The 143,331-nt window shown below is 46.6% G+C and overlaps 3 protein-coding genes and 1 pseudogene across 5 annotated transcripts; all 4 read right to left on the reverse strand.

Moving 5' to 3' along the window:
* Window positions 1-12,932: 12,932 nt before the first annotated feature.
* ARAP3 (ArfGAP with RhoGAP domain, ankyrin repeat and PH domain 3) lies at window positions 12,933-54,750 on the reverse strand. 3 transcript variants are annotated; one of them, XM_033154254.1, is made up of 33 exons: window positions 54,708-54,750; window positions 52,099-52,154; window positions 49,607-49,677; window positions 47,185-47,261; window positions 45,931-46,182; window positions 44,992-45,061; window positions 44,184-44,304; window positions 42,226-42,413; window positions 41,658-41,764; window positions 39,389-39,588; window positions 38,836-38,921; window positions 37,366-37,548; window positions 36,968-37,121; window positions 35,982-36,113; window positions 35,727-35,880; window positions 33,545-33,647; window positions 32,366-32,564; window positions 31,579-31,642; window positions 29,166-29,329; window positions 28,547-28,759; window positions 26,885-26,990; window positions 25,199-25,346; window positions 25,027-25,095; window positions 24,385-24,459; window positions 23,911-24,025; window positions 22,399-22,527; window positions 21,672-21,805; window positions 20,728-20,810; window positions 20,421-20,456; window positions 18,724-18,787; window positions 16,288-16,425; window positions 15,474-15,512; window positions 12,933-14,166 (listed from the first exon to the last, which is right to left on the reverse strand). In XM_033154254.1, exons 3-33 carry the CDS (start codon window positions 49,637-49,639, stop codon window positions 13,537-13,539), a joined length of 4,266 nt encoding a protein of 1,421 aa, XP_033010145.1. In that variant the 5' UTR covers window positions 49,640-49,677; window positions 52,099-52,154; window positions 54,708-54,750; the 3' UTR covers window positions 12,933-13,536. The 3 variants fall into 3 exon arrangements, with proteins under 3 accessions (XP_033010145.1, XP_033010144.1, XP_033010143.1); XM_033154253.1 differs by having other exon boundaries at window positions 47,185-47,329; XM_033154252.1 differs by having other exon boundaries at window positions 47,185-47,332.
* Window positions 54,751-54,813: 63 nt separating this feature from the next.
* LOC117049657 lies at window positions 54,814-66,515 on the reverse strand (annotated as a pseudogene).
* Window positions 66,516-68,847: 2,332 nt separating this feature from the next.
* LOC117049518 (START domain-containing protein 10-like) lies at window positions 68,848-80,322 on the reverse strand. The gene is made up of 6 exons (XM_033154255.1): window positions 80,057-80,322; window positions 74,291-74,438; window positions 72,804-72,907; window positions 71,293-71,410; window positions 70,633-70,685; window positions 68,848-69,143 (listed from the first exon to the last, which is right to left on the reverse strand). The coding sequence occupies exons 1-6, from the start codon at window positions 80,219-80,221 to the stop codon at window positions 68,955-68,957; spliced, it is 777 nt and encodes a 258-aa protein (XP_033010146.1). The 5' UTR covers window positions 80,222-80,322; the 3' UTR covers window positions 68,848-68,954.
* A 48,272-nt stretch (window positions 80,323-128,594) lies between these two features.
* Window positions 128,595-129,202, reverse strand: LOC117049358 (60S ribosomal protein L18a-like). Its single transcript, XM_033154034.1, is given in 2 exon segments — window positions 128,595-128,732; window positions 128,735-129,202. Coding segments are annotated over 2 exon segments (522 nt in total). The 5' UTR covers window positions 129,168-129,202; the 3' UTR covers window positions 128,595-128,643.
* Between the last annotated feature and the right edge of the window lie 14,129 nt (window positions 129,203-143,331).

The following is a 143,331-nucleotide window of genomic DNA, read 5'->3' on the forward strand; positions in this document are numbered from 1 at the left end:
GTGGCTTCAAATCAAGTGTTAAAAACAACACAGCATTAAATATTAAAAACTTCCCTAAACAGGGCTGCCTTCTGATGTCTTTTAAAAATAGGATAGCTGCTTATTTCCTTGACATCTGATGGGAGGGCATTCCACAGGGTGGGCGCCACTACCAAGAAGGCCCTCTGCCTGGTTCCCTGTAACCTCACTTCTCTCAGTGAGGGAACCACCAGAAGGCCCTCGGCGCTGGATCTCATTGCTCCAAAAACTTTGGCGACCCCTGCATTAATGTATCTCTGTGTCACATCTTTTTTGGGCCTTGGTAGTTAGACTCTTTCAAAATATTTGGGTTAAGCAGATTTACGTAGTGGAGGTGGCGACCAACCTTTGCCCAACTGATGCACATAATCCTTAAAGACAGATTATCCTGACACCCTGGCACCAGCAGGAGCACCTTATCTGGAATTGAACATCTGCATACACTCCAAGAGTAGTCTTCGTTCCTTGTCCTTGCTCTGTCTCGGAAGAAAGACATTCCGATGTGCCTGCAAAGCGGAAGGAAGTGCCTGGCTCTATGTTCTGAGACAGGTAAACCCCCCCCCCCCCAAGGAAAGGCATTCAAAGGGGCCACGTGCCTGATGCCGCCTTGAGAGAGAGAGAGCTCTTTGTCTGCGTCTTTCTCCATAGCGGAGAACGACAGGCAGGCAAGGAAAGAGAGAAAGATAGCGCCGAAAGGATCTTGGAAGTTGTTTCTCCGAGCGCGAATGCCCCCCTTCTACCACATTTTCCTATCTCTGTGCTCTCCTGGTTTCCAGCCAACCGCCTTTTTCTCCCGCTGGTGTGGGCGAGGGGGCGTGGCCGCGTCTCACGTGGCGACGTCGCCGCGGCGGTGGGCGTGGCGCCTGTTTCCTGGGAGGCGGGCCGGCGCTGGGAGCGAGCCACTGTGACGGAGGGCGGAACCCGGCTGAGGCGGAGTTGGGAAGGCGCGGCGGTTGCCCGTCAGTTGAGAGGTCCCGTCGGGTGGGCGTCGAGTGCCGCCGCTCCTGTCAGGGCAGAGTCGCTTGCCTTCCCTGCTCTGCCGCTCGCTGCCCCGCTCGCTCTCTCTCTCATTGACTCCCTGACTGAACTGCCATCCGAGCTGCCCCCCGTCCTGTTCGCGGCGGCGGCGGCGGTGAGGGGCGGACTTCGCGCCCCGCCATGGAGGGCGGCAGCGGGGGATCCGCTCGCGGGACCGGCCGCGAGAGGAAGAAGAGCAAGATCCCCGCAGACGAGGCCCCCTCGGCGGCCGTGGCTGGAGGAGACCCCGGAGGAGGAGGCGGGAAGTCCCGGAAATTCGTGAGTGTCCTCCTGAGGTGACCGGTCCGGGCGCGGAGGGGGAAAGAAGGACCTGCCGTGGCCGCACCTGCCCGCCCGCCCGGCGGCGTTTCGGAGCCCGCGGCCACCGCCTCCTCCCCTGCCTCGTCCCGCGCTGGCCGGGGAAAGGCAGGCAGAAGCGGCCCCGGCCTCCGTCTCCTTCCCCGCGCCGCCCGCGCAGGTGTCCCGCCGGCGGCATCTCCCTCGGGCGGTGGCAGCGGGGGAGAGGGGGTCGCCCCCAATGCCGGATCCGTCCCTCTCGGAACTGGCGGTGCCAGGGCTCCCTGCCTGACCCCGCCGATCCCTTTCCCCGCTCAGTTTCATTTGGGTGCGTTGAGTGCACGAGTGCGAATTAATTGGAAAGCAAAATGTATAAAATACTGTTGGAATTGCATTTGAAAGATGAAGAGGTTAAGTCGGTAATGATACACTGGGCTAAAGATTTTGGTTATAATATACAGTTGGAGGATTGGCAGAAGTTAAGGAAAGAAAGCTTTAAATTTACTGCATGTACAGCTTTGAAAGAGAATATGATGTATAGATGGTATATTACACCAGTAAAATTAGCTAAAATGTATAAAACAATTAAGAAATGTTGGAAATGTAAAGAGAAAGAAAGAACATTCTGTCATATGTGGTGGGATTGTAAGAAGGCCCAAGGCTTCTGGGAAATGATATATAATGAGATGAAAAAAATGTTGAAATATACGTTTATAAAGAAACCAGAAGCATTTCTGCTTGGAATTGTAGGGAAAAGAGATTAATAGACAAGATAAAAAGTTGTTCCTATACGCAACAACGGCAGCAAGAATGTTATTGGCACAGAAATGGAAGCAAGAGATGGGGCGTACCAGATTTGAGATTATACTATGTATCTGCATGCCTATGTTGGATTAAGAACTGGATATTGTTAGATGATAAAGAACTGCTGGATCTGGAAGGTTTTAGAAATGTAGCTGGCTGGCATACGTACCTGTTACAAGAAAAGAGGGGTAAATGTAAAGAATTCACGGACCATATAATAAAAAAAATCCTTATATAAAATTTGGTTAGACTATAGAATGATATTGGAACCAAAAACACCTTGGTGGACCTCTCCGTGTGAAATGACAGCAGTGAATCAGAGAGGAGGAGAAGGTAAATGGATAACATACAGAGAATTATTAGTGAAAGAGGGTAACCAATGGAAATTGAAACCATATGATCAGATAAAAAAACATTGCGCAAGTTGGCTAAATTATATACAAATACAGAGTATATTTAAGAAACATAAGGAGATAGGTTTTCTGGAGAATAAGTCCAAACTACAAGAGCTGCTAGTAGACAATACAAACAAGCTATTGGCAAAAATATGTAAATATCTGCTGGAATATGAACTAAAGGAAGAGGAGGTAAAGAGCGTAATGGTCAAGTGGGCCCAAGATATAGGGAGAACAATCTATCGAACACAATGGGATAATTTATGGAATATCAGTATGAAGTTCACAGCCTGCATGCGAATAAAGGAAAACATGCTAAAATTAGTATACAGATGGCACCTAACACCCGAAAAATTGGCCAACATATACAAATTAAACTCTGATAAATGCTGGAAGTGCCAGGAAAAAGTAGGTAAATATTTCCACTGTTGGTGGACTTGCGTAAAAATTAGAGAATACTGGAATATAATATATGAGAAAATGAAAAAAGATGTTTAAAATTACTTTTAAGAAAACACCGGAAGCGCTCTCTTTTTTAAAAAAATATAAAATCTTTATTTTATTTCCAAATAGTTTACAAAGTTTTACAAATTTTACAAAAAAAAAAATCCGTTTAGCGGAGCGTGGCTGTCATTGCCGCTTCGCTAGACGAAAATTTTCGCAGGACAAATTATTTTCGTCTAGCGGGGCACCACTGTACTTTCTTGATCTAACTGGGTATTGATTAGTATTTTGTATATTTTTGCTAATGTTTTTTGCTTACTCTGTAGAAATTCCTCTAGTTTCCCTGATTTATTTTCAAACCCTCTGTTTTTTAAATCCTTCTCAAAAGTTGCCTTTAGTTGGAAATATTGTTGAGCATGCTTCCGGGAGAAGTACCAGAGGATAGAAGAAATGTTTTCCTTTACTCATGTGCGGCCGCTAGAATGTTAATAGGACAACACTGGAACGGAGAGGATGTTCCAAAACTACAGGAATGGCATGTAAAGCTGGTAGAGTTTATGAATTTAGCAAGAATGACAGCTGCAATTAGAAATATCTCAAATCAAAAAGTGACAGGAGAATGGAAATATGTAGAGGAATATTTGAAAAAAGAAGGAGTTGAAACAAAATTGGTGATCTGTCTGGAGTGACTCTCGCACAGGAATAAGGTAAATATAGTTATAAATAAGAATTTTTTTTGAGGAAATATATGTATAAAACAGCATTGACATAAGTATATGTAAGGAACACTTTAGGAAGTCTTTTAATTTGTAATTTTTACTCCTATTTATATCCTATTTCTATTTTGGGTAAATGGATGTGAGCAGTGTGAGGAAGTAGGGTAGCCTACTTTTGCCTTTGTATTTTTTGTGATTGGAAGAATGGCAGATAAAATTAATGGACTGTGCAGAATTAGACAAGATGACAGGAAGAATTCGAAACCGGTGGGACCAGGAATTCCTGAAGGATTGGAGTAAGTTTGAGAAATATTTGAAAGACAATTGTGAACAACAAATCACGCTAATAGGCTTACAAGAAGTTTTGTAAGGTTAATTTTAGGAAATATAATGGAAATAATTTTGGATGGCAATAATTTTTGAGATAAAAAGTAATAGTGAAATTGGAAATACAATAAGAAATTTGAAAATTTGAAAATCCTGAGAAGTGGTTGATGGAAGTTAAAAATATGCATAAGAGATTATTATTAATGGATGTTTAAAAGAATGTATGTTCAATTTTAATAAAAATTATTTTTTTTAAAAAGAGAATTAATTGGAAAGCAAGAGTGGTCTACTAAAAACAGGCAGACTAATAAAGCCGTTACTCCTTTACGATTACACATCCATGACTGTAAAACACACGGCAAGTTTTGAAACCAGAATAGAATAGACTGAGACAGATTTTTTTTTCTGTAGAACCCCCCCCCCCCCAATGCAGGATTTCTTAAACATCTGGGTAGGCTTGCTTCTAAATAGGAAGGTCTTCAGCAGGCACCAAAAAGAACACAGTGAAAGGCACCTGACCGACACCAATAAGGAATATTTATGTGCCATTAGTTTCTCTCTCTGTGTGTGTAGAGGGCTTGTATCAGGAAGAGGGCTGGCTTGATTTTGGATGGTGCAGTTGAGCCAAGTTTTTCCATATAGAAGAGACTCCGGTTTCTCATCTTTTCCTCTCCAGTTAAAAGGACCTCGGAGGAGGGCAGGAGGTTGTGAAAGACCCTCTGCTTTTTAGGCCCTCAGAGCAGCTGCTAAGTGTAGGAAAATGCTGGGTTAAATAAGGTGGTTCCTTATGTGCTTTTATGTTTCAAGTACCTGTAGAATTTGTGTGCGTCTCTGGTGTGGAAGATGCTAATTCTCAGATGTCTTTTCTTATCACCCAGATGTTTTGCCACTACAGGTGAAATTGAAAATAAATGCCCCTCCCCTCCCCACCCTGTCTCCTTCTCCTCTGCTGGGTGCCAGGTGAGCAGCAGCAGCAGCAGATGCGTGGCTACCTTGCCTCATGGGTGGGCTGGCCCTGTTTCCAGGGCCATAACATCTGAACAGATAAGCCAGTGAGATGATAAGGGACAGAAGGAAGAACAAGGAACAATAGTCTTGTAAAACAACAACAACAGTAGCATGCTTGAAATTTACTTGGGGAACCAAAAGACTTTCAGTTAAAAGTGTTCAAGCTCTTACCGTAGCTGCTCAGTCATTGGTATCAAGTGAGCAGACTGGCGTTTGCCCATTCCTTGTGATTATGTTTGTACAGGGGGGGTGGAAATGGTAAATATAGATAGACTAATGAGAAAGCAGACTAATGAGAAAGCTCTGAGGCGGAGCCTACCTGGTTTTGAGGCTCAGCCCAGGGGTTTACCATGGGGTGATAGAGGAGAAAAAGTTGAACATGGTGGTTTTGACAGTTAGAGTGAGAGACAGGGACAGAACTGAGAGAGAAGAGTGTGATAGAGTGAGATAGTGCCACATCTAGTTAAGGGCGCGTATTTGAGAAACCGTTCTGAACATATTTAAAACTTGTTTGTTCTTCAATAAACTTTAATCTTCGTTGTTGACTTTACAACCTGACTGAGACTCAGTATTTCACCAGGAGAAACCTGGTTGGTGGCAGCGGAAGAATAAAGCAGTGGTGTACAGGTCAATCGTCCACGAAATGACCGGGGGCTCTGTATGAACACCACAAAATTGGCGGCAGCGGTAGGATAAATACAGCCATGAGGGATGACCACCTTATCCTGGGTGAGAAGATATACTGGTGAAGTTGTGGAAAATACAGTTTGTGAAGTGTGGCCACAGTAATAAATTGAAAAGAGAACTTGAAGCTATTCTGGCAGAGGTTTAGACTTGTGGTTGGGTGATGTGAGCTTGCAGGGTCTGTGTGAAGACCCAGTGCAGGACTTTCTGGGCCAGAGTCTAAAAGGAAACCTAGCCGGAGGGAATAGCAGTGGGTAAAAAAAAAAAAAAAGTTTTTTAAATTAAATTCTCCTATCTGACCTTGTTTTGCCGTCAAATCACACTCACTCAAAATGCCACCCAAAAAGTCTAGAAATCCTGTTAGGGAAACACCATATGAAAGCTCTGAAGGGAGAAAAATGGGAATCCTCAGGAAGAGGGGCAGATTTTAGAAGAAATATTAGAAATTCCCTCTGAGGCACTAGAGCCTAAACTCTTTAGAATTTGAAAAATGGAAATTGGAACAGGAATACAAATTTAAATTAGAAAGAGAGACAATTAAAGCTGAACAAGAAAGGGAGCAGTACTGTCTGAGGGAAAAAGAGATGCAATTCCACTTAGAAATGTGGAGACCGGAACCGGCAGTTGGAGTAAACCAAAATAATAATAATAGTGCAAATGACCAAAGCCAGTTTAGGGTAGATCTCAAGTGTTTCCCTGAATTCAAAGAGAAAGATAATCCAGAGGCTTTCCTCATCTCGTTTGAAAGAGCATGCAATGATTTCCAAGTAAAGGATGAGGAAAAAATGGTAATATTAAGGGAAAAGTTCAGAAGGGAGACAAAGCTGAGAGAAGAAATGTATGCTCAATTTGGAGCCAAAATTTCAAATTTCCTCACAAAGTGGTTAGAGCAAGAGGGTGCAGATTCAGTCCAGAAAATTAAAGAAGTTGTTGCGCTAGAGCAATTTTATGCTGCCATAAATAGGGAACTGAAGTATCTGGTGAAAGAGCGACATCCCAAAACTATGCAGGAGGCAGCAATGTTAGCTGACCAAATTAATGGGTTGGGTGTTCATCAATATGCAGATGACACCCAGCTCTACCTCTCTTTTAAATCAGAACCAGTGAAGGCGGTGAAGGTCCTGTGTGAGTGCCTGGAGGCTGTTGGAGGATGGATGGCGGCTAACAGATTGAGGTTGAATCCTGACAAGACAGAAGTACTGTTTTTGGGGGACAGGAGGCGGGCGGGTGTGGGGGACTCCCTGGTCCTGAATGGGGTAACTGTGCCCCTGAAGGACCAGGTGCGCAGCCTGGGAGTCATTTTGGACTCACAGCTGTCCATGGAAGCGCAGGTTAATTCTGTGTCCAGGGCGGCTGTCTACCAGCTCCATCTGGTACGCAGGCTGAGACCCTACCTGCCCGCAGACTGTCTTGTCAGAGTGGTGCATGCTCTGGTTATCTCCCGCTTGGACTACTGCAATGCGCTCTACGTGGGGCTACCTTTGAAGGTGACCCGGAAACTGCAATTAATCCAGAATGCGGCAGCTAGACTGGTGACTGGGAGTGGCCGCCGGGACCACATAACACCGGTCCTGAGAGATCTGCATTGGCTCCCAGTACGTTTCCGAGCACAATTCAAAGTGTTGGTGTTGACCTTTAAAGCCCTAAACGGCCTCGGTCCTGTATACCTGAAGGAGCGTCTCCACCCCCATCATTCAGCCCAGACACTGAGATCCAGCGCCGAGGGCCTTCTGGCGGTTCCCTCACTGCGAGAAGCAAAACTACAGGGAACCAGGCAGAGGGCCTTCTCGGTAGTGGCGCCCGCCCTGTGGAACGCCCTCCCGTCAGAAGTCAAGGGAATAAACAACTACCTGACATTCAGAAAACACCTAAAGGCAGCCCTGTTTAGGGAAGTTTTTAATTTGTGACTCTGTATTGTATTTTGATATTTGTTGGAGGCCGCCCAGAGTGGCTGGGGAGACCCGGCCAGATGGGCGGGGTATAAATAATAAATTATTATTATTATTATTATAATGAAATTAGAGACCATAGATTTGATCGTCCGAAATTTGGTGGGAAAGTGTGGGAGAACCCCAAAAACAAATCTCAATATGACAAGGAGGGCCATAGCCACAAACTAAAAGCCCAACTGACAAGGTCCCGACCAACACCAGTCCCACTGAGGGAAAAGAACACACACACACACTGCAGACAGTCTTAACTGGCAAACTTCTTTGTCAGGTTTGCTTCAAGGGCTTAGCGTGCTATTTCTGAGAATGCTTGGCTAGAGCTGACATGGAACCTCTCCATTATTTTCTTAGGTTGCCTGCCTACAGTTGATCAATGCCCTAATCATTCCAGGAGATGCGTTCTGGACTCCAGCAGATCCTCTAGGTGAGGCTCATCTTTCTTTTCTGCTGCCAGGTGTTGCTGTTTTTAGGGACATCTGATTTCTCAGTGCTTTGTTTGAAGTGTGAAAGAAGTGAGAGCAGCTGTGGGTTGTCTTGAATATGCTGAAGATTTGCACTGAACTAGCAGTTTCCCCAAATGGCCAGGATTTGCGAGAATTTTTAACACCACCTTGTTTACAGTCCGCCAACTGAGTTTGCTTCAGCAGTTGCAGAGCCTTTTATTTATTAAGGATAATGGATCCCTTAATGGGTATAGACCTCTATTAGACCTTTCGTGCATGCTAAACATGAGACAGTGGAATGGCTTTGCCCTCAACCCTGCTGCATTGCCCCTGTCACATGATGTATGTGCATAGAGCAGTACCTGTGAAAGGGATTGTTGCATGCACTCTTGTAGACACCCCTACATGATCAGTTCCACTGTATGCATAAAGTCATTTTTCTTCATGTGTCCTGCTGAACACATGGATGTTTGGGTGGGTGGGCTCAGTGAGATGTGGTCTTACCTTCCTCTACACGTTCATTGTATGTGTGGAGGCAGATGCGAAGAGGACCACTGTGGAGCATAGTACTGTATTAATTCGTTTGTGTCTGTTCTCGGATGGTTCCAGTTAATCACTGTCCATGTGTGTGAAAGACAGAAAGAACCAGTAGTTGGCCAGCAATAGGATATCCGCATAGAGTACAGAGCTGGAACTCCAGAAATGAGGATGGTGATGACTTGAATGTTGTATCCTCTGTAGGAGCTGCATGCTCAAGACAATGAGGAACTGCTGGCGCACCTGTTGCTATTTGAAGAATATGCTGAAGAAGATTCTGCAGAACTCAAAAACCGCTTTGAGGAGATTCGCATTGAAATGGAATATCCTTCTGAGTAGCTAGAAGAGAGATGTGCTAATTTTAGAATATAAGCTTCTTGGGGCAGGGATCTAATCACGTATACTTTGTGAAGTGCCATACATATTAAAAGCATATAACTTTTAACATTTTGTTCTGGCCTAGTTCCATATTTCGTCAGAACAGCTAATCAATATGGCACTGTGCCCCAAACCTGCATCCACTCTCTGTTCAGATGAAGCCTTTGATAGCTGGGGGTAAACTTAGGGAGGCTGTTTCTCTTATGCATGAATACATTAAAACCAACAGCAACCACAGGCTTCCCTTACGCATAGGCATTGGCACTGAGGGGCTAGTTGCCTCTGGGGAAGGAGAGAGAGATGTGAAGCTGGTGGAAGGGTAGAGGAAAAGAACAAAGGACTAGTGGGAAAAGTTTGGTGCCTGGATTTGAAGAACTGCATCGCGAGAAACAATGTTTTAAGAGTGGTAATTTGTGTGCTTGGCCACCAGAGTGCACCTGAAATATGCAAATATATTCATGGAAACAGAACACCCCAAAAAGAATCTTTGTTTTAAATGCCCACTTGTAGCCAAACCCACAATGGGAATCTCTCTTAGATTGTGTTCAGGAGTAGGGGCAGGGAAGCCACCTTGAGGAAGAATGACTGGAAATGTGTTGAATCCTAAATGGTTAGTTCCTGGGACCCAAAGTTGTGGTACCTCCAATGATCTGTCTATTTGAGCTGTTTTAAGGCTTGTACAAAAGTCTTGTAGCAAACTATGGTGGTAAAGGCAAGGTTTGACTGCTGGTGAAAGTGTATTGCATACAGTTCTGTATAAGTCAGGCATAGGCAAACTCAGCCCTCCAGATGTTTTGGGACTGCAACTCCCATCACCCTAGCTAACAGGACCAGTTGTCAGGGATAATGGGAATTGTAGTCTCAAAACATCTGGAGGGCTGAGTTTGCCTATGCCTGGTATGTCATTTATGGTTGGTGTGCAAGTTGAGAGGGTGGTGGATAAGTCTTAAGGGGATAGACTAGCTCTCCCAGGTGAGTTCATCTGTGCGTCTTCAAAGTAGCTTTTGCATCCTTAACCATTGATTTCCACTGATTTCAATGAAGTTTTCCAGATTCTGCACAATACAGTAAAGGACTCTAAGGCAGAGCAGCATCTCCTTTCTATTCTGCAGCATCTCCTGCTAGTCCGCAATGACTATGAGGTCAGGTAAAGAGGGGGAACTGCTCTTGATTCACAAAAGGTGGTGCTGGCAGTATGTGGATGACAGTGATCAGGGATGTACCCAGGCGGGCACAAATTTATTTTGGAAGAACGTACTGTTCATATTTGTCATAGTAATACCCAAGTACTTAACTTTAACAGAATTTAATAGATACTGATTCAAGCAAGGAGTGTCAGCTTACATCACAATCTTATATTAAGTTTATATTGAGCTTATCTGGTGCATAGAGGACATTTCAATTGGTGAAGAGGATTATAAGACCATGTCCACCCTGGGCACCTTTGGGAATTTCTACGAATTCTTCATGAAGTTCACCATGTCCACCCTGTGGATTTTTGATTCCAGGTGGAGGTTGGATTTGGCTTAGGCAAAACCTGCAAGTTAACGAGTCTACGCAGAGCAGCATCTCCTTTCTATTCTGCAGCATCTCCTGCTAGTCCGCAATGACTATGAGGCCAGGTAAAGAGGGGAAACTGATCTTGATTCACAAAAGGTGGTGCTGGCAGTATGTGGATGACAGTGATCAGGGATGTACCTAGGGGTTTGATTGGCCTCTGCCAAGGGAGCAGACCCAGGTGGGCACAAAAACTCTGCCTCTCCACCTGGACTCAGAGTGGCCAGGAGGTAAAGCAATGAGCAGAGCAAGGGAGACAGACCGACCAGTGGAGGAGGAGGAGGAGCAGAGCAGAGCAGACCCCTATGGCTGCAGAAGAAGTCACTGACAGAGTACCAAAGGTTTTGAAAAGCAAACTTTTTGAGTTTCTGCTCCATGGTTTCTCTGGCTTTGGAGGCACCAATACAGCTCCTTGCCAAGGGCACAAGGGAGCCTAGGTATGCCTGCTCGAAGCCCTCGCCATTTTTCCTCGCCGGAAGTCCCCATGTGATGTGCGCAACACATCATATGGGGACTTCCGGCGAGGAAAAATGGTGCGCGCCAATGCCGTGAGCAGCTCCTGAAGCCAGCCAGACTCCAGAGCCAACTGCGCTACCAGGCTGCTGCCACGTTTCCAGGGGACATTTCGGGGATGGAACTTGTCCGGGGATAGATTTGCGAATCTGGGGACTGTCCCCGGGAAACGGGGACTCTGGTAACCCTAGTGTACTAGTGCCCTACGCAAGGGCCTGTGTGTTTTGTTTAAGATTTGAGGCAGATCAAGGTTTAATTTAATTGGCTAACAGGGAGCAGTTGTTGCTTCATATCCCAGAATCCTGGGTGTGTAACCTGTTGATCTGTAGCCCTTATGGAGCCTACAATCTCTTCAGAACTAGAAGCTGACCCCATGCCTGCAACATCCAGCCAACTCTTTGCACAGTCGTCCCCCCCCCCCGTTTTTTTTATAATTGCCTGATAGTGTGTTCTGAAAAACTTGAAAATATACCACACTCTTGTAACATTTTGGTTGGTCCTAATAAAAATATTGGCCAGCTGTGGATTTTGGAATTTCCCCTGCTTATGGATGAAAAAGGTGATCTTAGCTTTTGTTCTTCTCTGCTTTACCTTCTCCTTTCTGATAAAAATCAAATTAAAATTGTGTGAAACACTCTGAAAACAACTAAGTGTTATTGGCAGCCCTTTAAAATATGAAAACAGGGTAAACGTATGCTCCCTGTGCATTTATTTATCCCCCTCTGATAATATTTTCTCTTTGGGGAATATGTATATATATTAATTGTTAAGTGGCCAGGACCTAAGAGCAGAGTTGAATGCCTCATAGCTCTTATCTCTTTCCCACCCATAATATGGCACCTGCTGGTCAGGATGTCCAGATTGCCTTTTTGGAAACAAGCTCTCACCTGGCTGGATTTTGAATTTTGTGCCATGTTGACTCCAGCTGGCAGATGAGAGTCCTCCTTTTGTTGAATGTTGGAAAGGACTTGTGTTGAATATAAACTAAATGTTATGTTATTTCTTAACACTTGCTATATGTAACCCACGTGTGTTTCTTTCAAACTTTGTCCTCACTCAAATTACCCTGTTACTTCCCTTAATACACTTATTTCCTGCTTTATAATATATTGGGAATTAAATTGTTTATTGAACAGAGATGAGTAGCTGGCTCTGTTTTTGGCTTCACTTTCATAAATATTTAGATTTGATTCCAATGATTTCAAGTTCGCAGCCTGGCTCATAAATGAATCTGGGAGTCAGATTTGATGTTACCATTGGGAAAGCCACAACTAAAAAAAAGCAGTAGGGATGGGTGGTTATTTAAAGCTTCCAGCATTTTCCTGATTTAAAAAACTTCCATGATGCTTTTTGTCCCACAGGGCAAAACCTAGAGATGTGTAGCTGCATGTTTTGCTGCCTAGGGCAAAAAGGGAAGGGGAATTTTCATCAGGAAAACGGCATATTTGAGGTTTCTAATCAGAGGTTGGATGGTCATCTGTTATAGATGCTTTAATTGAGATTCCTGCATAGCAGGGGGTTGGACTAGATGACCATTGGTGCCCCTTCCAATTCTGTGATTCTATGAAGTTCAGATGTCCAGCTGAGAAGAGTGAATTATGTTCTTAACTGCCTCAGGATCCCAAGGGTCAACTGGAATGTGCAGTCTTGAGACATTTCCTCAGAGTTTTACCCAGTCACCATCATCACTTCAGATTTACCACATTCCCTTCACCAATCTTCAAGCAGTTGTGGTTAATTTACTTGTCTCCAATATGGTATGAACAAACCTTTGGCTCCCATATCTACCCTGCACATTAATCAGCTCTGTTCCAGATAACTCAACATAAACAAACTCTCTTGCTCTGTGTTGCACAAAATTCATTTATTCCAACTGGCAGTATGACTATTGCTGGAACTGCTCAGGATTTCCTTACCTTTTCAAGAACATTTATTTCCTGTGCAGGCCTGTCTAAACAGAAATATATGGCCACGCCATCCAAATTTTGCACCATGAACAGCTGAAGTCTGAGACATGTTCAGATTATCACAGGACATACTCAGCCACCTATTTGACTTCTATGATTTCATTCAGGCATTGCACATAGGCAGGCAAGAGTATAATCTTAGCATGAGGACTAGAAAGTTTTAAAAATGAAAGCTGGGGTTCCCAGGAACCTGAATCCTGCACGCAGTACCACATTCTGCATGTGGATATGAGCTGGAGCTGAGGGGGGTACCACCCTTGCCTTAGTAAATCTCAACCCATCTTGCTTTCCAACACGCTTCCTCTCTAGAAATGACTGGGAACTCTAAGGATAAAATAGTTCGAGAGGAGGAGAGGATTTCTTAATGCAACACTTCCAGGCAGGGTATTTGGTTCTACCCATCACAGGCAGAGACGTGATGCAGAGCAGCAGCCTCCCGCGACTCATGTCGTGCTCAGGACTGCACTGAGCCTAGTTCCAGTTTAAGGGATCTCAGTTCTCAGATCCCGTGACGGTTCCAGCTGAGCCTGGGCCCCATCCCGGGAGTTCTGCTTCCCCACTGTGGCAGGTGCCTGGCACTCGTTCTTCCGGAGGATGGCAGAACTCAGCTCCTGCATGAGTTTGTCACTGGTGGACAAGTCTGCCTGGAAGCTTTTCTTCCTGGGGGAACCAGATTGAGGCTCCTCTCCCAATGGAGGTTCTGGAGGGGAGGCAGGTGTCTCTATTGACTGCCCCTGTTCCCAGTCTGGGGCAGGCGGCCCTTGAGGCAACTCGGTCATTCTCTCTACAGCAGCACTTGGGGCCACACTGTGTCCTGGGAGCCTGTCTGGGAGGAGGTCCTTCTCTTCCTCCAGCCTGAGGGTCCTCTCAAAGCAGCATCCTTTTGCCAAGTTGATTCCAGATGCCCTGGGGGCTGGGCAGGGGGGCAGTGAGCTGGATACTGCCTGCTCTGAGCATGGAACTGGCTTCTTGGTTCGGTCCACGGGAGGCAGCAGGGATTGTTGGAGCTCCAGAAAGCCCAGGTCGGCAAAGTTTCCCACTTCCTCATAGACAGGCTCAGACTCAGCGGTCTCCTGCTGCTCCTCTAGTGAATCCTGATGCATTTTCATTGGCTGCGAAGAGTCAAGGCAAAAGGAGGTCATTAATGGATTTGCCATTGCTTGGGCTCGAGGCAGAAAGAAACATTCCACAATTGTTCTGAGCAGGGGTTGCCTGTCCTGTTTTGCCGCCTGAGGCAAAACAGGAAGGTGCCATCTCCACCACAGCTGAGTCTCATTTACTGAGGGTTGTGCAGCGGTTTCCAGCAAAACCTCGCCGGAAGCCACTGTTGCTTCTGCAGTAGTAGTGGCAGCAGGAGCAGGTGGGACACCTATGGGGGCACCGCCCCATGGGGTTCTGCCACTGAGGTGGCTGCCTCAGTCTGCCTCAAGGTTGGGCTGGCCCTGGTTCTGTGATTTTAGGTCTCTGCAGCTTGGACCGAAAACCTAATTGCCTGAGGCTCAGGCCTAGTCTAGTAAGCTACCCAGGACTATGTGTGTACTCACACAAATCCTATAAGTCTGGCCTCCTGCCCTGGTTTGGCTCTGACACAGCAGGTGTGAGTGTCTAATAGGCCTCAACCACAAGTCAAGGCACAGGCCGCCACCCTTCCTTCTCCTCCTTGCCATAGCAGACAACAGTCCTGGGTGAGGCTACAGGCAACTAAGCTCGTCAGTGGCCCACTCTTTGTTTGGCATGCATGGGCAACGTTCAAGTTTTCTGAAAAGGCTCAGGGGAGACAGCTTGGCTATTCTCCATTCTGGGATGGCCCAGATCCAACCGGGTTTCAAAGAGGGAGCGCTTGCCCGCTCCGCAGACATTCTGCAGCACCACGGCCCGGATTCCTCCTTGGCTTGGAGCCGAGATGCATAAAACAGTGAATGAAAATGGATCAGAGGAAGATCAAACCAAAGAATGCACAGAACCTTTGAAGGAAAATACCGATCAAGGTCTGCCAGAACGTGAGAGTGGAATGGTGAAGTGGGAGGCAACAGATGATGAAATGGAGGGGACCTCTTTTCCATTATCGTTTTCTTCCTGCTTTTGCTCTTTCTCTTTTTTCTTTTATCTACTATGTTTTTGCTTTGTTTTTTGTTTGATGTCCTCTTCTCTGGGTTAATGAGGGTACACACAGGAAGGTGATGGCTGGCTGATGAAAAACCCTGTGCGAGAGGCAGAGAAGGGAAGATCTCCCAGGGTGGGAGGCTGGGAGAAGAAGAAAGGGAAGCTCCCAGGTTAGAGCTGGGAGGGTTCACCTTGTTCTATGTGAGACAAGGCTTAAAGATCTACCTCTGAGAAAAAGCTTTGTATTTCCCCCTTCTATTAACAGTGTAAGGGATACAGGATAAGTATGTAATACTGTAAATGCATAGGTACTTACAAAAAACATGGACAATGTCCTTCGTGTGTGCAGGCGGTGCTGCAAACAAGAGGAATAAAAGTGGTCAGATGATGCATTTCACACCACAAGCAGACAAGAAGGAAGAGCAGATTAATCAGTCTTGGTTATGACTTGGAAAGTTTAGCAGGGACCCAGAAATTGGGGTTGTTGGGTTTTATTTTTGTACCATCCTGTTTTTCCTTTGGAGAAAAAGCAAGAGCGGCAATGTATGCCTCATCCTCTTCTCAGTAGGTTCTGCTGTTGCTCTTTCTGGGCATGTAGTTTCCACCTACAATCCAGGGCACCAGAAGAATAAGTCATGAGGAGGCCCTCCAGCCCACAAGGTGAAGGGGTGGTGGTGGTTCTTTGACCAGTTAAGAGATCTGCTCAAGGTGAATACCAATTCAGATTGATTGGCTGAGAAGAGCTTTCTTAGAAGCAATACGTTGGTTGCTTCATTGCCAATTGTTCTGAGACAGAGGCCCTGGCTGGGGAGGTTTACTCATGAGCAAAGACAGTGTTCTTAATAAAGCACATTCAGACATCATGTGGGAATGAATTCCACTTGTAATGAGGAAGTGACTCTCTCATAACTGCGGCTAAACACAGAAATAGATCACCCACCAATTACTCTTCTTGGGCTCTGGCACGGACTGTACCACTTTCTTAGGACATACAACCAGCAGGGGGGGAATGGTGTGTGAAAATGCTTTACATTTGAGCACAGGGATTTTAAAGCTGCGCATGCTTTGCAGCTTGCTCTTGTTTCATGGAACAGCAGGGCTTCAGCAGGAGCTAGGTCATGCAGCCTTACCAAGGTCTGGTTAGCAGAGAGCATGGTGGGATTGGTGCTGTCTCCGCGTAGAGGGATCAGGGGCATGGTGCCAAACTTCTGCTTGGATAGGTCAGAAGACGAGCGGCGACGCAGAATGACCGGGCGGATGCTGTCATGCTAAAGGAAGGGAAGTCAACAACTATTTATTTATATTACCAGTCACAACACGTTCACTGACATCATGCCACCCATGGCAGGCTTCAGTAGGGGCCTGCGTCTGGGCGTTGGGTCAGACATTCCCTACTCCTAGGTAAGGAGCTCTAATGTATACAACAAAAGATGTGCACGAGGGCAGCTGATACCCTGCCTTAATCTGTGCCATTGCTTCAGATGCTTTATCCCAGCCCAGGTCTGACACTGGAAGTGAAGCTGAGTTGTGGAGAAATACATCCAAACATGGCTGCCCCTTCCACATTTCATCTGGCCAGTTGCTACATTTGGAGACTGATTTTAGGAGAGAGCCATCCTTTGATATCTCTTGTTTCAGGCCTGCAAGGTTATTTCACCCTTTTGAGTAGAAGACGCAATGGATATATATTTTTTGTTATTCTAGAAGTGGGTGCTTAGTAACAGATACTAACAGCTTGCAGTGACTACCTGTTGAACCAATGTGGTTCCTTCACAAGAGGCGGGCAACTTATTAAATTAAGTTCGGAAGTTTATTGTTCAAGCCCAAAGGTCATGACCAACTTGCAGCAATAGTATGAATAAAATATTACAGAACATAAATCCATAATATAAACTGGCATCCATGATGAGAGAAGATACCAGAGACACCAACACACTTAAATCTACCTTGATTTCATATTAAACCACTGAATCACCAAAACAACTTAGATAAAATTGCCACATCTCCTTTTTCCTCTCTTTTTTGTAGCCAGTGCATAGAGGACCACTCTCTGGGTTACAAAGCTATTATTGCCACTTAAAAGAAACCAAATCCTTTCTGCTGGGGTGTACTTGGTTGCTTCTGTGAACAAAGGTTTCAGAAAGCGATCTCTTGGGTCTCTATATAAGGGGTAGGCTAACAGAATGAGTGACGTCTTCCACCTGAAGTTGGTCACAAATGCAATCTGTCTGCGTACAGGACCTTGTTATAGTGGCTGTCACTTGGAAATGCAGCACTAACTTATGTGGAATATTTAAAATGCTCAATAAGCCCAGCACCCACCACAATCACACATGCACCTGCTGTCAGAGGCAAAGATGATATTTGGTAGAAAGCTTAGCATGCAAAGTTTGCAGCTCCGTTAATGGTTTGTTATTTGGAACGGAGCTCAAAGATTTTCCCTTTTATCGTTGCAGGCAGAAAATGGCTGCAAAGCAAAAACCTGTTATAAAGCAATAGGCTATTTATGGCACTTCTGATTATTTCTATCTGGGTTTCATCATTAACCCTTTAGCGAACTTCACATTAGTAATGAAAGAGCTGCATCTGTAGGAGGAGGTGGCTGCAAAAGCTCTTTTTTCAGTAAAAGGAAGCATAGCCAATGTACCTCCCCAACACTAAAAAGGCAATTGTTGAAAAAAAGAATAGAAAAGGGGCAACATCACCCTCTCCTTTTCCCTTTTAATTTTCTGGCTTTTCAATGACATCATTGCTATGTGCGCAAGAGTGTGGGTAACAGACACACACAATTTGCCCCATTTCACACTATGCCTTGTAGGAAAGGAAAGCATCCCGCCTGTGCTGGGTGAAAAAGCCACAATTTTTCTTGCCCACCCTCACATTTGCAAAACAGAAGTAGCCATATAGCTAAGAAGGAAGGCATTCATTTTCTGGCCCTCTCATCTCATACATTAAACTCGCTATAGGGTTACTCTTCCTCCTACCACTCTGTTGGTGGAAAGATTCACACTTGTCCAAAGGGACTTTCCCTCCTCTCTTCTCCCTGTAGCCCCCTCATATCTGTTTCAGGACTTCCCCCAAACCTCTGGAGCAAATTTGGGGAGGGTGCTGGGTATGCATGGGGGCAGGAGGAGAGAGGGAAGCCCTGTCATGCAAGCATAAATGATTGCACATTGGATTCTAACCATTTTCTCCAACAATTGCACTGAAAATCTGAAACGACTTGTTCTTGGAGTGAAAACAGGTGAGTTTCACCCGAAGAAAGAATAGTTGAGCTTTTTCCTGAGGGTGACCCATGGCAGATCTCCCATCTGAATATATTTTCAGGTAGGACTGTTGGGTGTTGTCACCACAAGGGCAGATCGCTGCCAGACAAAAGGATGAACGATCCAGGAAACCTCTTTTGTGGAGATGACACCACAAATCAGAACAAAGCGATCACATCAGTGTTACGGTCAGTCACAGATATTTCATTAGCAAACTACTTGAATGCATTTCCCAATGCATAACTTGGACTGAAGGGAACACTGCATGTTCCTGGCTGAGTGCTTTTTTTCATTACACACCTGGGCTTTCAGGATGCTGGTGGTCCAGTCCCACAGGTCGGATTGCCCCATGCATGCTAAATACCTGCGGAACAAACACTCCCTGTTAACTGCCAACATTGGTGACTTTTGTCCCACCCTACTCCCTTGCTCAACAGGCAGTGGTGCATTCCCTGGAGCAGCTAAAGGTGGCTGGTGAAGTTTATCCAGGGAAAGGACTCAAAAGAACATCAAAACGGCCCTGTTGGCTTGGACCAAAGACCTGCATTCTATTTCCACCAATGGCCAGACAGATGCCTTCCTAAGTTCAATGATAGGGCATGGACCATCCACTGTTCTCCCCCCCCCCCCGAATCTCAGGGAGTATGCTGTCCATGGTCAATGGAAGTTTCATTCAGCCATTGCAACTCACATCCACTGAGATGAGGACTGGAGGATTTGAAATTCCCACTTGGAACCTGTGAGGGAAAGGCTTGCTTGCACCTGAATCTCTCCAGGTTTGCCCAGTTCTGCTACAACAGATTCCAAAAGGAGGCAGTGAACAGGAGACCGTCACCTTCCTCGATTCATGTTTCTCTTCTTCCCTAAAGCTGCCTGATGGGCAAGGGAGCTGTGAGCAGTAGCCAGACACAGCTGGTCTTAGCCAGTGAACTGTCCTCACGATGGAAGCAGTCCTTTGGTGCGTCCCCGAGCAATTGCACTCTCAGGCTGAACAGCAGCCTGTAAGAATGTGGGTGGTACAACACCTGCCATATTAATATGGACGTGGGAGGGCATTTGTGGACTATATTCACATTCACACATCAGAGGCAGTCCCTTTGTGATAGGCTGTTTCCACCCTGTCCCACACAGTGCTTGAGATGAGAAAAGCCCTGGGGCAGAGGGAGGCAGGAGAAGTGGGAGGAATAGCTCATCATCTCACGCTGAAAGGACAAAGCAACATAGAATAATAGAATCATAGAGTTGGAAGAGACCACAAGGGCCCTCCCCTGGAATGTGGGGCGGACCGCCCACGCCCCCCCCCCCGTCTCTATGCCCCTGGTTGGAAGAGACCACAAGGGCCATCCAGTCCAACCCCCTGCCAAGCAGGATACACCATGAAAGCATTCCTGACAGATGGCTGTCAAGCCTCCGCTTAAAGACCTCCAAAGAAGGAGACTCCACCACACTCCTTGGCAGCAAATTCCACTGTCGGACAGCTCTTACTGTCAGGAAGTTCTTCCTAATGTTTAGGTGGAATCTTCTTTCTTGTAGTTTGAATCCATTGCTCCGTGTCCGCTTCTCTGGAGCAGCAGAAAACAACCTTTCACCCTCCTCTATATGACATCCTTTGATATATTTGAACATGGCTATCATATCACCCCTTAACCTTCTCTTCTCCAGGCTAAACATACCTAGCTCCCTAAGCTGTTCCTCATAAGGCATTGTTTCCAGGCCTTTGACCATTTTGGTTGCCCTCCTCTGGACACGTTCCAGCTTGTCAGTATCCTTCTTGAACTGTGGTGCCCAGAACTGGACACAGTATTCCAGGTGAGGTCTGACCAGAGCGGAATACAGTGGTACTATTACTTCCCTTGATCTAGATGCTATACTTCTATTGATGCAGCCCAGAATTGCATTGGCTTTTTTAGCTGCTGCATCACACTGTTGACTCATGTCAAGTTTATGGTCTACCATAAGTTTATGGTCATAGAAAGGATCATAGAAAGGATACTCACAGTTGCTGCTTTTCTAGAACCAGAGTGAAACCCCACCTGTAGCAGAGATGGATACAGAGCGAGACAATCACTTGCTGTCGTTCATCTGACGTTATAGTTACATCAGGCGATTGACACCTGTCAAAATTCATAGGGGGCAGCGCTTCCCAAGCTCCCATGTCATATAGGACACCAAGTGCAACTGCTGGCCAAAGTGGCCTTGTAGGCCAGACAAGGAGGTCTGGTGGTTCAAGTCTGGCCTGCAGGCCAGGGGGTCTCCCCCGCAACCCCACTACTGTAAATTAAATGGGATCCTGTATTCACTTACTGTGAAGGGGGCTTCAGCTTTTTTCGAATCCCCATGTAAACCTTGGCCACGTCTAGCATCCATTCCCGCTCTGGCTTAGCACTCTGAGGATAGAGAACCGGAAGGTGCAATCCTCATTCCAAAGGCATAAGACATTATTAGCTTTCCCAAAATATAAAGAAAGGGCAGAACTCTTATCTGCTATTTGGGCTCAATGAACTGGGCAATGGAAGGGGGAGATGCTGCCTTTTTCAGAGAGGTTGGATGGAAAGAGACAAAAAGGGAGTTGGAGAACACAGGGACTCTCTTCTAAAACAGATATTCAGGGCCCTATGGGTATCCTACAGTTTTATGGTTTGGGGCAAAAGGATGGAAGGACCACTCCTTGAAATCGATAATAACAAGAGTCTACCTTTGGAATGAAGGAAGGATTAGTACATTTAGTCCTTGTGAAATACATGGTGCTCTTCAGCTATTGAGATGGTACCAAGCTCTGAAACTTGGTATACCAAGATAATGGCAGCCAAAAATCCAGTAGCCCTCAATTATTGTTAAATTGGTTGGTCACAAAGCAACTTACAACCAAACCTTAAGAGCGATTATTGCTGGTTTGCTTTAATGGTTGCTTTTTGGAAGTTGTCTTGGGCTGCTTTTTACAAGCTAAGGCAGGATGTAACATTTTAAAAGAAGAAGAAGAGTTTGGATTTGATATCCCGCTGTTCACTACCCGAAGGAGTCTCAAAGCGGCTCACATTCTCCTTACCCTTCCTCCCCCACAACAAACACTCTGTGAGGTGAGTGGGGCTGAGAGACTTCAGAGAAGTGTGACTAGCCCAAGGTCACCCAGCAGCTGCATGTGGAGGAGCGGAGACGCGAACCCGGTTCACCAGATTACGAGTATACCGCTCTTAACCACTACACCACACGGGCTCTCATAAACAAATGTATTAGTTGGGTTGTTATACCCGTTTCTCTTTCAGTAAAAGCAACTTGCGGTCCCTGATGACAAAGTAGCGCTCCTGAAACTTGTTCCCCAGGAGTTTGGGCAACTCCTCACGGCACTTCAGCAGACCACATTTGGGGCCCTCGCGTTTAGCACCTGCAAGGAAACAGGAACATTGGCGGAGAGGTTCGGCACTGCTGCCTAACAATGTTCAGGGCAGTGGAATTGTGGAGCCAGCACTCAGAGGCCAAGTAACAGACAAGTCGTGGCTCCTCTCTGCTTTGAGATTCTGTGATGAATCTGAACGAAGCAGCCTTACACTGAGTCAAACCACTGACCCACCAAGCACAGTGCTCCACTTTGACTGGCAGAAGCTCTCCAGGGTCTTGCACAGAGATCGTTCTCATCATTTGCTACCTGAGATCCTTTAACTGGAGAAAGTGAGGGTTGAACCTGGGGACTCTCCTTCTGAGCTACAGCCCCTCCATAAAATAACTTTGTACAAATACCTGGCCAGTACATTATGAACACAGGATGTACTGAATCAAGAGTTCTGGCCCATTGAGACCAGCATTTTTTTCTCTGATTGGCCACAACTCTGCAGAAGTTCAAGCGGAATTTCTCAGTCCTGCTACCCTGGCTAAGAGCCCCAGACTCTACCGCTATATCGCAAAAGTGAGCAGGGGCTGACTTGCTTGTTTCCAGGGCACCAACAAGCTGGGCTACGTGAGAAGGGCATCCTCACTCACCTGTGAAGAGGCAGCTGCCTTCCCTGATGGGAACCTTCTTCACCAGCAAATAAGCAGAGCTGGGTTTGGGCAGCTTACACCACTGCAGGGCCTGCTCCAGGACCTTCTCCTTGGGATGCAGGGGGCGCTCTGAAAAACAAGGGACAGAAAGAGTCCAATGCATGAAGATGATATACAGGTGGTATTTAACCCCTGTTAAACTGGCTAAAATTTACCATGGTCTAAGCAATAAATGTTGGAAATGTAAGCAATCAGAAGGAACTTTTTTTTCATATGTGGTGGTTGTGCCCCAAGGTAAGAGATTTTTGGGAGAACATATACAATGAACTGAAAAAAATCTTTAAATATACTTTTAAGAAAAAACCGGAGGCCTTTTTATTAGGCATTTTAGGAAAAGATATTCTGAAATGTGATAGAAATCTAGTTTTGTATGCTACAACAGCAGCTAGAGTATTAATAGCTAAAAACTGGAAGACCGAAGAATTATCTACTATCGAACAATCGAACTATCGCAGATGAAAATGATGGACTATATGGAGCTTGCAGAAATGACCGGGAGAATCCGCGACCAGAGAGATGACGCGGTGGAAAAAGAATGGGGAAAATTTAAATTGTATTTAAAAAAATATTGTAAAATTTAAAGTTGGAATCTTTGTTTTGAAAATAAGGATAGGCTGTTAAACTAAGGTCGAGTTTAAATGATGTAAATTTAGGAGTGAGGTAAGATGTAGAGATAGAGTTAGAAATTGTTATATTGTTATATTTTTAAGTAAGTGATAAGAGAAGGTTAGAAAATTGTTGTTATTAGAAGTAGATTAGATATTGATTAATTGGGAAGTTACTTAAGATATTTGCAAGGGACGCAGTAGGAGGAGACAGGAGGAAGTCCGATTAAGATGTGAGGAAAATACAGGTTTTTTAAGTGAATAGTTTCTTTTTTCTTGTAATGTTTTTTGTATTTTTTATCTTTTGTTTAATGTAGTTTGTTTGAATAGTTTTTTGTTTTTTGATGTTTTGTTTTAAAATTCTTCAATAAATATTATTAAAAATAAAAAGAAAGAGTCCAATGCATGTCCAGAGACCAGATTCAGGGAGCGGGGAGAGCATTCACCAGAGGGTCAAGGATTTTGTGCAAATTTCATGCATGTGGCATGAAAACCCTAGGAACATATTCTAAAGCTGTAAAGGTAAAGGACCCCTGGCAGTTAAGTCCAGTCACGAACGACTCTGGGGTTGCGGTGCTCATCTTGCTATACTGGCTGAGGGAGCTGACATTTGTCCACAGACAGTTTTTTCCGGGGTCATGTGGCCAGCATGACTAAACCGCTTCTGGCGAAACCAGAAACTGTATTTTAATGTAATTATTGTAAGGCAAGTGGTGGGCTTTTTTAACGTAACTATTTTAATAAACAAATGAAAGAATGCCTTGGACACATCTGTGAAACTCTGAAAAACCTCTACAGCTCTCCTGGCACACAGACCCAACAGAAAGGTATGGCATCATCTGCTTACCTAGTTCCCCATTCTCTAAGACTTCAAAGGTAAGCCAGATGTCCAGGCTGGGCGCCACATTTCGCATCTCCAGCACCTGATTGGACAGCTCTTCTGCTCTCATTACGGGAGACACCTGCGAGGTGATGAGCAAGCAGAGTTCAGTCAGCCAACCCAGAGTCAGGAATGTCGGCATGCGGTCAAGTAAAGGTCTGACGTTGGAACATTACACACAAATCTTCCAATCAGTTAATGCATTTCGGCATAGAGTTGGCCATGAAGTGCAAGGGCATTTCTATGTCTCTGTTAGAGCTGAGAGCCCCTCCATCCTGCCCAGGGGCAGCTCTGTGGTTCTGGCCGCTCCAGTGGATTTCCTCACACAATCAGCCTCTCATGGGCTGATCTCTCCACCTCTGTGAAAAAAGCCAGCGACCTCAGTGCTGTATTACCGAATGACACCAGGGGACGGTGGCTGTTGAGAGGACTGTTGCTCACCTTAAGTGTGACACAGCAGTCAGGGTTCTTCTGCTCTAGGTAAACCTCAAGGATGATATCACCAGCCTGTGAGAGCTGTAGGGAATAAGGTGAGGGGATAATTAATGGTATAAGTTTCTGTTTAGGCTCCTTTGTAAAGGGATACCCTTGAAAATGGTGCAGAATGCAGATGTGAGGGTTCTGAGAGGTACATGGAGAGCAAACCACGCAACACCAGTCCAGCAGAAACTGCACTGGCTGTTGGTTTGTTACCTTGCCCAATTCAAGGTGTAAACTTTGGACTAGAATTGGGGCCCAAACACCTGAAGGAGTGCCTTTCCCAAGATCTGCAGAGTCTGCGGAGGAGACCCTTCTGGTGGTTCAGCCAGTGTGTGTGGGTTGTTGTGTGAGCATGTGGAACAGGGACTTTTCTGCGACAAGATCTTAATGTTCAGCATTTCAGACCATCCCCAAACATTCAGTATTATTTTTACTAGGCTACAGTGAAGATCTGTCTGGAGGGGATGCTAACCACACACAGTCAGGAGCCGTCATGAATCCGCATGGATCCAAGCCCTCGTCTAATGTCTCTTGGGCTGCTGTGGTTGCCTACATATCTGCTGGGCAACATGCCAAAAGGATGAGCAAGCGAAACTGCAATACCTGGACATCCCTCCAGGTAGTAATCAAACTGTTCTCCAGGTCCATCTGCAACACCTGGTCTTCCTCTATCTACAGGGCAGGAGAAGCAATGCAGTTAGTATGGATGCAAAAAGGCAGAGGCCTACTGTGAAGTAACAGGGAGAGCAGCTGGGCGAAGAGGCAAGCGACTCACATTGAAGATAGAAACATAGTTGTCAATCAGTTCCTCCATCACCTTGACTTCATGTTCCCCCGTTCCATCCGTTTGGAAGAGGCTGGGTGCAAAGAGCAGAGCTAGGTTTTTGGTGGTCATCTGGTTGAGGTCGGCACATTTCTGAACCCTGCGATATCAAATGAGAGAATGCCGTGAGTAGCTGCAGGAGTGAGAGGAGGTTCTTCCATGGCCGGCACTCTTCCAAGCAAGGGGCATTCTAGTAGCCATGTTTGCATATATCCACCAATCTCCCCCATGTGCAGATGCGGCCCCCTCTGCTGCTTCCCTTCTGTCTCCTATATGTCTGATGTCCTTCCTCCACAGGTGGATCAGAAGGCTGCATGCAGGATCTTCTTTACTTTGACACTTCCCCATCTCTCCCAACATCTTCCTTGAAGTCTGGAGAACAGTAGGGAATGGAGCATAACTTCCTCAATTTCTCCACTTCCAACATTTGAGTCAAACGGGGGCAGGGGAGACAGGGGATGTTACTCAAAAGGTTAACTGCTTGATAGGACACAAACATATTTTTTTTTTGGGGGGGGGTATTTTTCAGTCCATGCACATTCCCTCCAGCCCTTCAGCTCTCTATATTGGACAAACAGGCCAAACCCTACGCCAAAGGATAAATGGACATAAATCTGATATCAGGAATCACAAGACAGAGAAACCAGTAGGAGAACACTTCAATCTCCCAGGACATTCTATAAAAGATCTCAAAGTAGCTGTCTTAATACAAAGGAATTTCAGAAATAGACTGGAAAGAGAAGTGGCTGAATTGCAACTAATCACCAAACTTAAAACCATGGAGAAACCTGGTCTGAACAAAGACATTGGATTCTTATCTCATTATACATGACAAAGCTATCTTTAGCCATCTCACCCCTTGCCTTTCCCTCTAAGACCAAATTGCAGTCGTTAACAGTCATCAACAGGTTTTCCACACCTATGAGCTGATCACCCATTCCCACCACCCTTCTGAGTAATACTCCTCCCCACTCCCTCACTATATTTAAGGGTCTGGTGACTTCTGTTTCAGTGTATCTGAAGAAGTGTGCATGCACACGAAAGCTCATACCAAGAACAAACTTAGTTGGTCTCTAAGGTGCTACTGGAATGAATTTTTTTATTTTATTTTGTTTTGCATGGATTCTGTTAAGCAACCTTTAAGTGGTTCTCCGTGTCCTGATATCAACAGACCAATGCCACAGCACAGCATTCACTGAAGTTGGTAAGCAGACGCTGGACTGCCAAAGAAGAGCAGTCTGCAGAAGAACTGCGCACTGGATTGGTTTGTTAACGCTTGGAAGAGGGAACTCAACTAGAGAGTTTCCGTGTCCACCACTCTTCCAACCAGGGAAATCCTAGCAGCCTCTGATCTCTCCTCATGCACAACACCATTGTGCGTTGTGGCATCCAGGTGTGTCATCTTTTCTTAGGACTTAAAAGCAACCAGAGCGGTGAAGGGGGAGGGAATTTAGACTGACACTGTGAAACTACAGGAGGGGGGACTTAATCCTTCCTGGCACCATTTCACTGATTTTAAATCCAGGGTCTGAAAGGTGATTTTTTTTTTTTGTTCTAAACAGAACACCTTCCACAGGATCTCTGGGAAGCAAAGAGTGATATTTTTGCGGAGGCCAATGAGGGCGAGTGTCGACTGACCGGTACAGGTGGCCAATGAGAGCAGCCAGGGTCCTGCCATTGAGGCGGGGCAATCGGCTTATCAGCTCCTTGTATCGCTCCAATCTTTGGGACTTCTGGGAGATTGCTGAAAGGAAGCAGCATAGAATTAAACTCTGGTAAACGTACATTCTAAATATTATTTTATGTTCTGTTTTATTACTTTATTTATTATTACATTGATATCCCACCTTCCCTCCAAAAAGCATGTGTGGTTCTATCCCTCCCTGTTTTGTCCTCCAAACAACCCTAAGAGGCAGATTAGCTGCAGGGGCAGAAAACTCCATGGCTGAGTGGAGATTTGAACCCTGGCCTCCCAGGTCAACATGTGCTGCTTCAGATGGTTTTTGATACATTCTTCTGCTTTAATTACATCAATACATACTGGGCTGTATACAAGCAAGAAGAACACCAAAAAAGAAAGGTGCTTTTTCTGGCAATTGGGGAGATCTTTAGTATGCAACAGAGCTTGTCTTCCTGAGCAAATTGGTAGAAGGAATGCTTGGCTATGATATTATTTTTTATGTTTACTCTATTTTCCAAATCAGGTTGTCTGTTTGGCCAATCTAGTTCAGTGTCAACTATTCTGATTGGCACTGGCTTTCTTGGGTGACAAACCCAACTGCAGGTGATATTAACAATGGGATTAGCAATTCTGTTGTTATCCAGATCACAGCATGCAGGGAGGAAAGTTTTCCAGCTGTAGCCACAATCTCTGTGAAAGCCACATATATACCTGCCCAGCATGGCAAGTAGAATTAGGGGGAAAGTTTCCTTTAGAACCAAATGAAGCTTTCCCTCCTAAGGCTTCTTGCTCTCTCTGTGTGTGTAAGAGGTGAATTTCATGGAGACTGCAGCCAGGGGCAAAGACTTAAAGCTCCCCTTCTCTCCTCCCTGCATGTTACAATCTTGACACCCCCCATGCCCTGAAAAAGTTGGCATTTAATTTTTAAAAGCACATCAGTTTGTTAGGGTCACATGTAGGCAGACTCTCTGTTTTGTTTTTCTTAACTGTGAGGAGACCCAGAGCTTATAGGGTTAACAGCTCTGGAAGTGGGCCCATATACGGGCTTTTTCCTTTGTGCTGTACATGACTGTTCAGTTTCGGTTTTGCCGGGCAGAGAGAAGCATGTGCGCCATATCTCCTGGTCCGCTGTTTTCTTTTGCTGCTGTAAATAAAGCTTCTGTAGTTTAGTACAAGCTGCGTATTGGTCATTTATTACTGCTGGAATTCCTACACACAGACAGGCTGCTTCGAACGCTGCTATCTGAAGGGGCCAACGAAAAGCAGAGCAGCGTGCTGGACGGCTTTGGAATGTCGGTTCCCACCTCATAACTCAACATTAACATCATAGGAATCTGGATTCACAGGATATGGCACTGGAAGAAAACTTCTTTTGTGGCTCGAATGTATCCCTGCAGTGAGCAAAGCTTTTTGTATGTAACTCCAAAAGTCGTCCCACTCATAGCTGTCAACTTTCCCCCTTTTTTAAAAGGGAAATTCCCTTATTCCGAATAGGATTCCTCGCAAGAAAAGGGAAAAGTTGACAGCTATGGTCCCACTGCAGTTGGGATCTAAGGAGTGAAAGGAGGCTTCAGCTGCTGCTGGCGTAGAAAGGAGCAGCAGCACAGGAAGGCTTGTACCTGCCGCCTCCTTCCACTGAGGGTGCAGGTATGTGGTGAAAACAGGGTCCTCCAGCTCCCGGAAAAACCTCTTCAGCACGTCTGTCACATCCTCAATGAAATTGTCACTGATGCGCAGTTTGACGTTTCGAGCATCCCGCCGGAACTCCTCCATCAAAGTCTTGATTCGAGACTTGGCTCCATTCTTCCGATAAATGCCTTCATGTTGTAGCCCTGATGGAGGAGAAGGGGAAATGAGAGAAAGGTAGCCCAGTGAAAAAAATGGCACCTAAGGGCTGTGTCTTTGCAGTTGTCATATGAAAAATCTGCAAGGAGATCTCAGGCAGGAAATGGGTAGGAAAAGTTGCAACTGATTTATATGCATTGCGCACGAGTGGGACTCACATTACACACAATGCTCAGTTTTCTTTTACACAAAGCAGCTACAGATGCTGCAATATTGAGTAGAAGACCAGCAAAGAGAAGATAATGGAGACTGTACGACCCTTTCACTCCTTGAAACCAACCCTTTTCAGGTAAAATTCCCCCTGTTGTTTTTGGTGGTGGGAGGCTGCTGATGTGTTGGCTCACAGTAGAATATCGACTTTTGGCCGATGGGAAGAACCCCTGGGGGACTCACCATACTGGGTGATGAAGGCAATGCAGCTGTTCACGATGATGGGGATGCCACTCCTGCTGAGCTGCTGGTCACGCAGAGCGTTCCCTTGCCCCCCTGCTGAAGCCTGAATAGCTGCGCACCATGCAGAGAAGTCCACCCGCGACGCTCCTTGAAGACAGAAGGTCCTAAAACACAACACAGAATGAGTGTGACTGGTAGGCGAGGAGGGTGGCACCTGTCTCTAGAGTTTGGGCCAGACCTAGGAGCACGAGAAGAGCCCTCCTGGACCAGATCAAAGGCCCATTTCAGTCCGGCATCCTGTTCTCACAGCAGCCAACCTCTAAGGAAGTCCACATGCAGGGCATGAGTGCAATAGTTCTCTCCATGTCCAGTGTGGCGCCACTCTTACTTATTTGGGATTTTCTTCCTTCAAGTCCACTGTTCTCAGAACTACATACACGTCCCTCTGCTACACTCAAGCCCAATTCATTGGCTCCATCACAACCCTCTTTTTTCTGGATATTACTCCCACCCCCACCCCCTTATTACTAACACTCCTTTAATACTGTCCTCTACAGCACAATAATTTAACACTGTTTCCTCCCCATTCCCCTGTTTGCCACTAACTCTTATTTTTGGCACAGAGTATAGTTGTTTTAGGACGCGGGTGGTGCTGTGGGTTAAACCACTGAGCCTAGGGCTTGCCAATCAGAAGGTCGGCGGTTTGAATCCCCATGACGAGGTGAGCTCCTGTTGCTCGGTCCCTGCTCCTGCCAACCTAGCAGTTTGAAAGCACGTCAACGTGCAAGTAGATAACTAGGTACCGCTCTGGCGGGAAGGTAAACAGTGTTTCCGTGTGCTGCTCTGGTTGCTTAAGTCATGCTGGCCACATAACCCGGAAAAACTGCGGACAAACGGCGGCTCCCTTGGCCAGTAAAGCAAGATGAGTGCAGCAACCTCAGAGTCGTCCGTGACTGGACCTAATGGTCAGGGCTCCCTTTACCTTTATTTTATAGTTGTTTCAAAACCAGACATATCCTATATCTTGCTCTGGGGGGACACTTACCTTTCACCCTGCTCTTTCCAGGCACAGGTCATGCAGTTTAATGCTCCATGTCCAAGCATGGGTTTTTTTTTGGGGGGGGGCCTGAGCTTTCCTTGCAAAAACCCGCTCTTTAAAGCTGAATCAGAGTGGACGTCAATTTGCGTTTTCTGCAGATTGCTGTTTGCTCCAATTCAGCTTTAAAGAGCGGGTTATCACAGGGAAACTTTGGTGCAAAATGGGGGGGGGGGGTGCCTGGACATGGAACTTTAAAGTGCAGGCCGTGCCTGGACAGTGCGGAGGAAAAGTAAGTGTGGGAAAGCCCTCAGGCAATACAAGGGGCCTTCTACCTGACCGTATGGTGTTTGAACCACTCACTGCTCAGGTGTAGCTTGAGCTGGAGTGGAACTGCTGCTGGATCAGCAGCGACTGGCAGCTATCTTCACTTTGTAGGAGTGGTGGATTTGTAGGAAGAGCAGGAGGAAGATGAAAGTGAGGAGTCATAGCTCAGGGCCTGCTTCTTCCCCAAGAAGTGTCATGCCAGTTACTGGTGACCTTTGCTCCCAAATAGGTAGTTTTTAGGCACTTCCTTGCCTGTGAAGGTTTTGCAAGCTATCTTCCTCCTCATTGGCTCTGAAATAGGAGCCAAGCAAGGTGGGCAAAACCAAGGCAGGATGGTAACTCTGGATTGTCTTGCTGCTGCCAGCTCTTCTAATCACTCTGTAGCACTGGAAGGTCTACCTGCAGACAGGATAACAACCCCTGAAGGTGGGTTGAAGGGAGAAGGGCACACTATCCATCTACAGGTGAAACTCGAAAAATTAGAATATTGTGGAAAAATCAATTTATGTAAGCAATTGTTTTCATTAGCTACTGGAGTTTAATATATGAGATAGACTCATGACATGCAAAGCAAAATATGTCAAGCCTTTGTTTTTTATAATTGTGATGATTATGGCGCACAGCTGATGAAAACGCCAAAGTTGAAATTGTTAATTTGGGGTTCTCATCAGCTGTACACCATAATCATCACAATTATAACAAATAAAAGCTTGACATACCTCGCTTTGCATGTCATGAGTCTATCTCATACATTAGTTTCACCTTTTAAGTTGAATTACTGAAAGAAATGAACCTTTCCACGATATTCTAATTTTTCGAGTTTCACCTGTAGAATGCAGCCAGTTGGCTTTCTCCACCGGGAAGGTGCTGAAGGGGAAGAGAAGGCTGCAGGTTGACTCTGCTTTTCAAGGCAGGCTCAACTCCTAACTCCTTGTTTCTGTCAGCCAGTCCCTGCTGCTGCTGCTGCTGCTGCTAACCACATCTTCCCAAGGAAAGCTGGGTTTTGCTCTGTTGAATTATCCGAGGGCCCTTCCTCCTCACATATCTCACCGCCCCATCTCCACCAGGATCAGCATCTCTTTCTTCTCTGGATCATCAGCAAGGGGAACAACACCTACAAGGGGGTGAAAAAAGCAGTGGACAGAGAAATCAGAGAAGAGCTCCGTGCAGAAGGGTGCAGCCCTGTGCCTTCAGCTAAGCCTGAACGAGGCTTCTATTCCATGCCAGGAAAACTAATAATAATAAAAAGCAACATGTTTATAACATAGAATCATAGAGTTGGAAGAGACCCCAAGGGCCATCCAGTCCAACCCCCTGCCAAGCAGGAAACACCATCAAAGCATTCCTGACAGATGGCTGTCAAGCCTCTGCTTAAAGACCTCCAAAGAAGGAGACTCCACCACACTCCTTGGCAGCAAATTCCACTGCTGAACAGCTCTCACTGTCAGGAAGTTCTTCCTAATGTTTAGGTGGAATCTTCTTTCTTGTAGTTTGAATCCATTGCCCCGTGTCCGCTTCTCTGGAGCAGCAGAAAACAACCTTTCACCCTCCTCTAGATGACATCCTTTTATATATTTGAACATGGCTATCATATCACCCCTTAACCTTCTCTTCTCCAGGCTAAACATACCCAGCTCCCTAAGCCATTCCTCATAAGGCATTGTTTCCAGGCCTTTGACCATTTTGGTTGCCCTCTTCTGGACACGTTCCAGCTTGTCAGTATCCTTCTTGAACGGTGGTGCCCAGAACTGGACACATTCAAAGGCTAGTGTTGGCATCTGGGCTGCTCTGAAAGTTGGGGACTGTTCTCTTGTTTCTTAGGGCAGGGACTACTCACTGAGCTCCTGAAGCTGCCGCAGGTTGATGCTGTCCTCAGCTGCCCCCTCTTCTCCTGGGCAGATGAAGAGATGAGATTTCTGGAGGATGAAGAAACCTTGCAGCCACTGATTGGGATTCAACATTGACTTGTAGCAGAGTCTGCCCACCTTCTGGAACTCGTAGCCCAGCAGGCAGTGGCAGCTGAGAGGGGTGAACCACTGCAAAGGAATAAGAAAGCAGACCTGGAGAGGCAAGCCAAAAGGATAATGCGCAGGCCCTGGAAAGGTTGGCCAGAGCATGCAAGCTGGATATTGGCCCATCAACCTCCTGTGTGAAGACAGGAATAGTGTATGGTCGGGTCAGAAGGATACAGCCTCACTGGACAGGGCACAGGGCGGTGTGCAGATTGTTAGAGATTTCAGAGTTGCCTACGTGCAGAAATGCAGCTGTCTATCTCCAAGCAATTAGTAGTTGGCAGAAAGCCCAGATCTGCTCTCTCTCAGACCCTTAGCAATGACCTGTGATTGGTCAATGAGTGCCTAAAGACCGAGCTCTGTGTGAGAGCTTCTGTGGTTAGTGTGGTTAGTGTGTTGGTGTGGAGAACGTGGTCAGTGTAGAGAGAGAGAGACAGAGAGGAAAAGATTTTATGTTTTGTTTCTTTTATTTTGTAAAGTCTGTAAATGGTAACTTATGGATGCTAGTTGCTTCAATCAATAAATACTGTATATAGTTATCCAGTGAGTTGCTGAGTTCCTGCGTTGTGCTGTCCAGTCAATTACACAACAGCCAGAAGCTTCAAGAAAAGTCTGCGTCTAACTCTGCGGTGTCCAGGAATACGTTATACTCCTGACACTAAATCTTAAGACCAGAAACCAGAGCAGAGGAATCTGCCACATAGCAATTGTTCCTTTCTCCAATGCCATGCTTTATGCTTTTAAAACTGTGTGAGACACTTCAGGACTCCTAAGTGCCATGTGACTAATATTGAAATAAAGAATGACAACAAAAGCAGCAACAACAATGAAGGGGGCAAAGGGAAATCACACTCTGGACCTGGGCTTAGAGTCCCCAGGATAGAGCTTAAGAGGATAGTTTGACTGGCTGTGTTAGGAGAAGGTTAGTGCCTGTGCTTCGGAGATGCATGAATAATCCAGTGTTTTGATACTTTTCATGGGATGCTACTGCTCCACACCATTACCTTGCCAAGGGCACTGGCCCACGACTGCAAACTGTCTGGCCCATCAGTCCCCAGTTGCTGCACTCGCTCGCCGCTCAGATACAGTTCCAGTGTGAAGTGGAACCTGTTTGAAGCAAATGAAAGTGTCATGGAGAATGGCTGTCTGGGGAAGCAATTCCTCCACTTTTACTCAGAGCCAGAATAGGCCAGACATGAGGCCATAAAGCATGGGATAGCTTAGAGCATGAAACTCTTAATAACTCAGAATCATGGGTTCAAACCCCATGTTGGGCAAAAGATTCCTGCATTGCAGGGGGTTGGACTAAATGACCCTCAAGTTCCCTTCCAACTTTACAATTCTATGATTCTCCCCAGCAAAGAAAATAACAGTTTTGAGGACAATTTAGATTGGGAAAATGGTGCAGACAGAAGTTTGAACTCCTGTCCCAGAGCATCATGGCCTCAATCCCATTTAGGCACTTTTTAGAAGAATAAAACAGAAATTTTGAGAAATGCAGTCATGGATCTCCTCCATCTTGCAAGAAATTAGTGCTCAGCCATACCCTGGACACGCCTCCAATGAGAAAGAGAAACAGGCTGCTTACACAAGGAGGAAACTGGTGTGATTCTGCCTTCCTCAGGCTCCAAGGGCCAGTTCCCAGTAGAGGCTCCTTCTCATTCACCTCACAGAAACCAGTGGTGACAGAACTGGACCAAGGCCCTCCCAAGAGCACAGCCAGTTTTTGTTTTGTTTTGTTTTTTTTTGCCGGGGGGGGGGGAGGGGGACAGCAGAAGAGGCACTGGCAACCTTTGTAAGGCTTCAGATATTTGCTGAAGAAACATCATCCCAGAACAGGTGAGTGACAGGGATGGCCAGCAGTCATCTAAATCTGACTTTCCTTGACTTGTCCTCGCTTTCCGATACTTTATGTGACCTTACCAGATGGGACTTTATGCGATGTAACTTTTCTTAAATAAACCACTCTGCTACCACGTTCCCTGCAAACTCCTAGCCCCGGTAAAACAATATCAGGCAGCTGTACTGCTTTCTTACATTTCTTTTCTTTCCCATGATCTCAAGTTGAAAGCATTGGGTTAGACACTAATATTTCTTTCATATATAAACTGTTGCCATGTTTAAAATGTGGGATGTAAACACAGAGCAGTCAAAACACAACATTGCTAGAGTGGACATGAAGGTAACTCGGTCCTCCAGGCATAACTTCCTGCTACCTGGACTGAGTTAACTTCCTCTGTAACCAGAAGTAGGTGTGGTCTCACCTGGGAACAAGATCCCTAGACCAGTCACCATTTTCTCCTCGTCTATCCAAAGAGCAACAAGCATGTTCTCCTGGCTCTCAGCCAAGAGAACAAAGGAAACTACTTTTCCCTATGGAAGTAGCAACCACATGTAAATACTTTTTACTGAGCAAGCCTACCTTCTGAGAAACGCTGTGTAACTCAGGAAGTATGTGAGTAAACTTTTTTATTCATTTAAGATACATTGTGTCGTGTGCAGTCTTTTAAGAGGGATATAGGGGAATTATACCAGGAATATATATATTATTTTAGGCTTTAGCAAACCTGTGCAATCGCATCTGCTGTGTGTGTGTTTTAAAAGGGAATGAAACTCTGCTAAGTTTGGAGCTTGCTAACAATATATCCTTATCCACATTCCTAATCATTCCCACATAAAATGCCCCCTTCCACATTCTCTGCAGTGAATAGTTAAGTCTATTTAAGGGAGTGGTGGGTTTTTTTTGGGGGGGGGGTAAGCCTCTCCTGTGCATTTTCTTCAGTAAAGTGGTTACATTAGGTGCCTTTTAATTTCTACAGGAGTATATGTGAGGGGTAGGTTTAAATGGTTCCAATGCTGTACAAATGTTGTACATGGTTTCCTCTGACATATGGAGTAAGTATTTGGCCATATACATCTGAGACATGAATGATAGTAACTCACTTCATTGTGGTTACTGCAAGAGCAGCCGCTATGAAGAGGGCAAAGCTCTGTGACAACCAACAGTAGCACATGAATGACAGGAAATAGCATGAAACACCCGGTGGCTGCCAGGAAGAGCAACTGTGTGGCATCACCACTAGCAACACACCACACAGATGTGACCTGACTTCTGTCATGATTCATTTTAGGGATAGCTCTTAGATGGAAGGGGACAAGAGCTGAACATGTCATATTCTCACATACCTTTCTGAGGAGATAGGACTAACCAGCCCATCTGTTCTGTTCACACCCAGTGAAATCACATCAGCCATTTCTATCTTCCCCACAGACTCGGAGCTCCTGTCAGTCTCATAGAAGAGGAAAAACTTCTCCAGTGAGCACCAGACTCTCTGAAAGTCTACATGAGAGAGAGAGAGAGAGAGAGAGAGAGCGCGTTGGCCAAAGGCCTTACTCCATTTGACCCACAGGTTATGGGGCCCACCCTTTCCTCACACTTACCCTCTCTGCTCTTCTTGGTGGCAGCCAGTTTTGTCACAACTGGGGCCTTGTACAAGTAGCCTCGGTGTGCCACAGCTTGTGTAATCTCATTGTAGACTCCTTCTGAGCTCAGTTCCTCCGCACTGACATTGCCTATCAAACGCACAAAATTCATTTGTGTACTGTATCCAGTTTGAGGAATGCCCATACATTGTCACCGAACACACCTACAGAATATTCTGCGAATGAGGCAGGCAAGCAGGAAGTGCAAAGATCACGTTCTGTAGAACTGAGTGGAAGTTCAATAGCTGACAAACGTGAAACCTTCTGTACAAATAATTTCATTTTAAAATAATAGCTTGTCTTTGCTCAAAACCAGCTTTCATACTCCTATAAAGATAAAGGGACCCCTGACCATCAGGTCCAGTCGTGGACGACTCTGGGGTTGCGGCGCTTATCTTGCTCTATAGGCCGAGGGAGCCGGCGTTTGTCCACAGACAGCTTCTGGGTCATGTGGCCAGTAGGACCAAGACGCTTCTGGCGAACCAGAGCAGTGCAGGGAAACGCCATTTACCTTCCTGCTGGAGTGGTACCTATTTATCTACTTACACTTTGACGTGCTTTCGAACTGCTAGGTGGGCAGGAGCTGGGACCGAGCAACGGGAGCTCACCCCATTGCGGGGATTAGAACCGCTGACCTTCTGATCGGCAAGCCCTAGGCTCTGTGGTTTAGACCATAGTGCCACCCACGTCCCTTTCATACTCCTATAGTTTGCTTCAAATTCCAATGAGTAGTTTTGGAAAAGGAAACAGATGTTTTTGTAGAAGGTTGTAATGTAAAATTAAACACACTTACCGGACTTTTTATGAGCTGATATCAGGAAACAAGTACCGGTACATAGCAACAAAATTTAGGAGTGTCCACTGGGAAAGATGCGATGAGATTAAATGGATAAAATGCTTATCCTCTAGCATAAACACACACACACAGACACGTCTGAAGTTACCTGGGCAGTTGCCTTGCTGGTCCTGCCCATTGTTGCCCCAGGCCTTGGCTTTAGGAACGAACCCGCAACCTCCCGCCTCAGTTTCCTTGGTGGTTGCAAAGAACTGCAACATTTTCTTCAGAAGTCCAGGCCCAGACACAGCCACACACAGAGCCTGAGAAAATAAAAGCTGTCAGTGGAGCTACTCAAGGTAGCCGACTTCCTACAGCAGCTTCAGATGCTGCAGTCTGAATCTCTGGGAAAGGCAGCTCAACAGCCCTCTGCGTAACAGAAATGGCTTCACACCTGTGTGGGGCAGTGCACTGAAATTCGCATGTGGGAACTGCAGCCCCTTCATAGCTCCTTCGTATCCTCAGGATGGGTTTCCAAATACACAACAACTTACCTCACGGCCTTACCTGCAAAATATTTTCCTGACTGCTGTACTGTGGGTGTGGCATGCGGTAGCGCCCATAGCGGTACTTGCGAGTGATGAAGTCTCGCCTCTGCTCAGCACTGGCCTCGGGGTGCAAGGCCTCTGAAGGCGGGAGGTGCGCTGCCCAAAACCTGTTCACTTGCTCGTTCCCCAGCATGATGAATAGCTTTAAGAAAGAGGGTTGGGGTGGCCTTCAACTTGGAGGGAGGACACACTCCTGATCCCCAGAGTGGGTCAAAGAAGAAGAGCACCTTAAGCTGGTCAAGAATCTCAAGTTAATACTAGATCCGTCCATCCTCCCTTTCCACAACTGTGCTCTGCATTTCTGCAGATCTTTTTTTTTTTTAAATCATATTTATTTTAAAAAATTATCACATAAAATAAACATACACACATACACATTTAAAACTAACAAAAACAAACATAAAAACATACATATAGATCTTATACTTAATGTTTGTTCATCACATTGTATTGGACTTCCTCCCATCTCCTCCTCCTGTGTTCCATGTCTATCATCTTTAGTAATTTCTGAACATCTTACCTAATTATATTTGCTATAAAGCTTGCTTAAAAATTCAACCTTATCTATTTTTCTTAACTTATATTCATCTATCTTAAACACTTAACCATACTCTACATCTACAGTCTAGCTTTTCCTTCCTAGTTTGATCTAATTCTCAATCATACAATAATTTTTTAAATACAATTTAAATTTCTTCCAATCTTCTTCCACTGGGTCGTCCCTCTGGTCACGGAGTTTCCCGGTCATCTCTGCGAGCTCCATGTAGTCCATCAATTTCATCTGCCATTCTTCAATCATTGGTAGTTCTTCTGTCTTCCAGTTTTTAGCTATCAAAATTCTAGCTGCTGTTGTGGCATATGTAAATAAAGTTCTAAAGTTTCCTGGCCTAGGATGCCCAGTAAAAACGTTTCTGGTTTCTTTTTAAATGTGTTTTTCAACACTTTTTTCATTTCATTATAAATCTTTTCCCAGAAGTCTTTTACTTTTGGGCACGTCCACCACATATGGAAGAAGGTTCCTTCTGTTTGTTTGCATTTCCAGCACTTTGTCCATGATACATTTTTGCCAATTTCACAGGGGTCAAATACCACCTATACACCATCTTCATAATGTTCTCTCTAAGCAAGTTACATGCTGAAAATTTTATACCAGTTTTCCACAATTTTTCCCAATCTTCCAACATGATGTTTGTGCCCCACATCCTTTGCCCATTCAATCATTGTTGATTTTACCATTTCATCTTTAGTATGCCACTCAAGCAGTAAATTATACATTCTGGAAAGATTTTTAGTCTTTGGCTCGATCAATTCAGTCTCCAACTTAGATTTTTCTATCTGAAAAACATGCATTTATGCAGATCTAGTCCCTACCATTATTATTTTTTTAAAAAAAATTCAGTTTCTGGGCCCTCAAGGAAAGGCTTCGTACCTGAACCATTTCATTGCTCCAAATGCTTGTGTCCAGCTTCAGACTCTGCACCTTTGAAATGCTAGAGCCCAGGCTCCGGTGTTGACCTGTGGAAGCAGGGAGGCTATAAAAGCATAAGCTTCATATGACATACATGCGATGCAGCTGCAGGTGGCACAGAGGGTCAGTCTCACATCCAGGCCCAAAGTAGCCACATCTGCACGCGAGGCCACGAGAGCAGCTCTTGAGCTCCAGCTTCATGCAGAGCTGCTCATTAACTTTAGTATAAAGCACTTAAAACTCGATTGGGTGATTGGAAGCTGCTCTAGCCTCAGGCATGCTACCAGAGAAACTAAATCTGCTGTAGCTTAGGTTGTGGGACTTGCATTTTGGTACTGCTTCCAGTTCCAGAATGCCTAGTCCTGGTCTGCCACCCAAGGTATGGAGCTGATGGAGCAGCCTTCTCCCCATCTCTCCTCCTGCACATCCTCATAACGAAGACATCCTCACCCACTCTCTCATCCACGCCATCTTGCAGATGGGAAGGTACACAACAACACACAGATGCACTTGCCTGCACACTGCTTGCAGATCACCACACACAAGTTGACGGAAGCCCAGTCAGGGCTCAAGGTGCGACAATCGGCACAGAACCTGTTGGCTTTGTTAGACCAGATCTTCTCAGCCACCTCATAGTCATAGAGTGTCTCAGCAATGGAGTTCTGCAGGGCCTCCATCCACTCCCTCTTCTCTCGCTCAGACTCCGCTCCAAAACTAAGGAAACACGTATTTAAAAATGCAGGTTCTGTCTTCCCAGGAAACACCCTGCAATGCCACAAACATTCTGCTTGCAACACCCAGAGCCCAAATGGGCTGCTTCTTCTGCTCCAGACACAGCCAAGGATGACATTAAATAAACTGCAATCCCTTTGCAGTTTCTCTCAAACCCTCCCTATGTCCTGAGAGAGCAATACCTTGCCCTTTTCAGATACTTGAGCAGGTGGGGTGCTGGCATCAGTTTTGGGGACGCTCTTGGACACAGGATTGCCTGCCTTCCATCATGCCTCCATCTCCAGCCACCACAAAAAATTCCAGGGCTCTGATGGAGGGAGTGAAGCATGATGGAGCTGGTACTCCACACCTTCCAGGCAACAGAGCAAGGAACTCTGCAGCAAGCTCATTTTTCCTGGAAAAAGTAGCAATGCCCTCATGCTCCTTGGAGCACAAGAAAGCTGCTGCTTTCATCCTTCCTTCCACGTGTCCTTGCTCTCAGTGGAAACCTTTGTGTTTGCCCTGAGGCCCCTGCCAAGAGGGCTTCTGCAACAAGTTCCCTCTTCCTAGAGGGATCTGCCCTTGGAGGAAGTGAGGCAGGAAACCTCCCACTCTGGGAAGCCCATGAGGCTGGCTGCTGTGCTCCAGTGTGGTGTAGTGGTTAAGAGCGGCAGACTCGTAATCTGGGGAACCGGGTTCGCGTCTCCGCTCCTCCACATGCAGCTGCTGGGTGACCTTGGGCTAGTCACACTTCTCTGAAGTCTCTCAGCCTCTCTCACCTCACAGAGTGTTTGTTGTGGGGGAGGAAGGGAAAGGAGAATGTGAGCCGCTTTGAGACTCCTTCAGGTATTACTAAGAAACCAGAGGCCTTCCTACTGGGCATAACCAACCATGAGATACCCAACAAAGATAGAATATTTTTTATGTATGCCACAACAGCTGCTAGGATTTTAATTGCTAAAAACTGGAAAGGTGAAGAGCTTCCGACAGTAGAAGATTGGCAGATGAAGTTAATTGAATACATGGAACTCGTAGAACTGACTGCGAAACTCCGAGACCAGAGGGAAGAGAAGGTGCAAGAAGACTGGAAGAAATTTAAAGAATATTTGAAACAATGTGAAAAGATAAACATTTGAGTTTGAAACCAGTGGACATTATAGGCGATAGCATTTAAATGTTAGTTTAAAATAGTATGGAAGAAGTAATGATTGTGATTTCTTTTTAGGTATTTTATTATGGTTATGAATAAGTTGATAGAGATAAGATGTAAGATTAGGAGTAAGAAAAATGGTAAAATATGATTTAAAGTAGTTACAAAGTTACTACAGTAAAATAGAACTGAACGCAGAAGAGAGGACGTGAGGAAATCCCCTAAGAAGATTAGAAATAAGATTAAAATAATTAAGTTGGTGTATTTTTATTGTAGGTGGGGTGTCAGGTAATGTATGTGTTTCTTATGTTTGTTTTTTTGTATTTTGTAGTTGTATGTATGTTTTGTAGTTTGTATGTATTTGCTTTGTTTATTATGTGGTATATACCAATAAATTCTTATATATAAAAAAAGAGACTCCTTCAGGTAGTGATAAAGCGGGATATCAAATCCAAACTCCTCTTCTTCTTCCTCCAGGTGTCACAAGGAAGGAAAGCTCGCCCAGATGCCCTAGCAATGTTGTCTATGGGGCAAGTTGCCATTTGCTCATGCGTGGAGCACATAGCAGCGGTGGAGCAAGACTTCCTTGTGCTCCAATGGCTAAGAAGAGTGGAAGAGCCATTGCTCAATGCCTTGTGGTGCTGCAGCGCTCTCTGGGGACAATCTTCCATTTCTCAATGGAAGGTATGCAGGGAGGAGGCAGTGGGGTGCACAGCTCTCTTGCATTCTTGTTTGTTCTGCTGCCGCCAGGCACCTCTATGTAGAAATGGGAGACTGGCCCAGCTTCTAGGATCAGCAGTGGGTCTTGCTGGGCTGTTGGCCTGGCAGGAGCCCAGTCATGCCAGTGCTTAATGCTGGTTCTACCCAGCATGCAATTCTTTGGCACGTGGATGCCCCACTTTGTAACACCAATGTGTCTTACCTGAAGATTTTGAATGGGGTGATGAGCTCAAAGGTGCGGCCTTTGGCTTCTCGGATAGTGGCGCCCTGCATCTCAATGAGGCAGATGGCGATGCCCATTTTAAAGAACTGTGGGTGAAATTGGCACAATAATAATCAGACTTCAGCTTATAGCCCACAGTGATGTTCCCATTAAAGATTTACAGCTCTATCCCTGACAAAAGCAAAAGCCATAAAAAGTAGCCAAAACATGTTTCCTTCCATTTCTTTTGTTTAGAAATGCTGGCTGCTAACTTGTTCTTCTAACAGCTTTAAATCTTCAGACACAATAATATTTATTCTACTAATGGAGAATCGAGGGTCCTTCTCCTTCCAATTCCGCCCAAGGAAAACCCTCAAAACCAAAAGGTCACCTCTTCCCCCAGTTTATCAAGTCCGAGGAGCAGAAAAAAATATAGAGTGGCCCCAAGTTGCCCCTCCGAACTCCTAAATTAGGCACAGCACCAAAAAATCTGTTTCTAAAATATTTGGAGAGGTTCAGAAAGTTCTCTAGACTGGGCTTCTGACTGCTGAAATGTTCTGGCGCTCACCTGTTCACTTTTGTACAGCCACATCTCAGCCAGGACAAGCACCACATATAGCTTGGATTTGTAGCCTTTGAGCTCCAGGTGGCCATATTTTTGGAGACGAGTGGTGCCACTGAGGCACGGCCGGGGACACAGCAGCCGCTGCTCAGCCACTCTCTGCTGCAAGGCGCTACACCACTCATTCCGCTGAGCTGCAGGGGCAATTGCCAAAGGCCAGAGTAAAGTTTCACACGCAGCACAAACAACAACCACAACGATTTCTACCCCGCCCATCTGGCTGGGTTTCCCCAGTCACTCTGGGCGGCTTTCAACAGAACATTAAAAACTTCTCTAAACAGGGCTGCCTTCAGATGTCTTCTAAAAGTTGGATAGTTCTTTATTTCCTTGACATCTGATGGGAGGGCATTCCACAGGGCGGGTGCCACTACCAAGAAGGCCCTCTGCCTGGTTGCCTGTAACCTCACTTCTCGCAGTGAGGGAACTGCCAGAAGGCCCTCAGCACTGGACCTCAGTGTCTGGGCTGAATGATGGGGATGGAGACGCTCCTTCAGGTATACTGGGCCAAGGCCATTTAGGGCTTTAAAGGTCAGCACCAACACTTTGAATTGTGCTCGGAAATGTACTGGGAGCCAATGTAGGCCTTTAAGGACTGGTGTAATTGTAGGAATGTTTATATATAATATAGCAGGGTTAAACATTTCCTTATTTGAATTTACACAGCAGCAAGCGGATTGCTGACTCATAATTATGTCTTCTACCTTCCTGCCTTCTTGGTTGTTAATCCTTTTTGTCCCTCTTAAAATACACATGAATGTGAATGATAACAATATAAACTAGTTTGCTGTCAGATTCATCGAGTACGTACTTAGGTTACAAAAGATATAAACTATATATTAGATATTAGTGAGTCCTAAAAAGACTCCACCAGAGCATTTACTACTTAACCCTTCTATCAGCAGCAGCCCAACCGACCAACGGACCAAACTGACTGTCACATAGAGGCAGTTAGTCCTCTCTTAGAATGTCGGATTTGACTGACATATCCCACAGTAATATGGCCTCAGCGGCCACTCCCAGTCTGGCTGCCGCATTCTGGATTAGTTGTACTTTCCGGGTCACCTTCAAAGGTAGCCCCACGTAGAGCGCACTGCAGTAATCCAAGAGGGAGATAACTAGAGCATGCACCACTCTGGCAAGACAGTCTGCGGGCAGGTAGGGTCTCAGCCTGCGTACCAGATGGAGCTGGTAGACAGCTGCCCTGGACACAGAATTGACCTGAACCTCCATGGACAGCTGTGAGTCCAAAATGACTCCTAAGGCTGCGTACCTGGTCCTTCAGGGGTCCAGTTACGTGCACACCTGGTTGTTCAGGGGCCCAGTTATCCCATTCAGGACCACGGAGTCCCCCACACCCACCTGCCCCCTGTTCCCCAAAAACAGTACTTCTGTCTTGTCAGGATTCAACCTAAATCTGTTAGCCGCCATCCATCCTCCAACCGCCTCCAGGCACTCACACAGGACCTTCACTGCCTTCACTGGTTCTGATTTAAAAGAGAGGTAGAGCTGGGTGTTATCTGCATACTGAACACCCAGCCCAAACCCCCTGATGATCTCTCCCAGCGGCTTCATATAGACATTAAAAAGCATGAGGGAGAGGACGGAACCCTGGGGCACCCCACAAGTGAGAGCCCAGGGGTCTGAATGAACGAATCGTGTAAAGCATCCAACCTCTGCTTAAAAACTTCCAAGCAACTAGAGTCTCCACCTCCTGAGGGAGTCCCTTCCATTGTCAGACAGCTCTTGCTATAGCTACAGGCCACTCTCCTCCCCTCTCCCAAGACAAGCGAAAAGGGCAAAGTGTGGGCAGTGAAGTGGGGTGTGTGTGTGTGTACGATTATTTGAAAGAGATAAAAATAAGAGAGCGGGTGCTCTCTGCTGGGTTTCAGGATGGGATTTCTCACCCTCACTTTCAGCTCTGAAGACAAAGATCCTGTGTTTCGTGACAACCTGGAATTTGTTGTCCTTTGTGGAGCGCACTACGTCAATGACAGAGAGGGGAACCAAACCTTTAGGATACGGCTCCTGCAAGAGACAAAGGGAGCTCAGTGTTGCCATTTCCTCAATCTAGTTCTATCTTATGCCGATCTGGTTTTCCCTCCCCAGCCGGAAGGCAAAAAACAACAACACCAGTTTGGCAACCGGGCTCTTGAAAATAAATAGATGGGTCAGAGGTTCATGCATGGGATGTTGGGGCCCTAAATGGATGGTTGTCTCACGATGACCCCTCCCATAGCCATGTCTCCTCCACATGCACAGAAAGGCCCACCCTTCCTCAACTGAGCCAGGACCTCCCATTGCCTTCTCCCTTCGGTCTCTCACTCGGGCAGGGCCGTCTCGTCCATAGGGGCTGGTGGCGCGCCGTGCCAGGGCGCCGGGCCCCCCAGGGGCGCCCCCGCGAGCCCGCCAGCATACCGGGTGCCCCCTCCCCAACCCGCCCCAACCCCCACGGGCGGGCTGAAAGCCAGCTGCCCTCATCTCCTGGAGCCCCAGCTGGAGCGATGGAAGGGCACGCAAAGCCCCGCACCGCTCCAGCGCCACGCCCCTCATCCCCCACTCACCCCCCCTCCCGAGGGGCGGCCAGCGCAGGAGGGAGGCGGGCAGAGAGGCCGATCCCTCTAAGATGGCTCTGCACTCGGGTCTCCCTAAGCAACCCACCCCCCCCAAATGTGCAGCGTTTAGCAGCCAGAGTTTCTCTTCTTCTGGTCCCACCTTCTCATTGTTGAAATACATGAGACTTTTCCCGTCAATTCTGACAAAGCGTCGCTGGAAGACGTAGTTCCTGATGGGAATAAAAGGAGAGATCGCTGAGTCCAGAGCCCTTTATTAGGGGCACCTCTCTGCACAGCCAGGGGTGGGGTAGGAGGGGGGCAGAGGCTGACTCTGGTACCAGCAGGGCTCAGTCCTAGAACTGATTTTAAGGCTTAGTGCAAAAAGGTTTCAGCTCAGAAAGCCTCTCAACTAAGGCTGAAGAGTAAAGGCTGTTTAATGGACTAATCGCTGTTCAATAAATGTGCTTATTGCCAAAATATCAATATATGTCCCTTTCAGAGATAATCTGAACACCTAAAGCCATGTTGCTTGGAAACACATGTGACACCCCCCCCCCCATGGTCATCTTCAACTGGGGGCAATTTGGAGTACAGAATCAGAGAAAGAGTAAGAACAACAACAAAAGCCCCACACACCCCAAAACAAGTTACGTTCCTAATTGGCACTTCATTAAAATTTGCCCTTGCTGATCAATCCACCAAAGACTAAGTCAATCTGTTTACCGATTAAATACTCTGCACATGTGCAGAGTGTATTTCCTTCGCAGAGTCATGCAGCCTACTCTCACACATCAGGGCTTAGAGAAGGACCTCCTGCCCTTCACGTCTGGGTGTGTATAAATCTCAGCATTTCTTCTTCCTGCCCAGGACCTTTCTCTTTTACCAAAACAGAACTATCAGTTTTCTGGCAGAGCTGTAATTATTGTTTTTGTGTTTGTAGTTACTTCAGCTTGCGTGGTTCCTGATGCTTAAATTGTGTGCACTGCTCTAGGCAGTTTATTGGGAAAGAGGAAAATAAATGATTGCAACTAAGCACACAGCCTGTTTCCACACAGGTTTCCACTTGGCCCATTTCCCTTGCCACGGCCAGCCGACTTACCCCTGTGGAGACAGCTTGTCCAGCCAGCCGTTGAGCACAGTGACTGAGCGCTCTGACAGCGAGGTATAGCTGGCATAAGGGGAGATGGTTAGGTCCTCTGAAGTTTCATCAGGATACAGGTGGTCAGAGAGTCTGAATGGGGAGCCTTTGGCCCACAGAGCCTCCACCGAAGAGTATCCCTCGGTCTCATTCTGGGCAAGGCGGACTGGCTGCGTGGACCGGCTCTTTTCTTCTATCTTGGCGTTTCTGCTCCTGAAAGAAAGACGTCAGACCTGTTTCTTGAAGCACGGACAGCCCTTCAGCTATTGAACCAATTCAGTTCTCTCCCACAGCAGCTGGTAGCAAGAAGGGCAATCCTGTTCCTTTCAAAATACCCTTTGGAGGAGCAATGAAGACAGAAGATCAGGAAACAGGAACACCAGCCCTTGCCAGCCCCATTCCTTTGTCCTGCTCTCCTCATTGAAACTGACAAGCAGAGGGGGGAGTTAGAGTACAGTTAGGGCTTATGCACACTTGGATTTGGATTTGATATCCCGCTTTTCACTACCCGAAGGAGTCTCAAAGCGGCTAACATTCTCCTTTCCCTTCCTCCCCCACAACAAACACTCTGTGAGGTGAGTGGGGCTGAGAGACTTCAGAGAAGTGTGACTAGCCCAAGGTCACCCAGCAGCTGCATGTGGAGGAGTGGAGACGCGAACCCGGTTCCCCAGATTACGAGTCTACCGCTCTTAACCACTTCCTTTGGTCCCACTGCTCCCCCCTGGGGAAAACCATTCTTTAGCACTCAACTGGAGCAAATGGAAACCAGATTTTCTGCAGATCGCCATTTGTTCCGATTCAAAGGTAAAGAGCAAGTTTTCCCTGGGAAAGGAGTGGGGCAAGGGGAAAACCACTCAGACCCGTACCTAGAAAGTGCGGGTCAAGCAAAAAACTGCCCAGAGCCTTGCTTTCTAGGCACAGGACCAGTGGAAGTGTGGACAAGCCCTGAGTGATGGCCGGTCCTGTGAGTCCCTCTCTGCTTTATGTGAAAGACAGGCAACCACTATTAGTACTGAACCAGATCATCACCTGGTGGAAGCCCATGCCTGTAGTTACTTTGCACTGTCTAGTGTGGTGAACTTTGCAGTCTGCACCAATGAGATGCCATCTTCTGAGATATTTCCCAGTGTGTCCCTGCCCCCCTTTCAGCTTATGTTTAACAACGGTGAAAAAGAGTTGAGAAGTAGGGAGAGAATAGTAGCCAAAACCACTTACACGGGCCTTTCTTCTCCCTGGTTTGGTGCACATTCTGGCAACTCTTCGTATTCCTGCCACTCAAGGGATGCTGCAGCCTGGAAGAAGATTCTCATAGAATGTTTACGAGACAAAGGTAGTTCTTGTTTCCTTTCCTTTTCTTTGCCTGCTGAAAGACAAGCTCCAGAACTCTATGCCCTGTGTACAAATTGATGCACACCAAGCTGCCAGGTTGGATCAGATCAAAAGATTTGGGACATTCTGTGTCCAGGGCAGCTGTCTACCAGCTCCATCTGGTACGCAGGCTGAGACCCTACCTGCCCATCCACTGTGTCACCAGAGTGGTACATGCTCTAGTTATCTCCCGCTTGGACTACTGCAATGCGCTCTATGTGGGGCTACCTTTGAAGGTGACCCGGAAACTGCAATTAATCCAAAATGCGGCAGCTAGACTGGTGACTGGGAGCGGCCGCCGGGACCACATAACACCGGTCCTGAGAGATCTACATTGGCTCCCAGTACGTTTCCGAGCACAATTCAAAGTGTTGGTGCTGACCTTTAAAGCCCTAAACGGCCTCGGTCCTGTATACTTGAAGGAGCGCCTCCAGCCCCATCATTCAGCCCGGACACTGAGATCCAGCGCCGAGGGCCTTCTGTCGGTTCCCTCACTGCGAGAAGCAAAACTACAGGGAACCAGGCAGAGGGCCTTCTCGGTAGTGGCGCCCGCCCTGTGGAACGCCCTCCCATCAGAAGTCAAGGGAATAAACAACTACCTGACATTCAGAAAATTCCTGAAGGCAGCCCTGTTTAGGGAAGTTTTTAAACTGTGATATTTTAAATGTATTCTAATGTTTGGTGGAAGCCGCCCAGAGTGGCTGGGGAGACCCAGCCAGATGGGCGGGGTACAAATAATAAATTATTATTATTATTATTATTATTATTATTATTATTATTATTATTCATCTAACCTGGTTTTAAGATTCCAGCAGTGGCTAACCAGGTGCCTCGAGAAAGCTCACAATCAGGGCAGGAAGGTATTGGCCACCTTTGGCTGTCTGTCGGGAGTGCTAAGCTGTGCCTCCAGCTATGCTAGACCTTATGTGCTTTGGGACATTATTATTACAGAACTATGGGAGCCTCCAGTGGATCACCTTCCAAGGGAAACCAAATCCCGCTTAAGTGCTGTGTGCCCGGGGCATTTCATTGCTCGGAAAAGTGGGGGTGAACATAGAAAGCGGGGTGCCATACTAGGCCTCAGGCATCCCCCTAACCACTTCTGCGGTGTAATGAGCAGCTTCTTCAATCATGGCTGATGTTGTGGTGCTTGCTATTAATCATCTCCTAAGCCGCCATCTCAAGGCAATTTACAAGGAGGATAATTAAAAACAGTTCAAAACAAGTTACAGGTACAGGTGAAACTCGAAAAATTAGAATATCGTGCAAAAGTCCATTTATGTAAGCAATTGTTTTCATTAGCTACTGGAGTTTAATATACGAGATAGACTCATGACATGCAAAGTGAGATATGTCAAGCCTTTATTGTTATAATTGTGATGATTATGGCGTACAGCTGATGAAAACCCCAAAGTTGAAATTGTTAATTTGGGGTTCTCATCAGCTGTACGCCATAATCATCACAGTTATAACAAATAAAGGCTTGACATACCTTGCTTTGCATGTCATGAGTCTGTCTCATATATTAGTTTCACCTTTTAAGTTGAATTACTGAAAGAAATGAACCTTTCCACGATATTCAAATTTTTCGAGTTTCACCTGTAGGTAGCCGTGTTGGTCTGCCGTAGTCAAAACAAAACAAATAAATAAATAAATAAATTACTTCCAGTAGCACCTTAGAGACCAACTAAGTTTGTTCTTGGTATGAGCTTTCGTGTGCATGCATACTTCTTCAGATACCTGCATGCACACGAAAGCTCATACCAAGAACAAACTTAGTTGGTCTCTAAGGAGCTACCGGAAGGAATTTATTTATTTATTTTATTTAGTTCAAAACAAAACAGCAAATACATTTTAAACAAGACTAAAACCTTAACAAGTGGACACTGAATGGACAAGTGGACTTAACAAGTGGACACATTCACTTGATGTGGACACATTCAGCTGAGAAAACCTGCTGGAACAAAAATGTCTTCAACTGCTTCTCGAAAGTGCAGATCATGGGTGCCCAATGCATCTCAACAGGAATTCAATGCATCTCAACAGGACAGAGGCAGTCACAGTAAAAGCCCTGCTCGGAGTTACATGGAGTGGGCTTCTGAGATCTCTGGAACTTGCAGGAGAAACTCTCCTGTGATCTACTGGGTGTATAAGGGATAAGGTGGACTCTTGAATTAGCAGAACTGAGCCTCATCAGGAATCAATGCAAAGCATTATCATTGGCTTTCACACTCCTTGCCCCTTATTCCATATTTGCATATCTCCTCACCTGCTCCTGGGCAGGCCACCATTGCCCAAACATGCTCTCGCAGTAGGGACTGATGGACTCCTCAACAGGTCCTGTGGGGAAACAAAAGCTAAAATGTCAGGAGGGCTGAAGTGGCAGAAAGAAAAGCCCCCACTGGTCTCTTGGCTCTCAAGAGGGCCAAAATAGGGCTGGGTGTCACTCCTCTTGCCCTGCCTCGCGAGCCCTTCGCCGGAGCCTCAGAGGGTGGCCGTGCGGCATGCGTCCGGGGCTGCAGTCATGGGGCTCAGGTCGAATTGGATTGCAGCTGTTTCGTTTGCTGCTGGAGCGGCAGCCATTGGACATCTTGCTTACAAAAAAATTATCAGCAAGGACAGATGTTGTAACGGGATGGTAAATCTCCATATCCAGAAAGATAACCCAAAGGTAGTTCATGCATTTGATATGGAAGATTTGGGGGAGAAAGCTGTGTACTGCCGGTGTTGGAGGTCTAAGAAGTTTCCATTATGCGATGGGTCTCGTACAAACCATAATGATGAAACGGAAGACAATGTGGGACCTCTGATCATTGAGAGAAAAGATGCATAAATGATGAATGGTCTGGACACCGCACAAACAACCAGATTGCAGTGTTTTCTGCTCACTTGTAATTGGTGTAAAAATGAGGTCTTAAGTCATTTCACTGAAGATTTTTAGATGTGTGGTATACAGTATGATGCAACTGATGTCATTCATGGTGTTTGGCTTGCTTAAACACTACAGTGTATGTTAGGAATGAATACTTGTGACCTTGTATTAAGTGTATTTAAAAAAGACCTTTAGAATGTACTCGGAACTATGTATGGGAAGATAATACATTAAATTATTTTCAAATAATAATAATAAAATACTAATAAAAAAGAGGGCCAAAACAGATGAGATGCAGGAGATTTTTGGATCCCACATGTTTGTTTCCACCTGGGTGGAATCTACACAAATATAATAAAAAAGTGAAAATGCTTTTTAAAAAAAGAAACGTTTTGAAAAATACGCCATCTAGTTTGAAATGGAAATATTCAATAATAATTGTAAAATATTGTCTAAAATGTATAAATTGCTGTTGGAATGGCATTTGAAAGATGAAGAGGTAAAGTCGGTTATGATACATTGGGCCAAAGATTTTGGGTATAATCTACAGTTAAAAGATTGGGAGATAATTGTGGAAAGAAGGAATAAAATTTACAGCATGCAATGCTTTGAAAGAAAATGATGTATAGATGGTATATTACACCAGTGAAATTTGCCAAAATGTATAAAGTAAGTAATAAATGTTGGAAATGTAAGGAAAAAGAAGGAACTTTTTATCATCTGTGGTGGGAATGCAAGAAAGTGAAAAGCTTCTGGGAAATGATATATAATGAGATGAAAAAGATGTTGAAATATACATTCATTAAAAAAAAACCCAGAAGCATTTTTACTTGGTATTGTAGGCGAGGATATTAGTAGACAAGATAACAAATTGCTTTTATACGCGACAACGGCGGCAAGAATATTATTGGCACAGAAGTGGAAGCAGGAAGAATTACCGACGAAAGAGGAGTGACAAATGAAATAAATGGACTATGCAGAATTGGATAAGATGACAGGGAGAATTCGAAACCGGCGGGATCAGAAGTTCTTAGAAGATTGGAGAAAATAATGTGGACTATTTGAAAAAACAACTGTAAACAATTGACTACGCTAGTAGGATTGCAAGAAGTTTTGTAAGGAGGAATATATGAAATTTTGCAGGGAGATTTAGGAAAAGGATTATAAGATTTATGAAAAGGATTATTAGTTATGGACTATTAAAAGTAATAGTGAAAAGAATGAAATGCAGGAGTAGTAAGAGATGAAGACTGAAAATCATTAGATGGTGTTGATGGAAGTCCTAGGCTTATAGCCAAAATATTGTATAAGATAAGAAGAGATGTTATGAGGTATTTGGAAAATATATGCAAAAATCAATAAAAATGTATATAAAAAAAGAAAAATACGCCATCTAGTGTCACATTTGTATATGCACTTGCAACACGCTTAAAATGTTTATTTTGCAGCTGTATAGCTGAGTCTCCTGAATAAAAGGCCCTTCCCCCAATCTTAATCCACCCTCCAACTGCTATTTGTCTCACAGTGCAAAACACACACATGTAGCAGCTTTGACAATGGGGATTTACATTCTTCCTTCTTCACCGCTGCTGTTCCAAACAAATTCAGAGCCCCTTGTGTCTTGTCTGTTCTGGGCCTTGTGTTTAGCATTTCTCAGGTGGGGTCTGAACTTCTAGGCTCCTGTGCCCATGAAGGGTAAACACAGCCAGTTCCCCTAAGAAGTGTGCATAGACCCTGTACAGCTTTCAGATTTAGGAGCATATGGAACCCAAATCAACATTTACTCTCACAGTGTCCATCCCTCTCATTGGCTCCTTCATCTGATGTGGTTCTAGCTTTTCCCACGTAGCAATAGCTAAGTGGACAAAGGATGCTATTGTCGCTCTCACCTGATCTGTTATCAAGTCCCTGCGGAGGATGATCTAGGCAGAGTTGTCCCAGGGACCTGCAAGAATGGAGCAGAGATATAAATTCAGCCGTGTAGTTTGTGGTTTTATTCGTTTATATCAGGGATGTGTCAACCATTTTGGCTCCATGTACCAGAACCTCATAAGGATTTGCCTCGCAGGACAAAAGTGACAGGGTGGGTGGGTCTGCCCATCAAGTGACATCACAAATGACGTCTGGTGCTTTGGTGCTTTGAAGTCTCGGAGTCGGAACTTCAAAGCACCTTGAAGGCAGTAATGCAAGGCTAAAAGTTTGGTTTTCACCTCCCTTTTAGGAGTGCATTGCTGATTTTGAGGCGCTTTGAATTCTAAAGCCCAGCCAAACTGAGTATAGTGGTACCTCTGGTTATGTACTTAATTTGTTCTTAACCTGAAACTGTTCTTAACCTGAAGCACCACTTTAGCTAATGGGGCCTCCCGCTGCCGCTGCGCCGCCAGAGCACGATTTCTGTTCTTATCCTGAAGCAAAGTTCTTAACCTGAAGCGTTATTTCTGGGTTAGCGGAGTATGTAACCTGAAGCGTATGTAACCTGAAGCGTATGTAACCCGAGGTACCACTGTATGTTTGGGTGGGTAAGAGGGCTTTGCAGGGAGATCTCTCCACACACCCAACTCAGCCTAGATTGATCTCCATTCACACCAGCTAATTTGTGTGTGTATGTGTGGGGTCTATCCTGCTTAGCGCTGGACAGTGCAGGGCTGCTTCAAAGAGCAGAACTGGGAGGATGAAAACACTTCTCTCTCCAAATACTGTTCTTTGAAGCACAGGAAGCCGAAGCAACCAGTAATGGAAGCTGCTTTCCCCACCTTGAACAAGGCATGCTATTGCCACACATTTTCTGACTGGCAGGTGGTAGTGAGGCTTGCTCTGATGGAGGAACCATCGGGAGACCACTTCAAGCTCCCAATTTATGTATAATGCCAGTTGCAAGGTGGGGGTGGGGGAGCATAGCTTCTCCAAAATGTCCTAGAGGGTCAATGGGAAAGTCTGGAGCCAAGCTGGGCCCATGGTCAGGGTTTCCCACCCCTGAATTTTATGCTGATGTAATCAGACAAAGTGGCTTAACACAATGTATCAGTAATGTGTGTGTCTGTGTGTGCTCCATCTTTCAGAGTGCACTACTCTCAGACAGCAATAATAATAATAATAATAAATTTTGTTTATATACCACCCATTTGGGCTGGGTTTCCCCAGCCACTCTGAGTGGCTCCCATCAGAATATATATAATATATATATATATATGCACAATAAAAACATCAAACATTAAAAACTTCCCTAAACCAGGGCTACCTTCAGCTGTCTTCTAAAAGTCAGATAGTTGTTTATTTCCTTGACATCTGATGGGAGGGCGTTCCACAGGCAGGCGCCACTACTGAGAAGGTCCTCTGCCTGGTTCCCTCTAACACTCACTTCTCGCAGGTAGGGGTAACCGCCAGAAGGCCCTCGGAGCTGGACCTCAGTGTCCGGGCAGTACGATGGGGGTGGAGACACTCCTTCAGGTATACTGGACCGAGGCCCATTTTAGGGCTTTAAAGGTCAGCACCAACACTTTGAATTGTGCTCGGAAACGTACTGGATCCAATGTAAGTCTTTCAGAACCGGTGTTATATGGTCTCGGCAGCCATTCCCAGTCGCCAATCTAGCTGCCGCATTCTGGATTTGTCATGGATGGTCACTGTTAAGTTGGACCTCTTTCTCATTTTATGTATTAACTTTATTAAGACTTTGCCTGGAAGTGGCTGACAGTGTAGTAGGGTTTCCTTTTAGATTTTTAGATTTTTCAAGAGTCAGCACCACTGAACCAGGCCTGGAAACCACATTCATGAGAAGTGTGAAGCCCTGCAGTGTGAACTTGCAGGGGAACCCCTAAAACTCTAAAACTCACTGCACCTCTTAAAGGACTCATTTGTAACATCCCCACCTGACCCTGGCATGCCTCAGACTGACTGCGGAGCAAAATGTCAGTGTTCTGTTTTCAGGATGCGAATTAGCCTATGTTCCATGCCATCCTATACCCAAAAATGAGGGCTATATGGGCACCAGCTCCCCATGGCATACTAGGTAGTGCAATTGTGGGACGCTGCTACCTCAGGAATGTACAAATGCATTCTCAGAGCCATGAAAAGCCTTTGTTCCAGCCCACATACTCCCTAGCCTTGGGCATCACTTAAGCAGTGTTTTCAACCACTGTTCCGTGGCACACTAGTGTGCCGCGAGATGTTGCCTGGTGTGCCGTGGGAAAAAATTGGAAAAATTCAAGAGAATTACTTTATATATAGTCATATAGGCACAGAGTTTAAATTTTTTAACATTTTCTAATGGTGGTGTGCCTCGTGATTTTTTTCATGAAACAAGTGTGCCTTTGCCCAAAAAAGGTTGAAAAACACTGACTTAAAGCAACAGGGATCCAGTTATCAACTCCAAAGGACTGGGGTGCAGAACTAATTATCTGCAACTGCCACAAACCAAGTGACACCCATTCCCGTTTTACCTGAGGCCTTTCTGTTGGTTTCCTGAAAGAGTACTGCTAGGAAAGGCATAAATACTCACTTGGCATTCTCCCACGGTCAACAGTCCCATTTTGCTTGACCAGGTCAGAAGGCTGACCTCCTCACAGTTTTCCCTCGCCTCCATGCTTCTCACAGTGAACATCTGACGCAGACTCTTTCTGCTCCCCTGGGGAAGCTGACTTGGTGAGGGCAGAAGGAAGCGGCAAGGGCTCTTCTGCACATGGCCCGGCAGCTGGCCCCGACTCTGTTGGACTGACGGTGTCCTCAGGCTGGCTCTTGAAGGTGGATGAGGAGGTGAGTTCATGCACACATCCTGACCTCCCCGCTCATGCCACTCTCAGGAGCAAAACACTGCAGAGCATATTCCAAGTGGCCCTCCCTTGGTCTACTCTGAGGTGGCAGGGTGACCCCTTGGACTTGTCTCCTGGCCCCGCCTGGTGCTTTGGACTGAAACTCAAGCCTCTCAGCATCCGTGGTACTTTCCCCTGGATCAAATCCCTCCAGAATAACAAACGTTCTTAGAGGTTGTTCAGAGCAAGACGTGGGATTGCAGACAGGCGCGGAGTGTTTGCGCCAATGAGACTTTCTCTGGCTGGCTGCTTGGTGCGCACGAGGAAACAACGTCCTGGGTTTGGCACCGGGCTTGGTCACAGGAGGTGTCGGTTCCTTGTTCAACCGTGGATGCTGACTGTGGCCCTTCAGAGTCAAGTTCAACCCCAAGGCTGGGAATAGTTTCCAGCAAGACTTCTTTCTTTGGGCCCACCTCATCCTTCTCTGCCGCCTTAGTCCCATCCAGAGAATCGACCACTTGCCAAGACCTGTAACGAGCATCTCCTGCCAGTGGCCCACCTTCTGTCCCTCACAAGCAGTCGAGTTTGTTGCGCTAAAATTCAGAATCCTTTTGCGGTGCCCAGTAGCGGTGATGCCAGCTTCTGCAGGTCCTCCTTGCTGAGAGAGAGAGCACATCTTTCAACGGAGCCAGATCCGTGTTTCTTGAAGGTATCCCGTATCTCTCCAGATGGAGAGGGCCAGCCAGTCTGCGATGTCAGAAGTCCACAGAGCACTGGTGGTGCCATGGTCCCCTTGGCGAGAAGGAATGAGCTTTTTTTTTTTTTCAGCCTACCACCTGAGGGAAAGGAAGAAAACAATTAAAAACCTGGCACAGGAAGGCAGCAGAACATCTCTACTGGAACTGGGAGGTATGGAAAGAGCTAAGTGTATGGGAATCCTTGGCTTGCCTCCTGCACCCCCAATTCTTGTGTCCAATTTGTGCAGATAAAAAGGCTCAGGAGTTCATATACCTTGAGATAAATTCAGCAGCATAAATTGTCCTTCTTGTAGCCTGGCTTTCTTGGTGCTCATACCTTTCATGCTAAAAGTTCGTCTAGGCAAAAGCTCCCAGAGAACGGCAATGGTCTCACATAGGGAAACCCCCCTCCCCACTTTCTCAGGAAGATTGGGGCTGACAGACTGTCTGTCACACAAAAACTTGGCTCTGCACAGAGTACTGACATTGGGCTGATAGGCAGTCTCTGTGGGTCCTGAGAAGTCAGCCCTTGCTTGCTCTTGTGGTGTCTCTCTGTGAGAGTGCCAGCAGAACATTCAAAACCCTGTTCCTCTGTGCAGGAAGATGCGCATCACAGAGTGAAACAACTGGATTGTGGCTGGAGTGAGATTCTCCCAGGGGTGACCAATATGGGGAGGGGTTTTGTGACTGGAAAGGCACTGCTGTAATCTGCCTGACTGCTGGCTGAGGGCATGAGAGAGGTCACCAAACTGTGAGTCCACACGCAGCAAGGACCTCCTTCACACAGCCCGTCTGCCAGCAACTAAGACAGCATCCAGCCTGCTAGGCAGACTCAGGATGGGAGGGTCCCCCCCCACCCCACTGTTTTGCAGAAGCCCTTCCTGCTATCGGCTCAGAAATCTCTCTGGTTTCTGCAGATAGATGGAGACCAATGACTTCCCTTTGCACGTGCTGGTCTTTACAAAAATTCAGTCTAAATCCGGAACTGGCAAATCTCACTCCTGGGCAAACCTGCACTCCTGATTAATCATCGTTCTTGCAAAATGAATTAAAATAATATATGTCTTACTTATTTCCCTGACTCCCAAGTCTTGTGTTCATTTGTTTCCCTTAGTTGTTTAATTCATTTTCATATCATGGTACTTTTGTAGAAGGTGGAATATGGGAGCTTTGCCATGGCTTATTCTGGAAGGGCAGATGCCCCAGACCACAAGACGCACCAATAGGGGGTCCTAACCAGTCAGATCCTAACCAAATGTTACATGCAAAGGGTTGCAACAAAAAAGCACAACAGCTGCTTTCCCTTAGGAGGGAAGCTTTGGGAAGAGAAGATTTGGAATGGAGAAGTGGCAGAAGCAGTGGGGGACGGGGTGCCCTATTTCTCCACTCACATTTTTTCCTGCACAAAAACCACCCCCAGCCTGCTCCCCCCTGGTCCCATAGTCATTTCTAAAATGTTATATGCCACTATTATAGCATGTTTTTTCATCCACACCCTCATCCCAAGCATTTGAGATAGCATCTTCCAAACATGTTTCAAACAGTGCTTAAGTGGCTTGTGGTGTGCTTCTCTCTCTCTCTCTCTGTGTGTGTTATATTGCCCCTAGGATGGAGGAGGTGGTATGCCTATGGAAAACCGTTTGCAGGAGACCATGAGCGGAGGTTTTGTTGCATCCCTTCCTGCATGTGGGCCTTCCCGTTGACCCAGGAAATTGTGAGGGACAGAATCCTGGACTAGAAGGCTTTTCGTTTGATCTAGGACCTCTTCTTATGAAAGAGATCCGGAGCAGAGAGATGTGGTTAAATGCCCATCTCCCACCCACCCTTGGCTTCCTTTTCAACTCCAAATCCCACTCGAAACCTGCATTTCTTTTGGCAAAAAGCAGCCACCAGAACATTTGTACGATGCATGCAGCTGTATGTAAAAGGTAAAGTTCTAGCCATAAGAGCTGGACCATAAAGAAGGCTGATCGCCGAAGAATTGATGCTTTTGAATTATGGTGCTGGAGGAGACTCTTGAGAGTCCCCATGGACTGCAAGAAGATCAAACCTATCCATTCTTAAAGAAATCAGCCCTGAGTGCTCACTAGAAGGACAGATCCTGAAGTTGAGGCTCCGTACGTTGGCCACCTCATAGAAGAGGAAAGACTCCCTGGAAAAGACCCTGATATTGGGCAAGGATGGAGGGCACAAGGAGAAGGGGACGACAGAGGATGAGATGGTGGACAGTGTTCTCGAAGCTACTAACATGAGTTTGGCCAAACCTGCGAGAGGCAGTGAAGGATAGGCGTGCCTGGCGTGCTCTGGTCCATGGGGTCACGAAGAGTCGGACACGACTGAACGACTGAACAACAACAACACAAGTTCAGAAACAGTGTACCCCTGAATGCCAGGTAGTGGGGGGTGGCAGTGCCGGCGGCAGCGGCGGGGGGACGACAGAGAGAGTCTATGTCACCTTCATGCCTTGTTTGTGAGCTTCCTGGAGGATTCTCACTGCCCACTGTTGGAAACAGATTGATCTTGATCTAATCAAGCAAGAGAATATCCATGTTCTAAAAACAGGGATGGTCTTATTTCAGCATTTAAAAAAACAACACACCGAATTTATTCTCATTCCTAAATGAGGTGCCCAATAGCAAATGCTTTCTGGGCACTGTACAAAAATCTTGGAATAGGATACCCAACAGTCCATCAATGCGTGCTTAATTTACAAAGAAAGCACGCATACTTGTGATCTGTATCTAATCTGCATTAAATGATCCCAGGTATGCTCTTTTGCTTAAGAAACCCAATGTCTTACTGAACCAGACCACGTTCTACTTTGTAAGTGCTGGAGGGACCACCAGGGGACCACAGTCGTGTCTCCTGCTCACAGCCATTCTCAGGGATGTGGCCATATCACTTGACTGGGTGCAAATGACTTCATGTTCAAGAAATAAATAAAACGGTTATTTAAAAGAATTAATCAGAACTCGTATTTCTCCCCAACATTCTGTATATCAAAAATACTTGGCATGTCTACTTGGCACTTCCCTTTCAAGGAGCTCCTCTTCCATTACGCTGCTGTGAAATGTCTCATGCCTCTGGGAGGCTGCGGGTGATGGGGGCTGAGGCAAGCTACCCAGCACATTCATGGTTCGTGCAAGATCTGAAGCTGGGAGCTTCTGGTGGTCTCTTAGCTCTGGCTGCGTATCGGCTCCACCATGTGCCTTTGGCAGCTCTCCTGACTCAGTCCCATCCCCAGTTGAGAAAGGTTTTGCCCATGCAACTGCTACAGAAACTGGAATTAAGTCTGATAGTACTCTGGATTAAACTACTGTAATTCCGGAAATGGCTTACCTGTTCTCGCCCCCCCTTCACTCATAGTGGGTGCAGCGGCTGGTGCCACAGGAGGCTATAAGGTATCCTTAGGAGTCTTGCTTGTAAAGCATCCCAGGCTGAATGTTTTTTTCCGTGAATCTAGCTGCTGCACATTACACCACTTTGCTGAGCCTCACCCCACCCCCAGTTGTCCCATTTCCTCCCATTGTTCGGTGCAGGCTTCCTTCCTGTTGCTCTCTCCAATCCGCCCCCCAAACAGGAATGACTTCAGCCATGCACTAGGAGTGTATATTTGTGCATATGCCAATGGCAATGCGCATGCAGGTAGCTTGTTCGTTCTACTTGGCATGAAATGTGTGCGTGTACTTCTCCAGATGTCAGAGTCCTGAGGTGGTAAAACTGTGTCTGAGCTGCACTGCTTCACACTGTGTGCGAGCGTTTGCATGTGGGTGAGGTGGGGTCTCAACTGATCAAATGTTTCTTTTTGTATATATTAAATTCCTTGCACATAGAAAACTGGATGTCAGGGAGAAGGGTATTAGCCATCGATAGGCTAATTTTCAATGAGGAGAGATTTTTGTTGTTGGTGGCATCCATCTGCCTCCAGAGGTGAAGTCAAACCACTGCATTAGCAGCTGTGAAATGGGCTGCCCATTGGCCTTGCTGATGTGGTCCAAAGGAAAGCAGACCAAGACATTTGGTATCAGCTTGGCTGTAGGAGTTGCCAGAAGAAAGCATCCAAGATGCCATCCAGCTGTCTTAGGGGCTCCACTCTAGATTTGTGTAGGGTTTAGCCTTTCTTCTCCCAAATATGTCCCGCAAGGCAGCACAGGTTTGGGATCAGAGTTTTCCTTCTCCTAGATAGGCTACCTTCGCAGGTTGATGAGCTCCATCTGCCCTTGAGAGGCAGTGTGGTGTAGTGGTTAAGAGTGGTAGACTCATAACCTGGTGAACCGGGTTCGCGTCTCCGCTCCTCCACATGCAGCTGCTGGGTGACCTTGGGCTAGTCACACTTCTTTGAAGTCTCTCAGCCCCACTCACCTCACAGAGTGTTTTGTTGGGGGGAGGAAGGGAAAGGAGAATGTTAGCCGCTTTGAGACTCCTTTGGGTAGTGATAAAGCGGGATATCAAATCCAAACTCTTCTTCTTCTTCTTCTTCACTTCTATCTACAGAACGTGCAGAAACAGCCCTCTTGACCATTGGACTCACTCTTGGTCCTGCCCACTAATTCTGCCGGAGCCTGTCTTTGCATGCAGGGGAAGTCCTTCACTCACTGAGAGTTTGAGTTTTCGGCTACCCTCACCTGGTTTAACTGGCCAGCATATAGCACAAAAAACCCATCAATAAAAAGTACAAAAAACATTGACTTTAAAAGTGCATGCTTTGTATGGAGAAAGTATTTGATCATGTAAGTCCACCTGCAATTTGCTGTAGTGGAGCCAAGACACAGGTTTACGACTTTAGTAAGAACTGTACCTGATCCTTCACACCAGGCATTATACAGGTGTACTGCCATGTGAGTCAACACACACTATTGCGTGCAAGTCTGTATATAAGGAAATGTGAGGAAACAGGGTTTGCCGCCCGCAGTCAAAAGGCAAATGGTCCTCTCAGACGTAACTAAGCTTAAACAAAGATGACAGGAAAAGCTGAGTGCCCAGTTGTTCCGAGGAGACAACCTGGAAACAATGCCTTATGAGGAACGGCTTAGGGAGCTGGTATGTTTAGCCTGGAGAAGAGAAGGTTAAGGGGTGATATGATAGCCATCAATGGCAGAGTAAGGCTCCGCGGTACCCGGGGCGGCAAAGGAAACGCCCCGGGGCGGGGCGTCGTGACATCACATTGTGACGTCATGACGCTCCGCCCCCAGGGCGTTTCCGGGGGTGCCGGCGCCGCTTCTGCAGCCCTCTTTTAAGCCGAAGAGCTCGCTTTTAAGCTCTCCGGCTCAAAAGGAGGCTGTGGAAGCGGCGATCCCAGGGTGACGGAGGGAGCGGCAGCGCATGGGAATGGTGGGAGGGGCTGCCTCTTGTCACCCCCACGTGCCGCCGTTCGCTCCGTTGTCCCAGGAGCAGCAGCACCGCACACACCGTGCGCTGCTGCTCCCGGGGGACGAGCCAGCGGCAGTGCGTGGGCTGACAAGCGCCGGCCCCTCCTACCACTCCCCATGCTGCCGGTCACCCCGGGAGCAGCAGCGCTGCACGGACGGGGTGCTCCCTCGGCCGTGCGCTGTTGCTCCTGGGGTGACGGAGGGAGCGGCAGCGCTTGGGAATGGCGGGAGGGGCTGCCGCTTGTCACCCCCATGCGCCGCCGCTCGCTCCGGTCGCCCCGGGAGCAACAGCGCACGGCCGAGGGAGCACCCCGTCCGTGCAGCGCTGCTGCTCCCGGGGTGACCGGCGTTGCCTGGGGATGGCGGGAGGGCGCCGCTTGTCGCCCCACGCCGCCGCTTGTTGCCCCCCGCCCTTCTCGCCCTGTCGCCCGGGGGCGTACCGCCCCACCGCACCCCCCTAGCGACGCCCCTGATAGCCATGTTCAAATTATAAAAGGATGTCATCTAGAGGAGGGAGAAAGGTTTGTTTTCTGCTGCTCCAGAGAAGCGGACACGAGCAATGGATTCAAACTACAAGAAAGAAGATTCCCTAAACATTAGGAAGAACTTCCTGACAGTGAGAGCTGTTCAGCAGTGGAATTTGCTGCCAAGGAGTGTGGTGGTCTCCTTCTTTGGAGGTCTTTAAGCAGAGGCTTGACAGCCATCTGTCAGGAATGCTTGATGGTGTTTCCTGCTTGGCAGGGGTTTGGACTGGATGGCCCTTGGGGTCTCTTCCAACTCTATGAACATGGTGTGCTTCACTGCACCCAAGTGAGGTGGTCGGGGAATCCAGGGAGCAGCGAGTCTCAGTCATCACAATCTGCACTGTATTCATTCCACACTTAACTTAAATCAAAACTCTGCAGCCAGTATATCCTATTCTATTAACAAAAATGTTTTTAATCAGCCAGTTGATTTACAACTAAGCTGCTGAATGTGTATACACACTGCGCAAATGGGTTCACTGCTAACAGTGCCATGGATGTTGGCTTCCTTGGAAATACAGTAACTCTGAGGGCTCGCTCCCTGGAAACTGTCTTAGCGGCCTCAGTAATCAAATCAGCAAAATTAAAAAAAAAAAATTCTTTCCAGTAGCACCTTAGACCAACTAAGTTTGTTCTTGGTATGAGCTTTCGTGTGCATGCACACTCTTCAGATACCAGAAAGAACGTGTGAAGTAATAATTGAAATAACATTGGTCCCCGTCCCCCTACGCTTACCTCTTTGGCTAAAAGAAAAGTTAGCGTCTCCCTGTGGGGCGGGAGAGACTCTGCCGGAAACCCTGCAGAGCCGCTCCAGCCAGTGTGGCAGCGCCGGGCGAGATGGGCCAGTGGCGCAGGGCCGCTTCCGAATCCCCGTGGGCTCCGCACCAGGAATTGAACCCCGCGCCGGGTCAGGACTGGCTGGGAGCTCGCAGGCGAGCCAAGGCTCCCTCCCTCCGTGGCGCCCGCCTGCTTTGAGCCGCGTCTCACCTGCCTCTCCTGGCCCGTCGCCGGCAGGATCGCCCTCTCCGCGCAGCGCAGCGGCGGCGCCTCGGCCCGCCTCCTCGGGGCTGTGCAACTCGTGGTCCGGACGAACCCTCCCCGGCTCTAGCCCTGCGCTCGGCCCGCCCCGCGCCCCGCCGCGACCCTCCGCCTTCGCTGCCCTGGTGGCCGGAGCGGCTGCGGAGAAGCCGGCATTCGGGCCGGAATGGGGGCGAACCAGTGGCGAACAGCAGGGCGGAGCAGCCCCGCGGCGAAGCGGGCCGCCGAGCTCTGCCGGCAGCGGCGGAAGAAAGGGGTCGTGCGCGGGTGGGAAGGTCGTCTTTCGCCTTGCTCAGGGATCCCGGCCCTGGTCGCTCGGCGGTCTAGGGACGGAATTGGGCTGAAGAAGAAGAAGCCATAATAATAATAATAATAATAATATAATAATAATAATAATAATAATAATAATATGTAGTGAGTTAGGTTTAATTATGGTGATAATAATACAAAGGCTGACAATTCAGGGCACGGGCTTGGAATTCTGCTGGAGGGGTCACTCTCAGGCATGCCCCCACGTAGCCAAAGCTGCCCCGTTCGGACTGGATAGGAATAGCCTAAACTCAAAGTCAGCCCATTCATATGTAGAGTTAGCACAACAGTTATACAGGTGAAACTCGAAAAATTAGAATATCGTGCAAAAGTCCATTAATGCAATCAATTGTTTTCATTAGCTACTGGAGTTTAATATATGAGATAGACCCATGACCTGCAAAGCGAGATATGTCAAGCCTTGGCTTGTTATAATTGTGATGATTATGGTGTGCAGCTGATGAAAACCCCAAAGTTGAAATTGTTAATTTGGGGTTCTCATCAGCTGTACGCCATAATCATCACAATTATAACAAATAAAGGCTCGACATATCTCGCTTTGCATGTCATGAGTCTATCTCATATATTAGTTTCACCTTTTAAGTTGAATTACTGAAAGAAATGAACCTTTCCACGATATTCTAATTTTTCGAGTTTCACCTGTAAGTGTCCATACAGTATATTGGCATGGTCAGCCTGCAAATGGAACCACTCACATGGTGCTGTGCCATCTATATGCACCGGAGGCTTACATATGGAGGCTGCCCTACGCCCACTTTCAGCCCACCATTTCTTACTGGAGTGCTTGGCATACAGGAAGATTGACTACCCAGGAGACAATGCCCCCGTGACTCGGGACAAATAGAAATGGTATCACAGAGACATTCGCATTAGCCTGATTTCACCACTACTTCACAAGTAGGCCTACCCAGGGTGCACAGGGCAATTCTATGCCTCCCTGCTGCACTCAGATACCAATCCTGCTACAACATACAAGGTTGCTGGATTCTGCACAGCAGCGCTCAAAATTCGTCGGAGGATGACCTGTGCCAAAACCCAAATTTAATGAACATATAAGAGTGCTCTGTAAATTGATACAAAATAGAAAATTCTTTCCAGTAGCACCTTAGAGACCAACTGAGTTTGTTCTTGGTATGAGCTTTTGTGTGCATGCACACTTCTTCAGATACCAATTGATAGTTAAAGTCTTTTATATATCAACCTTACTCTTTTAGCTTCTTTTAAATTCTTACAGACTTTTACATTCACCTTCTGTTTTAGTACCTTTTAGCTTTCCAAAACGCTTTTCAGATTTTAAATGGCTGTATCCCACCCTTCTATGCTGGTCTAAGACCGTAATAAAGATTTGTATTGTATTGTACTGGAGAGCTCAGATCCTCTCAGAATCACAGGATGTTCATGTTCTCAGAGGCATCACCTGGTCATATCTCTAGACCAGCGGTGTCCAAACTTTTTTCAAGGAGGGCCAGATTTCAAGGAGGGCCAGATTGATGAAGTGAAGGGCCGTGAGGGCCGACCAAAGTTGTTGACCTTTTTTAAGTTATTGGGCTTTTCTAAGGGTTAGAGTTGTTGAGTCCCCCCCAATTGAAGTTGTTGAGTTTTTTTTTTTTTAGGATTTTACCCCAGGAAATAAACTGCCACAGGGGCTGGATTAAACTGGCCAGTGGGCTGGATTAGGCCCCCGAAACGGACTTTGGACATGCCTGCTCTAGACCAAGCTCTAGCTGTGATGTAGAAATCTTGTATTCTGAGAGCTGCAAGGCCACTCCCTTGTTGTGCAGTTACATCTGGCCCCGATTTACCTAATCCTTACAATGAAATTGATTATGGTCCTTATGGTTTTAAATTTATGCAGGTTTATTGAGGCTGAGATAGCGTAGCCCTAGCAATGCCGTCTGCTCTGTACTGTTAGGATTGCCGGGATTAGTAACAACAACCCTGCAGTGAGTCAAGTGCTAATATTGCAGGTCAGTGGTGGGAGGCTGGTTTGGATTCCCCAAACAAAACATCCGCAGCAAAGGCTAATCTACATAATTTGCCCCCTCGGCCACCACCCAGATAAAATTCAGTGCTAAATTGCACACAAAACCTTCCGTGCAGCTGCACTTTTAAGTATTTCAAAACTCAGAAAAATTATTATTATTGGAATGAAATTGGATGTGAGTCGGGGAAGAGTAGGAACTCATCTCTTTGCTGGTACGATGTCTATCAGTGGGATCTGGATCTGAATGAACGGTAGATGGTTTCAGCTAATCTCAGGCCTAGCAGCAACTTCCTATTTCCTTTCCAACCAATCTCAGGACACTGGGAGGCTCCCTGAGTCACAGGCCAAACAGGAAAGCTCCCCAGCTGTATTTAGTGGGACCCCTCCTCCATTCATGAACCAGTTCATTTCCTGGATGTCTTTGCTGGGTCTCTGAAAAAGGATTGTCTTCCCTTCCCTACTCCTACTGGAAGAGTGCTGCTCTTAATCACCAACTAAACTGAACTCTGCTCTCTGGGCCAAAATCCTAAATCAAGAAGTTGTCTCAAAATCTGTGCCGTTGTAGTATTCTGCATACCAGCAGTTGGGGGTTGGTTTTGCTTCCTTAGCTTTCTATATGCAGTGAGATTTTTTTTTCCTAGCAGAGAGTGAATGTTGGACTCTGATAGGAAAAAGATGTTCCTTTCCCCCTCACCCCCATACAGAAGCTGTGACTTTAAAGAATAACTTGAAACTGATTCACACTGAATGAATATTAATTCTTTATACTAACATAATTTGCTGCCTGCATCTGATCTGGGAAGGTCCCTTAAATGGGGAAGCACAGAAAATTCCTTGCTTGTAAGTCCAGAAATCCAGTTCTGATTTTCTACATGTGAGACTGGTGAGTCAGGACTATGATTCTGAGCCAGTGCGGGAGGAGATTTCATGAAGCCAGTCAGCTGGAGTTGTTCTACCTCTCTGATCTCTTTCCCCCTTCTCTCTCTCTCTCACCCCCTTAGCAAAGTGGTAGATCATCCAACTTGCAAGCAGAAGGTCTCTGTTTCAATTCCCAATGGCATCTGCAGTTAGGCCTGGGAGAAGCTAGAGCCTGAAACCCTGGAAAGCGGCTGCCGGTCAGTGCAGGCAATACTGAGCAAGATGGACCCATGGTCTGACTCATTACAAAGCAGCTCCCTATGTTCCTATGTTGTTCATGTGTCACATTCCATCTTATAGCAGTTTATGGATGCAGCAAGTTAAAATTCCTACTTTTAACACAAGTGTTATGCCTTCGGCACATATTAAGTTGTATATTATTGCTATTGTACGTTTATTGATGCAGCTCCACCTACTGGCCAGAAAGAATGTTGCAACGGATGGCAGTTGCTGGCAGTTGCTGACAGAGGGGAGGGAGATACTGAATCTCTATTGACAGCAAGATAGTGTTAGGGTACATCTACAATGAGAGCAGGCGCTTTTATGTTTACATAACAACAGAATTCTACGGATTAGGAAATCCACTTATCAATGGCATTACGTACCTACCAAACACAATCCCGCAGATCACGCTACAAGGGCTGTTGCAGCTAGTCATCTCAAGGACACTACATGGCTGACAGGACCTGCTTTCTTATACAAAACAGAACCGACTGTCCCTCAGAATGACATATTTGAACTAGTTGACTCAGACCTCGACTCCGAAATCCATCCTGAGGTTTCCACGCTGCAGACAATGACTGCGACCAGTCATCTTGATTCTCATAGGTTCAGTAGATTCTCGACTTGGAAGTCACTCATTAGAGCCATTGCTAGCCTAACCCACATAGCTCATTCATGTAAACATGTCACACATTCAGCAGGCAGTAATTGTAAAGGCTGGCATCTGTGCTCAACATCTGCACCACTGAAGTCCTTCCAAGTGAAGATGGAAGAGTCAGGAAGGTTGAAATTAAAGTGTGCAAAACCAGGAAACAAAGTTATTTCTTAGACCAGTCTCTGAACTGATTCTACTGTTGTCATCTGAGAACTCAAATGGTGGTATCGGTTGATACCAGGCGGGGTGTGTTGTGCCTTCGGCACATATTAAGTTGTAAGGTAAAGGGACCACTGACCATCAGGTCCAGTTGTGTCCGACTCTGGGGTTGCGGCGCTCATCTCGCTTTATAGGCCAGGGAGCCGGCGTTTGTCCGCAGACAGCTTCCGGGTCATGTGGCCAGCATGACAAAGCCACTTCTGGCGAACCAGAGCAGCGCACGGAAACGCCGTTTACCTTCCCGCCGGAGCAGTCCCTATTTATCTACTTGCACTTTGACGTGCTTTCGAACTGCTAGGTGGGCAGGAGCTGGGACCGAGCAACGGGAGCTCACCCCGTGGCAGGGATTCGAACCGCCGACCTTCTGATCAGCAAGCCCTAGACTCTGTGGTTTAACCCACAGCGCCACCTGGGTCCTATTAAGTTGTATATTATTGCTATTGTACGTTTATTGGTGCAGCTCCACCTACTGGCCAGAAAGAATGTTGCAACGGATGGCAGTTGCTGGCAGAGGGGAGGGAGGTTCCATTGGGTGAGAGAGCCTGAGGGATTTCTGTTACATGCATGTTTTCCGCCGATGGTATCGCATCGTTGTTTTACCCGATCTTTGTCTTTTAAATAAAGTTAGATTACTGAAACAGTCTGTTTTAAAAGGACAGAGGGATTACCTGCCTGTCAAGCTACATGTGTCACCAGACAGTGTTGGGGACAGAACAAGCAGCTTTGCTTATCAAAATGTTGCCTTGTGTGTGTTTTGCTGAGAGCTGTTAAACTGCACATGCTGAGAGTGTTGCTTCTTGCTGTTGTATGTTTGTATCATGGAGCGGGTGGCGCTGTGGTCTAAACCACCGAGCCTCGCGGGCTTGCAGATTGGTGCTCTGCCCCAGATCCCGCCAACCTAGCAGTTCAAAAGCACGCCAGTGCAAGTAGATAAATACGTACCAGTGCGGTGTGAAGGTTAAAAGGCATTTCCATGCGCTCTGGCTTCCGTCACCGTGTCCCATCGTGCCAGAAGTGGTTTAGTCATGCTGGCTACATGACCAGAAAAGCTGTCTATGGACAAACGCCAGCTCCCTTGGCCTTAAAAGTGAGATGAGCACCACACCCCATAGTCGCCTTTGACTGGACTAAACTGTCCAGGGGTCCTTTAACTTTACCTTTTAATCTTTTGTTTGTATCATGCTTTAACTGCTGGGATCTCAAGGAGTATAATTGTCTTCCTTTCCCTGTTTTTTTTAATCTTTACAACAGCCCTGTGAGGTAGCCTCAGCTGAGAATTCGTAGTTCAGATAGCAAATTTTGAAACTGCGCATACAATATTTTTTTTCCTTGTTGTTGTTTATTGATTTGTCAGGATTGGCCAACATTCTTTTAATCATTGTTTTGGTATCTTGCAGTAGGTAACAGAAATATAAAATGTTGCATTTAAAATGGGGGGGGGGCTGCTTTTCTGGGATTGTACAGGTTTGTTTTTCTTTACACAATCTGTGAATGGCATTATGTATTTGTATGGGACTTTTCCTTCCAAGAGCTCAAGGTCATATACATCTATCCTGCCCTTCCCGTTTGCAACAGCCCTGTGAGGTAGGCCAGGCTAAATTGATATATGTGCATAGCTAGCAGTTCTTGCTAATAGATTAGAGAGGGAGGAATGCAGGGGGCCCAATCCACATACAGTGGCCCAAGTAATCCCGTTGGCATCTGTGGCTTAGCATTATGTATGAATGTGAAGGCCACTTCCAGCCATCCTGGGTCCTGTGCCGTCTGAGGGGAGGGTGCCGGATTCCACACTTACAATACGCAATGTCAACTTTCGGTGGATAGTCCAGGACGCTGTTAGTGGGATTGTCCCCCAAGTGTCACCAAATGGCTCTAAAAGGCTAGAATGCAAAACTCTGTGAGAGCTGCTGTGCTCTGGATGGTGGAAGGCCTCATCCAGCCCACAGGACGGTGTGAGCTGTGCATCCAGATCCTGGCCTCAGGCCTCCTCGTCACTGAGGCTCATCTTGGCTTCGACAGACCGCTCTCGTCGATGTTCTCCAAGGAGTCGGCGTGCTGCAGGGAGAGCTCAGCTAGGCTAATGCTGGGCAATGTGTTCTGTTCTGGGTACAACCAAGGCTTGAAGCCAGGGTCGTGCTTCCGTTTCCACTCCGGGTACTTCAGCCCTGCCTTATAGATCGTCTTCATAGCCTGTAAAAGGAGAGTAAGTTTGGTACTAGCAAAAATCTGGTTGCTGACACACATTGTGTTTCTGAACTGAAGCAAAGACCCACTTTTACACGAGGAGACAGAGGCAAGCAGGCACAGGCTGTGGCTGAGACAGAGATACAGTAGATGACCTCTGTGAGCATCAGTTCTCTTTGGCTCATTTAATTAACAATAACAATTATTATTATTATTATTATTTCTATACCGCCCTATACCCAGAGGTCCACGGGCGGTTCACGTAAAAAGATCGCAGTACAGTCGTACCTCAGGTTACGTACGCTCCGGGTTGCGTACTTTTCGGGCTACGAACTCCGCTAACCCGGAAGCGCAACCCGATGTGCGCATGATTTGCGCATGCGCAGAGCGTTTTTCGTTTTTTTTCGGGGTTTTTCCGGTCTGTGCATGCGCAAGACGAATTGTTCAGGTTACATCCTTTCTGGGTTACGTACTGTAACCCAGAACGGATTAAGTACGTAACCCGGGGTACCACTATATAAAATGAAAATAAAATAGAATTCAGTCATGGAAGAATTTCCTGTCCTCAGAGGAGGCTGATTGGTAGAAGGAATCTCCATGCCCCTCCTAAGAGCTGTCAGTTATTTAATTCCTTTATTGGGGGCACACTAGCAGTCCCTCTTGAGTCTCCCTAATGTCCCGAGCAAAAAATTCTGTTGAAGGCTGGCATGCCCATGAGGTGCAGTAAGGTGGTGGCCTTGGGCAGCAGATCTCAGCCTGAGGAACATGCTTTTTGCTGCCTCCTCTCCACAGCTGCACCACATTTTCCATAAGCGCACCCCCCTGCTGCCACATTGTCCCCCGCCTCCTCTGTGGGCATGATGCTGCCATGGGTGCCACCACACTTGCACCGCGATGGGAGTGGCAGTGGCAGGGAGTGCCTCTGGAGGAGGAGGTGGTGATGGGTCTTTGGCAGTGGCAGGGGAGTGCCCATGGTGTTGTGCGTGGGGGGGGGGTTTGCCTTAAGTGGCACAACATCCTGGGCCACCCTTGTTTGGGAGCAGCTGGCGTAAAAACTGCAGAGGTATCACCCATAGCACAGCTCTTCCAAATTCTAGCTGTGAAGAAGAAGAAGAAGAAGAAGAAGAAGAAGAAGAAGAGGAGGAGGAGTTTGGATTCGATATCCCGCTTTTCACTACCCGAAGGAGTCTCAAAGCGGCTAACATTCTCCTTTCCCTTCTTCCCCCACAACAAACACTCTGTGAGGTGAGTGGGGCTGAGAGACTTCAGAGAAGTGTGACTAGCCCAAGGTCACCCAGCAGCTGTATGTGGAGGAGCGGGGACACGAACCCGGTTCCCCAGATTACAAGTCTACCACTCTTAACCACTACACCACACTGGCTACACCTTTGACAGCATGCCAATATGGACAGTTATATCCCCCCAGCCTGCTTAGCAGCTTGCTTCAGTCATAGTCATCCTGCCACATGGATGTGCCCACACAACTCCAACTTACCTTTGGTGCCACGTACTGAGACGCTTTATTCACCACCCACTTTGGTAATGAACCTAAAAGCAAACCAGATTCACCTGTTACCAAAAACTGGTGCACACAAGCATTTCTGCCATGTTAAATGCTGTGTTTTCCCACCGTCCCCACACGGAGAAGAGCCCAGTCTATTGTGCCCCATGGGACAGGTGCTTCACCATCGCTGTGGGTCCTTTTGCTATCCTTTGCTATCCTGCAAGAATCCTCTCCCCAAAGCACACCCACCAGCCCCACACCTAAGATATGGTTGCAGGTAGAGACGTGGCTGAATTGGCTTGCACTATCAAGTTCAACCGATGGTCCTCCTTCTGGAATTCGATCACACAGCCAATCCCTGCAGAGAGGCAGGGTTAAAGCCCCCCTTCTGCCCACTGCCTCCCTGCCAGGCACTCGGGAAACATGGTGCCAAGGGCTTCGACTCGCGCTGTGAAGTCATAACAACCTCAGATGATTGCAATCTGGCCTGCTCTGCCAAAAAATGGTTCCTACCTGTGCCTTAGGAAACCTCCCCTTTATTTACCGCCCTGAACCCTCAACACTGACTTGGGCACTGCCTGGAACAATTCCCGCCCCCCTCTCTCAGGCTTTGTCTTTTCCCAACCACAACCTGGGCGTAAAGATGCTCACCTCGAGGGTCTACTTGGGTGAGGTAGTAAAGAATGCAGCCACTCTTGCCCGTTGCCTTGATCAAGTAGCCCGTCTGCAGGGATACGGCCCTCACGCAGTCCTTTCGGGGCGGATACTTCTGCAGAGAGACCCCACAGACTAAGGCGTGGTTCATACATGCAGTCACCAACATGAGTGCCCGCTTGAAGGAGAACCCATGAAGGCACTGAATCACACAATAAGCCCTTTGTGGAAACAGATGCATATGCACTAAGGGCCCTCAGATGTAGGAGCAGGGCCCATGGAGGGAGCAAAGGAGGGAAAGGAAGAAACTGCTAGAGACCCGAACCGAGAAGCAGCAGCAGCAGCAGCAACCCCACTGTAGAGGCTGCCAGTCCCCCACGGTGGCCAACTCAGGACGAGGTGAGTGAGATATTCTTGCTGCATGGCAGCTAGAAATGATTCCCTTGACTTGGTGTTAAGTGTGGGATGTAAACACAGAGCAGTCAAAACACAACATTGCTAGAGTGGACATGAAGGTAACTCAGTCCTCCAGGCACAACTTCCTGCTACCTGGACTGAGTTAACTTCCTCTGTGACCAGAAGTAGGTGTGGTCTCACCTGGGAACAAGATCCCAAGACCAGTCACCATTTTCTCCTCGTCTCTTGAATGAGCAACAACCTTGTTCTCCTGGGTCTCAGCCAAAAGAACAAAGGAAACTACTTTTTCCCTATGGAAGTAGCAACCACATGTAAATACTTTTACTAAGCATACCTGCCTTCTGAGAAACGCTGTGTAACTCAGGAAGTAATGTGAGTAAACTCTTTATTCATTTAAGATACATTGTGTTGCGTGCAGTCTTTTAAGAGGGATATAGGGGAATTATACCAGGAAAATATACATATATATATTGTTTTAGGCTTTAGCAAGCCTGTGCAAGCACATCTGCTGTGTGTGTGTTTTAAAAGGGGATGTAACTCTGCTAAGTTTGGAGCTTGTTAACACAAGCTGGGATGAGATATATAAGTTAATACATACTCATCCACACTCCTAATCATTCCCACAGTAAGGCCACGGCTCAGTGCTAGAACACATGCTTTGTATTCATGAGGACCCAGGTTCAATCTCCAGGTAGGTCTGGAAGAGACTTGTCCATCTCTGAAACCCCATAGAGCTGCTACCAGCTACTCAGCCAGATAGAGCAATGGTCTGACTCTGTAGAAGGCAACTTCCTAGGTTCCTTTGAGTAAAGGCGTGCTTTTAATGGGGCTTAGAGGATTACAAATGAGGCAAGGGGGGTTGAGAAATTGGCATGGCTGAGAGAAGGGGGTTGAGGAAGAAGGAATTGTGTGTCTCTGCATGAGCAAAGGAAGAGAAGGGGTGGGGTGGGGGGAAACCCTTGCTCTACACCCCTTCCTCTTCCTTGCAAGCAGGGTACCAAGCCAGGGATGGCGCCCACCCCTGCTCCCCATTCTGAACTGCAAGCATCACCCAAGGATCAGCTGCAAGGAGCTGAGAGCTTGTGGCTCACTGGATGTTTGACGCTGTAGTTGATGATCATGTAGTCATGGCCAAGCGGGAGCCAGGAGCGCAAGGTAACAAAGTCCCTGTTCTTCAGAGGACTTGGGCACCTCCCTGAAAGAGAAAAAAACACGGTTAGCAAGAACGTACTGAAATTTAAAACCCCAGGAGGAAATAAGGCCTCACTAGAGACCTTCCCTAGATAACATGGTTCACCCCCCATTCTGTTCTGGGGACGTAACACGTGCCTGCAGAGACGAGTTTTGAATAGCACTATATAAATACCAAGGATTAATAAAGCAGCTCCAGTGTGTGTACCTGGATCTACCTGTCCTCCTTGCTAAATGTTTTCCTGACCTGAGCAGCAAAGTATTCACTGCTAGTTCCACCTCAGCCATTCCTTCCCCAATGACCATTCAGAATCCCATATTAAAAGAAAAAAGAACGCCACGTTTGCATGCCATGTTTCAGGCAGACATTGGTTGAGCAAATATTCATTTTATTTGAATGTGCATGGCAGAATGGAGAATGTGGAGTTCTACTCAGAAAACCATTCAGCTGGAAGGGGCCTCAGGAAATCCACTGTTAGATGGTCATCCAGCTACTGCTTAAAATCCTTGCTGAGTTTTTTGTTTTGTTTTGGGGGGTGCAAGAAGCTCAGGACAGGGTTTCAGTGCAGTCCTACCCATGGCTACTCAGAAAGAAGTCCTGAATTACTCTCAGGCAAGTGGGTCTAGGATTGCAGCGGAGTAGTCCAATGGCTTTCTCAAGATACACCAACCCCAAGCCCAGGAGCCCCTCTGGGCACAAATTGGGATGAGGCACAAGAAATGCTTTCTTCTGTGGGATGTAAAGCACAGGAGCAGTCAAACACAACATTGCTAGAGTGGACATAGAATGGGAACTCTAGGTCAGCCAGTCGGAACTCACTGTTTCTCCTGGGCTGGGATGGACTTCCTCCATGTAACTGGAGATGGGTGTGGTCTCACCTGGGCAGGTTAACACAAAACCACAGGGACCAGTCTCCATCTTCCTCTTTTGGACCACGCTCTCAAGGAAGGAGCACCACTGAGATACTCTCTTGGCTAGACCACAAAGGAACTGATTTCCCTTATGGAACAGTCTCCTGAGTAAATGTAACTTTTACTAAGTTTAGTCTGCCGTCTGGGATCAAATTGTGAACAGATGATTTCTCGTGAGTAAACTCTTTTTATACTTTTATAGAAAACTGTGTAGGGTCTTATTTTGAGAGGGATTAATGGGGAAAATACCAGGACATTTATTACAGAGGTTTTAACAAACCTGAGCAAGCTATCTGCTGTGTGTGTGTTTAAAAGGGGAATGAGAACTCTGCTAATTTCTGGGACTTGTAAACACAAGTTGGAATAGGATATCTTAAACAATATATCCTCTCCTGCATCCCAAAACATCCCCACATCTTCTAGGAAGTCACATAATCTGTCAGGGGTTTCATGCCAGTCAAGCAAGGTTGCTCACAGGAGTAATATCCAACATCTGCGTTGACAGTCAGGCGCCCAATGTCATGGGTCTCAATCATGTTGGTGTCCCACTTCTTGCGGTAACTGGTGTCATGTAGAACATCATAGAGCGTCTCTGGAGGCACATCGTGGCAGACGATACGCATCTGTGTGGCAAGGAATTTGTGTGATCATGCACCGAAAAACTGCTAGCAAGCACAGCACCTGCGTCATCAGACTCTGAGGCAAAACATTTCACCAAGGGGTGGGGCAAAGGCTGGGCAAGTGAGAGGGAAATTGTAATAAAACAAGCTAAACTTCACATCCCTTGCTTTTTTCCCCAGGCATGGTCTGCACTTTAAAGCTCCTTTATTTGCTCCAGATTTTTTCCTTACAAAAACTTGCTCTTTAAAGCTCTATCAGAGCAAACCACTAAAAACCTGAATGGATGTTTGCCCTGACTGGTTGCTAAGGAGCGGGTTTTCACAGGAAAAACTCCAGAGCAGTAGCAACAAACAAAAGAAACGCGTTTGGACGGAGCTTTTAAGCGCAGATCTGTTCCTGGAAAGAATGGGGCAAAAAGTGAGTGTGAATGAGCCTTCCTTTAACTTTACACATTAATTTTCTGCATACAGGAGTTGAGTGTTACTACCACTACTACTACTACTACTACTACTACTACTAATTTATTTATACCCCGCCCATCTGGCAGGGTTTCCCCAGCCACTCTGGTGGCTTCCAACAGAATATTAAAATACAATAGTCTATTAAACATTAAAAGCTTCCCTGAACAGGGCTTCCCTAAACTTCAATCTGAGCTGGCACAATCCAGCAAGGGCTGCCTCACGTGGCTCTTCAGATTCCATCCCTTTGTTATTAGTCAGATCTTCTGTAATGAGACGCCTTAATCCAAAACAAGGTCGAGTGCACTTAGACCCAGCTTTTCCCTTCAGTTGGCGTAGCTCAAACAATCCGCCACAAGCAAATGTGTGGAGCAGCAGTCCGTTTGGAACGGAAGCAGATAACTTGGGGGAGAGGTCAATTATGTACCAAGGAAACCTGGATTCTGAAACCCCTGATTCTGCAAAATCAATAAAATGGCAGCTATGTGAATATTTTGTGTGACTTATTAATATAAGCGGATTTTGTTTATTTTCTTTAGCATCTGCTGGTGTTGAACATATAACTTCTCACAATCCCAAAGGTTTTACTCTCAGTTGTGAGGTGCAGTGCAATAGCCCCTGCATTCAATGTCTTTGCTTCCTCATGAGGAACCCAAGGTGGTTTACCAGTTTAAAACACTGAAACAAATGTTGGCAGATGAAGATGTTGGAGTATATGGAGCCTGCGGAAATGACCGGGAGAATCCGTAATCTGAGAGACGACGCGGTGGAAAAAGAATGGGGAAAATTTAAATTGTATTTAAAAAAGTATTGTAATATTTGAAATTTTGATTCTAGAAGAAGGATAGGCTGTCACATGTATAATTTGAAGCAAATGAAAATTTTAGGAGATTATAGAATTTAGAATTGGATTGAGAATTTTTTAGATATGAATGATTTTAGATTTTAAATGTTTTAATTTCGAGATTGAATGGTATTTATAAAAGATGTGATAAGGGTTAAATTCGGAAGTTACCGGTACGTGAAATATTCTGAGGGACGTAAATTAGGGGAAACAGGAGGAAGTCAGAAAAAGATGATAAGAAAATGGAATTTTTTTTAGCATAATGTCATATTGTTTTTTGTTGTTATTTTTGGATGTTTTTTCTTTTAACTGTTTTGTATTTGGTTTTTCTTTTTTAGTTTGTTGTTGTTGTTTTTTGTTTAATTTGTTGTTGTTTTTGGAAAATACAATAAATATTACTTGAAAAATAAAAAATAAAACACCGAAACAAATGAACACTATAAACTGTAGAGCCACATAGTCCTCTCAGGTGTCTGGTGGTGGTGCAAGTGTCCTGGCCTGGGCCTCCCTGGCTTTCTTAAGGTCTTTCTTGCACGATGCAGCTCTGAGTTTCCAGTTCCCAAGGAGACGGAGAATCCCAAAGGATTCTCCAGGAGAGAGACAGCTGGACTGAGAGGAAATTCCTCAGCCGCTGCTTAAGGGTCTGCATCTTGAACACATCATCCAGGCTTTGGAATTTGGGGGGCATCTGTCCCCTCTCTTCATCTCCACATGTTTAAATGTTGTCGTTCAAAGAAGCCCATCTATTCCCTCCACCCATCAGGGAGCTCAAAAGGGGGCAAATTTCCAACAGACCCTGGCACCCTCAAGAAGTGACTGGGGGTTGGGGGCAACATCCTGACGGGGGTCTCCTCCTCTGCCACCCATAAATCCTGCAGGTAGAGAATAATGTGGAGGTGCTTGGGAGTGTTCAAAGCATTTCATATACGGAGCAAGAACCCACAAGGGGTCAGGCCTCCTCAAAAGCAATTCCATTTCTGTTTCAATGGATAGGCCTTTGATGGATAGTCCTTTTATTGGTGTTAGCCGTCCTGAGCCCGGTTTGGCGGGGAAGGGCGGGGTATAAATAAATAATAATAATAATAATAATAATAATAATTATACAAGGTGACCATGACTGGATGATGGCATGGTGGTGAAACCCTGCAAAAAGGGAGTGAAAGAAACATGGAAATTCTCCACTCAATGTCTGGAAGAGGCAACCAGATATTTGCCACTGAGCATTCAACTACATTAGTAAATAAAAAGTGCTTTATATGCATTTTAACACTGTAACAACAGGTGGTGCTGTGGAGTCCCGTATTTCGCCATCGTAATTTCCCTTTATGAAGTTTACAACGCGTTTCCTGAAACACTTTTTTGATGTGTCTAGATCCAGCCTGAGAAAACGTTTCCAGATCTCTTAAGTCTGCAGGTGGTTTCGGCCCTGAACTAGAGACCGAGGACTCAGCTACGTTACTAAAGAAACAGCAATTTGAATGTGCTATAAACATGCAACGCCAGATGGCGCCAGAGAGCAGGAAATTTCAAAACACGATTTTCCATAGAGATTTCCCCCCTTTTGTTAAAACGATCTGATTTCTGACTTATTTATAGCGTTCCCCGCCCCCCAATGTTTAGATCCACCCCAGATTAGTGGTAACCGAAGTCATGACGACACCTGTAACTAAAGCTGTCTGTAGGATTAAGTGCCTCAGAGGCAGTTGGTGCTTCATGGATCTATCTATCTGCATCTATCTCAGCTCAGTTCAATGAAAGCAATGGACTAAGATTATCAAGATGGTACCTGCTGCTCGTTATCCTGTTCTCATTTTTAATTAAATACTAGCCAGATGCCGAATGAAAAGAGCTATCCCTTTTTATATTGCCTTTTCTCTTTTTGTTCTTATTTTTCATCTTGGTATTCATGTACAGAAGAGCTCATATTATTCCATCAGCAATCTACGCACGTGGGGGGTGAGGTGGTGGTGGGGTTTCACTGTTTGGAGATGAGACACCCAGATGCTCAGCCTCCTTTGCTTGAAGATTAAATGTCTCTGCACAGGGATTATTTAGTCCAGCAGAGGAATATTTCAGGTGTGTGTATACCATCTAGAAGGGCCTTCCACCAACTGTGGCTGGTTCGAGAACTATGGCCATTCCCGGACTGGGAGAGTTGGTGCCTGCTGTTGTAAGAATTTTAAGGTCTTTCACATATATATAAAATAATTGTTATTAATTTACCAAACAAATAAGGCCACATGTCTGAAAACAGCACAGAAAGACAGGCCTCACTCCATTTTGACTCCTGGCTGGCCAAGTGTTTTCACCTGCAGGGAGGGGGTGAGAAGTCTCTGCCTGAGGATGGGCCATTTCCCTCACAAGGAACAGCCATTAGCCCTACCGGCCAGGGAGGAAACCTTTCATTTTTTGCAGAAATGTGTGTCTGGGAGGGGTCAAGGAGAGATGGCACAGGTGTGGGAAATTCCCAAGTTACCTCCTCTGACCATCCCAATTTGTGATGTAATTCTTGTTAGAGATTTCAGAGTTGCCTACGTGCAGAAATTCAGCTGTTTATCTCCAAGCAATTAGCAGTTGGCAGAAAGCCCAGATCTGCTCTCTCTCAGACCCTTAGCAACGACCTGTGATTGGTCAATGAGTTCCTAAAGACTGAGCTCTGTGTGAGAGCTTCGGTGGTTAGTGTGTGGTGCAGGTGTTGGTGTGGAGAAAGTGGTCAGTGTAGAGAGAGAGAGAGACAGAGAGGAAAAGATTTTGTTTTGTTTCTTTTATTTGTAAAGTCTGTAAATAGTAACTTATGGATGCTAGTTGCTTCAATAAATACTGTATATAGTTATCCAGTGAGTTGCTGAGTTCCTGCGTTTTGCTGTCCAGTCAATTACACAACAGCCAGAAGCTTCCAGAAAAAGTCTGCGTCTAACTCTGCGGTGTCCAGGAATACGTTATACTCCTGACACTAAATCTTAAGATTCTGATGTATGTATGATGTATGGAGGGTTGGTCTTGAGCTGGAGGGGGGGGGGGCGATTTCAAAAGTCTATATAGGAGCTTGCGCGCCTTTGTTCGAGGTCTTTTGCTTGCAAAACACCCTGCTGCAGCAGCTTCTAATAAACAAGGCCTTGCTTTGGGAGATTCAGTATCGTCTCTATTTCTTGCATTGTGCATCTGACAGGGAGGGAGCCCTGCTAAGGCTCTCTCCCTCAGGTTCGTGGACTCCCTTCTGGGGCCGAACCTAATTTTTATTACACTGCCATCCACACAGGGGGGAGCCTGGCCAGCCGACAGCACTTGGTGGGCACGAAGCAGGCGCCCCAGCATGGCACGGCCTAGTGCTCCTCTCCTGCCATCTACACTCTGCCCAGCCCACTAAGGCACGAGAAAGAAGCCATTATCTCAGAACTTTCTCTCAGCCATACAAACGTTAAAAGTCACAGGAATCCCTTCGAACATTCTGCTTAGAAATTCCAGACACACTTATTGAAAATAAATAAACTCCGCTGAGCATAGTGTGACTTTTTTTTCTGTTTTTTGTTTTTAGTAAACGTGTAAATCACAACCAACCGTTGGTTAATAAAGAATCTTCGCGTACACAAGTAAACCAGGTTTTCCATTGTATTGATCCCTGGCCTTATGGCATAAGTAGCACCTCAGTGTCAATATGTGAGCTCAAGAAAACGATGTGTGGAGCCAATGAGTGAAAACTGAATCAGCCTCTTTCCGAGGGCTAACCACAACTCAAAAGCTTGTGTCTTTATCTACTACCAAATCCATATACAGTGTTCAATTCCCTTACGTCTGGGCAGGACGCTCAAAAACACAGAATGAGACTTCTCTTCCCCTATATCTATCTCAATTCATGTCTAAGATACAGGGTTATTTCTGACTGTAAAATGTGCTTCGAGGCTAAAACAGCAGAGATCCCTCACAGAAAAAGAAAGAAAGGGGAAAACAGGATGAGGAAAAGAGAATGCTAGAGCCCAAAGGATCTTCCGGGACCTCCAACATTCTAGCTGAATTGCAGCATCACACATTCTGCAGCCTGAATTAATTCGAGAACTGAGCGCAGCAAGAGGGATGCTTGTTTTGGAGCAAACCTTTGTTTAGGAGTCCAGAATTTATGGGGCAGGAGGAGGAGAAGGGGCTCCTGGGCAAATAAGGGGGGGGCATAAGGGAGGTGGGCTGTCGTGCATCATCACCCATGATTCCCAAGCCCAGGCAGGGGCCCCTGAGTGGCATTCAAGTAAGTTTTACCACTGAAATTAATGTCATGTTCATTAATTCCAGTGGGTCTACTCTGAGTAGCTGAATGCCACCCCCTTACCTTGATTTTCTGGACAGTCTTGCTCTGCTCCTGCATTTGGGTCCAAACTGCCACTCCTCCCTTGTTATACCGGCTGCTCCAGCCTTCCTGGCTTTCACACTGGTCCCGGAAAGTGTTGAAGTCGGAATCATCTGGGATGTAGGCTCTCTCTCCTTCCCCAGACATAGGTGCAGCTTCCTCCAGGGCCGCCAAGCTGCCTGAGAGAAGGAGCTGTGCAAATGCCCACGCAGGCAAGAGAGGTCCCTGGCTGGATACCGGGGAAGCTACGCTGGGCTCGGCGATGCCCTGGTCTCTTCCCTCTATTCCTTCATAACTCTCCCTCCTCAGCTCTGTCAGGGGCCTCTCTGGGCCCCCAGCCCTGACTCTGGGAGAGAAGGAATGGCGGCGGCTGCTACATTCAGTGCCTCCATCTTCAGAGCCTAGACGCTCCTCTCCTGCAGAAGAGTCACGGCTGCTGCTGGCAGTGTGGATGCCTTCTCAAGTCCTGCCAAAGGGCACCAGGCCCCCCAGTGGGAAGCTTCTGCTATTTATGTGGATAATCTGTAAGCGCACAAATAAAACACAGAGCCCATTTCGGTGTTCTATCCCCAGTATTCTCCGGTGCCTCCTCCCATGCCTCTTCCCTACCCCTCTCCTAATTTCTGCTTCTCTTAACCTGCCTCTGACTTTGCCGCACTGAGTTGCAGAACCAGCTGGGCACTTGCCAACAGCAGCAGCAGCAGCAGCAGCAGCCTCTGAGTTCGGTTCTGCAGATGGTTAATGTGACGGCCTTGTTAATGCAGGACGCAGTCTAGCCTGCTTACCCTGCAATGTGGGGCAGCCAGAGAAAATTCTAGATTGTGGAATAGGGATTCTGGAACAGGGAGCAGATTGTGGGGATTGCCTCACCTTGGCGATTCTCTTGGCATTACATTCTGAGGCAAAAAAAAGGAAATTCTAGATGTACTGGAGCATAAAGGGAGGTTTTTTTTAGCTGTGACGAAGCTAGAATGTTGTGTTCAGAGCTTTCAAAGTGCTGTGGCCTTGTTAGAGATAGGGGTGCACCCGGCCCAGGAAGAGGAGCTCCCCTACTCCCACATCAGATCTGAGCGTAACAAGGCAGATGCAGCAGGAGGCAGTAAGGGACCCCCCCCATCTCAAAAGACCCTTGAACCAAGGTTTCCCTGCTAACAGCCCAGCAAGGCAGGTTTTGCTCGTCACAATATTAACCACAGTTTTCACAATATCACAATACTAATCACAATGAGAAATCACAACAAGCAGAAGCAGGGCTATCCAATAACTAGCAAACTCGTTTAGGTGATGATACAAGTATTTTGAGAAACATTTCAATAGTCAGGGGCATAGCAAGGTAAATTGGTACCCGGGGGCAAAAAAATTTTTGTCACCCCATCCCCTCAGGCATGGGAAGGTCAGGTGGTACCCGGTGCGGAAAATTTCTTGTCAACCCCCCCCATTGATTCCCCCCCCCCCGCAAAAATGGTTTTACATTATTTCATATTTGCTTACAAAGGAATAATAACAAGTAATAATAAAAAAAACGTTTTCTTCATATCCCACCCTCCCCGGCCGAAGTTGGGCTCAGGGTGGCTAACATCAGATACATAACATTAGTATAAAATCAAACAATAATTAAATTACCTCCTAAAAACATCTCAAAGTCTAATTAGATGGCTTTCCAAAGGGTTAGGGTTGGGAACAGTAAGTGTTCTCTGAACTGAAATTCCAGCCTTCATGACATAGGAAAACAGCCAAGTGAACAGCTGTTTTGGTGGAGGAGGGTCAAGATATTAACCGATATGCATGAAATTTCATATATAGCTCTATATTCCCTAGTATAGTAAGATAAGACCTTCGGAGCAGGCATTTTCAAAAAAAATAAATAAATTTCAAAAAAAATTGTTCCTTGATAATTTGTCACGCCCTCCATTATGGAACCCGGGGCGGCCCGCCCCCTTGCTACGCCCCTGTCAATATTATATATCTATATCTAATCTATCTATCTATCTATCTATCTATCTATCTATCTATCTGCATATCCACAACAGACCTCAGGTTTCAGGAACTTATGGTGAGCAGGGAAGCAGTGATTCAGTGGAGGGAGCGGCACAGTAGCCTGGATGGGAGGCATAAACTTCAAAGCACACATGAATGCACACATGGAAACAGCCCAGGTATGCAATTACATACGACAAAGGTCCGTATAGTTAAAGCTATGGTTTTCCCAGTAGTGATGTATGGAAGTGAGAGCTGGACCATAAAGAAGACTGATCGCCGAAGAATTGATGCTTTTGAATTATGGTGCTGGAGGAGACTCTTGAGAGTCCCATGGACTGCAGGAAGATCAAACCTATCCATTCTCAAAGAAATCAGCCCTGAGTGCTCACTAGAAGGACAGATCCTGAAGCTGAGGCTCCAATACTTTGGCCACCTCATGAGAAGAGAAGATTCCCTGGAAAAGACCCTGGTGTTGGGAAAGATGGAGGGCACAAGGAGAAGGGGACGACAGAGGATGAGATGGTTGGACAGTGTTCTCGAAGCTACTAACATGAGTTTGGCCAAACTGCGGGAGGCAGTGGAAGACAGGAGTGCCTGGCGTGCTCTTGTCCATGGGGTCATGAAGAGTCAGACACGACTAAACAACAACAAAATGCAATTACACCCTGCTGTGGGCACAGCCTAAACTCCACCATGTTCAAGGGGGCTGATTTCCAGGCATGTGTGCACAGGACAACATCTGAAGCTGCATACAGTGGTACCTCGGGTTACAAACGCTTCAGGTTACAGACTCCACTAACCCAGAAAATAGTACCTCGGGTTAAGAACTTTGCTTCAGGATGAGAACATAAATCGCGTGGCGGCGCAGCGGCAGCGGGAGGCCCCATTAGCTAAAGTGGTGCCTCAGGTTAAGAACAGTTTCAGGTTAAGAACGGACCTCCTGAACGAATTAAGTTCTTAACCCGAGGTACCACTGTATTTGCATTTCAAGGAAAGCCTGTGATTGCCCCAGCATAGATAATAATAATAATAATAATAATAATAATAATAATAATAATAATAATAATAATTTGTACCCTGCCCATCTGGCTGGATTTCCCCAGTCACTCTGGGCAGCTTCCAACAAAAATCAAATACATTAAAATATCACACATTAAAAGCTTCCCTAAACAGGGCTGCCTTCAGATGTCCTCTAAATGTCTGGTAGTTGTCTATCTCTTTGACATCTGAAGGGAGGGAGTTCCACAGGGCGGGCGCCACTACCGAGAAGGCCCTTTGCCTGGTTCCCTGTAGCTTTGCTTCTCGCAGTGAGGGAACCACCAGAAGGCCCTCGGCGCTGGATCTCAGTGTCCGGGCTGAATGATGGGGGTGGAGACGCTCCTTCAGGTATACTGGACCGAGGCTATTTAGGGCTCTAAAGGTCAGCACCAACACTTTGAATTGTGCTCGGAAACGGACTGGGAGCCAATGTAGATCTCTCAGGACCAGTGTTATGTAGTCCTGGCGGCCACTCCCAGTCACCAGTCTAGCTGCCGCATTCTGGATTAATTGCAGTTTCTAGGTCACCTTCAAAGGTAGCCCCACGTAGAGCGCATTGCAGTAGTCCAAGCGGGAGATAACCAGAGCATGCACCACTCTGGTGAGACAGTCTGTGGGCAGGTAGGGTCTCAGCCTGTGTACCAGATGGAGCTGGTAGACAGCCGCCCTGGACACAGAATTAACCTGCGCCTCCATGGACAGCTGTGAGTCCAAAATGACTCCCAGGCTGCGCACCTGGTCCTTCAGGGGCACAGTTACCCCATTCAGGACCAGGGAGTCCTCCACATAGAGGCTTCCTTTGCAGTGCAGCTTGGGGAGAGGGTGAACCATGGGCAGGGAGAGAAAGGGTTAAACTCTCTCAAACGCACCTGCTCAGGAGCCCGAAACTGCTTGGGCTTCCCTAAGACTGCTAACAGCATCACAAAGCAGCCATTTCCTAAGCCCTGGCAGTAGGCTCATTACTTGCTATTTTTCTTTCTTTTAAAAAAGATTACTTTCAGAGAAAAGGGCTAATATGGGAGCAACTGAAGATAATAAAATATTCACTTTCTGTGCCAAAGGTGGGGTGTTCCTTCAATGATGCTGTTGCTAATTCTAGGATATCTCCTGCAGGTGGCACCTGTGCTGAGTGCAGACTCCAGAGAAACACAGAAGATGCTCAATGCAGCCGCCACGAGGCACAGATTTGGTGAGGAAATTGCCTGCAAGCGCTGCTTTTCTTGGGATGACAAATTGCTTAATGAATGTCCAAGCCAAGTGCTTTGCGCAGATTGCTCGTAGGCTGTGGAGGAACAAAACTCACATTTCACAAAAGACTCGGAGCTCATTGCAAAATTAAAAAAAATAAAAATAAATCACAGCAATACACACATCCAAGATGATTAATTGGACCTGTTTTTTTCAAATAATGCAGCTTCCTAGCTTAAACCTGTTTCAAACCTTGTGAGAAATAGTAATACCGGAAAAATTCAAAGGAGGAGGAGGAACTTTTCCATCTGCTTGTTCTGCTTCTAATTGCCACATTGTTTGCCTGGGGTTTCTGTAATTAACTAGACAGCCCTTCTAGTATACTATACAATCCACAAACCAGAAGATGAGAAACCATAAGCTGCTCTATGTTTTAAGACCTGATTTTCCAAACCTAAATTATGTATTTAAGGTTGGGGGAGTCTTTTCCAGCCTGAGGGCCACATTTCTCCATGAGCTACCTTCCAAGGGCTACATGTGGTATTCTTAGGATCATATAATTGTAGAGCCTGGAAAAGAACCTGAGGGTCATCTAGTCCAACCCCCTGCAACGCGGGAAACTCAGATAAAGCATCCATGACAGGTGGCCACCCAACCTTTGCTGAAAAACTTCCAAGGAAGGAGAGTCCACAACCTCCAAAGGGAGACCGTTCCATTGTCAAACAGCTCTTGCCACCAGAAAATTCTTCCTGGTGTTTAGTCGGAATCTCCTTTCTTGTAAATTGAAGCCATGGGTTTGAGTCCTACCCTCCGGAGCAGGTGAAAACAAGCTCGCTCCATCTTCCGGGATTTGGCATCTTTCCACAGGGCCTGCAAGACGGAGCTGTTCCACCTGGCCTTTGGGTTGGTTTCAGTTTAACCCTGATGTTTCATTCTTTTGGTGTGATTGGTGGGCTACTTAGAAATGAGGCTGCAGTCTAAATTAAATTTTAAATTGCATTTTAATCTGTATTTTAATGAATTGTTTTATGTTTTTGTTGTGATTTTATTGGTGTTAACCGTCCTGAGCCCGGTTTGGCGGGGAAGGGCGGGGTATAAAAAATTATTATTATTATTATTATTATTATTATTATTATTATTATTATTATTCCATGTGTCAGCCCTGAAGATATTTGATGATGGCTGTCATGTCTCTTTTCTGTCTCCTCTTCTCCAGGCTAAACATACCCAACTCCTTCAAGTGCTCCTCCTAAGGCTTGGCTTCCAGACCCTTGATCATCTTGGTTGCCCTCCTCTACACACATTCCGGCTCGTCAACATCCTTCTTAAATTGTAGCACCCAGAACTGGACACGGGATTCCAGGCATATTTTTTGCCCTAGATCCTTGCTAACTGCTGTCCCTTGGAGTAGACAGTTGTGGGTTAGATGGACCAATATTCTGACTTCATAGAAGGCAGCTTCACATTATCCCGGAAACTGCATTGGATTTGAGATCATTTTTAAATATGAAATTGTTTTCTATATGCTTTTATTGATAAATTGCTTTGAGATTATTCATAAATGGAATGGAATAAACATACACACACACACACACACACACACACACACACAGTACAATGGACGCTTGGGTTGAGAACATGATATGTACGGGAGGCGTGTTCGCAACCCACAGCACCGCGTCTGTGCACGCGTGGGTCGCAATTCTGCACTTCTGTGCATGCGCAAAGTGCGATTTAGCATTTCTGTGCATGCGTGAGCACCAATTCCAGTACTTCCGGGTTCAGTGTGGTGCACAACCCGAAAACGCGCAACCTGAAGTGTCTGTAACCTGAGGTATGACTGTATTATGGAAGGCTTAGGGGAACACTGGCAGTCATAATCTTTATTGCTTAAATAAAAATGAAACCATCATTGTCAGGCATGTCTAGAAAGAACAGCAAATGGCACTGCCATCTAGTGGCTAAGTCACAGTTAGTTTATGTGACAACGCTTACCAAACATTTTGGAAAGGGTCCTACAAATCTCAGCCAAGGATGAAGGCCAAACAATGGAAGCATGGTGCGCAGCAATTTACATCTGAAAAAAGCTTTCAAGCAGCTTACAAACATCAGTACAGTCGTACCTCGGGTTACGTATGCTTCGGGTTGCGTACTTTTCAGGTTACAAACTCCGCTAACCCAGAAGTGCAACCCGAAGCACGCATGATTCGTGCATGCGCAGGTGTGTTTTCACGGCCTGCGCATGCGCAGAAGTGTTTTTTTTCCATTTTTTTTCAGCTTGTGCATGCGCAAACTGAATTTCCCGGGTTACGTACTTTTTGGGTTACATACAGCGACCCGGAACCAATTCAGTACGTAACCCGAGGTACGACTGTAATAAGGCAGTCCCTCTCCTCAGGCTTACAACCCAAAAAAGAAGAAGATAAGAGGTTAAGAAATCAGAGGGGGGGGGAGCAAAAACATTTATATACTGCTTTTCAGCCTGATATCCCTCCCCACGCCCCACCCAAGTCTCCCCCCCCAATAGAAAAGAACAATAAAATCAGTTTTTAAGAAACCTAACTTTTTAAAAGCAGAATCATCATGAACAAAACTCTGGAGATAAAGGCAATATAACAGGATAGAATCAGAATGGGAAAAGGCCATGATGGCAATCAAATCCCACCTCCTGCCCAATATAGGAGGGCAATGCAGGATGCAACTTCTAAGTATCTCCAGCGAAGGTGAGGTGAGCACTTTCCAAAGCAGGTCTCTTCCACTGTTGAGCTGTAGGAAGTTTCTTCTTCTGTTCAGCTGAAGTCTACTTCATTGTGGTTTTCATCCATGGGCTCCAGTCCTGCCCTGTGGAACATGCCTGCTCCACCTGCTGAATGACAGCCCTTCAAGATATTTGAAGGCCACAATCATAGCTCTCCTTAAAAGTCTCGTCTCCTGGCTTAAGCATGCCCAATGCTTTCAATCGTTCCTCATAGTACTTCCAAATCGTTGACCATCTTGACCTCCCTCCTCTGGACATGCTCCAGTTTGTCAATGGCCTTTGAAATGCAACCCTTAAAGCTGGATGCAGAGCTCCAGATGAGGCCTGACCAACCCAGAATGAAGTTGAACAATTACTTCTCACGATCTGGAGTGGAGTGTCTGGTTTGACCTCTGAGGACTCAGTGCCTGGCACCAGGTCAGGGCTAGGCAGGACAGCTATTTTCTGGGGCAGGGGAAACTTTGCCCATAATTTCCAGGTAGCCCCACTTCCTGGAATGTCTTGGAAGTGACTTGATGTGGAGGACTTCCGGTTTGGTCTCCGCCATCGTCGGACGCGCGCCGTGTAGCTCCGCTGGTGAAGCTGCCGACGTGGTTGCTGGCAGGAGAAGGAGGAGGGGTTGGGCTCCGAGCCCCCCTCAAACCCCAGGGAGGGTGTCTCCGGGGTACAGAAAGTGGCAAAGCTCGGGGAGCAGTGGCTGCGGTGGCGGGCGTGAGGGCTCCAGTAACGCGGAGGCGGGAGGAGCCGAACGCCGAACAGAACGCAGCGAGCTCCCAGGGAAGCAGCGCCCTAATTCCAGCCAGCAGCGAGCCCGGTTCCGAGATGTCACCGGGACCAGATTTCCTCTAACAGAGCTCCGATTTGTTGAGAAATGAAAAAGAAGTTCGGGTCAAGTGGCGACACCCTGGCCCGGAACGGAATGAACGCAACGGAGCTTTCGCAAGTAAACGTATGGATCTTCTGAGAGCAGCAGCACGTAGGTGCTAGGACGTTCTCTTCATTAAATAATATATGGACTAAAGCCACTAACGGACAGAGGTATAGTGTAAATATTTGGCTTAACATGGATGTTGGTGTCAACTAGGACTGTAGGAAAATAAGAACTATCCATATTGGCGTCTGGGAGAGGCATGAGCCAGCAGTAAATGATAAAGGACACTCTAGGAGTAAGCCAGTAAACGATAAAAGACACTCTAGGAGTAAGCCAATTAAGTGAATAACAGATCAGAACACACTTTAGCAAGCTCATCTGATTGGAGATGTTTATCTTCACTGACTAATTCCTTTGGATTGTCGAAAGTATTTTACTATCTTTACCAAAGCACTTTATAATCTTTGGCTGTGTAGGAGGCAAGAGAGTGGGCTGCATAGAGCTCTGGTTTGTTTAGAGCACCTTACTGCCCCCTACAGCCTTGGAGGTAACTTATTGGACTGTTCAAGATCTAGGACTGCACAAAGCACCTCATCATCCTTTGCCAACTAGGGAGGAATTTATGTGACTGTTTAAAGACACGTATTGATTAAAGCACTTTACTTTCCTCCACTGCTTTGAAGGTAAGGTATTGGATTGGTTATAGCATCGAGCTGTTGAAGCACTTTATCGCCCCCTGCCGTATCGGAGGCAAAGAACTGAACTGATTAAAATCGTGGATTGCTTGAGGCACTTTACTGCTCCTGGCAGCTATGGAGGAATAATTTAAATTTAAATTATTCAAAAACATCGAACTGCCTGTAGCACTTTAATGTCTCTAGCTGATTAGAAGACAAGGAACTGGACTATTGGCAACTTTGGACTCTCTTAAATATCTAGTCTCTCTTTGGTGTATCGGAGAGAAGAAAACCCTTTAGGATCAAGATCATCAGTAATACCAACACTGAACTTTAGAACACCTGTTGGGACAATTTTTGAGTAAATCTGTATCACTGGATTGGATGAATTTGATCAAACGATGTATATCTGGCAATAGTTACTGAGAACAACTACCTCCCTGCACAAACCCCCTCCCCCCCTTTTTTTAAACTTTTCCACTTTCCTATAACTTTACTTTCCTCTTCTCTCTATTTTTTTTTTTAAATCCCTCCCCCCCTTTTTTCCCCCTTTGGTTTTTTCTTTCTTTTTTTTTCTTTCCTTTCTTCCTCCTCTTCTTTTCCTTTCTTTCTTCCTGTTTTTTTTCCTTCTCTTTTTTATTATTTATTATTTTATTTTTATTTATTTTCTTTTCTCTCTCTCCACCTCCCCTTTCTCCTAGGTTACACCTACCGGCCCGATCCCCCAGGCTCTCTCTATAGCAAAACAATAGAGTCATATTGGGATATTGTATATATAATAGATAATGAAAGCTTAACAGAATGTCAACTAAAAAGAATACTGTACCATTGCAAAGTAGAAAAGGGTCAGGGGTGGAGTCAGAGATGGCAATGGATATAAAAGAACTAATGCTAAGTCTGAGAAAAGATATATTAGATTTAAAACAGGAATTGAAAATGGAGATTGGAGAAAATACAAAAAGAAATGAAGAACAATTTCAAAAAATGGGAGAAAAATTAGACCAAAATGTTATGGCCACTGAATCTTTGTCAAAACAGGTAGAGGACTTGGCACAGAAAAACACGGAACTGAATTTAATGGTGCAAGAGCTAAAGGGGAAGACGCAAAGTGTGGAAGAAACCACAAAGAAATTGGGCAGAGAGGGAAAGGAGATAAGAAAAGAGGTGAATAAGACTAAAAAGGAGGTGGTGAATTTGAGATCAGAACAGGAAGAAATCTTAGATTCTATTGCCATGCTTCAGATGCATAGAAAAGAAAAAACATTGCGTCTAAGAGGAATTGTAGAAGATGTGGGTGAGATGCTGGAAGGAAAAATAATCCCAGCATTGGCAAACTGGCTAGAGATGCAGGAAACAGAAATTTCCTCCAGCATCGAATCCCTATATAGAACCAATTCAAAAACTGCAAAAGCCAACAAATGGCCATCGGACTGTCTTATTACTTTTAGAACAATGGAATTAAGAAATAAAATCTTGCAAACTAGTAATAGGAAAAAACTGGTGATCCAGGGAAAAGAAATAAAGGTATATAAAATCATTCCTTACAGACTATTAAAAAAACGAGAAGTATATAAACCTCTGGTAGAAGCCCTACAGAAAAAAAATATAAAACATAAATGGGAGTTCCCAGAGGGGATATCCTTCTCTTATAAGGGGATGAGGAAAAAATGTCTATCGGGTGAAGAAATGGAAAGATTCAGGAGAACCTATAAGGGGGATTTTGGTGACAAGAAGCAACAGGAAATAGAAATAGGAGAATTAGTGGAAGAAGAAGACTCCAACTAATAGATTTTTTTATTGAATAAATGGTATTAATTAAAGAAAATAAATGATGGATTTGAAAATAGCATCGTGGAATATAAATGGGTTAAATGAGAAAAAGAAAAGGAACAAAATATTTCATGTGTTGGAAAAACAAAAAAAACGATATTATATGTCTACAGGAAACGCACATTATTCCAAACCACCAAAGATTGTTAATGAACAGAAAACTGGGTCAAGAATTTATTGTTTCATATAATAAAAAGAAAAGAGGCATAGTAATGTATGTACATCCAAAACTGGAACCGAAGCTTTTGTATAGGGATGACCAGGGGAGAATACTGATGGTAGAAATCCAAGTTACGGGAGAGAAATTGATCCTAACTGGAATATATGCCCCAAATGAAAAGAAAAAAGAATTTTACTAAGGGCTACAGGAGATATTACAGGAATATATAGGGGAGAAACTCATTATGATGGGTGATCTCAACGGGGTGGTGGAACCTGAAATAGACAGATCAAAAAAAAAAAGCGGATGTAAAGCAAAGTAGATTACCCAACTCCTTTTTTCAAATGGTTGATACCATCGGTTTATTCGACGCCTGGAGGTTCAAGCATCCATCGGAAAAAGAGTTCACGCACTATTCTCACGCAAAAAAATCTGCAGGTAGAATAGATGCGATATGGACAACAAAAGAGTTATTGGGGGAGATCTATACAGCAGAAATCCTTCCCAATATTATAGCAGATCATAATCAAATCCAACTGATTATAAGAGGTAGACGGATAGGAGGTAGGAGGTGGAAACTAAATGAAAGCCTCCTAAAAGATGATAAGATTCTGTTGTCGGCAAAGAGTACATTAAAAGAATACTTCCAGAACAATATTGATAACGAGGTCAATATTAAAACCGTATGGGAGGCGAGCAAAGCCGTTCTAAGAGGCTTTTTTATACAGCAGAACTCCTACCAAAATAAAATAAAGGGTAAAAAGAAAATAGAACTCTGGGAAGAGATAAAAAGCCAGGAAAGAGAATTATTCAAAGATCCAGATAATGAGACCATCAAAGATAACATAAACTTCCTTAAGATGCAATATGAAATTATATTAAACGAAGAGATAGAATGGAAGATTAAGGCTACAAAACAAAAATACTTCGAACATGGAAATAGACCAGGCAGATTGCTCGCCTGGCAACTGAAGGAAAAGAAAAACCAAAGTATCATAAATAAAATCAAAATAGGCGAGAACTGGATCACAGATCAGGCGAAAATAAACAAATCTTTTGTAGATTACTACACGGATCTGTATAAAAAAGAAAAAGAGGATATAGAGAAGATCACATTGTATATAAAAAAGAACAAGTTAAAAGAGATGTCAAAGGAGAAATTGGGAAATCTTAACTTACCTGTAACAGAAACGGAAATCCACAACGCCATCAGAAAACTACAAATAGGAAAATCCCCAGGCCCCGATGGTCTTACAGCCTTATACTACAAAAAACTAGAAGAGATACTAGCTTCACCTTTACTGGACACAATAAATGAGATTTTGACCACGGGAGAATTACCAAACACATGGAAGGACAGTTTCATCACGCTCATACCCAAACCAGAATCAGACTCTACCTTGATGACAAACTACAGACCCATCGCACTTCTAAATACTGATTACAAAATCTATGCAGATATCATGGCCCAAAGGCTAAAAGAAGTGCTCCAGGAAGCAATACATAAAGATCAGACAGGGTTTTTACCCAAACGTCACCTAAACAGCAATGTAAGACAAATTATCAACATACTGGAATATCTGGATTATAAAATAAACAAACCAGCGGCAATAATGCTTCTGGACGCAGAAAAGGCATTCGACAAAATATCGTGGGCCTTCATGAAGGAACTAATAAGTCAGATGGAGATGGGAAACACATTTTACAAAGGAATATGCGCCATCTATGAGGAACAAAGAGCTAACCTCATAATAAACGGGTCTATAACAGGAAGCCTCCCAATATGTAAAGGGACCCGACAGGGGTGTCCCCTCTCCCCCTTAATATTCATACTGGTGATGGAAATTTTGAATAACCAGCTCAGAGAAGATCCAGGAATCACTGGTATCAAAAATCTGGGAAGAACATACAAGATAAAAGCCTTCGCGGATGATCTGATCCTAACAACAGAAACACCACAGGAAAGCATAGCGAGGGCCATAGAAATTATAGAAGAATACGGAAGCCTGGCAGGATTCAAGCTCAACAAAATAAAAACAAAACTGCTAGTAAAAAATATGCCACAGAAGGACACAGAACGGTTGGAAAAGACCACAGGCATAAAGGTATGCCAGAAGGCAAAATATCTTGGAGTGTGGATTACCCCCCAAAATATAGACCTGTTCCAGAATAATTACATCCCGACATGGAACAGCATAAAGTATAACATGGTGAAATGGAGCAAGCTAAAATTGTCTTTACTAGGGAGGGTAGCAACCGTGAAAATGATGGTGCTTCCTAAACTTCTGTTCTTATTCCAGACAATCCCTATATTGGGGGGGGGGGAAGACAAGCTGAAAGAATGGCAGAGGGACATTGTGAGATATATTTGGCAAGGTCAGAGACCGAGAATTAAACATATAAATATGATCGACATCAAAATAAGAGGAGGACTGGCCTTGCCGGATATAATCTTGTACTACGATGCCGCCTGCCTCACCTGGTTAGCGGAATGGTGCAGACTAGAAGACCTGGAAATGCTAGACCTAGAAGGATTCAACCTGAGATTTGGATGGCACGCATATTTAAATTATGATAAGCACAAGATCCATAAAGATTTCTCAAACCATATCATAAGAGGCTCCATATTGAAAGTTTGGTTAAAATATAAACATCTACTGGAACAACTTATGCCATGGTGGAACTCCCTATTAGAGGCCCAAGAAAGAAGAGGTTGTGCTCGAGTGACCAAATGGCCAACGTACTGTGATCTGTTGGAAAGAAAAGGAAAAAAATTGGAACTAAAATCATATGAAAATTTAAAGAACATAGTAAAGGATTGGTTCACTTACTACCAACTTTTTGAGAGATACAAAGTTGATAGCAAAATAGGATTTGAAAAAGAACCTTCCAAATTTCACCTGGAAGTGCTAAATTCCAAAACAAAAACTCTATCCAAAGCTTACAGGATACTGTTGGACTGGAAGGTCATGGAGGAACAAACAAAAACCTCAATGATACACTGGGCACAAGATGTAGGTCAGAACATCATGTTAACTAGATGGGAAAATCTATGGAAGGAGAACTGGAGCTTCACAGCATGCAACTCAATCAGAGAAAACATGATTAAAATGTTTTATAGGTGGCACATTACCCCGTACAAACTTTCAAAAATGTACAAGAATGCAAGTAAAAAGTGCTGGCGATGTGATGAAATTGGGAACTGGTACCATCTATGGTGGGAATGCAAGCTGATAGAGTCATTCTGGAGTGAGATCCACTTAGAGATAGAATTAATATGTAACATCAAATTTAAAAAAACACCGGAAGCCTACCTTATAGGCATAACAACGCCTGATATTCCAAAGAGAGTACGAAGCTTCTTTTTATATGCCACAACTGCGGCTAAAATATTAATAGGTACAAAATGGAAAAGTGCGACAGTGCCAAACATAAAAGATTGGATTAATAAAACGCTAGAATATGTAGAATTGGCATATCTTACAGGAAAAATTAAGGACAATCCAAAAGAAAAATTTATAAAAGAGTGGAACGATTTCATACAATATCTAAAGAAAAGATGTAACACCAATATAATGGTTATTATGGAATAGCCTCTGCCGTTCTACAAAATGGAGGAAAAAAAGAAAAAGGAAAAGGAAATAGAAATTAAAAATAACATAAAAAGAACAACATACGGGCTGAGTCACAAAAGTACATATATTGAAAGTATATTTAAAATTAAATTTAATGAAGAGATAAAATGGGAAGCCCTAGGAAGGAACTATAAATAATTCTAGCCTTACTGAAGCATTCAGGAGGCTGGAATATGATAGTATTTTTAAAGAATACATATAATAAAATTATCCGGACTAGTATTACATGAAATTATATTTATTTATGTGGGTATGTTTTTTTTTGTGTGTGTGTATTTGTATTATGTGAATGTATGTACTTGTATACGTGTAAGTGTATGTATATGTATGTATGTATATGTAAGTTTGTAATTTGTTTAATAAAAAAAAAAAAAAAAGGAAGTGACTTGATGTGATATGATTTGTCATCACGCCTGAGCTGGTAGGAAGCCTTTTAAAGTTAAAAAAGCAAAGGGGGGGGGAATGGAACTCCTTTGGCCACCTCATAAGATTAAGGAAGGTAACTGACTCTTCCGAAAAGCCCAGAGACATTTCTCTCTTCTCCTGCACCATAATTTTTCGAAAGGGCTTTGTTTTGTCCTTCCCACCCAAACGATTGGTCAAGAGACATTTCTTCCACAGCTCGAGCTTCAAACTGCAATTTATTCACACAGAGGCCTCAAATCGCCTCCTTCTCACAGCTGATGGTATATCAGGGAATTATCCAGCTGTTCCCCTGCCTCTCCTGGACTATGAGTCATCTACCTAACCAAGGTATGGCCAAGCTGGCATTCATGAGTTATGTATGTCTAGGAAGACATCCCTGATTTACATAACTTGACATACTGTATGCATGCGCTTAAAGCCTGCCACAATCTTCTGGTGAACCAAATCAGTGTTTCATAATGCCAATTAAAAACTGCAGTATTATTGCAAGAGGCAAACTTCAGCACATTCCTATACTGCACCCACCTGGGATGGCCCTGTGTAGGAGGCGAGCTGCATCGTTCCCATGAGAAACTTGCCCGGTATATGTTCATATGGTACTGAACCTGACCCATTCCCATAGCAACAATTCACCAGCTTTTGAACTGGAGACTTCTCGACTTAACAGCTCATGTGCTTAGCCATTATGTTATGTTATGTATTGAAGTTCTCACCCTAGGCCACTAGATGGTGTGTGTATATAGTTCATTCTGCTGCAGTTTTCACTCAGGTCCGCACATGCAAATGAAGGATTGAAAAGTGACGTTCAGGGATTGGGTAACTACAGAAAGTTGTTACTGTTGCATTGTAGCTGAGTTCTATATAAGCAGGCTGCTGAGCCCTTCAGTTCACTTCTGTTCCAGCCTGAGAATAAACAAGAGCTGCCTGAAAATCACTGTGTTGTCTGCTGTGTCCACCCACAACTTAACATGTTATGTCAGCCATGTTATGTCGTCTTCCTCTTCTTCTTCTTCTTCTTCTTCTTCTTCTTCTTCTTCTTCTTCTTCTTCTTCTTCTTCTTCTTCTTCTTCTTCCAGACACCCACCCACAATTGCTTCTTCATGTCTTTTCTCAGGAGGTAGTATCATGTACCAGTTTGGGGATGGAACTGGTTAGTGAACTTTTTAAAAAAACAAAAAACAACAATAACTATAATCATTCTAATCCTTAACATTGTTAGTTGACTTCCTCACTTCCTCTCCTTCTGCGTTCATCGTATAACATCGTTAGTAAATTCTTGACATCTTATAATCATCTGACACAAACTAATCTTATTCATAATCTATGTAATTTCCTTATCAAACTTCTATCTTTTTTCTAATCTTATCAACTTTCTATAACTGTAACCTCACTAATCTTCTAGATCAATTCTCAGATATTGATCTTGGCATAAGTTTTTAAATAGTCTTTAAATTTCTTCCAATCTTTCTGTACCGCTTCATCCCTCTGGTCTCGGAGTTTCCTGGTCAGTTCTGCGAGCTCCATATATTCAATCATTTTCATTTGCCATTCTTCCACCATTGGTATTTCTTCGGTTTTCCAGTTTTTAGCTAGTAAAATCCTTGCAGCTGTTGTGGCATACATACAAAGAGTCCTATCCTCTTTGGGAATTTCATTGTTTGTCATGCCCAGTAAGAAGGCCTCTGGTTTCTTACTAAATGTGTTTTTCAACACTTTTTTCAATTCATTACATATTTTCTCCCAGAAGTCCCTTACTTTAGGGTATGTCCACCACATATGAAAGAAGGTACCTTCTACTTGCTTACATTTCCAACATTTATTACATAAACCATGATATATTTTTGCCAACTTTACTGGTGTTAGATACCATCTATATATCATTTTCATCACATTCTCTCTCAACATATTACAAGCTGTGAATTTTATACCTTCCTTCCACAGTTTTTCCCAATCCTCTAGCATAATATTATGTCCAACATCCTTAGCCCAGTCAATCATTACCGATTTTGGTTAGTGAACTTTAAACAACAGCCTTGCTGTGTGTTATGTATTCAAGTTCTCGCCCTAGGCCACTAGGGGTGTGTGTATATAGTTCATTCTGCTGCAGTTTTCACTCAGGTCCGCATATGCAAATGAAGGATTGTAAACTGACGTTCAGGGATTGGGTAACTACAGAAAGTTGTTACTGTTGCTTTGTAGCTGAGTTCTATATAAGCAGGTTGCTGAGCCCTTCAGCTCACTTCTGTTCCAGCCTGAGAATAAACAAGAGCTGTTTGGAAATCACTGTGTCGTCTGCTGTGTCCACCCACAACTTAACACTGTGTGCGCTAGATTGACCAGGCCTGAGACACACAGTTCAGGAATCTTTCTCTGCAAAAGGGAATGCCAGGACGCCAGGACAAATGCAACCCCACAATCGGGGGTCTTTCTTTGCAAGAGAATGTTAAAACAAATAACCAGACCAAAAATGAAGGTTCAGAGCTTTTATCATCTAAAACCAATATTACACAGTTTGAGCGTCATGGAAGAGACTTTTGGCATGAAGGGAGTACCCTACTAGCACATTAACCATAATCCACACACACACCAAGGGCAGGGAATACACAAACAAAAAGAGGGTCTTGGCCAGGAAGCTTCAAAAATAAGAAAAATAGGTATGGTGGGAGAACAAAGTGCAGGGTTTTTTTTTTCCCCAGCTGGACCGCGCTGGAACACAGCTCCGGCACCTCTCGCCCCACTGCGCCTCTGACTCACGAGAAGACCCTCCCAGGAGTGCAAAGGGGACATCCTCCATGGGCTCTGGAGAGGGTCTTCTCATGACCCAGAGGCGCAGTGAGGCTTCGATGAGGCTCTTCAGCCTCCCGGCTAACAGCTGTTGTGTGAGAAGAAGCCATCCTGTGCCTCAGCTCTGCAAGCTGCCCTGCCTCTCCGGCTGGCACACTCAAGCAGGAGGGACAGGGCAGCTTCCCCGTGCGCGAGCTCTGCCCATCCACTGCTGAAACTTGCCCTTCAATTCTCCTATCTATCAGTACTTTGAGTGGCACTGGACAGCTGGGCCTAGCTAGCCACCATTTTTATTTCCCACAATGCCCTGCAATAGAAGCAGTGCAGGAAATTCAAATGTGGTAAGAAGACCCCACCCCAGCCGGAGCCAGCCCTAGACATTTTGCTGCTAGAGGCAAAGCAGAATTGCTGCCCTCCCCACTGATGTGCGCCCTCTTTGTGCCCACTGCCATCCACCGTCAGGCAGAGTGGCGGTTGCAGGTGGGCAGCAGCCACACAGCGGATGAGGCTGCAGACGACAAGAGTAGGGGGTGCTCCATAGAGGCTGGATCTGCCGCCCCTCCAAGCAGAGCCATCTTTCCCATAAGGCTTAGTGGTGTGTCGCGCCAGGGCGCCAGCCTCTCAGGGGCGCCCCAGCAAGTGGGGGAGCTGTGCGGCTTTGCCTGCGGCCTCCCCTTTTCCTGCACACCCACCAGCTGTGCCCTGCCAACCATATGGCTGGTGGGCACACAGCTTTCCTCCCAAGCCTCTGCGAGGATCGCTCTCCTCCTGAGGAGGCTTGGGAGGGGCGCAACTGCGAGGATCGCTCTCCTCCTGAGGAGGCTTGGGAGGGGCGCAACTGCGAGGATCGCTCTCCTCCTGAGGAGGCTTGGGAGGGGCACAACTTCACTCCCAAGCCTCTGCGGGGATCGCTCTCCCCCAGCGGCATGGGGGAGAGTTGCGTCCCCCCGGGTGGCTGGCAGTGCACAGCTACAGCCACCCCAACACTGTCTGTGGTAATTTGGGGGCGCTGGGCGGATATTTGCACCCCGGCGCCACATCTGCTAAAGACGACTCTGCCTCCCAGATTTCTGGAGCTGGTCACCCTGAGGCAATTGCCTCCCCTCCCCTCCCTGTGGGTGGTTCCTGTCCCCAGCATCACTTGGAGTGCTGTCTTTGTTGCTTGCTATTGTTTGCCTTTGCCAGAGCAGCCCACCTAACAGAGGCATGGGCCCACAGGATATATCCCTCTGCCCTGGGACCCCTCAAACCTATAGCTGAGCCAGATCACTTTTACGTTTTGCAGAATTCCTAGTTAGCTCTGCGGTGGCATCAAATACCGTATTTTCCAGAGTACAAGACGACTGGGCGTTTAAGACAGCCCCCAACTTTTCCAGTTAAAATACAGAGTTTGAGATATACTCGACTGCAGATTCTCCACCCAGCGTATAAGACGACTCCCGTCTTTTGAGGAGATTTTCCTGGATTAAAAAGTAGTCTTATACGCCATGTGGCTTGGCTATGGCAATGGTTTGCTAATGCCTCTTTCAGTGTAACATATGCCAGAACCTGAAATATAAATAAGCCTGTATAGTTTGCCCACCGATATAAAATTAGTACTTTTTTCTTGGAGAAATATTAAATATTTGGAAAGCTCTTTTTCTTCAAAGATGGCAATTTTTGCAGTTTATATTTGGCCACTTGGTGTCGTCCAAGTGCCACGAAGGAGAACAAAATGGAGTCCCTTTTCTGAAAACTAAAAAGACTGTGGGCTGTAAATTTCAAACCTCACAGAAAGAACAGGGCACGTCCCTTCCTGGCTAGCTGGCATCCGTGACCATCTCCACCTTGTAACCCATGACTTAAGCATGTTGGTCATCTCCCTTCAAGTTTGCTATGTGTGCTTTGCTTCTCAGACCAATTATGAATCCTTGAACTGAAAATTAAAGCTAACTGCTTGCAATAAACCTTCATTTGCTTCCACAGCACATGCCTCTCCTTCCCACTGGATGCTTCTCAAAGCAGCAGCCTGAAAACAGGCTGTGTAGCCGTGGCTGATTCAATATTGTGAATCAATCTAATAGCTTTGCCTGAAGTACACTGTACCTCACAAGCCCACTGACAGTGTCTAGATGGGGGAAAGCCACTGTAAATATCTAGTCTTTGTAAATGAGTCTCATCGTCTTTGTTTCATGCTTCATTTCCCGCACAAGCTGAGCTCATGGTTTCTGAATCAGAGTCCAAAGCAAAGGAAAAGAAAACAGGATATTGGAGCGCACTCCAGCCTGGCATGTATCTCATTCGATTTATGTTCTGCTCGGTTTGTGTGGATGGCCAATGAACAGCTCGTCATCCCTCCATCATGTTATCTCAGCTTCAGGGAGATAATTTCATTGCTTGTTTCCTTTCTCAGGCCATCCCTAAAGACGCCCACATGCGCCCCTGTACAGTCATACGTTGGGTTGCTTCACTGCGGGTTGAGTTTGCTACGGGATATGAACATGCCAAACCCAGAAGTACCAGAATGGGTTACTTCGGGGTTTCAGTGCACGCACATGTGCAGAAGCTCTAAATCACACTTTGCGCATGCGCAGAAAGTGCCAAATCAGACCGTGCACATGCGCGGATACGGCGCTTCAGGTTGCGCTCTTTTCATGTTGCAAACGGGCCTCCGGAACGGATCCTGCTCGCAACCAGAGGTACCACTGTATTTGTTTATTGGAACCAATAACCATTACGATTCCAACGCAGTGCAGCCAAATATCTTGCAGGGGTGGTGGTGGTTACTGTATCAGACATCTAAGCCCTCTAAGTCCAGGGTTACTTGTGTGGTCTGCAACCACGATGAAAGAGGATGTGAGGATGCTCATTTAGCCCCAACCCCAAAGGCACGGTTCCAGCATGGCTTTGGGTTAGAAACATCGTAGTGGCACTTGGAACAAGAGGAAAATAGACCTTAATATCCAGAACGGCACATATCCTATCTGTGTTGTTCTCAGAAATATCATTTCTTGGCTCTGTACAGACAAGAAAAATACAATCTTCTAGGACAGCAATGGCTTGAACTTCCCACCACCCTCACCCCCCACCACAAATTACTTACGGCTAATTTGAATTGTGCACAGTTCCATTAGCTGAGACAAGGATTTCAAGGGTCTGGCTGCTTGGTTCAAGCCAATGTGTGAAAGTCACTGCTCCCGAGGGTTTCTCAGCTCCTGCCGCACCTATCTGCCTTCTTTCCCTCAGCTCCTGCCTGTTATCACATCCTCTCAGCAGCCCTGCCATCTCTGCCGTCCTCCAAGCTTTCAGGCTCCTCGGATTCAACAGTTTCTCCCCTGGTCAAGGCTTCCGCCCCAAGCAAGCAGAGCTTTGCTTCCCCCATAGATGCCACCGCCTTCTTTCGCCAGTGAGGGTGGCAGACTGAAACCAGGGACCCATTTGTGAGTTTCATCAGATAAGCACCGACTAGCGGCAAAAGACCATTCAAAGGAGGGAACTGAACCTCAGACAGGTTATTGCGGTGGATTTACTCGCCACGTTGCAGAAACCGGATTGGAAAAGCTGTTCATTTTAGGATTATGGCATATTACTTACAGTTTAATAAGTAATCAGTTACTTCCTTTTACTTATTAATTACAGTTCTCAGTTGCCTTTCCCAAAAATGACTCAACAGCCCCCAAAAACTATAAATATCAATTAGCTGTTGTTTTTATTACATACATTGTCAGACTGCTTTATTTCGTGCAACTGTGAAATTTTTAAGTGGCAAGACAACTAAAAATAAATGCTATTCTTACATTTTATAAATAATGCATTCTTTCACGCCTGTTGATGAATCACTGTCATGGAATCATAGAATTGTAGAATTGGAAGGGACCCCAGGGGGTCATCTAGTCCAACCCCCTGCAGAGCAGGAATCTCAGCTAAAGCATCCATGACAGATGGCCATCCAACCTCTGCTTTAAAACTTCCAAGGAAGGAGAGTCCGCAACCTCCCAAGGGAGACTGTTCCCCTGTCAAACAGCACTTACCACCAGAAAATTCTTCCTCATGTTTAGTCATCCAATTTCTTCCCCGGTCTGGGCGAGTTGTGGAGAGCTCCTACTCATCCATCTACTTGAAATTGGGGGAGTAGCATATTGGAAAGGTGCAGACATTACATGAAATGAAAACCATACTGGATCCATTTAACATACAATTAAACATTTTCTTTGAGCAATTAGCATGGCGACAACTAATAATTACCTTGGATAACTGCCTTGCGAGACACTCTACATATTTATGCAAAATTATTTCTCCCATAATATTAACATGCCATTAAGAGAAATGTGTTCGTATGAAAACATCTTGGTGTAAATGCAGAGTCGGTAAATGTGTGCTTGCTCGGCTGAGAAAAGGGAACGGGGAAAACCTTTCAGCTTCAGTAGGAACAGACTGGACTCCTTCTATGCCCATGGCCTCATGAAGTCAGCTGTGTATTAGGAGTGGCCTTCCAGGTGTCACTGCATTCCAACTCCCATAAGCCACAGCCGCTATGGCCAGTGCTCTGGAATGATGGTAGCTGGAGCCCTGCCACATCCACAGAACCGCAGGAAAGCCACCCTAGGTTTTCATGTATGATTCTATGGCTTACTTCAAACACAACAATAATCTTTGGCTTTTGTTGTGATAACCTCACTCTTTTTCTTCCCACCTCTGAAGCTGAGTGGAAGAGACTATAACTTTCTACTTAGAGTTTGCAGCACACCATAGTTTGTGAAGAAATTGGGATATCAAACCAGGCCCTTAGTTTATGGCTACATCTTTGTTGTTGTTGTTGTTGTTGTTGGTGGTGGTGGTGGTGGTGTTTATACCCTGCCCATCTGGGCGGCTCCCAGCAGAATAATAAAAACATGATAAAACATCAAACATTAAAAACTTCCCTACACAGGGCTGCCTTCAGATGTCTTCTAAAAGTCAGATAGTTGTTTGTTTCCTTGACATCCAAAAGGAGGATGTTCCACATCTGAATTGGGCCTACATGTCATACTCGCTTGCCATTTTCCCTGCTTCTCCTTTGCTGATTTTTTCCTACTCTCACCTACTCTTACCTTCTCTCTCCACTCCTTTCCCCCACAACTCTTGGGGGTGTGTGTGGCATAATCAAATCACAATCTGTTGTGGGTTTGTAGCAGGACTCCTTATGATTAAGTATAATTGCTTAATTGGCACTGAAATAAAAAATACCTAAATGTTTATTGCTAATGTTAGGGAAATTCCACTGCAGTATTCTAAGCGACTCTGAGCTTTAACTGAGTTGATAATTAACCGTTGCTGTTTTCTGCTAGCTAACACATGAGTGTTTAACCTTAGATCAGGTGATTAAGGTATTGAATTGCAAATCAGCATTTTGAAGGGAGTTGCCTTTAGTTCTTTGTTCTCAGACTCTGTGAGAGTAAGGATGTTAATGAAACTCTCCAGGAAACCACAGACTCAGGCTGTAATGCAGGCTGTGGAAAGAGAAATTCCTCTGTTTCTAGGTCTGTTTGGAATATTCCATATTTTCTAACATGTCTTGTGGAACTGTCTAAAGATGTATCTTGGATGTTTTTGTTTTGTTTTGAAGAAAGTTCTGCAAGTAAAGTTTAAATTAAATTTACGGGCCTCGAGAATGTTCTGTTTCCAAAATGAGTCAGTTTTAATGCATCCAATCACTTCAAACGGTGCAATACTGACATCTGCAATATCTGCTTGAAGACTAATGTTGTACAAGAATTTCAAAACAAGTAGTCCAGCACTGCTTGGGTGGTTGCATGTTATGTTGGAATTCATTTTTAGGAACTCCCAATTTAATTTCCCTTTTCAAAATGCAGCAAGCAGCATCTTGTTACTTATTACTAAGTATTGTTTCTTTTTTTTAAAAAACAAAAAACAAAATAACCTGCCTTTCCCCCTGACAGGCATTTGGATTAGGAGTGAGGGTTAACCCTTTGCTTCCATGCCCACCCCTCAGTTTAACACCTCCCCACTCTGAAACTATAAGCCACAGAGGGCAAAACATACCAGCACAACTGAAGCACAGAGGAACTAATTCATTGTTTCCCATAAGTAGGCAATATCACCCCCTGGGGGGCACTGGAATGATGGGTGGTGGTAGTAGCCTTGGGTGCAGCTGGGAGGGGCGTTGAATAAAATCAAGGGGGAGGTAGAAGCATAAAGAAAAACAAGAAGAAAGAATTGAAGCACAGTTCGTACATGTTTCATCTGTTGCGTAATGATGCTTACTGCAAAAACGCTTCCCCTGGATCTGGCGGTCGTGCTGGAGGTGAGGGTTTACCGCGGGATTGGGTGAACCCTTTTTTGCTTCACCCAGGCCAGGGAGACGGGTCACAGCTTGCCTGCCTATTTGGCCAAAGGCAGGCAGGCTGCAGTGCCAGCCCCGCCCCTGGGGCAGATCACACTGAGCCGGCAGGCTTCACTCTGGTCCGCCCCATGGGTTTCAATAAATAATTTTATAATTTCAAGCTGCAAGGTGTCTTATTTACAACAACTTATTTCCTTACTATGTTGTAGGGCATAGGTAGAAATGTAGATACATAAAAGAAGGGAAATCTGTCACTGCATCTTTCTGTTTGTTCACTTAAAGACGGCAGATTTATAAGGAAGCACCGTGTATTATTTTTTTTCTGAAAAGGGAGCGGGAGTCTGCTGCACTAGTGAATGCTTCAGGGGCGGCGGCTATTGATACAACACACTTGCACATACCTCTTTTCATATACTTGTAAGTGCCAGCAAGAGCATGTACAGCAAACACACAAATGCGGAAAAGCTCAGTCAGTAGAGCATGAGACTGTTAATCTCAAGGTTGTGGGTTTGAGCCCCACATTGGGCAAAAAGATTCCTGCATTGCAGGGGGTTAGATTAGATGACACTTGTGGTCCCTTCCAACTTACAATTTTTTTGAAATAATAATAATAATAATAATAATAATAATAATAATAATAATAATAATAATTTATTTATACCCCACCCATCTGGGCAGCTTCCAACAAAACATTAAAATACAATAGTCCTTCAGATATTAAAAGCTTCCCTAAACAGGGCTGCCTTCAGATGTCTTCTAAAGGTCTGGTAGTTGTTTTTTCCTTTGACATCTGGTGGGAGGGCATTCCACATGGTGGGTGCCACTACCGAGAAGACCCTCTGCCTGGTTCCCTGTAACTTGGCTTCTTGCAGTGAGGGACCCGCCAGAAGGCCCTCGGTGCTGGACCTCAGTGTCCAGGCAGAACGATGGGGGTGGAGACGCTCCTTCAGGTATACTGGACCGAGGCCGTTTAGGGCTTTAAAGGTCAGCACCAACATTTTGAAATGTGCTCAGAAACATACTAGGAGCCAATGTAGGCTTTTCAAGACCAGTGTTATGTGGTCCCGGTGGCCGCTCCCAGTCACCAGTCTAGCTGCTGCATTCTGGATTAGTTGTAGTTTCCGGGTCACCTTCAAAGGTAGTCCCACGTAGAGCGCATTGCAGTAGTCCAAGCGGGAGATAAGTAGAGCATGCACCACTCTGGCGAGACAGTCCGCGGGCAGGTAGGGTCTCAGCCTGCATACCAGATGGGGCTGGTAGATAGCTGCCCTGGACACAGAATTGACCTGCGCTTCCATGGACAGCTGTGAGTCCAAAATGAGATGCAACCCATTACCTTTGGAAGCAGACACTTCCAAAGTTTATTTGCACATAAATATATGTGCACACAACCTTATGTCCTCACATTGAAAGATGCAGACAGACACATAATACTCATTTTCACCCAGCCAGCTCTGCTCTTAGGAAACTGGATCTACGAAACCTCTGACTGGGCTGAGGAAGTGCTGCTAGGTGGCACTGTGAGACCGAGAGAGAGGCCTCGGTGCCAGCTCCCATTTTTGCTTCTGGTGAGTCTTGGCCGCGGCTGCTCTGATTTGCAGGAGATTTCATTATGGTGCAATGGTGAGCTTAGAGTGGTTTCTGGCCTCGCCCAAGAGTTTATGCAGAGCTAGGAACGAAGTATGTTTGCTGGCTCTGGGAAACTGCTGCCTTCTGTACCAGTTGAGAAGCTATGCCATCCGGAAGGATCCTTTGAAGCAGGGCTGTCACCCAATGAAAGAAAGATTACAGATCAAGCCAGTGCTCCCCCACCCACCAGGGACCCTGCTACTAATGCCAGTGTGGCTTCCGTAAAGGTTTATCATATCCTGTGTACTCCCAGCGGAGGAGCAGAGGGCAACGAACAGCAAGGCATAGAGCAACAGCAACAACCAGTCCCCTGGGGTCCATGGCAACACACTGTCACAAAGGGGTTAAATTCACTACCTCTCCCTTGCAAAAAAGCTTCTAGGAATGGAAGGAGCCAGCCCAGTCATGGCACTGGGTAAATGGCACCACACAAACAAGGTGTAACTCCAGGTAGGAATAGGGGGAGAAATATGTTTCAGTACACATTCAATGCCAAATTTGCACTTTGCAAAACTGTATGTGAACTGAAACGCTGCCATCCTTCAAAAGCCACATGGATCTGAATTTTGCGATGCAGTTTTTCAACAGTGTTTACAAAAAAAATGTGCGTGTTAGGAGGTGTGCAAAAAATGAAGATACTGTAATAGCAAAAATAACACAGAAAAGTGCATTATATTTGGGGGAAACGGCTTGCAAAAAGGTGCACATTTGTCAAAACTGCATACAGAAATGTGTTTGTTGGAAGGAGTTTGCACTGAAATGCTGGTGAATTTTCATAAGGTTTCTTTGTTTTTAAAATCAGAACCTGCTGCTGTCAGAGAAACTATAGAACGAAAACTGAAGTGTGTGAGGGAAGGGCTAATTGCAATATTGTATCAGGCAAAACTGCATTATGTGAACTCCCCTGAGACCCCCCCCCCCAGGTATAGGGCAGTATATAAGTTCAGTTAATAATAGTAATAGTAATAATAACACGGAGAACTGAAAGTAAGACAGGAAGAATGAGAAACTGAGCATACCCCAAATGACAGATCCTTCATTTGTGTACCTAAGGTACGCAGGAAGAATGCCTCAGGGCCTCAGGTGTGGCAGCCTTTGTGATGCAGGCAGTCGGAGCAGGGGAACTGCTCCCCATTTGAACCCCCCTGAGACCCCTCATACACAGGCTTCACAAAATCACTCCAGCCACAGAGCTCACAGGCAAAGCAGGCAGTCAAACAAGCTCTGCAACTGACTTAGCAGAAAGTACTTCTAGGAAAATGTGGGCTTCTGAGGAACAAGGGTTCGTGTCCCCTTGGGGAGCAAATGTTCGTATCAGAGAGCAGAGCTTTAGTCAAGGAGGGAAAAGGAGAAATCAGAAAACGAATCCAGAGAGGCTTTTTATCATTGCTGTTATTGAAGACTGTTTTCAGTCAGAATCCATTAAGGAAAATTATTTGGAGTGGGGGTTTCCCCCCTACATTTTTCCACATTAAGAATAATTTTTAGGAGCTTTTAGTTTACTTCTGGGTTTTGTTTGGCTTTTGTTTTCTCCCATCTGCTCGTAAGAACATAGGAACTAAGTCTGGTTTGCTGCATTTCTGAACTTAGGTCCCCAAACTGCAAATGTCAGTTGAGTACACTGGTACATGTGAATCCACGTACATGTGGAAACAAGGACACACAGTAACACCATGCAGAGCTGAAATGATTTCCCCCCCAAATTATCTAGGGCTGCTTGCAGCCTTGCACCCCGGCATAATTGGGCCAGAAAAAAGGTCTGACTGCAAGTGTAACAGAGCTGGACTTCTACTGAATTTCTGTCAGAGTGTGTAAATCAACAGTGACAGTTAAGTATAAAGATTTTTAAAATGAAGCATTGCGCTGGAAGGCTGATCAAGAAGGCTGATCGCCGAAGAATTGATGCTTTTGAATTATGGTGCTGGAGGAGACTCTTGAGAGTCCCATGGACTGCAAGAAGATCAAACCTATCCATTCTCAAAGAAATCAGCCCTGAGTGCTCACTAGAAGGACAGATCCTGAAGTTGAGGCTCCAGTACTTTGGCTACCTCATGAGAAGAGAAGACTCCCTTGAAAAGACCCTGATGTTGGGAAAGATGGAGGGCACAAGGAGAAGGGGACGACAGAGGATGAGATGGTTGGACAGTGTTCTCGAAGCTACTAACATGAGTTTGGCCAAACTACGAGAGGCAGTGAAGGATAGGTGTGCCTGGCGTGCTCTGGTCCATGGGGTCACGAAGAGTCGGACACGACTGAACGACTGAACAACAACATTGCGCTGGAAAACATGGATTCATGGGATGCTTCTAGCTCCCAGACACTGAGAGTTCCTGGGAGTGGGCTGAGATCCCAAAATAAGGATGAGCTCTGTGTGGTGAGGAATGGGGAGGTCATGGAGTTGAGCTTGTGGACGAAAAGACCGAAGCTGGAAGAACAAAGTAGTTAAAGGGCAGATGAGTGACTTGCTTCACAGCCCCACAGACAGCCTGACCTGATCACATGCAGACACCGGCCCCATCCTTTCCCCATTGCATTTGCAACCATGTTACTATGCATGCAGTACAAGTCAAATAGCGCAGGGGATTTCACTCATTTCTACAGTGCAGCTGTGCTTGTCCGAACTGAGAAACCTCCCTCCATGCCCCCCCCACTGCTCCACAGCACTCCCTCCCCCCACCCCCCTCTGTGTGATCTGCAGCTTGCTGGTTCCTGGTCCAGAGCCATCTCTGTGCAGCACGCAGCATCTCTTGCTGGGAGCTAGCTGTGATTTTGCAAGGAAGCGCTTGCAAATATCCTACTGCACAGAGAGAACACGCTATCTTGAGCTTTGCTGCCAGGGAAGGCATACAGGCTCCAGGCTTGTGGCAAGCAGGTGCCCTCCTAGACCCAAACCTCTCCTCTCCACAACACGTAGCAAGGAAAGCAGGCTGAGCTGGGCTGACGTCTCTCTCGGTCAGAACAGACCATTGTTTGGTTCACACATCATGGCAAATCGCGGCTCGCTCGCCATTTGTGCTCAGGCCTCTGGTCTGCATGTTTCCCCTCCCTCTCATCTACATGCCTGCTTCATTTTCCTCTCTCACTTTGTCTGCAGTAACCACAGATTGCTGTGGCATCTGAACCAGGCAAACCGGAACTGGAAAGCACGCTCTCCAACAACATTTGAGGGGGCTACAGTTCATCTACCCCTGTTGTAAACATCTCGGAAGCTGCGCATATGAAATGCACAATATGAATCGCCACAAAGTGCTTTTGAAATGTTAAGTCCGTAATATCGTTCTGACCTGCGCCCACTGAAGCCTGACAGAGATGACAGAAGTCCCTTCTAATGGGCCCCCGTTAATCACCCATCTGGCCTTGGAAAGAGGCACGCAGTCAGCTAAATGGGTGCTACACGGCCTAGGAACAAACAAATGACATTTCTGACTAAATTGCCATTTCACTCCTCAGATCTTCTCCTTTCTCCAGCCTTACCCCTAGCCAACGCCTCCTGCTGATAGAGCTCAATTCCCCCCTTTCCCTCTGGTTTCCCTTTTCTTTCTGCGTCCCCCCCACCCCCATTTCCCTCTCTCTGGACCCCCCTCTATGTCCCTCTTGTCCTTGCCTCATCTCTGGCCTCGGTCCTGTTCCACAGAACAGCATTGGAAGGAGGTGTGCCCAGAGAGATTCTGGAGCAAAACACCCTTGGAGCCACAAAGGTCATGCACGATGTGTGAGACATCCATGCAGTCAGGATCTCCCGTGCCTGGGGGTGTCTGTCTGCTTAGCCCTGCGGGGGTTAATTAGGAACCCCACACAGCTGCTTTGAAGTTCCGAAAAGTGCAGCCCTGGGAGAAGAAGCTTAGCTCCCACCATCACTTTCCCTTTCTCTTACCCCGCATAGATCCCTCTCCCCTGAAGCCACTGTTTACCCCACGCAGCTCGTAGCAGAGTTTTTTAGGGGGTGGGGGGGCGTAGGCAGGATACAGATCATGGGAAGGGCACAGGAGGAAAGAATTAAGCACTCTCTCCCACAGCAATATCTTCAAAGCAGCCATATGGTGCTGCTAATTAGTTAAAAACAAAACAAAACACCCTCACCGGTGGGAGATCCTAATCACGGGTCTCCGGCGCCACATCTAGTTTGGTCCTTTTTTCAAAAGCAGGCGAATGCAGCAAAATGAGATGATGGGGAGCCCTGAACTAATATAATGGACTGGACTATGCAGACTGCAGGTGGGATACCACATATTTGGTTGCTCCCCTGCAGTGCACAGGAAAACGAGAATCTTCCCTCGTGGTGTGCTAGTTTCCTATTTGCAGGATTATTATTTCTTCTCCGAGAAAGCTTTGGAAAGGACATTTCCCTCTCCCCACCTGCAGCTTTTAGTGGTACAGCCCACTCTTCCACTCCAGCATTCTGCCACCTCGTCGTGCTGCGTGGGGAGCTCAGGCCTTGTTCCCCTCTCCTCTGCGCAACCCACACCTGGTCTTTCTTTGCCTCCATACTCCTCATTTTGCTTTGCTCTGCTCCTCCCTCTCCCCCTGCACCCTCAGTGAGTACAGGCCCCAAGGTCTTACCCACCCATATTACTGACTGCAAGAAGGACGGTGTGGCAGCTCTGACATCTCCTATAAAGCAGGAAAAAATTGGTTTGTCTAGCTGGAATGCAGGGTGCAAGCCAAGAGCCTGAAAAGGAGATGGTTTGAAACTGGCAATTTTGAGCTGGCTTGCAGGCAGGGCCGGCCCTCCTGTGAGGCAAGGTGAGGCCACGGCCACAGGTGGCAGGCTCCACAGGGGCAGCCGATTCGGCCTCCAAGGGAAGCATCACCTCCCTGCTGCCTCTACAGCAACCTCTTGGTGAAAAGGAGGCTGGTCTCTCTCCCCACACCCTGTTCCAGATATACATCTTCTTCACCCATTCTTCCATCATGGGGAGCGGGGCCGCCATTTTGTGGTTTGCCTCAGGTGCCAAAATATCTTGGGTCGGCCCTAGTAAGCACCAGGAGGCTTACTAAAGCCTGAGGACTAGCAAAGCCAGTGCTTTCTTGCTCTCCTAAATATATATATATTACTGTCTGTCCACAGTCATCCATGCATTGTTAAGACCAAGGGGGAGATTCTTGCAATGTGCTTTATGTGGGGTTACTCTGAGGTTAGCCCAGAGGCTCCAGCTAGTGCAGAACATGGCAGCTGCATTACTTGTGGGAGCCAATGGCCAACGGCATGAAATGCCATATTTGCTGGATTTGCAGCGACTGCTAATCTGCTACCAGGACAAGTTTCAAAAGGGAAAGTGACACTACTACTGGGTTGGGACTCACATATCAATGACCAACTAACTCACTTGAGAGGCAGCCTTACCCAGTAGGAGTAAGGAGAGCTTCTCTGTCAAGCCGCAAAGATAACAGAAGCCTGCTTGGAAGTACAGTAACTTGGAGCAGGGCTTTTAGTGTGGTGGCCCCTGTTTTGTGGAGCAGTGTTCCTGCTGAGATATTGCAGTCAACCACTAGCTGCACTTTCTGGAAACATCTGAAGACATTTCTGTTCTGATAAGCTTTCTCAGGTGGATGGATACAGTGTCTCTGCCACAGGTGTCCACTTTGAATGGTTTTTAATTTTATCTGATGTTATTTTCTGTGCTGTTTTTAACTGTTCTTCAGCTGTTTTTCTTGAATTTTTTTTTACATTGCCTTGAGAAGTGTGTGGATGGTAATTAATTAATTAATTAAAGCATATGAGGGGTCAATTCGATCCATTTCATACATTCAAAAGGGAACCTACACAATTCGCACTTTCAAAAACTATATGTGACCCCAAACACAGTCATCCTTTGGAGCTGAGATTTCTCTGAATTTTGCAATGCATTTCTGCAGCCAAGTAATGTGCACGAATGCATATAGCAGTGAAAACAACATAAAAAAGCCATATTGTGTTAGGGGGAATTACTTTGCAAAAATGTCTGTATCGGGCAAAATTGCATACAACACGCGCATGTTAGGAGAAATTCAAGCCGAAATGCTGATGAATTTTCCAAAGGACTTTTTTTTTTTTTTTTGCAAGCTGATGTAGAAACGTTCTGAATGGAACTGAAGGCTGGAAACCTGCGAAACTGAGCGATGTAACTGACAGATTCACATGCCCCTGTGTGCAGGTGAATAAACAGTACGCTACAGAAGCTCAGTCTCCCGTACCCTCTCCCTCCCAAGGAAAGTGACACTGCTAAAGCCAGCCTTATCTTGAGAGACAGCAATAAGGAGAGCTTCAAAAGCAACCAGAGTCAGCCCCCAAACCCTACGTGAGAGTGGGTGGACGTGGCAAGCACTGCTGTATTCACCCCATACCACCCTCTCCAGGCTGATTTGACTTCTCTGTGCAGCTACAACTCCAGTACTGAAAGAGATGGATGGTTCTGCCCTTGTGCACAGTTCCTTGGCTACTTGAAACAGTCGTGGAGGATAGGTCCATCAATAACCATTATTACTAAAAGGAGACTCCATAGTCAGAGGCAGTATACCCCTAAGCACTAGGGCCACCCAATGAATCCGAAGGCTGGAAGATACAGGCTAAAGAAAAGCAAGTACCTTTTTAAACATCATGTCAGGACGTTCAGTGGTTGCTCATGAGTAACGCGACGCTACGCAGAACTTCTAAAAGGTAAGTTCTTTATTGTGCAAGCTATGTACAGTGCAGTAGCAATTCAAACGTCCATCTCAATCCTCCGCAGAGTCCCGGAATGAAGTCTTTTGGTTCTTTGTTCAGCAAAAAAGCCGCGGGATCCTGAACCCCCGCCTCCCTCTCCCACGTCCTTCCTGCATCCGGCCTCGGAGCGTGGGAACCTGACCTCTATCCCCACTTTCCCTGCGGCGCTGAGGCTCTCTGACCCCTTCCAAGCCCCTGCACCGCCTTCCCAGCTCCCCCTCCCCTTCTCCGCTTGAGGAATGGTCGCTTCCTGCCGAGGACGGGGAGGAGGAGCTTGTGATCAATGGACGTGGGTCTCTGTAGTCCAAACGCTCCGGCGACACCGGCAGCCGCAGGGAGGGGGTCATCCTGACACATCACATAGTGGAATTTGAGACTGCAAAATGTAGTGATGGCTGCCCGCTTGCATGGCTTCAAAAGGGGGTTGGAGAAATTCAAGGACAGTACAGCTAGGATTGCTCTATATGCCACCTCGATTATCAGAGACAATAGAGGGAACAGGAGTAGAGGGAATGCTGTTTATGGACTTTCCAGACGTAGCTAGTTGACCATGTGAAGAAGCGATGCTGGACTAGAGGAGTCTTATCCAACAGGGCTCTTATATTCTTACGATGAATTCAAGTTACAAGAAAGAAGTTTCTGACTAAACATATGGAAGAACCTTCTGACGGTAAGGTAAAGGTAAAGGGACCCCTGACCACTAGGTCCAGTTGTGTCCGACTCTGGGGTTGCGGCGCTCATCTTGCGTTAATGGCCGAGGGAGCCGGCGTACAGCTTCCGGGTCATGTGGCCAGCATGACTAAGCCACTTCTGGCGAACCAGAGCAGCACACGGAAATGCCGTTTACTTTCCCGCCAGAGCGGTACCTACTTATCTACTTGCACTTTGATGTGCTTTTGAACTGCTAGGTGGGCAGGAGCAGGGACCGAGCGACGGGAGCTCACCCCGTCGCGGGGATTCGAACCGCCAACCTTCTGATCAGCAAGCCCTAGGCTCTGTGGTTTAACCCACAGCGCCACCTGCTTCCCACTGGCGGTAACAGCTGGCAAATGATCTGCTTCAGAAGGTGGTGGATTCCCCTTCATTGGAGGTTTTCTTTTTTTAGCAGAGGTTGGATGGCCATCTGTCATGGCTGCTTTAGTTGAGATTTCTGCATTGCAAGGGGTTGGACTAGGTCACCCTCAGATTCCCTTCCAACTCTGCAATTATATGATTCTATGACTGGTAACCTTTTTGCCATGCATTTCAGGGTTAATCAGGTATTACCATGTCCTGCTATGTGCTGGGCTCATTTTTGTTCTACAGTACAAGTGCACAGATAATTTTTTCAACATATTAATGAGCAAACGATGGGATTGCTGTGATTGCACAGTGGAAGGGACTAATTAAGAGGGCCAGTTCTGGGCAGGAGGGAACGAGAAATGAATAATTAAAGGGTCTATTTCAGTCATGCTGGTGACCGGCAGAAGGAAGAACACACCAAACATGGAACTCTTTCCTGACTGAAGGCTATGGTTCTGTGAAGATTTTCTACAACCAAATGGGACTTACTCCTGGGTAAACATACTTGTGGTATTTCCTGCAAGCATGAGTATGATGGGACTGATGTGGAGAACATAGCCCTATATTAAGTGCTCCATGGAATCACAGTAGGCCATTCTGCTGCGGTGATTGTAAAAGGTGCTGCTAATATTCATTCATTCATTCATTATTCACACACACCCCTTTTATTCCTTTTTTATACTGCATAAAAATAGCTCTCTCCCTCCTTATTTAATCTCCACAACAACCCTGTGAGGTAGGTTGCTTTAGTTGTCTCTATACTAATGAACAGAGTATGGGAAACAAGCCAGATGAGTTTGAGCTATTAATACAGGATGGCAAATATCCTCTAAAGCGCATTACCAGAACCTGGTAGGATAAGACTAATGACTGGACTGTAGAAACTGAGGGTTATAACATGTTCAAAAGGAATAGACAAAACAGGAAGGGGGAAGAGTAGCATTATATGTAAAGGCTGTGTACACTTGTGAAGAAATCCCTAACCTGGAGCATGGAAAGCAGTATATGGGTAAAAATTGTAGGACAAAGGAAATAACATGACTTTACTGTGGGTGTCTGCTATAGACTGCCAAGCCAGACTGAAGACTTGGGTGATGCTTTTCTACAGCCGATTACCAAATATTAGGGTGTGTGTGTGTGTGTGTGTGTGTGTGTGTGTGTGTGTGTGTGTATATATATATATATATATATATATATATATGCAGCAAAAACAACACTGCTGCCATGGGCTGCCATACATCTGGATTTTCCCGGACATTTTCCCGATTTCCATCCAGACACTGTTTGCGGTTGCAGTATTCCGGATATGTCCGGGAAATTCTGGACGTATGGCAACCCTACGAAATATTCAAAAAGGAGAGATATAGTAGTCATGGGAGACTTCAGCTATCCAACAGATATATCTCTGCTTAGAATATAAAGCAGCGATTGGCCCAGGGTCACCCAGTGAGTGAGCTTCATGGCCAAGTGGTGGGTTTGAACGTTGGTCTTCCGGGTCCTGGTCTGACACGAAGGAGACTTGTGGAATCACCCTGTTAAATACAAACAGGTTAATCACTGGTGGGGCGTTTACCATTAATTTATGAGGCTCATAGATCCTCATCAGGTTGACCCTGCACAAGTATGTGAGGACAAATCCAGGAGGACCCACAACTCCGCACACAAACTTGGGAAATCCTGCTTGATAAGCAGCACCCTAACCATGCTATGGCAAGAGAGGACATGCCCTGCTTTTGTCCACCGAAAGGTGAGGCACTGCAGCTATTCAGCTGGACTGTGAGAAATGTAGTTATTTTTCTGTGTTCATCTGGAAGTCAATACTCAAGGAAGGGAGCTTTAATTATGTCTCTGGCCCTCCTAAATCTCTTTATGAGAGGCCTTGACTGCAAATCTCTACATCATGGCAAAGCTATTGGCTGCTGCAGTGTGTGGCAGCACCATAAATTAGAAACAACTGGGCTTTCTCAGACCCCACAGTACTGCCCGCATTTCTGCCTGCCCACAATACACTGGACCACCCACTCCTTAAGGGGGTGTGGGTGTGGGCATGTGGAGGAGAGATTGTCTCTCCCGAGGAGCAGATAAATCAGGGAATAAACGGAGTTGCAGGAAGCATGGGCTAGAGAGAGGTCAGCAGTTTACAGGCTGGGCTTGGGGGAGGTCACCCGGCATGGAGAGAGGAGATGGCTCTGATGACTACATGTGAACATCTCTCGCTAGGAACCTTCCCGGGCGGTCAGCAAGTAGAAAGGAAAAGTGCCAGTGCCTGCAAGCAATGCTATTTGCTTTCTTCTCCTCCATGTCTGTCCACTATGGCAAAAAAACAAACAACCCACCACTCATCAGTTTCTGGCATAGCTCCAGAGGCCCCTTTTGGTAGCACTCCCAGCGCAGGAGAAGCCTGAAGTTGGATTTTTTTTTTTAAGGGCAGTTCCACCAACACCCAGGCCCAGCCACACTTTTATTTGTCCTGTGATTGCAAGTCATTGGTCTGAGTGGGATTTGGGGTTTTTTTTGGTCCTGCCGTTTGCCTGGGGAAACTACTGTTTATTGCTGAATCTGAACCAACACCAATCTGCAGAAAACCCGACTGGCGTTTGTACCGATTCAGCAGTAAACGGTCCAGCTTTGGGGAAGGGTTTGGGAGGGCAGAGGGCAGAGGGGACTCCCATTAACACGGGAGGTGTGCTGTGTGCTTCTCTCCAAGGGATCCCCAGTGGGGAACCATGCTCTATGCTCCAGGGAAGGATGTCCCAGGGATCTCTCCTCTATTGGTGATTTTCCTCTGCTGCCTGCTGCACACTAGACCAAGGAAAGGTCCTTTATGCTGGGGCAGCCTTCTACCATTCTACCATTGCTGGAGCACCAACACTGAGAAGGCCCTTTCTCTGGTAGCCCCCTCTCCCTGGACCTTGAATGGCACTCTGAGAAGATCTTAGTGTACAGACAGGCATATCTGGGGACAGATGATTCTCAAGGTACAGGAAAACATAGTTCCAGTTCCAGAAAATTGGGTGGAAGTAAGTATGCCCTAATATGGATAACAAAGCACACCTTCCCCTCTCTCTCCCTCTCCCTGCTCTGGTCTCTGCAGCTTCCCCAGGTGAGGCTCATGGCTTGATCTGCTTGAACTTTAGAGTGGTGATTTTGGAATAGGCTTTACATAATTTGCTGCAGTAGGTTTCACACTGCTGTGTGCTAGCTGTTGCTGAAGACAAGGAGATTTGCAAGCCAAAAGGAACTACTACAGCATCTGCTGTGTGTGTGATAAGGACAATAAAGTATCAGTGTTTGAACTTGAGTTTTGCTTGTCAAAATCTCTCTTCCATTGATGTCTAAAGATTCCCAACTGGGGTCCAGAGAGGAATTTGGATTTCTAGCACTCTGGCAATTAACCTGGGATTTTTGAGTGCTCATATCAAACACTCAAAAAGGCCTCTCAAGGCTTTGGTAGTGATCAGTTGGGACACCCAAAAGTCTTAATTTATATTTAGGCAAATAACACCTCTAGTTCAGTCTCTGGGTATGATCTCTCACTAGAATTGGCTGGGAGGCACATGTGAGAGAGTGTGACTCCGGGACCAATCAGAAGGAGTGCTGCACAAGCCAATTGCTTGGCTCTCTGAGGTTGCCTTTTGGATCACCCAATCTTTGCCAATTTCAGCATCCCCCAACATGTGATTTACCAGGTTATCACTACCTGCTTGTATTCTTCCAGAAGCCATTTCTCTATCCATGCACCATCACCCTCCCCTTCCAGCTATATAGTTGTTATGAGTTGATGTGGGGAGGGAAGAAGGCCGTATAACAAGGGTAGGCAACCTAAAGGCCCAATCGCCTTCTCAATCCGGCCCACGGATGGTCTGGGAATCAGCATGTTTTTACATGAGTAGAATGTGTCCTTTTATTTCCAATGCATCTCTGGGTTATTTGTGGGGCCTGCCTGGTGTTTTTACATGAGTAGAATGTGCCCTTTTATTTAAAATGCACCTCTGGGTTATTTGTGAGGCATAGGAATTCGTTCATATTTTTTTCCAAAATATACTCCCGCCCACCACGTGGTCTGAGGGACGGTGGACCGGCCCACGGCTGAAAAAGGTTGCTGACCTCTGCTGTATGCCAAGACTCTTCTAGCCCCTGGATCCAGCAAGTGTTGGAATATATATATAAAAAAGCCAATGCAATTCTGGGCTGCATCAATAGGAGTATAGCGTCTAGATCAAGGGAGGTAATAGTACCACTGTATTCTGCTCTGGTCAGACCTCACCTGGAATACTGTGTCCAGTTCTGGGCACCACAGTTCAAGAAGGATACTGACAAGCTGGAACGTGTCCAGAAGAGGGCAACCAAAATGGTCAAAGGCCTGGAAACGATGCCTTATGAGGAACAGCTTAGGGAGCTGGGTATGTTTAGCCTGGAGAAGAGAAGGTTAAGGGGTGATATGATAGCCATGTTCAAATATATAAAAGGATGTCATATAGAGGAGGGTGAAAGGTTGTTTTCTGCTGCTCCAGAGAAGCGGACACGGGGCAATGGATTCAAACTACAAGAAAGAAAATCCCACCTAAACATTAGGAAGAACTTCCTGACAGTGAGAGCTGTTTGACAGTGGAATTTGCTGCCAAGGAGTGTGGTGGAGTCTCCTTCTTTGGAGGTCTTTAAGCAGAGGCTTGACAGCCATCTGTCAGGAATGCTTTGATGGTGTTTCCTGCTTGGCAGGGGGTTGGACTGGATGGCCCTTGTGGTCTCTTCCAACTCTATGATTCTATGATTCTATAAACCAGGCTGGCTTTCTGGTGAGGTGATAAATTGGGTGATAGGCCATTAAGGGAACAAAGGAAGGGGCAAATGGGTGGGGGCCCCTCCCTCAACTCACAGGTAATTCGAAGGACTAAGGCAGAGTTGAGAGCGGACAGTGTTGAGTGAGGAGAGCTAGAAGCTAGAAGTGGGAAAGCCAGAGAGTCAGAGCGATGTTTGATTTCTGTTTGAATCCAAGGCTTCAGCTTTGAGGGAAGCAAAGCCCTCTTGGGGGTGTTAATGCTGTAAACCCCTCCAGAGTAGGCTCAGGTTGTAGACATGTAGATAAGCCATTTATCATAAACACACCACCGTCTGCACTGTCCCCAATTCCAAGGGGAACGCAAACCCTGGGTATGTGCCTGGAACTCCTGGAATCTTGCCCTGCTTGGAGGTTGGGATGGTGTGTGTGCGTTGTGCCTGCAGTGTGAGGGAGGCTGACATCGGCCCCTGCGGAAGCTCAGAGGGGCTGAGAGCCGCAGACCCTGAGCCCTGCTGGGATGTGGTAGTGGACAAGTCATTCATGGAGAAGCCTGCCGAGATGAGCTACAGAGAGAGTGAATCGGAAAGCAAGCAAAATGTTAGTTGGTTTGCACCCTGCAGCTTAAAAAAAGGCACAGGTGCCCAGCAAAACAAGCGGCATGGCACGGAGGACACAGTCATGGTGCTTTTGGTATTGCAGGAAGACAGTCTGAACAGCACACAAAAACCACTGCACAGGGAGTGCCATAGCAACTTCCCACACAGTTGTCTCCGTTGCTCTATGTCAGGGGTCAGCAAATTTGTTCAGCAGGGGGCCGGTCCACCATCCCTCAGACCTTGTGGGTGGCCCAGACTATATTTTGAAAAAAACAACAATGAACGAATACCTATGCCCCACAAGTAACCCAGGGATGCATTTTAAATAAAAGCACACATTCTACTCATGTAAAAACACGCTGATTCCCAGACCGTCCGAGGGCCGCATTAGAAGGCGATTGAGCCGCATCTGGCTCCCGGGCCTTAGTTTGGGGACCCCTGCTCTATGTTGTCCCCCAACAGGGAAAAGGAGTCTGAGGCGAGGACACAAGGAGAGCCCCTCTCTCACACGTGCTCTCATACTCACTTGTGCTCACATCAAGCACCAACGTTCGGGGCTTGTCTCTTGCAGCTGCTGTCCATTGCTTATTCTCTCCCCCCCCCCCGCCCCCTGCACATCTCCACTAGCTTCTCAGCAGGGAACCCCAGTCCCAGTGCAGCACGAACCACAAGATTAGCAGCTGTGGTGGGTTGTGATCCCTGCTGTTCCCCTGCAGGGCTGCCAGCCTTCCTGTGCCAATGTGCTATTGTTATACCCTTGCAAGTGCTGGGCAGATAGTGTATGTACTGCCTAATGAAGATATCCTGAGACTGGGGAGGGAGTGAACTTGTCCTTCTGCTGTGTGTCCTGCAGGAAAGGCACATGAGACCTGATGGGACATGTTGCACACTCTTCATTCACCTCCGCCTCCCAGAAGCCACTCCATCTGATGCTACTCAGTGCAAAAGTTTTCACTTTGCAAATTCTGTTGCTTCTTTGCTGATAGGGCCCTCAGATAAGGAACCCTGCCTTTCCCCCCACAGGTTTGACTCACAGAAGCTGGCGCTAAGATGGGATTGTGACTGGGGGGGGGGGGGGGGGGGGGTCAGGTACTTCTCTGCTACCAGGGCTCAGGACCTGCAGCTTCTCCTCCCCTGGATACAGTATTTGAGTGGCAGCAGGGGCAAGGGGGGCTGTCCTCTAATCCAGTGTTTCCCAAACTTGGGTTTCCAGCCGCTGTTGAACTACAGCTCCATCATCCCTGACCACTGGTCTCAGGAGCGCAAGCCTGGCCCACAACTGTGGGTGCCCGGGGCCATGGGTGCCATGCAGTGTGCATGGCCCTGGCACTGAAATTTGTGGGTGCCTGGCCCCTTCATGGGGAATTTTGTGGGTGCTCAGGCACCCAGGGCTTCAGGAGTTGGCACCTATGACTGGTCTTGCTAGCTAGGGATGATGGGAGTTGTAGTCCAACGACAGAGTTTGGGAAACTCTGCTCTAACCAGTGCACAGTCTCCTTCTTATTGCTTGTGTGCTGAACTAACAACCACCTGCAACTGATCCATGTTCATGGAGAACAAGTTCTTTTGGGGTGATTGGCAATCAAGCAATGAGCAGCTGAGCAGCTAGCCTAGAGGGGTACCTGATGCCTGGGAGTCAGACCATTGGCTCATGCTATACTCTTGGCATAAATACTCTCAGGCTTGCCTAACTGCCCAACCTCTGCTAGTGAGAGATCACATCCAAGGTTTGAAGCTTGCATCTTCTGCTTGTGAAACACGTGCTGTTCCACAGGCCTTAGGGTTCCTCATATGACCTTCTCAGACCCTCCAAGTGTCCCTATTTTCCAGGGACATCCCCGATTTAGAGAATCATTCCATTTTCTGTTTTGATCCTGGAATGTCCCACTTTTCCTTAGGATGTCCCTATGTTCATTGGAGAAATGTTGGAGGGGATGGAGTTATCTAACCCCCCCCAAGCCGTTGAAGGCAACCCTGTACAGTATAGGGAAGTTTTTTTTTTTATAAATGTTTAATGTTTTCTTATGTTTTTATATATGTTGGAAGCTGCCCAGAGTGCTGGGACAACCAATAAGATGTGTGATGTGTAAACAGTAAAATTATCGGCATGGATTGGGACATCCCTATTTTTCATCAGATAAATGTTGGAGGGTATGCTTCTTTGGTCCAGGCACATAGAGCTGGCTCTGTAGGCTGGTGGGCGAGAAATGCTCCATCATGTGCTCTCCTTCTGTCTACTGTGGTGGCAGCATAACTGGAGACCACAGGCCGGTCTATACTCCTCTTTAGTCTCTGACATAACTGAACAGGCATGCAGCAGGTGAGTTGGGCCTTAATTCTACCATTCCCCTGGTGGGGCTCAAACCTGCTGTTTTTGTTCCCCATCCTGTTGCTCAAGAGCGCTCAACTAATCTTGAGCTCTCATGTTGCTTGCCCTAGTGCCATCCTTTCCCTGCCTGCCAAAAGGGTCCTTCATTCCCCCAAATGGGATTTGCTCCCAATTGTCGGTGTGTGTGTGTGTGTGTGTGTTGAAAGCTTGTCCCAGTGAGACACTTTAGCGGTTGTTCTGCAGGCTTCCTCCCCAAATTGCTATTTGGACTTCCTGTCCGTTCCTCCTTCCCTGGTTGGTTAGTAGCAGACTGTGGTGGCTGCTTGCACACCATATATTTAAAGCATGCACACCATATATTCCTAAATTTTGCAAACTGAACTTAGTTAAGGGTTCTGGGAGTTGTAGTTCTTTGATGGGTAAAACCACAGTTCCCAGTATTCTTGGGAGGGGGTGTGCTTTCAGTGTATGGTATGTGCACAGCCCTTGTGTAAGTGGCATGAGGTGATTTAAACCTCTGTGTATAGATGGTTAGGAGCATTTGCTTGCAGCGTTTTTGGTGCCTTTGCTGCAGTAGCACATGCAGAGGAACGTGCTAAGGTGTCCCCACGCCTCGCGGGTTGTGCCTTAAGTGCATGCAAAGTGATGCTACGGAGGCATCTCCCTGTCGCCATGTGTGGGTTCGCTTAATCCCTACATGGCAACAATGGGCGGGCCATCAGCTGGCCGTGCTCTGATTGGTGCGTGCGGAAGGTGTTGCCATGGTCACCGTGGTTGTCAGAGTTGCTAGGTTCTCTGTAATTTGTGCCGCTTCCCTGACGCCCTTCCTCTTTTGGATCCCTGGGAGTGCAAAGGATCCTAACGCAGCTTCACGGATGCTACACCGGGGGAACTGCTCATTCGTGTGTGCCTTGGATGATAACGCTATCATCATTTACATGGAAGTGAACTAAAGACAAGATGCATTAAACACAAGGCGCAGACAATTTAAACGCAAGGTGTCAGCAATTTAACCTGCAGAGTTCCTGGGGCTGGGGGGAAAGCTGAACCCAAAAGAGCAACAAATCTAACAGCTAACACCACATCATTTTAACCAGGTGCCCCCAAAATCAGGTGCCGGGACTTTAAAATAGGGAGGGGGACACTCAGAAATAGGGACAGTTGAGAGGGCATTGTTTGCAACTTTATGAAAACGAGGTTTCTGTCTCTGTGACAGCCAGCCAGTGTGGTATAGTGGTTAAGAGCGGTAGACTCGTAATCTGGGGAACCGGGTTCGTGTCTCCGCTCCTCCACATGCAGCTGCTGGGTGACCTTGGGTAATGGGCTAGTCACACTTCTCTGAAGTCTCTCAGCCCCACTCACCTCACAGAGTGTTTGTTGTGGGGAGGAAGGGAAAGGAGAATGTTAGCCGCTTTGAGACTCCTTCGGGTAGTGAAAAGTGGGATATCAAATCCAAACTCTTCTACTCTTCTGTGGTCATTTTCCTGCTTCTTAATGGCCAAGCCCAAGGGGACCCACGACCCATTAGCATGGCTTCTTGGGTTTTTTCTCAGTATTTGGGGAAGTTGTTTGTATACTTGCCCTCCCCAGACAGCCAGTTTGGGAAAACAGAAGCAGAGGAGGGCTTAAGCATGAGAAGAGTATACCCAAGTGGGAAGGCTTATTCTCTGACTGCACGAACTTTACCAGTTGACGTCTGCAGAGATAGCAGGAGGAGCAAGCTACACCTGTGTGGCCTGATCAGTTGGCAACTGTGAAAAACCCACCCTGTTACTAACTGACAGTTTTGCTTGTCCTCTGCATTGAACCATGCGCCGAGTGTGACTATGCAGTTCAGAGTGTGGGCTGCATCATGTGTACGGTGGAGGGAGCCCGTGGTGGAGGGAGCTGGGCGCTGCTGTGCCTAATGAGGCTGAATGGGACCAGCACACACTCTGCCTCCTGCGCAGGAGAAGACGGATGGGGGCCTCAGCTCTACAATTGAATTTCCAGTTGACTCATGGAGTGTGTGTGGTGGGGGTGGGGTGGGGGGAGGAAGCCACCCACTTTCTGGGCTCTGTCCAATTGCAAATACTGGATGGGTCTCCTGGCTAATGGGATATTGACGCGGCGTACAGGGGCTCTGCTTCTGCAGCTGCCGCTTAATTGCTGGCTCTGACTGATTGCATGCACTTTGGCTGCTAACCACACTCCCGTGGAGGATAGAAAGGACATATTAAAATCGCATGAGAATAGGAAGCAAAAGGAGCGGGGGGAAACGGAGGACAGTTGTCACATCACCCACTGGTAGGAATATGGGAGCACAGAGCAGCCTCCCACCCCATCCACCCCTATTCTGGCCAAATCGTCAAGCGCTTGTAGCCTTCGTGAGAATTTCCAGCCCCCGCTTGGCCGCCCCCTCCCTCTGAAGGGAGCGGCGGTGGGGACGGGGACGGGGGCTTTTCAATCCCTCGGCTGCGCACTGCTTCGGATTAATGGCAGTGGCTCGTGCCACACGCATTGTGAAACACATTCACGGATAAAGCCGGCAGAACAATGGGGATCTGGAAGCGGCTTAGGCAAGCGGCTTTGGCTGGGTGTGCAGCTGGCTGCCTCCTTGCTATATAATTACAGGCAGATCTGAAGGCGGAGAGAATCAGGTAAAAGGCACAGATGGAAAGACCCCAAATCGAAACAATGCAGAAGCTAGCTGGCCAGGGGGGGAAGCTCACCCACAGGGCTGCATGGGGGTGGGAGGCGGGGTTTGTAAGGGTTTCATTTAGTAGTTATCAAATCATCTTTATATGTATATATCTATTTTTATTTTTAAAAAGTTCTGACAAATTTGATGCAATCTGGGCTAAATCTCTTCACAGAAAGACTTGGCTGTTTTAGGGCCTGAAGATTCTTAGGTGATTAGAGTGGATGTATTGAGAATGCAATTATTTTGGATGCAGGAGCTTCCAGGCAACGTTGTGCCTTGGTTTGCATAGAGATTAAGAAGGGGGCGTATCCGGACTGACTCCTGTTGGTTTAGTTCGAAATGGGAAAAGGTCCTCAGACTGCACTGACACGCTTGGTCTATTCTTGCCTTTGGCTTTCCTTTCCTTTTGCGGCTTGAGCCCTTTCCCACTGAACAATGTGTGAAGTCAGGGCACTAAGAGCCACTGTGGTAGTGGTTAAGAGCGGTAGACTCATTATCTGGGGAACCGGGTTCGCGTCTCCGCTCCTCCACATCCAGCTGCTGGGTGACCTTGGGCTAGTCACACTTCTTTGAAGTCTCTCAGCCCCACTCACCTCACAGAGTGTTTGTTGTGGGGAAGGAAGGGAAAGGAGAATGTTAGCCGCTTTGAGACTCCTTCGGGTAGTGAAAAGCGGGATATCAAATCCAAACTCTTCTTCATGCTAGGTTTTGCCCTGAGCCACATAGAGGTGTGGGTGAAAAATCAGCACCTGCAAACAGGGATGAATATATATACACCCCCCCCCCAATCACAGGCATGTGCTCCCCCCCTGAAGCCCACTCAACAGAACATCTACAGTGCACCATGGTCCTAAGCTTGTTTACTCAAGAGTAAGGCCCACTGTGTTCGCACAGTGAAATGAGTGAGCATTCTAATATGTATTTTTAAAATATTTTCGACTCCAGTGGTGGACAGTTCAGTGTCTCTCCCCCTAGTTATTGTTGTGTAGCTCAAACTGTCCAAGAGCAGCTATTAGTGTGTGGAGAAGTAAGTAGGAAGTGGCAACATCCATCCATCTATGCTCAGCTAGTCTGAGACTTTTGCACTCTCTTCTTGTGAAACGATCCTTTCAGGAATATGGCACTTTAGGAGATTGTATACCAAAATTTCATGTACGTAGCTGGTGGATGGGATCAGTGGTGTGGCGTGGCAGGGTACAAGGGCAGTTGCCACAGGCGAAAATGGTTAGGGGGCATAAGTTCATCACCCTCAATACAGCTGTGCACTTCCATCGCTGGCCTCCATTGAAAATGGCTTTTCCATGTGCACAGGAAGCGACTTCTCCAGACAAGGAATGGCTCTTCTTTATGATCTCCTGGGTGACACAGGTGCCGTGAGGCACTTGAATGCGTATTCCGCCTGTTTCCCTCCTACCCACCCCCACCCCCCACCCCTCCATGTGCCCCGGGCACTGGCAACCCATGCTACGCTACTGGATGGTATTAAAATTAAGGTCAAACTAGATGTGATGTTAAAGGCATCACTAGAAACTACAGCGTGCTCTTTGAAAATGGAGGGTGCCCAAGTTTATTATTTTTTAAAGTTTTGAAAAAAACTGATATTGTTTCTAATGATGCATTTAGAATTATTTAACTTGGTAGTCACAACATTGGTTTAGGTCAGGGTCAGCAACCTATTTCAGCTGTGGGCTGGTCCACCATCCCTCAGAACCATGTAACATGTGGTGGGCCGGAATATAATATATATATATATATATATATATATATATGAACTCCTATGCCCCACAAATAGCCCAGAGATGCATTTTAAATAAAAGGATACATTCTACTGATGTGAAAACATGCTGATGCCCAGACTGTCCGTGGACCAGATTGAGAAGGCGATTGGGGCCGCATCTGTCCCATGGGCTTTAGGTTGCCAACCTCTGGTCTAGGTGGACTTGTGGAATTTAGGGCTCATGCTCTAAATTCTTTTACCTCTGCACTTTCCAGTTACAGGTCTGCACTTTAAAGCTTTATGTATGAACACTCTTTTTCTTCTTCTTTTGCCCTGGAGATTTCCCCGCCAATGTCTGCTCTTTAAAGCTGAAGCACAAGAATGGCAATTCACTTTTTCGTGGATTGCTGTTCGCGATCCGATTCAGCTTTAAAGAGTGGGTTTTCATGGGGAAAGCTCTGGAGCAGAAAAAAGAGTGCTTGGACATGGAACATTAAAGTGCGGACCGTGCTTGAAAGCATGGAGGAAAGGTAAGTGTGGATAAGCCCTTAATCAGAACAAATGGCAATTTGGGTTTTCTGTGGATTGTCGTTTGCTCCAATTCGGGGGTAAGAAGCAGGTCTTGTGAGGAAAGCACCAGGGCAGGAAAGGGAAAGTGCTCAGACTCAGAGCTTTAAAGTGTGAAGCTGTGCCTAGAAACACAGCAAAAAGGAAGTCTGGATGAGTCCCCAGGGTAGCCTTTCTGGACCAAATATTATGCACTGTCCAATAATGCTCTGAGCAGGAGCCATAGTGATGTCCTCCGAAATTTAACTGTTGAGTCATGCTGGAGATAGTTTGATAGAGGCATTATTGTCCATGCTGTGCAGTAGACATTCATCATTCCACTTCTGCGTCTGATCAACAGATCTCGCTGGGTTTTGTAGTCCTGTGAAATACTAGGACAAACAAAATGATTGTGGCCATTATGGAACACAATGGTTCTGTTGCCATTCCTTTATCACCACCATGGGAACAATGCCCTTATCTGTGATTCTGCCTCTCAACTTTCCCCCCCCCCCCAGGGTGTGGGTGTGTGATAAAAAGCAGCTGAAGAAGCGAGGGAGCTAGAAAAAACCTTGTTCTTTCCTATTGTTTGGTCTACATCAAGCTCACTCCCAACCTGCTTTTCTCCCAACAGTGCAAAGTAATACAGGGTTTATGTGCGAGAAAAGCACCTTTGGGTAAAATTTGAAGCAGACAAATGGCAGGAAGTGAGTGTTAAGCTGGGCCAGGCTTCAGTGCCCTGCGGTGTCAGGATGAGGCAGGTGCAGGACTGGTGCTAGGGTTTCTTGCGCCCTAGGCGAGACCACCTTCTGGCGCCCCCCTGCCAAGCCTGCTTTAGCGGGAGGTGGGGGGTGGTGGAGAGGCAAGCAGCAGTTTCTCTGCTGTAGTGGAGAAGCTGCTGCTCACCCGCCCCGCCCCCCGCCCCCCTGCCAAGCCTTCTTTAGCGGGAGCCAGGGGGTGGTGTAGGGGGCAAGCAGCACCTCTCCGCTACAGCGGAGAAGCTGCTGCTAGCCCGCCCTGCTCCCCCCCAAGCCTGGCCAGCACCCCCTCCATTTTGGCGCCCTAGGCAATTGCCTAGTTCGCCTTAATGGGACGCGCCGCCCCTGGCAGGTGGGCAGCAAGCTGAGCTCAGAGTCTGTGTGGCTCCCCTTTGCTCCCCTTTTCTTTTGAATGTACTGTCTGCAGTGTGGTAGCAATGGAAAAATAAAATGCCTGCAACCTTTCCCCCCAAGTTGTTTCCGGCTACAAAAAATGATCCTCCTTCAATTAGCTTTAAAGTACATGTCCCCCCCCCTCTGTTTTCACTTGGATGTCATTTGCAGGGGTTTCCTTCGAGGCAATGTTACCAGCATTTAGGCACTTGAAATACTAAAAACACTATATAAATAAAACAAAATCTCCAACAGGTCAACTGGATGCCTTTTTAAAAGTTAGAGTGTTTCTTTATTATTTTTAAAGATTTTAAAAATGGATATTCTCAAATAATAATAAACGCTTAGCAAAAGTTAGAAACTGCTAGAACCAAAAAAAAGTCAAAGAAGGAAGTTACTAGGCTAAACCATATGGTAAACTACAGCTCTGCATTTTGGAGAAATGTGGTTTTCAAAGTAAAACAAAAAGCAGAAAGGGAAAGCGACTGAAGAAAACCTGCTGTTAGTTATATGTGAGCGGAATCTCCTGATTTGGACCATATGCAGAATATGCATCAATAACTCTCACACCAAGAAAGGAGTTCCAAAGTTTTACTGCAAACTGTATTTAAACTTACCACACACACACACACACACACACACACACACACACACAAACTCCAAATTCAAATGTAATACAAATCAACGCTTCGCTCTTGAATGGCTAGCAATATCAATCCAGTTTTCTTTTCCGGTTCCAGAGGGAGACTCAGATAAGCAATTTGCTTCCCCAACATGCTGGCAGCTCTGCAAGAGACCCAGACTCTCGAGGATGAGTCACCAACTCACACAACATGGAAGCAAATGCTGGAACCCCCTCGTTGCAGCTATAGCTGCAAAAGCACCTCTTTTTCACACATGCTGCAATTCTCTGCAAACAGACACTGTGCAAATACAAACCTCCACTAAGTTTCCTACGCAATGCACATGAACATAGCATTTCCCACTGGCCACTGGTGGTGAGTGGCTGCCACCCACGGGCGTCGCGAAGGGTGGCGGTGGGGACTGTCTGCCCTGGGTTTCCAGGGAGGGGGGTGACACTTGGGCCAGCTTCGCCCCACTGGCAGACCCGAGCAAGCTGCGGAGCAAAGCCCCGCAGCCCGTCCGGGTCCGCCTGCCAGCGCCGCTATGGGTTCCAAGGGGAGGGGGGGGTGACACTTGAGCCAGCCCTGCCCCACCGGCGGGCCCCGAGCAAGCCGCCAGAGCGAACCGCTCTGCCCCGCGGCCTGTCCAGGGTCCGCCCATCCAGACGCACTATGGTGCCTGCCCCGCGCGATCGGGAAGCCCCAGGAGCCGGCGCTCGCTCAGCGGTTGCCGCTGGAGCAGCACCGCCGACGGGATGGACTGTGCATGCCCGAATTTACACACATGCACAGTCTGTCCTGACGCATGCGTCGTGATGTCTTGACACATGCGAAGGTCACCCCACCCCCAGGGGGTACCTCGGCAGGGCAATGCCGCCCCAGGCACCCGAGAGGCTTCCTACGCCTCTGCAAGTGCCACCCAAGAATCCCACTGGAGAGACAGTTTCTGCGACAGTTCCCCAAGGAAAAGATCCAGGTGCAGGATACGAGGCCAGCCCTCGAGGGAGGGAGGCTTCCTTTCTTTTCTATTTTTTTCTTTCTTTTTTTCAGAAGTTCAAAAAGAACGTTATTGAAACTCAGAGCAAAGGAACCAAGTCTGCATTTAAAAGAACGTGTTTGGTCTCTTGGTGGTGAAGCGTGGCTTATGTTGGCGACGGAGAGCTCTACGTGGCAGAGGGAACTTGATTTTGGATCATGGAACTGTTTGACAGCTGGTCTGCGGCACTTGCTAGCAGCGATCTCTTCAACCTTCATGATCTGAATTGAGTGAGCTCTATGACGGGTTCCCATATCGCGATGGCACTGTGTAACAGCTCCAGCAGTTGTCAAATCCCTGTATTCCCTGTACATGTTATGAGTTCCACTACGAGAATCATAGCGCGGCCAGATACCGAAATTTTTCACCTTCAGCGGAGACTTCTCAAAAACCTGTCCACAGTACACTATTTCCCCCGAAGATTTCTTCAACCTCTTCAGCTGAGAGACAAAGTACCAGAAACGGGACTTTGCAACAACATGATTAGGAGCAAAGATGCGCATGCGACAGAGAGGTGGTGTTGGGCACCTAGGAGTGGGGAGGCATCTCCCAACAACTTTGTACTCCCTCAGGGTGCCCGACGCCTTCATGGTGCTGCCTCTCTCGCTGCCACCCAGAAAAAGCGGGGGGCTTCCTTTCTGCGAAGTGCAGGAGAAGGTTCCCAGCAGCCAAGAGCTGCGAGGCTGAATCCCAGGAAGCAGAAAGGAAGTCTGAGCGGGAGGAGGTGATCAGAAGAGTAGCCTGGTCCCTATTGCCATTCCCCATGAAAGAAGAAATTAAGCACAACCATTGATCTGCTTGCTCCCGGGGCAAAGGAGGCGCTGTGGGTGAGGATCCGTAGTGTGTGGGTGCAGAGATCCACATGCTCTGGAGTTGAGCATCCCTTTGTACCCCTCTTGCTTCCAGCCTCTCTTTCTTTTTTTCTTTTTTGGCGGAAAGATGCCTGCTATTTATAGTGCAGCTCTCAATACTTACATGGAGAGAAGATGCAGGGTAATGATAAATTGTAAACAGAAACCACAGAGGGCCCCAAAACAAACAGCAATCCTGTCCCCTGACTGTGGCTCTGGGGAGCAAAGGGCACTCTGCACATGCTCAACAGCACTCAACATCAATGCACGAAAGATTCAGGGCCATCAAACGTTCAGGGCCAAACAGAAGCTTCTGCCTTCAGGCTTCACACTGAACAGTGGGGTTGGTTTGCTTCTTCTAGTAGTGAAAGTGACCCAGCCACATTGGTGGAGTATAACAGGAGGGCCTGTTACAGCCACTTGGATCATAGTGCAGATTCAAATTTGTTTTCTTTTACATTCCTGTAGATTGGAATGAATGGACGTGTTAGTGTCTGGGGCTGGGATGTCATTCGGGAGAGATCTCTGTCCAAATACATTGGGTTTTTTTTTAAACAAGTCTCAAGGCTTATCCCTGGTAGGTCCTTTCAAGCAGCACCCCGCAGTGCTGAATTCCATCCCTCACTGAGATGTGCGACCATGCAGTGTCCACATAGCTGAGCACCGAGTGCAAAATTTGCAGTCGCGTTGGCTGAGCAGTGTGCCACTGCACAAACACACACACACTTCCAGCACACTGAGTTATATTTAACTTCCTCACTCATTGTGGCTCATGCTCTTCTTTTTCAAGCTGTTGACAGAGCTAGGAAGTGCAGAGAGATGCAGTTTCAGTAAGGCAAGAGACGAACTCCAGGAATGTGGTCCGGATTCTTGTCCTCTAAAGAAGACTCCATAAGGGAGCTGTTGCACTCTGTGTTACAAATGAGCAACTGTAGAATCGTGCCCGTATCTGTGCGACACATGATACGATCTTTGCAAGCCCAGGGGCATCTGCGTATCAAACTTGTTGCTGGCACTCTGCGCTATCACCATTCATGTGCTGTCCTCACTCTGGACTGCCTCCCACAAAGCTTGTTTATACGGCCATGAAGAAGGGAAATGGTCTGCGGCACCTGACATTTTCCATCTCAAATCACTCGCAGTCAGTACCAGTAATTAAACACTGAGTTGCTGCCAGTGGCCTCTGCCAGCCAGCTGAGGAGAAGCAAAATGGCTCACTTTCTAGAGTCCCACCACCTGCCAGTGTGAGCTACCTCTGGCTTTGTGGCCGGAGACTTAGCTAGTCTCCTCTTCCTAACATTGGCATCCGCACCAGTGTTTGTTGGTGCAATCCAAAGCAGAGCCTGTGAAGAAATGAATACCGATTTCCACGTATGCATGTATGTATGTATTCATGTAATAAAAAGGGACACGGGTGGTGCTGTGGGTTAAACCACAGAGCCTAGGGCTTGCTGATCAGAAGGTCGGCGGTTTCGAATCCCCGCAACATTGTGAGCTCCCGTTGCTCGGTCCCAGCTCCTGCCAACCTAGCAGTTCGAAAGCACGTCAAAGTGCAAGTAGATAAATAGGTACCACTCTGGCGGGAAGGTAAATGGTGTTTCCGTGCGCTGCTCTGTCACGCTGGCCACATGACCCGGAAGCTGTACGCCAGTAACGCGAGATGAGCACCGCAACCCCACATGTAATAAGCTTCAACATGTAATAAGCACATGTAATAAGCTTCAACACTGTCAGTGGGAGACAGCATTGTCCTACACCCCCAAAGGCAGCAGTCTTGCATAGGGGGAGCAGGACAGGCCATGAGGCATGCGACATGCAGCCAGAGGCGTCTTAGCCATAGAGGCTACTGGCGCAAGGCGCCATGGTGCCACGGCCAGGAGGGCGCCTCCACCATGCCACGCCACGCCACGCCACGCCACGCCACGCCACGCCACGCCACGCCACGCCACGAGCCGCCCTCCAGCCCCACTGGAAGCGCCGCCCTCTCCCGCCTCTTCTCAGGTTGAGGGCGCCATTGCAGGAATGTCGTTGCGTGGCAATGCGGGCTGCGGTGGATGCGGAGTCACTCCTTGACTGTGAGGCGGTGGCCGAGGACGGGCCTCCGCCGCCGCCTCCTCTCCCTTGGCCACAGGGATCCCCTCATCCGCCGCCCGTGGTGGGAGTGGCTCCCGAGGGGCCTTGTCCTCTGCGTCACCAGAGCCCACTGCCCCCAGTGGTGCAGCTAGCTGCTTGGGCTCCCTGCGCGCGGGGGCGCCGGAGGGATCTTGCACCAGGGCGCCGGTTATGCTTAAGACGGTCCTGCATGCAGCTCCGTCCTTCAACTCTTCGCTGCCGCTGCGACTCTCATGCTTGCTCAGACGGCTCCTGCAATGCAGCAGTGGTGGTGATGTGTGGATCGTGTGAGCAGAGCAATTTATGCCTTGCACTGTGTGGCATAAAGCCGCCTCTCTGTGTCAGCACTCTCTGATGTGTCACGAGAAGGAAACTAAGGAGGATAGCTGGCCAGTAACAGCAAGCAAGCATCACAGCTGCTGGGTTGCTGGCCCAGGAGGATGGGGGTGGGACAGCGACCCCTAGAATCTCCGCCTCAGGTACCCCTTTCGCTCTGTCTAATGGTTTCTCCCCTTAAACATGTTGGCATGTCTGCAGAAGAATGTAAGATGTTAGGAGTATGTAATCTTGTCATCGGGCAAAGTTGCCTACTGCCAGGCTGTCATTTGTAGATTAAGCACTATTATTCATAGATTCACTTTATTGGTATTTAACATTTTCAACTCCTAGTTTCCTGCAAGTTTGAGGAAATGCTTAAAAGCTGGAGTGCAGGAGGTAGAAAGCTAAAGTCTCACTAATCATGTTTCTCAAATTTCACTAATCATATTTTTCAAAAAATTTCAAAAGAAAGAGAAGAGATAGAACTCTGCCATGTCCTGCCATTATGGGTCACTCAGAAAGATTGTGTCCTATTTGCGCCCCAGTGTTATCTAAGGAAGCGTCTGCATACCAGTTTCCTGGTGATGCAGCGCCGAAACTTGACTGTTTGTGGGAGCGTCCCTCTGCAAAAAGAGAAAATAAATAGGTATCTTCACTTTCATCTGAAATGGGTAGCAAAGGAAATGTGGGTGGGAGCAGTGCATTTTTTCTGGGGGCATGCAGGGGTATGCATACCCCTAAACATTTTGTGAATCTAAGTTTGGCCTCATTGAGGGGCAGTATTTCAATATGAGTAGGAAAATGAGAGTACCCCTAAACATTTTTTAATAGAAAAAAAGCACTAGGCAGGAGCTTCCTTTTAAAAAAAATGTTTATTCATTTTATATGATATAAAACGTAACACACAATTACACAACATTACACAACATACAAACAAAACAACAACAACAACAAAATTTATAAGGGTATCACATTTTTCCATTTACATCTTAATGGGACTTCCCGTTAAGTCTTGGTTTTCAATGTAATTTTTATTTAAGAAGTTTCATACTTTCACTTTTATGCCTTAACAAATTATCTAATTTAAATTTATTACCCATTATCATTACCTTTTAATCTTTTATGTTTTTCTTAACCCTATTTTCCTCCAGAAACCTCTAAATACTTCCTTAGAGTTTCAACATATCAAATATTACAATATTTATTTAAATATATTTTAATTTTTTTACATTCTTCCTGCACCGCTTCCTACCTCTGGTCACGCAGTCTCGCTGTCAGCTCAGCGAGTTCCATAAAGTCAATCATTTTCATTTGCCAGTCTTCCACTGTTGGTATTTCTTGAGTCTTCCAGTTCTTTGCAATTAATAGTCTAGCTGCTGTTGTGACATACAAAAAGAAAATCTTATCCTTTTTGGGGATTTCCTCCCCTATAATCCCCAAAAGAAAGGCTTCCGGTTTCTTTAAGAAGGTGTCCTTTAGCACCTTTTTCATTTCATTATAAATTCTTTCCCAGAAGTCCTTTATTTTGGGGCACGTCCACCACATGTGGAAAAAGGTTCCTTCTTTTTCTTTACACTTCCAGCATTTATTATCTTAAGTATGATGCATTTTAGCAAGTTTAACCGGAGCTAAATACCATCTATACATCATTTTCATCATGTTTTCCTTTAGTACTGTGCATGTGGTAAAATTCAAACCTTTCTTCCACAACCTCTCCCAGTCATTCAACATTATATTGTGCCCCACATCCTTAGCCCAGTCAATCATAACTGATTTCACTTGTTCATCTTTCGTATGCCATTCCAACAGTAAATTATACATTCTGGAAAGGTTCTTGTAATTGGAATCCAACAATTCTATCTCCAGTCTAGATTTTTCTACCTGAAATCCTGAATTTTTGCTATTTAATTTAAACATCTCGTTGATCTGATGGTATTGTAACCAGTCGGTCAACTTATCCTTGAGTTGTTCATATGGTTTTAACTTAAGTTAGGCGGGAGCTTCCTGTGCCAAGGTCAGTGTGACGATATGCCAGAGCAAGTAAGAAACTATGGGATATAAACACAGAGCAGTCAAAACATACCATTGCTAGAGTGGACATGAAGGTGTCTCAGTCCTTCAGCCGTAACTTCCTGTTTACCTGGACTGAGGCAACTTCCTCTATGTAACTGGAGATGGGTGTGGTTTCACCTGGGCAGGTTTACACAAAAGCACAGGGGGCAGTCTCCATCTTTCTCTTTTGGACTCGTCTCTTCAAGGAGCAGGATGCTCTCTTGGCTTGCAGCCAAGAGGAGCACAGGTGAAGCCTGTTGCCCTATGGAACCAGCTTCACTGCATGTAAATACTTTTATCTAAGCCAGACTGCCTTCTGAGACTGTACTGTAAAAAAAAAGTAAGTGAGTGAGTAAACTCTTTTTTATACTTTTAAAGAGAAGTGTTGTGTCTTTACTTTTAAGAGGGAAGAAGGGGAATATACCAGGAATATATATTTCTTATAGAGGCTTTAGCAAGCCTATGCAACCATTTTCTGCTGTGGTTTAGAAAGGGAATGGAACTCTGCTAAGTTTGGAGCTTGTTAACACAAGCTGGGATGAGATATATAAAATAATATATCATCATCCACACTCCTAAGCATTCCCACAGAAACTTGTTCTATTTCACATATTTATATAGTGCTTGATACTAGAACGAAGCGGTTTATAAAAAAATAACACTTCCCAGAGTACAGTAGTGGCAGCAGAGGCAAGTGATTCCATGATGACCCACTCTGGAAATCTGGCAACCAACATGATCAAGGGTCTGGAAACCAAGCCTTACAAGGAATGGTTGAAGGAACTGGGTGGGTTTAGTCTGGAAAAGAGGAGACTGAGAGGAAATAGGATAGTCATCTTCAAATATCTCAAGAGCTGTCCCATGGAAGATGGAGCAGGATTGTTTTCTCCTGCTCTGGAGGGTAGGATTCAGATTCCAAGTAAACATTCAGGAAGAACTTTCTGACAGTAAGAGCTGTTCAACAGAGGAATGGACTTCCTTGGAAGGTGGTGCACTCACCTAGGGCCGTCTTAAGGAGATCGGCTGCCGTGGCGCAGCGATCCCTCTGGCGATCCCAGCGTACCGCCTCTTTCGCTTTCCCTGAGCCTCTTTGGAACGCATCCTGAGCTCGGACTCTCGCGGCCACCTACTCGTTCGCCAGTGCAAGACACGTGTCTGCGGAGCCTTGTTAACTCTTGGCGCTCCTGCGAAGGTGGGGGGAGACGCGGGAGGGGGGGAAAGAGCCAAGGCGGCACTTCCGGCACTTCCTCCCGGCGGCGGGGTCGGCTCGGCGGATGGTCCAGAGAGCCGCGTCGAGTGCAGACGAGGCGTCGGGTTTCGCTTCAGACGCTCCTGCTCCTGCTCAGCTCAAGGTGAAAATCAGCTTCCAGCAGCCGGCGGTGGGCTCGCGGGGGCGCCTCTGGGGGCCTGGCGCCCTGGCGCACCACGCCACCCAGCCCCTATGACGAGACGGCCCTGCACTCACCTTCCTTGGTGGTTTTTAAGCAGAGATTGGATGGCGATCTGTCAAGGATGCTTTAGTTGAGATCATTACATTGCAGGGGGTTGGAGAAGATAACCCCTGGGGTTCCTTTGAACTCTGCGATTCCTATGTATACCACTGATCAGGAAGGTACCACCAGGGTTAAGGTGATGTAGGGTTTTTTTTTTTAGCTAATAGCTAAAATGCTTTGGCTTGTGGTGATTGGTGGGGCAGCTTGGGTAAGAGTAAAAAAAATAAAAAATGAAGACAACTCAGTAGATGGACTGCAGCAGCAAGGCAGAAGAGCCTAGGCGTGGAGCTCCCAAGAAATGCTGTTTGCTTTTGAGGAAGTTATTGCTGAATTAAAGATCGACGCTCTGTGCTTGGCTCCTTCCCCCAGGCTCAACGTGTACCTTTATAAATAAGCATATGTCTCTGGTGCTGTCTCCTCACGAGGGAAATGACCCTGAAAAAGGCCGACCTTGGAGCTTCCGGCCATGGGAGGAGTGCAGTAGCAATACTGAGGAGGATGTAAAGGAATTCATTCTCTTCCCTTGTACTATTGGTATCCTTCTTTCCCAGCCCTGCCTGTTTTGCTGAATTTCCCATATTCATAATGAACAGGGCTACCAAGCATATTCTGAAGCAAGAAAGATTATTGTAAGGCCTCCCCTGGCTCAGACTCCCTTTGGAGGCGTTGATGCCTTCACCCTGTTGATGAATGCTAAAAGCAGCCCACCTAAGCGTGTTGGTCACTGACCTCCCCTCCCCCCTCTCCTGTTGTAGCTCTTGTCTCCTTGGCAGCCGAGGCTGGTATTATGGGCAGCGACATTGCTCCTGTGCCTGGGTTTACCCGAGCACATTACGAGGCACAGCGAAGTCCATAACTACCTACCACAAGGTCAAAAGGAGCCCATTATGGAGATACTGTGTCCAGCAGCACAAGGCTACAGGAAGGAGCAGCTGGCTAGGCAGCTTGCACAAACATTTTAACAAGATGTTAGAAAATCAATTCCAATAACTGGGACCTTAAACCTGGAGAGTATTAGAGCTTTATTGGCTGCCCTAACATATTCATAGCAGCAGCCTCACACAGGCACACAACGCCTGCCCTCCCTTTCTCCCTCGGTGCTAAGGCCAGGCAACATTTTCTTCTTTTGAGACTATGTTGGAGCTGAGCAGAATTAGTCTAGCCAGTCTGTGGTTTGGAAACCCCCCAGAATGTTGAATTTGGTGGCGGCCCTTTTCCATCAGTAGAAGGTCTGCTCACCAATCCCTTGTCTGCTAACATTGAGGCAGGGGAGAGAAAGTGTTCTTGTTTTGGTGGGGAAAAGCTGGCTGCTCTTTGTTGCATTCGACTCTGCATTATTAAAGGCCTCATACGGCCTGGAGGCTTCAGGACATGGAAAGAAGATACCTGCTGCTTGCAGTTATTGCGCCCTGCCTCATCCTGCCCAGGTGCTCATCAGCATTTTCAGTCTGGAAGAAGAGCACAGATGGGGGTAAGAGTTGGTCTACTGGTACGGCGAGTGGGTGGTGCTCATGACAAGCAGAACGAGGATAGCCAAGGGGAGCCAAGCACCTGAGCACCTACCAAATACCGAAGCATCAATGCCAATGTGCTATCCAGTCTGCAGCTAACCCAGTATGGTCCAACTTAGGTTCAACATCTCTGAGAGTTTTATATTTTCAGGATGCTTTGGTACACAGACTGATGGTTAAATCCACCCAGACTCATCTTGGATGTACAGGCGAAGTTGAGTTGATCTGTGTGTGGAGGCCACACAGTATCAAGCTGGAAGGGAGAGAAGGAGCTCTTCTGTGTCTTTCTTGGGACCTTCTCAGTCTCCTCTTCTGAAAGGCTTCTCCAAGGGACTGTGTGTGTGTGTGTGTGTGTATGACATGATTCAGATCCCATTCAACATGGCATGGTCACGGCCATATCCCTTTCTGTGCCTTGGAATATACAATGGATGCATTATGACGTAGTGCTTTGCTTTTTGGCCTTGGGTGCAATTATTAGTCAACTCCCTGGTTAAGCTGTACATCAGGAGAATAATTGAGTGAAGTAGCCCCGAGTCTCTAAAATGCTACAGCCTTTTGTGTCTTCTTGCGTAGGTGAAGAGTGTGTCATACCTAGAGTATGGGCCTTCCCAGTGGACAGAAGTGGTGTCCTGGTTGTCAGGTTATTGCAAAGGCTCCAAGTGATCTCCCCAAAGCAAGGGCTTAAATTCCGGGGAATCTAGATTTGTATTGTTACCTGTTCCATCTTGAAAAGAAAAACAGCCCATCACTTCAGAGCAATTGGTTTGTTTGCTTTTTGTTAGTTCACATCATGTTTCCCAAGCACTCAAAGGCATAAGCCAAGGTTGCAGTTTAAATACAGTTCCTCCAGCAGTTAGCTCCTGCATTGCCATGTGGGGGGGGGGAATGCTTGTGTAACCCACGGAGGCCTGATTGGTTAATATCTGTGACATCGCTAACGATGATGAATGTTCTCTCCCCCCCCCCCATAACTGTGCAGTTGGCACGGGTGGCATTTTTAAAGGGTGAGCACTTCCCAACTGCATTGTCTGAGCTTCATGACTCATGTAGTCTTTTTTTAAAGTGGAAAACTCAGGAAAGACTGCCTCCTTCCTCCCAGCCGTAAGGATGTGTTCTCAAGTGCATCATCAGGCTTTTAAAAGAGAGAGAAAAACAAATTGATTCCCTCTAACCTGCTCCTGTTGTCTTTGTCCATGGAGTTTTCTTGGCAGGGATACTGGAGTGGCTTGCCAGTTCCTTCTCCAGGTGGATCACATTTAGTCTAAACTCTCCGCTATGACCTGTCCATCTTGGGTGGCCCTGCATGGCATAGCTCATAGCTTCCCTGAGTTATTCAAGCCACCTCATGAGAAGAGAAGACTCCCTAGAAAAGACCCTGGTGTTGGGAAAGATGGAGGCAGAGCCGTCTCATCCATAGAAGCCGGTGGCGCGGTGCGCCAGGGCGCTGGGCGCCCCAGGGGCGCCCCCGCGAGCCCGCCGGCATACCGGGCTCCTCCTCCCCAACCCGCCCCCGCCCCCACGGGCAGGCGGGCACTCGCGCGCCGGCTGTAAGCCACCCGCCCTCGCCTCCCAGAGCCCCAGCTGGAGCGCTGGAGCGGCGCGGGGCTTTGCGCGACCTTCCAGCACTCCAGCTGGGGCTCTGGGAGGCGAGGGCGGCCGGCCGCCCGCCCCCGCGCGCAGCCGGCCGCCCGCCCGCCCCCGCGCGCAGCCGGCCGCCCGCCCGCCCCCGCGCGCAGCCGCCCGCCCGCCCGCCCCCGCGCGCAGCCGGCCGCCCGCCCGCCCCCGCGCGCAGCCGGCCGCCCGCCCGATGCAGCGCGAGCTGCCCAGCAGCGCCGCGCCGTCCAGCTGCGCGCGGAGCGCGAGCTGCGCGGGAGCGCGAGCCGGCCGCCCTCGCCTCCCATCCCGGAAGCGCTGGAAGGGCGCGCAGAGCCCCGCGCCGCTCCAGCGCCACGCCCCTCACCCCCCCGCTCGCCCACCCCCCTCCCAAGGGGCGGCAAGCGCGGGAGGGAGGCGGCGGAGAGGCGGCATGGCGGGGGCGCCGGAGGGATAGCCGCGCCAGGGCGGCAGATTCCCTTAAGACGGCTCTGGATGGAGGGCACAAGGAGAAGGGGACGACAGAGGATGAGATGGTTGGACAGTGTTCTCGAAGCGACTAGCATGAGTTTGGCCAAACTGCGGGAGGCAGTGAAAGATAGGTGTGCCTGGCGTGCTCTGGTCCGTGGGGTCATGAAGAGTCGGACACGACTGAATGATTGAACAACAACAACCTGCTCCTGCCACCCTAAATTAGACAACTGCTTTCTGTAATATTTTGCTTGTTTTCCTAGACACTGAAATCCCTTTTGATGCATCCACAGCTCACAGCCACATGTGTTTACCGGTGTTTTTTTCCGGATAGGTGGGATCAATTCTTATATGGTTGTTCTTTCCTCCCAGCAGTGCTAGGTGCAACCTGAAACCTTCAGAGCACCTAACAGAGCCTCACTTGAATGTCTGCTACCTTCTCCCACATTCCATCTTGAGACTGAGACCAAAAGCAGATCTACACTATCTTCACTTCACTCGTGGCTTCACTATCGGACAACTTTGCCCCCTCCGACTTGGCTTCCTATGTAGCCAGATGAAAAATCTGGAGAGTTCGAAATCTTGCAGACAATTTTGTGGCATTCTGGTTGGCCTAAATAAAGGTATTGCTCTGGTACGGATTTTGAAATCAATATTGTTTGGGGGGGAAACATTCTATGGCTGAATACAGTGTAGTAGCTGGGGTGTGTGTGTCCAGTCAGGGTTTCTGGCCCTGGTGAAGCCTCCAGAGGGGCGCCATTGAGGCCCCCAGCCTCCCAGCATGTCTGGGCTTCAGCTAGAGAGAAAGATGAAAAAGTGAATGGCAGTCACAAGCTCCATCCTTCCCCTTTCCCCATGAAGCTGAAGAAGGAGCATTTATAAAGCGATGCAGGGAGATGGAAAACCTGGAGAGGCTCTCACAGTGAAATAGAAGATGGATCCCCTGTGGGTTTGGTACTGTGTGAGAAAGAAATTCTGGAGGGATGGAGGGAGGGGCAGGATGCTGAGGAAGAGAATCAGTTGGACTAGAACTAGATGATCCTCGGGGTCCCTTCTAACTCTACAATTCTACGATCCCTTCAGAACCTTGAATGTGTTTAAAGTTAAGTCATTTTACAGACTATACATGATCCACACACAGGAAAGTAAGGGGTGTGTGAGCATTTTTTCCTGCCAGAGGCAGTTCCCCGAGCAAGCTCTGGTCAGTCTGGCTGCATTTGGATCGCAATGGAAGGGCACTTTCTACTTTAGACTCGCAAAAAGCATTTCTTCACCTTACCGGGAACCTAAAATGACTACAAAATTATCATTTCCTAAAATGAGTAATCAAACAAAAACAAAATTGAAAGGAATCTTGTGGAAGCTTACTCTGGAGTAAATTTACACATCAAAACTCCTTGAGAGGGTTGGCACAGAACCATGAAGAGGGGTGGGTGACAAAAAGCCTGAAAGAGACAAAAATATTTTTTTAAAGGAACCCAGAGGGTCTTGGCTGATCTTGTGGAAAGTCAGTATTTTAATGATCCTGTGACCAAATAAATCCAAATCAAAACCTGACCTCAGATTGCTGCACATGGAAGTTCTACTTTTGACAAACAATTTGCTTTTACTAGAAGGGATGCTCATTTCCCCTTTGGTCACAAAGTCGTAATACTGTACTTCTTAGGATTCCTATGTATTCAAAATATATATTGCCTACTTTTTATGCCTTTGACCCGGGTGATAATAAGCCTAGTTTTGGCTTTGCTGAATATGCTAGCTCAACTCCTGTCCCTGGGAGTTGTGTGTTAAGCAGGCATATAGGGATGGGGATAATTTCTATTAATTTCATTTTTAAAGGCAAACATATCTAATTTGCACTTTCTGAAACTACACATGAACCAAAGCAAAGCCGTCCTTCAAAACGTGCAGTTCTCTGAATTTTGCAGTGCAGTTCTCCTGCCAAGTAATTCACACAAAAATGCATGTGCTGGAGTGAAGCGTGCCTAAAAATGCATATATTAGTGAAAATGGAATTCAGATAAGCTTTGCATTGGATAAAATTGGTTTGTGAAAATGTGTGTATTAGACAAAATTGCATACAGAAATGTGCGTATTAGGAGAAATTTGCACTCAGATGATGAATTTGCAAAGAAGAAGAAGAAGAAGAAGAAGAAGAAGAGTTTGAATTTGATATCCCGCTCTTCACTACCCGAAGGAGTCTCAAAGTGTCTCACATTCTCCTTTCCCTTCCTCCCCCACAACAAACACTCTGTGAGGTGAGTGGGGCTGAGAGACTTCAGAGAAGTGTGACTAGCCCAAGGTCACCCAGCAGCTGCATATGGAAGAGTGGAGACACGAACCCGGTTCCCCAGATTACGAGTCTACCGCTCTTGTCTCTTGAGGGCTTTAAACATAATAATAATAATCACAAACTGATGTACAAATACAGACAACTGAATTTACGAGTGGAAAAAGAGAGAAACCAAAATTGACAGATTTGCCCATCCCTGCACACACACATGTGCACACACACACACACACACACACACACACACACACACACACACTGGTAGGGCTCCCACATGAAGTGGCCAGGGTGCCAGACCTCAGCCAGCCTTTGCTTTGTAATATTATGACCATTCTGTCTTCTGCTTTGCTCTTTCTTTGCAGCCTGCTAAACATTCTTGCAAAGCAAAAGCCGCCCCGTGCACCTAGTGGTCTTCCACCTGCTATAAGCCTCATGTTCTCATGCAAAGCCAGCAGAGATGGCACCAGGCTGGAGGCCTGAGATATGCCACCTTCCTGATAATGCCTTTTATTGGACTAAGTGACACATAGGTTTTAGGGGGATAGAGAATCCTCTTCTCGGCTCATCCTCATGCAGGATTTCCACACCCCTCCAGGCTCCTTGTCAGTGTTCTCCGCCCCCCCTCCCCATATCCTCTGAGGCTTACGACCTCCCAACAAGGAACTGCGTGGTGGGGATTGAACAGAGAGCCTACCCCCCTGTTTGCTGCTAAGGAAGATTAGGCAGCCTTTGAATAAGATGCCTGGAAGACTGGCTGCAAATGCCTCAGACAGGGGCTAATCAGAAAATTAGCAAGCAGGAAAAGCATTCTCATTGTTGGGGACACATTTCCCAACCTCCTATTTGCTTTGCTCCGTCTGAGCCTATTCTGCAGGCCAGATTGGCCAAGAGTTCCATCCAATTTTCCCTGGGAGAACCTCTTTCCCCTGGGCTCAGCCCAGACCACATAAATGCAGCAGCAGGGGCAGAAGTGCCCAGCTCTCATGCGGCATGCAGAGTCCTCTCCCTGCGGCTGCTTTGGGGGTCCTCACCCACTCACCCCAGGGATGCAGGGGCTCAGGAACCATGGCATCATGTGCTTCCTCAACACCGTGGTGCAGTGCCTGAGCCACACAGAACTGCTCGCCTTTCTTTCCCTTACTTTTGAAATTTAGCGTCGCCACTCAGATTTGCACCCAGAGCAGTGGTCCCTCAAGCAGGGCCGTCTTAAAGGGATCGGCCGCCATGGCGCAACGATCCCTCGGCGCCCCCAGCGTGCCGCCTCTCCGCCCGCCTCCCTCCCACGCTGGCTGCCCCTCGGGAGGGGGGGTGGGCGAGCGGGGGCTGAGGGGCGTGGCGCTGGAGCGGTGCGGGGCTTTGCGCGCCCTTCCCAGCGCTCCAGTTAGGGCTCCGGAGGGCGGCTGGCTTGCAGCTCGCCCGCCCGTGGGGGGGCGGGTTGGGGAGGGGGCGCCCGGTATGCCAACGGGCTCGCGGGGGCGCCCCTGGGGGGCCCCGCGCCACCCAGCATCTATGACGAGACTGCCCTGCCCTCAAGAGTCTCTTTCAGCTTGGGAAGAGGTGCCGGGGTGGGGAGAGAGGAAAGTACTTATTCATTTATTTCATAACACTGATATTCCGCTTGATTGGAAAGCAGTTTACGAAAAGGTAAAACAATAAATCTGAGGGAAAAAATCCACCACCAAACTTTACAGAACAACAACAACAACAACAATTTATTACTTATACCCCACCCATCTGTCCGGGCCTCCCCAGCCACTCTGGGGTGCTCCCAACAGAATGTTAAAAACACGATAAAACATAAAACATTAAAAAAAACCCCAAACAGGGCTGCCTTCAGATGTCTTCTAAAAGGCAGTTACAGGTGGGTAGCCGTGTTGGTCTACCATAGTCGAAACAAAATAGAAAATTCTTTCCAGTAGCACCTTAGAGACCAACTGAGTTTGTTCTTGGTATGAGCTTTCGTGTGCATGCAGGTATCTGAAGAAGTGTGCATGCACACGAAAGCTCATACCAAGAACAAACTCAGTTGGTCTCTAAGGTGCTACTGGAAAGAATTTTCT

Source organism: Lacerta agilis, chromosome 7 (genome assembly GCF_009819535.1).
Source record: "Lacerta agilis isolate rLacAgi1 chromosome 7, rLacAgi1.pri, whole genome shotgun sequence".
NCBI classification, from domain to species: domain Eukaryota; kingdom Metazoa; phylum Chordata; class Lepidosauria; order Squamata; family Lacertidae; genus Lacerta; species Lacerta agilis.

Bases quoted from the DNA above. Each gene is read 5' to 3' on its own strand.
- ARAP3 (XM_033154252.1), bottom strand. From the start codon at position 49,628: ATGGTGGCCTGCCCAGGAGCAG. The intron at 37,549-38,835 runs GTACGAAGCCTT...TCTTTCTTAAAG, and splicing joins GGAGCAATGAAATGGTTCAG to CTATTCATCATGCTGGGGAA. The intron at 14,167-15,473 runs GTAAGTACCTAT...GACTCTTCGCAG, and splicing joins GGACATTGTCCATGTTTTTT to CCAATGAAAATGCATCAGGA.
- LOC117049518 (XM_033154255.1), bottom strand. From the start codon at position 80,221: ATGTCTGGGGAAGGAGAGAGAGCCTACATCCCAGATGATTCCGACTTC. The intron at 74,439-80,056 runs GTAAGGGGGTGG...CTTGCCACACAG, and splicing joins AGACTGTCCAGAAAATCAAG to ATGCGTATCGTCTGCCACGA. The intron at 72,908-74,290 runs GTGAGCAACCTT...TTTCTCTTTCAG, and splicing joins AGATGTTGGATATTACTCCT to GGAGGTGCCCAAGTCCTCTG.